This window comes from Bos javanicus, chromosome 18 (genome assembly GCF_032452875.1).
Source record: "Bos javanicus breed banteng chromosome 18, ARS-OSU_banteng_1.0, whole genome shotgun sequence".
Classification (NCBI taxonomy): Eukaryota; Metazoa; Chordata; class Mammalia; order Artiodactyla; family Bovidae; genus Bos; species Bos javanicus.
In genome coordinates, this window is record NC_083885.1 from 62,196,647 (window position 1) to 62,302,818 (window position 106,172).

At 57.5% G+C, this 106,172-nt stretch overlaps 10 protein-coding genes and 1 pseudogene across 27 annotated transcripts in view; 4 read left to right on the forward strand and 7 right to left on the reverse strand.

Annotated features, from left to right (window-relative positions):
• The window catches only part of LOC133229894 (vomeronasal type-1 receptor 4-like), a 986-nt gene extending 81 nt beyond the window's left edge, over nucleotides 1-905 (forward strand). Inside the window, exon 1 of the mRNA XM_061386651.1 lies at nucleotides 1-905. This exon is cut by the window's left edge and continues 81 nt beyond it. Within this exon, the coding sequence (XP_061242635.1) occupies nucleotides 1-849 (849 nt within the window). The 3' untranslated portion in view covers nucleotides 850-905.
• A 14,784-nt stretch (nucleotides 906-15,689) lies between these two features.
• Nucleotides 15,690-17,493, forward strand: LOC133231047 (vomeronasal type-1 receptor 4-like; annotated as a pseudogene).
• Nucleotides 17,494-20,411: 2,918 nt separating this feature from the next.
• EPN1 (epsin 1) lies at nucleotides 20,412-31,146 on the reverse strand. Of its 4 annotated transcripts, none has more exons than XM_061389219.1 (11): nucleotides 31,055-31,146; nucleotides 28,248-28,580; nucleotides 25,091-25,340; nucleotides 24,388-24,512; nucleotides 23,922-23,996; nucleotides 23,414-23,497; nucleotides 22,377-22,680; nucleotides 22,078-22,188; nucleotides 21,883-21,969; nucleotides 21,070-21,327; nucleotides 20,412-20,994 (listed from the first exon to the last, which is right to left on the reverse strand). In XM_061389219.1, the coding sequence occupies exons 2-11, from the start codon at nucleotides 28,473-28,475 to the stop codon at nucleotides 20,786-20,788; spliced, it is 1,731 nt and encodes a 576-aa protein (XP_061245203.1). In that variant the 5' UTR covers nucleotides 28,476-28,580; nucleotides 31,055-31,146; the 3' UTR covers nucleotides 20,412-20,785. The 4 variants fall into 4 exon arrangements, with proteins under 4 accessions (XP_061245203.1, XP_061245202.1, XP_061245206.1 ...); XM_061389218.1 differs by having other exon boundaries at nucleotides 24,382-24,512; XM_061389222.1 differs by lacking the exon at nucleotides 31,055-31,146 and adding an exon at nucleotides 25,452-25,514 and having other exon boundaries at nucleotides 24,382-24,512; nucleotides 28,248-28,328.
• Nucleotides 31,147-31,882: 736 nt separating this feature from the next.
• U2AF2 (U2 small nuclear RNA auxiliary factor 2) lies at nucleotides 31,883-45,792 on the reverse strand. 4 transcript variants are annotated; one of them, XM_061389223.1, is made up of 12 exons: nucleotides 44,746-45,792; nucleotides 41,065-41,200; nucleotides 40,539-40,583; nucleotides 40,192-40,295; nucleotides 39,946-40,097; nucleotides 38,734-38,850; nucleotides 38,460-38,598; nucleotides 35,609-35,688; nucleotides 35,377-35,499; nucleotides 35,118-35,216; nucleotides 34,773-35,021; nucleotides 31,883-32,619 (listed from the first exon to the last, which is right to left on the reverse strand). In XM_061389223.1, the coding sequence occupies exons 1-12, from the start codon at nucleotides 44,792-44,794 to the stop codon at nucleotides 32,485-32,487; spliced, it is 1,428 nt and encodes a 475-aa protein (XP_061245207.1). In that variant the 5' UTR covers nucleotides 44,795-45,792; the 3' UTR covers nucleotides 31,883-32,484. The 4 variants fall into 4 exon arrangements, with proteins under 4 accessions (XP_061245207.1, XP_061245208.1, XP_061245209.1 ...); XM_061389224.1 differs by having other exon boundaries at nucleotides 35,130-35,216; nucleotides 44,746-45,791; XM_061389225.1 differs by lacking the exon at nucleotides 40,539-40,583.
• A 602-nt stretch (nucleotides 45,793-46,394) lies between these two features.
• Nucleotides 46,395-49,365, reverse strand: CCDC106 (coiled-coil domain containing 106). Of its 4 annotated transcripts, none has more exons than XM_061389230.1 (5): nucleotides 49,275-49,365; nucleotides 49,052-49,159; nucleotides 48,787-48,936; nucleotides 47,583-47,795; nucleotides 46,395-47,211 (listed from the first exon to the last, which is right to left on the reverse strand). In XM_061389230.1, exons 1-5 carry the CDS (start codon nucleotides 49,294-49,296, stop codon nucleotides 46,895-46,897), a joined length of 810 nt encoding a protein of 269 aa, XP_061245214.1. In that variant the 5' UTR covers nucleotides 49,297-49,365; the 3' UTR covers nucleotides 46,395-46,894. The 4 variants fall into 4 exon arrangements, with proteins under 4 accessions (XP_061245214.1, XP_061245213.1, XP_061245215.1 ...); XM_061389229.1 differs by having other exon boundaries at nucleotides 48,787-48,963; nucleotides 49,275-49,341; XM_061389231.1 differs by lacking the exon at nucleotides 49,275-49,365 and having other exon boundaries at nucleotides 48,787-48,961; nucleotides 49,052-49,143.
• Nucleotides 49,275-53,406, reverse strand: ZNF581 (zinc finger protein 581). Its single transcript, XM_061389233.1, has 3 exons — nucleotides 53,157-53,406; nucleotides 51,935-52,573; nucleotides 49,275-49,341 (listed from the first exon to the last, which is right to left on the reverse strand). The coding sequence occupies exon 2, from the start codon at nucleotides 52,552-52,554 to the stop codon at nucleotides 51,958-51,960; it is 597 nt and encodes a 198-aa protein (XP_061245217.1). The 5' UTR covers nucleotides 52,555-52,573; nucleotides 53,157-53,406; the 3' UTR covers nucleotides 49,275-49,341; nucleotides 51,935-51,957.
• Nucleotides 53,407-53,458: 52 nt separating this feature from the next.
• Nucleotides 53,459-56,161, reverse strand: ZNF580 (zinc finger protein 580). Its single transcript, XM_061389227.1, has 2 exons — nucleotides 55,507-56,161; nucleotides 53,459-54,172 (listed from the first exon to the last, which is right to left on the reverse strand). The coding sequence occupies exons 1-2, from the start codon at nucleotides 55,912-55,914 to the stop codon at nucleotides 53,642-53,644; spliced, it is 939 nt and encodes a 312-aa protein (XP_061245211.1). The 5' UTR covers nucleotides 55,915-56,161; the 3' UTR covers nucleotides 53,459-53,641.
• Nucleotides 56,162-74,395: 18,234 nt separating this feature from the next.
• ZNF784 (zinc finger protein 784) lies at nucleotides 74,396-76,578 on the forward strand. Its single transcript, XM_061389252.1, is given in 3 exon segments — nucleotides 74,396-74,511; nucleotides 75,692-76,442; nucleotides 76,445-76,578. Coding segments are annotated over 3 exon segments (963 nt in total). The 5' UTR covers nucleotides 74,396-74,433.
• A 1,002-nt stretch (nucleotides 76,579-77,580) lies between these two features.
• Nucleotides 77,581-91,441, reverse strand: ZNF865 (zinc finger protein 865). Of its 3 annotated transcripts, none has more exons than XM_061389239.1 (2): nucleotides 90,209-91,441; nucleotides 77,581-83,555 (listed from the first exon to the last, which is right to left on the reverse strand). In XM_061389239.1, the coding sequence occupies exon 2, from the start codon at nucleotides 83,527-83,529 to the stop codon at nucleotides 80,398-80,400; it is 3,132 nt and encodes a 1,043-aa protein (XP_061245223.1). In that variant the 5' UTR covers nucleotides 83,530-83,555; nucleotides 90,209-91,441; the 3' UTR covers nucleotides 77,581-80,397. The 3 variants fall into 3 exon arrangements, with proteins under 3 accessions (XP_061245223.1, XP_061245221.1, XP_061245220.1); XM_061389237.1 differs by lacking the exon at nucleotides 90,209-91,441 and adding an exon at nucleotides 89,750-89,833; XM_061389236.1 differs by lacking the exon at nucleotides 90,209-91,441 and adding an exon at nucleotides 89,750-89,825 and having other exon boundaries at nucleotides 77,581-85,168.
• Nucleotides 91,442-91,529: 88 nt separating this feature from the next.
• ZNF524 (zinc finger protein 524) lies at nucleotides 91,530-95,108 on the reverse strand. Of its 3 annotated transcripts, none has more exons than XM_061389255.1 (2): nucleotides 95,028-95,108; nucleotides 91,530-92,596 (listed from the first exon to the last, which is right to left on the reverse strand). In XM_061389255.1, exon 2 carries the CDS (start codon nucleotides 92,555-92,557, stop codon nucleotides 91,760-91,762), a length of 798 nt encoding a protein of 265 aa, XP_061245239.1. In that variant the 5' UTR covers nucleotides 92,558-92,596; nucleotides 95,028-95,108; the 3' UTR covers nucleotides 91,530-91,759. The 3 variants fall into 3 exon arrangements, with proteins under 3 accessions (XP_061245239.1, XP_061245238.1, XP_061245237.1); XM_061389254.1 differs by lacking the exon at nucleotides 95,028-95,108 and adding an exon at nucleotides 94,681-94,770; XM_061389253.1 differs by lacking the exon at nucleotides 95,028-95,108 and adding an exon at nucleotides 94,321-94,430.
• Nucleotides 95,018-100,165, forward strand: FIZ1 (FLT3 interacting zinc finger 1). 5 transcript variants are annotated; one of them, XM_061389243.1, is made up of 4 exons: nucleotides 95,154-95,241; nucleotides 96,279-96,379; nucleotides 96,682-97,039; nucleotides 97,900-100,165. In XM_061389243.1, exons 2-4 carry the CDS (start codon nucleotides 96,300-96,302, stop codon nucleotides 99,085-99,087), a joined length of 1,626 nt encoding a protein of 541 aa, XP_061245227.1. In that variant the 5' UTR covers nucleotides 95,154-95,241; nucleotides 96,279-96,299; the 3' UTR covers nucleotides 99,088-100,165. The 5 variants fall into 5 exon arrangements, with proteins under 5 accessions (XP_061245225.1, XP_061245227.1, XP_061245226.1 ...); XM_061389242.1 differs by lacking the exon at nucleotides 95,154-95,241 and adding an exon at nucleotides 96,056-96,146; XM_061389241.1 differs by lacking the exon at nucleotides 96,279-96,379 and having other exon boundaries at nucleotides 95,018-95,241.
• The last annotated feature ends 6,007 nt before the right edge of the window (nucleotides 100,166-106,172 follow it).

The following is a 106,172-nucleotide window of genomic DNA, read 5'->3' on the forward strand; positions in this document are numbered from 1 at the left end:
GCTCTGGGCAATGCCATCCTTTTCTCCCGCAGCATCTCTCCAGCCTTGCTGGGCCACAAGCAGAGACCCACACAGATGGTTCTGCCACATTTGGCCATGGCCAACCTCCTGGTTCTTCTCTCCCCTGGCATTCCCCACATAATGGCAGCTTTTGTGTCAAGGAAGTCCCTGTCCAGCCTTGGGTGTAAGTTTGTGTATTATATACAGAGGATGGCTCTCAGCACTGCCCTGTGCTCCACTTCTGTCCTGAGCACCTATCAGTCCTTCACTCTCACCCTGAGGAGACTGGAGTGGGTGATGCTCAGAGGAAGAGCCCCCAAGTTCATTGGTCCTTCCTGCTGCACCTGCTGGATTCTCAGTCTCTTAATGTACATCCCTGTTCCTCTGAAAATCACTGGTCCTCAGGACACACCCAACTATACTGATTCCCAAGGCAATTGGTTCTGCTCAATCTCAGGTACTGTCACAAGCTTTGGCTACTTGTGGTTCATTTCTGATGCCGTGTTTCTTACCCTCATGGTCTGGTCCAGTGGCTCCATGGTGCTTCTCCTGCTCAGACACCGCCAGAGGGTGCAGTATATTCACACCCCCACTGGACACCACAGATGCCCCCCAGAGACCAGAGCTGCCCACACCATCCTGATGCTGGTGGTCACCTTCATCATTGTTTACATACTGAATTCCACTTTTTCTTTTTATCTCACTGTTCTTGTAGAGTTTCGTCTGTGGTTGATGCAGACTTCTGATGTCTTGGCCTCATGTTTTCCAACTGTTTCCCCCTTTCTGCTGCTCCTAAGGGATCCTAAAACCCCTAGGATCTGCTATGGAGTCAATAGAAATAATGCTTAATGTGATAAATATCCAGTAGATGCCTTCAATAATAACCAATTCTCTTCTTTAAGTATTGAGTGACTATTTTTATTAAAGTATAATAAGTGTGACATTATATCACTTCAGGACTTACAACATTATGATTGAATATTTGTATACATTACAGATAATGAGTTCAATAAATCTAGTTAACATCTACCCACCTCTACACGGTACTATACTGATGAAACTTTTTTCTTGTGTTGAAACCTTTGAAGATTGATTCTCTTACCACTTTTCATCATGTGACACAGTATACTTAACTATTGAATCACGTTGTACATTACATATCCATGACTTACTTATTTTATAACTAGAAGTTGCTACTGTTGAAGTCAGTGCTGTGCTGTGCTTAGTTGCTCAGTCATATCCAACTCTGAGACCTCATGGGCTGTAGCTCGTCAGGCTCCTCTGTCCATGGGGATTCTTCAAGCAAGAATACTGGAGTGGGTTTCCATTTCCTTCTCCAGTGATGGAATATTACATAGCCATAAAAAAGAATGAAATCATGCCATTTGCAGCATCATGGATAGACCTCAAGAGCACTATGCTAATTGAGATAAACTGCACAGAGAAAGACAAGTACTGTGTGACAGCTTCTGTGCGTGGAACCTGAAGAAGCTGAACTCAGGAGCAGAGAGTGAGATAGTGGTTTCCAGGGGCCGGGAGGTCAGGGGAATGAGGAGATGTTGGTCAAAGGGCACTGAGTTCCAGTTATAAAATGAGTAAGTTCTGAGGATCTGATGCACTGCCTGGGGCTGGTACCTACCAGTGCTGCACTATACACTCACCTTATCCTAGAAAGTCAGTGAGAGAATACATCTTCCATGCTGTCACCACCAGCTGGGAGAAAAGTTAATTCTCTGAGGCGATGGAGGTGTCAGCCTTCCTGTGGTAATAATTTCACAGTCTATTCCTGCATCAAAGTACCATGCTATACACCTCACACTCACATATTTTCCATGTCAGTGATATCTCAGTAAAGCTTCCTGAACCAGTCAAGATGCTGGGGCTTCCCCGGTGGCCCAGTGGTTAGGACTTCGCCTTCCATCACAGGGGGCGCGTGTTCCATCCCCGGTCAGGGAGCTAAGATCCCACATGCCTCTCGGACAAAAGTGAAAAACGTTAAGACAGAAGCAATACTGTAAGAAATTCAGTAAGGACTTTAAAAATGGTCCACATTGTGGTGGGGGGGGGGGGGACTCTTTAAAAAGAAATAAAGGCCCTGTGACGTTCTCCGTGCTTCCTGCTAGGGGACACACCACATCTGCCTGTCCCAGCCCTGTCACGGGCTCCTGACAGGTGTCTCCATGTTACACGGACCATGGGCCTTGCAATCAGTCAGCGAGTTCTTTGCTGGGAGACGTCCTGAGACTGTCCTAATATGCGGCTGCTCATCCCGGCACACCTCCTCAGCTCCCACCCCAACGCCCTCCCGAGTCAAAACATACGCAGTGGTCTCATTTCAGCCTTCAGCGTTTACTGGTAGGAGTCTGTTGAAGGAAGAGATTTCCCTTCACCCATGTGTGTGTGCAATCATTCACTCTTTCCCTCATTCATTTTTACTCAGGCCAGATAAACTCCTAAAGCAGAGGGGCCCCAGCAGCCTCTGAAAGCGTGAGGAGAGACGCGGATGCTGAAGGGCTCTTTGTTTTATTTGGAGGATAATTGCTTTACAATGTTGTGGTGGCTTCTGCCATACATCGACAGGAATCGGCCATAGGTATACACATGTCCCCTCCCTCCCACCTCCCACCCCTTAGGGAGCACTGGGTTGAGCTCCTTGAGTCTTACGTCAAACTCCCACTGGCTCTCTGTTTTACATACGTTAATGTGTATGTTTCAGTGCTATTTTCTCAAATCATCCCACTCTCTCCTTGCCCTGCTGTGTCCACAAGCCTGTTCTCTCCATCTGCATCTCTATTCTTGCCCTCCAAATAGGTTCATCAGTTCCATCTTTCTAGATTCCATATACATCTATTAATATGTGATACTTGTCTCTTTCTCACTCACTTCACTCTGTGCAATAGGCTCTAGATTCAGTCACTGCACTAGAAGTGACTCAGTGTGCTCCCTTTATTGCTGAGTAATATTCATTACACACACACACACACACACACAAATATATATACCACAACCTCTTTATTCATTCACCTCTCGATGGACATACAGGGCTCTTAAAGCTCACTCTAGTCCAAAGCAGGAGAGGAGACGTGTTGAGCAGAGGCTGAAGTGTTCAGCATCCTGGTTGTCAATCAGTTTTCGGCCATTGCTTGTCCTGTGTCATCTGGGGTGGATGACCACAGCCCACACTGAGCCTCCTGGGGGCCTAACCAGAGCCCAGTGAGCATCTGTAGGACTGGGTTGAATTAAGCAAGCTGGCGGTGGGTTTCATCCCCAAGTCACGTAGCAAAGTCACCTTGCTTGCTTAAAAAAGCAAGCACTTTTCTAACTCAATCTACACAAACGTTATGATGAGCAACAGCTTGTTACTGGGCTTCCCTGGTGGCTCAGTAGTAAAGAACCTGCCTACCAATGCAGGAGACACAGGTTCAATCCCTGGGTCAGGAAGATCCCCTGGAGAAGGAAATGGCAACCCACTCCAGTGTTCTTGCCTGGAAAATCCCATGGGTGGAGGAGCTTGACGGGCTACAGTCCATGTAGTTGCCAAAGAATCAAATACAACTGACCAACTGAACAACAAAAACATGAGTTAGTCATAATTCCTCCAATTAAAAACCAAACTCTAGGGCTTATCCTACCCTTCCCCTCTTCTGTGCTTATAAATATTCCACCAACAGTGAGAACCTGAACCACATCCCCGTCAGTCTACGTATCATCTGCTCAAAGGTGGCTTAGATGCTTATTAACCCAATGCCTAGCCACCCTGCCTATCTTTGGTCTACATTGTTGGATTAGCCAATAAGTTCATTCGTGTTTTTCCATACATCTTCCAGAAAAACCCAAATGGACTTTTTAGCCAACCTAAGACATAACTGAAGAGAAAAATCTAATACCTTCGTGTAAGGAGAATAGCTACTGTGAATAGGAAGATTTTGTTCCAATTATAGCCATTTGTGCTGTATATAAAAACATTCACCTACTCAGGGTCCAAGATTGCCGGGAGAAATATCAATAACCTCAGATATGCAGATGATACCACCCTTATGGCAGAAAGCAAAGAAAAACTACAGGGCCTCTTGATCAAAGTGAAAGAGGAGAGTGAAAATTTGACTTAAAGCTCAAAATTCAGAAAACTAAGATCATGGCATCCAGTCCCATCACTTCATGGGAAATAGATGAGGAAAGAGTGGAAACAGTGGCAGACTTTATTTTGGAGGGTTCCCAAATCACTGCAAATGGTGACTTCAGCCATGAAATTAAAAGATGCTTACTCCTTGGAAGAAAAGTTATGGCCAACCTAGACAGCATATTAAAAAGCAGAGACATTACTTTGCCAACAAAGGTCCATCTAGTCAAGGCTATGGTTTTTCCAATAGTCATGTATGGATGTGAGAGTTGAACTATAAAGAAAGCTGAGTGCTGAAGAATTGATGCTTTTGAACTGTGGTGTTGGAGAAAACTCTTGAGAGTCCCTTGGACTTCAAGGAGATCCAACCAGTCCATCCTAAAGGAAGTAAGTCCTGAATATTCATTGGAGGGACTGATGTTGAAGCTGAAACTCCAATACTTTGGCCACCTGATGCGAAGAACTGACTTATTGGAAAAAACCCTGATGCTGGGAAAGATTTAAGGCCTGAGGAGAAGGGGATGACAGAGGATGAGATGGTTGGATGGCATCACCGACTCAATGGACATGGGTTTGGATGAACTCCAGGAGTTGGTGATGGACAGGGAGACCTGGCATGCTGTAGTTCATGGGGTCACAAAGAGTTGGACATGACTGAGTGACTGAACTGAACTGAACAGTGTCCAAGTAAGTTTCCCCAAGAAAATTCTGGTTTGGGGAAGAAGTGGAATCACAGAAGTAAAGTGAATGAGCTATTTGCGCCTTTGCAGTAAACGTGAAGAAGATGCCTATAGGGGTGTGGGGTTTGGGGTCCTTGACCTGAAACGTGACAGTGCACAGGACTTGGGTGTTGACAGTTCCTCATCCTAAATGGTGACTTGAGAAGACTCTGAGTTAGCCCTAAAAGAAGAATGAAGACGTGAACAGACCCAGTAGGAAGCAAAAGAGAGCAACTTCGCAGTGGAAAGCCTGTCGGAAGCCCATGGGGATGTGTGGTTGGCCCAGGGCCGGGGCGTTTCGGACCATCACGTGGGGTGGGTGTTGGCCCAGGGCCGGGGTGTTTCGGACCATCACGTGGGGTGGGTGGTTGGCCCAGGGCCGGGGCGTTTCGGACCATCACATGGGGTGGGTGTGGGGCAGTAGAAGCACTATATACAAGGAGGCGCTTGAGGCAAATCTCTTTAAATATATGTTTATTTTTTTTAATTATGAAAGTATGATGACACACTTAACAGGAGACCTGGAAAATACAGAACAAGGTTACATATAGTTCCACTATATATTACAATTATTTTTAAGTGGATAAATTAAGATTTTTTATTTGGAGTTTCAATATCAAAAATTAGTAGAATGAATATACAAAGAAGTAGAAAGAGTAGATCCGAAGAGCACTATGAACCAATTCAACATAATTAAGATTTACATAATTTTCACACAGCAACAGGGTACCAATTCGATTCAAGTTCCCTAGACTGTGAACCAGGAGACACTGGAATACATCCTGGCACATAAAACAAGGTGCCAAAATCTCGTGGTCTGCAGGTGCTGACGTCACAGAGTCTGTTCTCTTACCACTTGGATTACGTTAGAAACCAACGTCAAAAGATATTTGGAAACAACCCACATATTTGCTGGGGGAAACTGAGGGCAGGAGGAGAAGGGGGCGACAGAGGATGAGGTGGTTGAATGGCCTCAGTGGCTCAATGGGCATGAGTTTGAGCAAATTCCAGGAGATGGTGAGGGACAGGGATGCCTGCTGTGCTGCAGTCCATGGGGGCGCAAAGAGTCAGAGACGACTGACTGACAGGACAACAACACGTATTTTCAAGTGCAGTGTGACATTTACCAAGAGAGATCTTTGACTTGGCCATCAAAAGGCAAGTGAGGCAGATTTTTATAAAGTATCAGCGAGTAGATGTTTTAGAGTCACGGGCTGCGTGGTCTCTGCCACACCTATCAAGGCCACCTTTGCAGGTAGACGCTGCCCATAGACAATGTGAAAACAGGTGTGACTGCCTCCCTACGAAGCACTCGAATAACTGTCCCAATAAAAGGCATCGTCCTCCTGTAGAGGCCTGGGGGCATTAGAGATCCACAGCATTTTGAGGTGGGAAAGATGCCTTCAAAATGGGCTGCTTTCCAGATTAGAAAAAGAGCTCCGGCCGTAAAGAGCAGGAACCATGGAGTGTGAAGTCACTGGAGCCAGACTCCTGACCGGGATGGAGCTCAGAGCTGTGACGAGATGACGCCGCCCCGAGGAGCACGCCCAGGAGAAAGCGCAGGAAGGAAGTGACTGGTGCACCTTCGCTTGTCCCTTTAACGCCCGATTATGCTTTCTCAGCTTTGATTTTCCACAGAGGACACAGAAGTGTTTTCACCTGTGGTCTGGCTGTTCGGTTAGGATCTTTAATTGCTTAATCACTCGAGAGGGGGATGAACAGCATGGGGGATAAAACCGACTCCTCACGGGACACGCGCCACACTCTCCGTGCAGACAGCCTGGCCGACCCAGCCACTGCGGGGGTGGTGGCGTCTGTGGGGACAGCAGGTCTGGGGGCCCTGCCCCTGTAACTGTAGACTCACCAGCCCCTGGCCCACCCTGGTCGACAGTTCCCTGCCCAGAGCTCTGGAGCCAGGTCCGGGCAGGTGTGCGCTGCCTCGTGTTCAGTCTGAGGGCAGAAAACAGACAGGACAGAGGAAGTCTCCAGGGAGAGGACCGTGGAGCTGTGTCTGGGCACCGACCTTGGGCAGGAGACGTGCTGATCCTGCCTCTGCGTGTCCACACCCAGGCTCCGGCTGGATGAGGGGGCAACTTAGGGAGCAGAGAGGGAGGTTTTCAGTGGGGTCCTCAGAGGATTTAGCATAAGCGAGCGTCAAGTCAGGACTTTTGCTGAGAAAGAAGGTTTTTAAAATGAGATTCACTGCGGCTACAGTAGAACCTAGCATTCTGGAGTCCCAGGGAGTCTGCAGGGAATCATAATTCAGAGGAGAGCTCAGACAGATGGATGTCTGCATTTCCTCCATCTGCTGTGGGAGATGCTGGGGAAGAGCCAGAGGGGAGGTCCCCCAGGTGCAGACGCTGAGGGTAGAGCATCTATGAGGGGAAGAGAGCAGTGCCCGTCCTCCCATGGCTCTCAGGGCATTGGGGACAGGGGACAGAGGAGGAAGAGAAACAACAGTGTACGTGTTGTTATGAGACTAAGAGCGAGGCTTGGTGGTGGTGACTGAGGATGGCCAGCAGTTGTGGATGACCCGGTGAAACCAGCTGACTGGAGTACGAGGAGCAGCGAGGCGAGTGAAGTGGTGGGAGAGGGGGTTCCAGGAGGAGGGGGAACAGGAGTTGCTGTGATGAAGCCAACGCGTGTTTCTTGCTTTTTTTAAGCTAAGTAAGTTCAGCTGACTTAGAAAAAGGATGCAAGGACAGAAAAAGGATGCAAGGACAGCAGAGCTGCAAAACAAAATGAGTTTCCTGAGCGAGAACGTCCTCACATTCCTGCCAGGGGTAAGTAACGAAATGAATGTGTTCTTTTCAGAAAACCAACTCTTGGTTTTGTTGACCTTTTCTGTTGTTTCTCTGGTTTCCATTGTGCTCACTTCTGCACTAGGCTTTGTTATTTCCTTCCTCCTGCTAGCTTTGGGCTTAGTTTGTTCTTTTTAGTTTTGTGACATATAAAGTTTGACATCTTTTGTTTTTTCCTTTTGCTCTTATTACTTCTATTTTAAAATTTTAAGAAACAATCTTTTCTTTATCGGTAATTAGAAATTACTTATTTCAGTAACTAGAGACAATGCATATAAGTTTATACTGATACCCACAGAACCTTAATCTTCCTTTGGAAATTTAGCATTACTGTGGCTTCTTTCTTTCTAAAATGTTTTTCAGAAAATGAATCCTCTTGAAGAAGGATTATACAGACTAGTATTATACAGACTAGTTTATGTTATGTTGGAAAGTTACATTTCAAACAAAAATGTTTTTAGTTGAACACAATCCCAGTGTTTGCTGTACTGGTCAGTAGTATCCAGTATATTCCTGTATATAGTTCCAATATCCCATATATATTGTTTCAGGATCCAGTATATAGTCGTTATGCTAAAAATCTCCCTCTTAACTTTTCCACCTTACGAAACTGGTCCCTACAGAACTCACCTAAAAAAAGGTCATTATTTTCTCTCTCCTCAGCTACTAATAGCCACCATTTTACATTAATGTTACATATATTTGACGAGTTATATGCCACATGTGTGTGGAATTCTAAAGCACTTGTGTGTGTGGCGGGTTTATTTCACTGGAATATTGTCTTCGGGTTTTATCCATGTTGTTCCTTCCTTTTAAAGGCCGAATAATATTCCATTGAGCTTTTACACTGTATTTTATTTATCCATTGATCAGAAGGTCAACGTTTGCGTTGTTTTCACCTCTTCGCTGTTGGCAAAGTACCGCTACGGACGTGAGTTTGCAAATGTCTCTTCAGGTCTTTGCTTTCTGGTATTTTGGACATGTCCCTAGTATTTGGATGATTTGGTCCCGTGGTGTTTCTAGTTTCGATTTTTTGAGGATCTGCCATGTGTTTCCCATAGTGGTTGCTGCATTTTATAAAGTTAACAACAGTGCACAAGTGTTTGAATGTCTCCTCCTCCTCCGAAGCAGTTGTTATTTTCTGGGTTTTTTCAAGAGTATGCTAATTTGTGTAAGATAATGTCTTATTTTGGTTTTGTTTTGCATTTAGCTAAAAATTCATCATCTTAAGCACCTTCTCATTTTCTTGTTGCCCATTTGTGTATCCTTTTTAGAGAAATGTGTATTTAAAATCATTTGGTCGTTTGTTAATCAGATTGTTAAGTGGCAGGAGTTCTTTATATATTTTAGATACATTTAATACATTTATTAACACCTTATCAGATATGTGACTTGCAAGCATTTTCTCCTGCTTTGTAAGTTTATTTCACTCTGTTGGCTGTGTCCTTTTACCAGTTTTGAGGCTGACGTGGTCTTATTTGGGGTTTTTTTTTTTGGCTGTGCTGGGTCGTTGTTGCTGCATGCAGGTACTCGGAGATGCTGCCCACACCATTCTGATGCTGATGGTCACCTCTGTCACCTGCTAATTACTGAATTCTGTTCTTGCTGCTTGCATCATCGCTTTAGTGGGCTGTCACATATGGTTGGTGCAGGCCTCTTCCATTGTGGGCTGCATGTTTTCCTGCCCTTTGCCCCTGGCTGCTGATTTCTAGACACCCTCGAGCTCCTTGTTTCTGCTCTTGAAATAATTTAAATGACTGCTGAGAATCTATTGATATAGTCAGTTTCAATAACAGCCATGTTTACATTGTTGAGTAATAATTCACTGAATAACAGTTGTTTACATAAAACCCACAGTGATCTTTTATTTTTTCATTTTCAGTTGAATGATAATTGTCATAAAACGTTGTGTACATTGATGGTGTACAGTGCGTTGCTTTCATATACTTGTATATTGCAATGACTACCACCGTAGGATTAGTTCAGGGCTTTAGCCCATCAAATAATCACCATTTCTTTTTTATGGTGGTAACAGCTAAGGTCTAGTCTCTTAGCAACTTTGAAACTTATAATACAGTATTGTTGACCATAATCACTACTCTGTGCAAAATCTCTGCAGAACTTATTTATCTACTCCAGTTTATACCCTTAAATACACATCGCCAACTTCCCACCCCACCCCCAACCCCCGCCTCTGGTAACCACTGTTCTACTCTCTGTTTTTATGAGTTTGGTTTTTTAAGATTTCACATACAAGTAATAACATACTGTACTGAGCTTTGACTTACTTCACTGAGCTTAATGCCTTTAAGGTCCATCTATGTTGTCACAAATAGCACGATTCCCATCTTTCTAATGCCTGGATTATATTTATATATATATGTAATTACATAGAGAGAGAGAGAGAGAAAGAGAGAAGAGAATGGCAATGCACTCCAGTATTCTTGCTTGGAGAACGCCATGGACAGAGGAGCCCGGTGGGCTGCAGTCCCTGGGATCACACAGCTGATTAACTACCGCTCTCACTGTCTCACTTTCATATATATACATATATCTCACAGCTTCATGCCTCTGTTGATCCACATTTCGGTTGTTTCCATTTCTTGGCTATTGTGGGTAGTGTGGCAATAAGCGTATGGGTATAGATGCCTCTTCAAGCTTCTGTTTCCATTTCCTCTGGATACATATCCAGCCTGAAGTAGAATCATATGGTAATTTTATTTATGGAGGAACCACCATATTTCTCACAGTGGCTCTACCAATTTATAGCCCCGATAATATACAAGGGTTTATACCAATAAACTAATAATATACATCAGTTTATACCAGTAATGTACAAGGGTTTCATTTTTTCACATGGTCACCAACATTTGTGTTCTTTATGAGAGCTGTTCTAACAGGTGTGAAGTAATATCTCACTGTGATTTTGTATTTTTTCCTGATCAGTGATGCTGAGCATCTTTTCATGTGCCTGTTGGCCATGCAGACACATCTTTGGAAAAGTGTCCATCCACTTCCTTTGCCCATTTCTTTTATTGGGTTATATTCTCCCACTTCATAGATTCTTTTCATTTTGCTGTTTCCCTTGATGTGCAGAAGTTTTTAACACTGATGTAGTCCCACTTGTTGATTTTTTCTTTTTGCTTCTGGCGCGTTTGCTTTTGGTGTCATATCTAAAAAATCATTGTCATGACTGATGTCAAAGGGACCTTCTTCCCTATGTTTTCTCTCAGGATTTTATAGCATCGGGTCATACACTTACATTTTTAATTCGTTTGGAGTTAATTTTTGTGAGTTGTGTACAATAGGGTTACAATTTCATTTTTCTCCATTTCTTTATTTAGTTCTCCAGTACCAGTATGTGGAAGAGATTGCCCTTTCCTCAACAAGTGTCTGTCGCTGCCTTGTCAAACGTTCCTTGACAGGAGACGTGTGAATTTACCTCTGGGGTCTCTGGTTTTGCTTTGGTCTTGTGTCTGTTTTTTGTGCCAGTACCACACCACACACAGTTAATAACTCTAGCTTTGTAGTAATTAACACAGTAACTGTGATGCCTCCAGCTGTGTTCGTCTTTCTCATGATTGCTTGGGCTATTTGAGGTATCTTGTGGTTCTATACAAAATTTGGGGAAACTTTTTTTCTATTTCTGTGAAAGATGCCATTGAAATTTTGTTAAGGATTGCATTGAATCAATAGCTGACTTGTGTACTATGGACACTTTAATAATGTCAGTTTTCCAATCCATGCTATGGATCCTAAGATGCTATGTCTTCTTCAATTTCCTTCATCAAGGAAGTTTAGTTTTCACCAAGACTTTATCAAGTCTCATAGTTTTCATTTGTAGAGAGCCTTCACTCCTTAGTTCAACGTATCCCTAAGTATTTTTTTTCAATCAAGGAGGTGGTTTCAGCTGAAGCCTGATCCCACAGGGGCTGTGAAGTGTGGATGGAAACATAGCTAAAAGCGAGGGTGTGTGGACTCTAGTTCAGTGGGACATTGGCTGGGGGCCTTAGGGGTGGGTCGGAGGGCTCACCCAGTGTGTCCACGTGGGAGAGCTGCGGTCGGCCTGGGCAGGTCTCCAGAGTCTCCTGAGCCAGTCCCTGCAGGTGGGGCTCCGTTTGCCATCCAGGGAGAGGGAATCCATGTGTAGGTCCACCCAGGGCACAGTTTGTAACAGTTGTGTTTGGTTGCTCACTGTTTTCTTTGATATGCTCAGAGTCAGTGATGCCTGGCCAGGTTTAGGTGTGCACTGGGGCAAGGAGCTGTGAGGCGGTCAACTGGAGCATTCAAGACAGCACGGAGGAGGTCCTGCCACACTCGTATCTTGTTGTCATCAGTCGCTCAGTCCTGCCCGACTCTTGCCACCCCATGGCTGTAGCCCGTCAGGCTCCTCTGTCCATGGGATTTCCCAGGCAAGAATACTGGAGTGGGTGCCATTTCCTCCTCCAGGGGATGTTCCTAACCCAGAGATCAAATCCACATCTCCTACATCAGCAGGCGAGTTCTTTACCGCTGAGCCACCGGGGAAACCCATTATATCATGAGTCTCCCCCTAAGTTCATTCGCCTCTGAACATATTGACTGCATGCAGCAGTTTCCCGCTGAATATGTCACGGTGTATTTCTCAACAGCAGCATCAAAGTTCCAGCTTAGAGGACAATCATTTTAAATTCTCCAGGGAAAGGACATATGAGGGGGCTGTCAAAAAACTAGATCCATCTCCGTGTAAATGACAGTTGAAATCAGACAGGGTGTTCCCAAGGTGTATGTGAGTGGGGTTTTCTTACTATTGGCTGTAGTTTTGTGTGCTTGAAAACGTGGGTTCCAATTGTATTTTTAGGGATCAAGTAGTGTCTTTGAAATCTGCATATTCAGAATAAAATAAAACAAGTTATCTGGTGAAGCACAGTGTGAAAGAATTATCCCTAAGATTAGATTTTAAAGCCTGACACCTACTCAGCAGGAAGCCAAAGACAGCAGGAGTGTTTGGGATCCAGTGGGCAGTGTGTGGCTGTCCCAGGGCCGGCTGCACCAGGGGCTTTGAGGCAGAGTGGGAGGTGGGGCTGGAAGCCCCACCACCTTCACCGAGCTGCAGCAGCAGAGTCAGAATGTAACTGTTTTGGGCTGTTGAGTCCCACGTTCTGCATCACACATACTTTCTGTTGTCATTGTAGTGTGGGATCATTGTAAGGCGTCCCTGAATTCCAGTAAATTTTTATTTAACAATCAACCAGCATTAATGTACAGTGTTTGTTTTTCTCTTTCTGACTCACTTCACCCTGTATGACAGACTCTAGGTCCATCCACATCTCTACAAATGACCCAATTTTATTTCTTTTTTATGGCTGAGTAATATTCCATTATATATGTACCACCTCTTTTTCATCCACTCATCTGTCAATTGACATTTAGGTTGCTTGGTTATTACAAATGGTGCTGCTATGAACACTGGGGTGCATGTATTAAAATAATACTTGATGTTGTTCAAAGTGACGAAAGGAAGCATTTTAGGTGATAAACTTTAACATGTCATGAAATAGCCCCCCCATTCAAAACACTGCAAAATACAGCTGAAGGAAAAGGAGACTTTTATAGAATAAAGAATAAAGAACCAGCCTGTAAGATGAAAAACATGTGATGGTCTGGGACCACATGGTGGAACTCGTTTGGTGTGAGGAGAAACCAAGAAATGTGTACAGTGCTCAGGGGTTGGCTGACTGGACACACTGCATTTCTGGTCCAAGGAAACACTTACAGGGATGAGATTTATCTAAGTTTTTTTTTTTTTTAAACTTTACAAATTGTATTAGTTTTGCCAAATATCAAAATGAATCTGCCACAGGTATACATGTGTTCCCCATCCTGAACCCTCCTCCCTCCTCCCTCCCCATACCATCCCTCTGGGTCGTCCCAGTGCACCAGCCCCAAGCATCCAGTATCGTGCATCGAACCTGGACTGGCAACTCGTTTCATACATGATATTATACATGTTTCAATGCCATTCTCCCAAATCTTCCCACCCTCTCCCTCTGCAACAGAGTCCATAAGACTGTTCTATACATCAGTGTCTCTTTTGCTGTCTCGTATACAGGGTTATTGTTACCATCTTTCTAAATTCCATATATATGCGTTAGTATACTGTATTGGTGTTTTTCTTTCTGGCTTACTTCACTCTGTATAATAGGCTCCAGTTTCATCCACCTCATTAGAACTGCTTCAAATGTATTAAAAAGAATACATTTACCTAAGTTTTGCTTTGCTGACAGGTCACCCTGGGTAGGAAAAGCGCCATCACAGACCTGGACAATTATTTCAACATTAACAAAAATAAAACTGCTGCCAGGATAAATTGTTCACCTTTCCTTGTGGTGAACTCCGTGTGTCCTCAATAAAATCTCACTTATTCCAGAAATAAATTCTGATGGGATTGAGGAGGAGAGGTGGGATGTAAGTAAGGAGGGAGGAGGGACCGTCCCCCATAAAAGCCCCCACAGGGGCCTCACTCCACAGCTGAGCGGTCAGTGGAGGCCACAGGAGAACCTAGTGGCCTGGAGGTGGGTCCAGTTTATGGAATGTCTTCTTCACATCTCAGATTTCTCCAGAAGGCAGAGTTGAGAGAGCAGGGTCCACAGCACGGAGGCATTTGTAAATTCAGCAAGTGTCATGTGAGGTCAGCCTGGTGCCCGGCAGTATGTGTGCACTTAGGGACATGTGTGCCCCAGAGCAGAGGGATGTTTGAGTCTCTACACAGGCAGGACAGCGGAGTCTCCACTTTCTTCAGTCACCAGAACTTGACAGGCTGCATTGCTGTTCAGTTGCTCGGTCATGTCAGACTCTGTGACCCGCTCTTTGTGAGCCCACCAGGCTCCTCTGTCCATGGGATTCTCCAGGCAAGAATACTGGGTATTTGAACATTTGGGTATATTATTTTGAATATGACATGCCTGCAAATATGGTTTGGGGAGAAGGCATTTATCCTCTTTGGGGTTCTGTGGGCTTCCTGGATCGGTGGTTTGGTGTTGACATTGTTTTGGGGGGAAATTCTCATTGTTGCTTCAAATATTTCTTTTTCTCTATCTTGCCTTCTGATAGTCCCACTGTGCACGTGTTCCACCCTTGGTACTTCTCCCACAGCCGTTGGATACTCCATTTTGTGTTAAGTCTCTGTCCTGGCCTTGCAGTTTGCAGATTTCTACTGATAGACCCTCAAGCTCAGACACTCTTTCCACATCTACTAACATTCCCTCCAACCTACTAACAAGCCCATCAAAGGCATCCTTCATTTCTGAGACAGTGCTTTGGTCTCCGGCATTTCTTCCTAGTTCTTCCTTAGAATTCCCCTCTCCTGCTCTCATTGCCCAGCTGTTCCCGCACGTGTCTGCTTTATCCACTAGAGCCCTCAGCACAGTGATCATAGTTGATTCACCTTCCAGGTCTGACCATCCCAACATTCCTGCCGTGTCTGCATCTGATGCTCGCTCTGTGTCTTCAAACTGTTCTTTGCCTTGTAGTATGCCTAGGAATGTTTTCTTGATATCTGGACATAGTGTACTGGGTTAAAGGAACTGTTAATAAACCTTGAGCGATGTGGTGGTGAGGTGTGGGGAGAGGGCAGCGTCCACCTCCTACGATGAGGTCCCAGTCAGTCCGTGAGCCTGTGCCTCTGGACTGTGAACCTGTTTCTCCATGTTTTCCTCCCCCATGGATGGGACAGCATGGCTAGAGTGGGCTGGATGCTGGGGATTTCCCTTCCCAGGTCAGTCAGGCTCTGAGAAGACCCCGGCTGCTTAGGCTCCAGTTAAGTCTCTCCTGAAGGCAGACCTTGTAAGAAGAACCCCACACTCTGGTGTATTTGAAAATGGTTTCTTCCTCCATTCCCCACTGAAAGCACAAAGGGAGTTTTTTCCCCATCAGTTATGTTGCAGCATTTCTCGTCCTGGCAGGCCTTATTCGCAAGGTGTCTCCATCGTGAGTCTGCTCCAGAATCGTGAGCCCCGCTAGTCACTGTCCGTCTCTCCAGTCTTGGAGGCAGTGGTGCCCGTTGTCTCTCCTCTCTTCATGATGCAAGAATTTTCTTCCTATTCAGTCCTGTTGGGATGGAGTGATGACTTGAATGAGCTCCTTGAGTGAGGACCTGGAAAGCTGAAGTCCATGAAGTCCTGAAGACTCATTTTTAAAAGTTATTTAGTGTCCAGTAAGTCTGATGAAATAGGAGCTTGCTATAACTCACTTGCACACTCTGTTAAAATTAGACCGTCTTATTAGCTCAACTAAGGGGTGTGGAGAACATCCTTGCATATGTGTCCTGTAACACATTCATATACTCAGTACATGTTATTTAACACTTATTATTGGCCAACCGTGTTATTGAACAGGACAGACCTGGTTCCTAAGTGCATGGACCTTACCTTCAGGTGGAGGATCAGGATATACAGGTAAATAGAAATAAATACAAAATAATCATAGCGAAAAGTGTAAGTGGTGTCATGTATATATTCTCCAGGTTGAGCTCCTCCTGTGGAGCATGACAGTGTCTCCCTTCTCAGGAGAGGAAAAGATGAAGAATTCTTGTCCACTGTTGGTTCTATGTGAAGATTGCTGGTGTCAGCACCAGTTCAGCCCCCTTTCCGCTCCAGGCCACTCTGACGTCCCCTCCATGTCTTTTTACAGAGATGCCCTGAGAACACTAGGGGAGGCGGCTGTGAAAACCATCTTTGTTTCAGGTGGTGGTTGGGGGCTCTGGGTAATGTCTTCCTTTTCTTCCACAGCATGTCTCCAGTCTTGCTTGACCGGAAAAGGAGGCACAGATGTGATTCTCACACACTTGGCCCTGGCCAGCCTCCTGGTTCTCTCCCCTGGCATTCCTCACACTGCCATTGCAGTTTTTGTTTTGAGGAAGCCCCTGTCCAGTCTCGGGTGTAAGCTTGTGTATTATATACAGAGAGTGGCTCGAGGCACCACCCTGTGCTCCACCTGTGTCCTAAGCACCTATCGGTCCTTCACTCTCACCCCCAGGAGAGCGGAGTGGGTGATGCTCAGAGGAAGGGCCCTCAAGGTCACTGGCCCTTCCTGTTGGGTCTGCTGGATGCTCAGTCTCTTAATGACTAACTCTGTTCCTGTGGCAGTCACTCGTCCACAGGACACAGGAAATGATACCGACAATCAAGGGAAGTGGTTCTGTTCATCAAGTCCCAAAGCAGCCATTGGCCTCCAGTGGTCCACCTCGGATGCCGTGTTTCTTACCCTCATGGTCTGGTCCAGTGGCTCCATGGTGCTTCTCCTGCTCAGACACCGCCAGAGGGTGCAGTATATTCACACCCCCACTGGGCACCACAGATGCCGCCCAGAGACCAGAGCCGCCCACACCATCCTGATGCTGGTGGTCACCTTGGTCAACTTTTACAAACTGAATTCCACTTTCAAGTTTTACACCACTATTCTTCTGGAGTCTTGTCTGTGATTGATGCAGGCCACTCTTATTCTGGCTTTGCTTCCCCACTTTTAGCCCCTTCCTCTTGATCCTTAAGGACTCTGCATCTCCTCATTTCTGCTCGTGAGTTGTTGAAATCACTGTTGAAAGGTTTGCTGCTGTTGTTCAGTCACTAAGTGGTGACTCTGTCTCTTTAAGACCCCACAGACTGCAGCATGCCAGCCTTCCTTGTCCTTCACTATCTCCCAGAGTTTGCTCAAACTCACGTCCATTGAGTCAGTGATGCCATCCAACCACCTCATCCTGTCGTCCCCTTCTCCTGCCCTCAATCTTTCCCAGCATCAGGGTCTTTTCTAATGAGTCACGTCTTCACATCAGATGGCTAAAGTATTGGAGCTTCAGCATCAGTCATTTCAGTGAATATTCAGGACTGATCTCCTTTAGGACTGACGGGTTTGATCTCCTTGCTGTCGAAGATTAAATGTATAGAAGTCAGTTTCTGTACCATCCATGATTGCTGTATTTAGTCATCTACCACTTACCGTTTTTATATTTTTTTGTTATTAAACATGCCTAACACCATACTTACGACTTTAACCATCCTCAAGTGTATAATGCAGCGGCAATCAACACACTCGCAATGCGGGCAGCCATCACCACCACCTAGACGCTTGGTATCATTAAAACAATCACTGGCCCTTCTCAGCCCAGACCGTCCTCTGTTCTACTCTGTCTCTACAGATTTGCCTGCTCCAGGTACTCCATGTACGCCAAGTCATAGTGCTGTTTGTCCTTCTGTAGGTGCCATGTCTCCCTAAGCATAATGTTCTCAAGGTCGTTCCACCTTGTGGCAGATACCAAACTTCCACATTTTATGGCTGGAATCTAGTCTGTTCTACGTACACACGTTTCATCGACCTACTCAGTCACTGATGGACACTTGTGCGGTCTTGTCTGCTGGCTGTTGTGAATAGTTAACATGGGTGTGTAGGTCTGTCGCGTCCCTGGTTTCAGCTTAGTTTCATGTACACCTGGGAGACACAGCTGGGTCCTGGCTATCTGTGTGTGTGACCTTTGGAGAAATCACCAAACATTTCCACAGCTACTGCTCGATTTCTTAGTCCTACCAGCAATGCACAGGCGTCCCAGTTTCTCCACATCTTCTCCAGTATGTGCCATTTCCCAGTTGACTGTAGCCACCCTAGCAGCTGTGAGGTGCTATCTGTGGTTTTCATCAGCTCTTCCCCAACGGCTAATGATGCCGAGCACCTTTTCAAGTATTTGCTGGCTGTTTGTCTTTGGAGAAATGTCATTTTTCAAGTCCTTGCACATTTTTGTATGGGGTTGTTTTTGTTGTTCGTTTGGGGGAGTATTTTATACATTCTGAATGTTGAATCCTTTCCAGTGTCAGACTGCCAAGTATTTTCTCCCAGTCTGCAGTGTTAGGTTGCTGCTCTCCGCAGGGGGCAGCTCTTGGAGACCCACAAGTTAGTCTGCAGCTGGGGCTGTGTGGCATGCTACAGGTAAAGGGGGTCTGACTGGAGCTCCAACTACATCCATCCATTTCTAGCACCTCGCTTAATTCTCATTTTTTAAACAATCATTTTTTGTCTTTATAATGATTGAAGTTATGTGTGCTCGGTCGCTCAGTCGTGTCCAACTCTTTGCAACCCCCTGGACCATAGCCCACCAGGCTCCTGTGTCCATGGACTTCTCCAGACAAGAACACTGGAATGGGCTGCCATTCCCTTCTCCAGAGGATCTTCCCCACCTAGGGATCAAACCCTGGCCCCCTGCATCACAGGCAGATTCTTTGCCTGAGCTACAGGGACATCTGTAGGGTCCCCCCACCACATACGAACTAACACCAAATCGTTCCTAGCCAGAGTGCAATCTCCAAAATTCTCCAGGGGAGGGGTTTGTGAGGAAACTGGATCTGGGGGAGGTTGGACAAACGTTGAGCAGAGACAGGAGTAGGGGGCGGGTCCTCCTCTCTACAGTTTCCTGTGCTGGAAAGCGTCAGTTAAAACTGTATTTTAAGGAACACATTAAACAATACTCAGGGAAACTCTTAAGTGATCAAACAGAAGTAAAATAAGCTGGAAGAAATAAAGAATTAGCCCAGGGGGCCTCCCTGGTGCTCAGCAGTAAAAAATCCGCCCACGAATGCAGGCGACGCAAGAGATGCAGGTTCAATCCCTGTGTCAGGAAGATCCCCTGGAGGAAGGCATGGCAACCCACTCCAGTATCCTTGCCCAGATGAGAATCCCATGGACAGACTAGCCTGGTGGGCTACAGCCTGTGGGGTCGCAAACGGTCAGACACGACTGGACAACTGAGCAGAGGAGAATAAGACACGCTCAATAGGGAATTTGAAGACGGCAAAAGAAACGTGTTTTTGGTGAAAAGCCTCTGAAATACCTACCTTCATCCTACCATCGGGGTTTGGGGGGACCAAGGGGCTTCATGTGTGGGGTCCAGGGCCTGTGAGGGGGGGGTGTAGTTAGGGACCATGGCAGGTTCAGGGGAGGGCAGGTGAGTATGGGCGGTGTTGATGTGGGGGCCCTGGGGACAGGAAGCGTGTCCTGCCAGTCTACACTCACCGGAACCCCGCCCCGCTCCCCCGCAGACCACCTCCGGCCAACCTCCCGGAGCAAGTTCCCTGGGTCTCCACCCTCCCTGGGGCAGCGGGGTGGCCCCTCTTCCATCCGTCCCGGCACCGGGCGCGGAGATAGCTGTAGTGTCGAGGACCCGCCAGTCCCCCAGACGTCAGAGGGTGGTCCAGCGGGGCAGCCCGGGCGTCCGTGCAGGCCCTCCGGAACCCTGGAGGTCTGTCCTGCCCTCACCCAGAGGGGGGGCACCTCCTGGGAAAGGACGTGGGCCAGCTGATCTCGGGGCACCCGGCCCACGGGTCCCCGAAGCCAGAGCCAGTTGAGAGAACAGCTGCAGGAGCACCCCACAGTGGGACCTAGCCCCTCGAGTGCGGTGGGGTTCTCCCTGAAGCCCAGTCACCCGGGCGCTCTTTCTGGGGGCCCAGGGCCCTGCGCCCCACGTGGCGGGTGTGCATGTGTGCACACACGGAGTCCTCACCAACAACCCACAAGTCCAGCCCCGCTCTCGACACCGTCCACGCCCCACCTCCATCAGCTCTCCAGACGGCCAGGGGGCCGCAGCCCAACGACCCACGGAGCCCCTCCCACCCCCGACACAGAACCCCCCCACGGCACCCGGAGTCAGGGAAATCGAGGCTCCCCCCTGCCCCTAAGAGGCAGATGGACTGCAAGCCCCGGACCCCTGGGGGAAGGGGCCACAGGACCCATGAGTGGGACTGGGGGGCTCCATGCCCGTGAGAATTGCCATTTATTCCCGAAGTTGCCAAAATCATCACCGAGGATTCACCGAGGGGTGCGTGAGGGGAGGAGGCGGCTCAAACACTGATTGAGGGCCAGAGGCTGGGGGAGGGGAACTGGCGGGGGCCCCCCGCTGCCCCTCCCCCTTCTAATGCCGTGGGAAGGGTCCTCCTCCGGCCAGCACCCTCCCCAGCCGCGTCCAGTTTCTCTCAGGGAGGCGGGCGGGGGACACAGGAAGAGGCTGTAGTGTGAGTGGGCCCCAGGAGGGGGAAGGGCGCTGGGGGGGGCAGGGTCCCCCGATTCACATGCACTCACAACACTGGTCTCCCAGGGAGCAGAATGGGGGAGGCCCCTCCCGCCCCGGATTATAGGAGGAAGGGGTTAGTGTTGGGGGCCGGGGGTCCCGGAGGCATCATAGGGGGCAGGCCAGGGCCCCCGCCGAGGGGAGAGATGTACGTGGACGGCGCTCCCGCGACTGGGGGCACGGGGCTGATCCGGAGCTGGTTCAGGGTGAGCGTCGCGGGGGGCGCAGGCTGGAAGGGGTTGGTGATGGAGGGGCCGGTGGCCGGGGCTCCTGCGGGGAGGAGGGCGAGGCAGTCAGGGGTCTGCCCGCGACCCCGCGCCCCCCAGTCCCCGCAGCTACACTCACCGCTTGGCAAGAAAGGATTGGAGGCCTTGGCCCCGGGCACCGCGGGGCCCGGCCGGCTCACCAGCGAGTCCAGGTCCACCAGAGCCGCGTTGGGGCCCAGAAAAGACTCTGGCGTCTTGCGCGTGGGCGGCGTGGGGGTCGGAGCGGCCGCGGGCGGGGGGCTCCCCACAGCCTCAGCCAGAGAGCCCCCGACCCCGCTCATGTCGAAGGCGCCAGGGCTGCGGGCGGGCACCTCTCCGGCAAGCAGCTCCAGCTCCCCTGAAGGGGCCGCAGAAGGGCTCAGGGGAGACCCTGAGACGCAGGGCCCGGGAGAGGGGCCCCGAGCCACCCGCGGTGGGCGTGGCCCAGGGGCCAGGCCTCCACCTCAGGGGCGAGGAGGTGCAGGCCCAGCAGCGCGGACAGCTCCCAGGAGACCGGCACACACGTGGGGACCACCGGGGTGGGGCCAGGTGGACCGACTACCCTTCGCCGGGCCTGGTTTTGTTTTTTTAAAGATAGCAGAACCCCAGCTATGTTGGGGAAAAGGCACAAAAAAAGCTGCAGAGAGGCGGAAGGACGAGCCCCGGGCCTGCTGCCTCCAAGTGAGCGTTTGCTCGGACGTGGACAGAGCACAGGGGTCTCCCAGGAGCAAGGCGCACAGGCCAGGCCAGTGGGCAGCACGCCCGCCGTACGCAGAAACCCCAGCAGGCAGGTGAGGAGGGGGGCGCGGTTCCCCACCAAACCTGCCATCACGTCAAAGGACACGTGCTCGTCTCTGAACACCGGCGGGTGACAGTGCAATGGACGCCCAGCGCGGGCGGGGTGGGGGCTCACCTGTGCTGCTCCCAGAGGCCGGCAGGGCCGTGCGCAGGCGGTCGAAGTCAGAGAACTCGTCGGCCTCCGTGTCAAAGCCCCCAACCACTGCGTGGGGGTCAAGATGACACTCAACTTCCCTAGGACCCAGGAGACCGGACCCCTCACACACCCAGGGATCTGCCCCCGCCCCCCCCGAAGCCCCCCTCCAGTTACCTGCAGTGCCATTGGTGCTGGGCTTGGCAGGGGACCCCCCCCAGGGGTCTGAGAAGGCCGGAGCTGGGGCCCAGGGGTCAGAGGCCGGGGGTCCGCTAACTGGGGCCCCACCTGGGGTCAGAAGGCGGCGTGTGAGGCGCCGGCACTCCCCTCTGCCCACCCTAAGCCAGGCGTCCCTGCGGCCGCGGGCCCGGCCCCTCCCACCTAGCCCCCATTACCCCATCCCAGAGGCCACCTCCACCCCCACAGCTACCAGTCCCCCACCCCCAGGGCTGCATACTGGGGGCAGGGGGTCTCACCATCAGAGCCCCCCCACGGGTCGGGTGCTGGTCCTTCTCCAGCCGCAGGGGCCTGGGTCCCCCCCCAAGGGTCAGCTGGGGGCCCTGCAGGGGCAGCAGGCCTCCAGGGGTCCCCAGAGGCCGGGGTAGGGGCTGGACCCCCCCAAGGATCAGCAGCCTGAGGGACAGGAGGTCCCCCCCAAGGGTCCGAGGCGGGGGCAGCTGTGGGGAGGGCAGCAGCCATGGACACAGGGGCCCCCCAGGGATCAGTGGCAGGAGCAGCAGCCGGGGCCGTGAAGACGTCAGCAAGATCCATGAGGGATGACTGCAGGAGAAAAGAAAGCGAGGGGTGAGGGGACTCCGGACCCAGAGGGCACCCCGTGGGGAGGGTAGAAAAAAGTACCCAGAAGGAGGAGGGGACCCCAGACTTCGAGAGGGGACCCTGGGGGATAGAGAGGGGATCCGGAGGTAGAGAGAAGTGCCCAGAACAAGAAGAGGGGTGGAGATGACCCCAGATCAGACCTAAAAATAAAGGACACCCTTTCTCTTTAGCAGGAGGAGAAGGGGGGAGGGAGGCGGCCCACCAGGAGGCTGAGCTTCCGCGGACTAGAGGGAAGTGGGGGCGGACGCCGCCGCCGGCTGCTCTGACAGGCTCTGCTCTGCCCGCCGCCTCCCCACCCCACACGGCCCCCAGCCCTCCTTCCTCGGGGCCCCGCCATCGCTCTCGTCACAGCCGTCAGCAGGCCCCCACACAGACACACCGTTCCCCACCAACCCAGACCGCCAACCAGCCCTGCAGAACTGAGGACCAAGGCCAAAGCCGCCCTGGGCCATGTCCTCGCCGGGCCGACCCAGGCCCCCTTGACCCGCCCCAGTTCATGGGCTCCGGGGCAGCATAGCAGTGCACACACCAATCCCGATCCCGGGCTGTCCCTGGGCTGAGCCAGATCCCCCTGGATGCGGAGGGGGCCCCTAGTTATGCCCCCCCTCCCAGGAGCAGGGAGCTGTGTGCACACTGAAGTCACCTTTGGCCAAAGCTGGCCTAGGGCCACACTCACCTCCTCCTGGCCTGCCGTCTCCCTCTTGCTCTCCTCTATGGCCATCTGCAGGCGCAGGTCGTCCCCACGGCGGATCCGCTCCTCCTGATCCACCCGGAGCGGCAGGCGGGGAGGGGTCAGACTCTGGGTGACTGGACTCTCACTGCACCCCCTCCCCCAGAAATGCATGGCCCCAGAAGCCCCCACCCAGACAAGGCGACTGAAAATTACAATGGGATGTGGACAAAGGTGCGATGTGAAGGGACACGGGGGCGGAGCGAGGTCGGAGTGAGGGTGCTGTGCGGGGACAGGGGCGCCTGACGCAGGGGTCTCCTCCCGTGGGGTGGGTGCTGGCGGTGGCGAGCAGGGCACCCTCAGCCCAGAGCAGCTACACACGCCGTGGGGTGGGGGTGGGGCACGGTCTGAGCCGGTCTGACAAGGGGTCCCACAGAAGCTGCAGCGGGAGTGTGGGGGCGGGGACCTAGGAAGGGTCTTAGGTGAGCCTGGTGGTCGGGGAAGCTGCTCTGACCTTATCGTGCTCCTCACGGCTCAAACTAAGGGCCAGCTGGAGCTGGGCGTCATCCTCGGGGCCGCAGGACGGGGGCTGGGGGAGAGAGAGCGTGAGGGGGCGGGGCCAGGGAGAGAGAGCACGAGGGGGCGGGGTCAGAGAGGAGGCGGAGCCGCGGAAACCGTGTGAAGGGCGGGGCCGGGAAGTGTGAGGGGCGGGGTCAGGTGGTAGGCGGGGCCGGGGAGGCGGGGAGAGAGCCTGAACATGCACACACAGGAGGAGGGAAGACAGCCGGGCCAGACCGAGCACGAGACAGAGTCAGGGCCCCGACCTGGTGAAGAACAGCAGAGACAAGCTGGGGTGGGGCCAGTCCTCCAGAGAGGAGGAGGGTGGAGAGGGAGAGCTGGAGGGGCGGAGGCGAGGCGTGGAGATGGAAACAGAGCGGACTCAGACCCGCGCCTGCGACCCCACAGCAGCGCACCGGTACCTGGTCGGCCTCCTCCTTGCTCATGGCCAGCGCCAGCTGCAGCTGCAGCTCCTCCTCCCCGCTGCTCTGTGGCCAGGCCTGCTCCGCCTCGGGCGGGGGCCCGGAGCCCACGGCTGCGGAGGAAGCTGAGGGAACATAGCCGCTGAGACCCCAAGAAGATGGGACCCAACAGAGGGCAGAGTCTGAGACGCTCCCGTGCCCCAGTGGGATGCAGACTCCGTGGCTGAGGAACAGTGAGGCGACCCCACCTGGAGGAACGACCGGGGCGCGGAGGGACGGCCCTGAGGGCCTGGGCAAAAGTCAGCTGGTGAGGGGCAGGGCCCTGAGGACCTCTGAGCCAGAGGCCTAAGCTCCTGCTCTCGGTTGAGGGATGAATGGCCTCCTCCCCCTTCTCCAGGGCTGGAAAGCTCCCGATGGCTCCCACTGGGGAGCCAGGGGTCTCGGGCTCCAGGGCTGGGCCCGGGGCTAGATGCTGGGAGGGGACAGCCTGCACAGCTGGCCCCCACCCCGCTCTAGGCACCAGGGGTGAGTGAGCAAAGGCTGGAGAGAAAACGCGGGTGAAGACCAAAGGGAGCAGCAGCCTTCCCCTGCAGCCCCTGCCCCCAGCATTGCACTGCTCCACCCTGACCATGGTCAGTAGAGAAACCCCTGGCCGTCCGCTGGCGTCTCGCTGTGATCCCAGCCCGCAGTGACCCCCGCTCACCTGTGGCAGTCTGCGCCAGCTTCTCCTTGGTTTTGAGTGCGTGAGCACGCTCCTCCCGCAGCCGGTCCTCGTCACGCAGCAGGGCCACCAGCTGCCTGGCCTTCTCACGCACATTCACACCCTGGTCCTTGCCATCGCGGTCCACGTACTGGAAGTCCTTCAGCGTCTGCACAGCGTACATGTTCTCCTTGCACTGCTGTGACACGCGCTCCGAGCCCGTCTTGATGAGGTACTCCATCAGTGTCATGGCCTGCAGGGGCATCGCCTCGTCACCCAGGGCCCAGCAGCACCAGTGCCCCCAGCGGGACCTGGAGAACAGCCCCCCGGGCAGCAGGAGCCGAGCCCCAAGAACAGAGCGCACCAGCTAGCTCACAGAAGCATCGAAGCAAGCAAACCCAGAGCCCGGACTTGGGGGACGAAGATGCTGTGAACAAGGTGGGTGATGACGGCACAGCACGGCGCCCCTGGGTGACAAGGACGAACCGCAGTGCGTGCGACCTCCGTCTGTCTCAAGGCACAGCGGGGGGAAATGCAGGCCTGGCCCGCAGCCCACGCAGGTGTCCCTGCACAGCACAGACCTGCTGTTTCGAAAAAACGAAGACAAAGGCCACACGGCTGGACCCGGAAGGTCACACTCAGGTGCTCAGTGCATACCAGGAGCCTAGCAAGTGTCGTCTGAAGCAGGGACTCCACACCCGCCTGGCACGACTGGAGGACCACGGCCTCAGAGGGAGGGAGAAACAGCCTTTGGGATCTTCTCATTTTATGACATGGGGACACACTTCCTTCCCAACAAGTCAGATGGGAATACCCTGCAGCCCACACCCTGGGCGAGGCCTCTGAGAGCGAGAGAGGGCTGGGTCCGTCCAGGCCCTGCAGGAGGCCCCAGCCACAGTCCTCAGGCAGAGGGCACACGCAGTCTGCAGGTGACGCCCGGGCCTCCCAGACCCACTGCACTGCCCTGGGCTACCACGTCAGCAGAGGAGCCAGCCCAGGGCCACGCTGGAATTCACCCAGGTCACGTCTCCACTGCCTTCCCGGGAGCCCAGCTAAGGTCTGGCACGGCTCCCAGAGGTGTGTCGATATGGTTACCAGGTTGCCGGAGGTTAGTCTTTAACTGACCCAGAGGTGTTTACACCTCGCACCGCATGGGGACCACAGGCTCCTGACCCCCTGGGCCAGCCGCACCCTGGGGTTCAGCGGCTTCCCGAGGTCACACCCACACATGACAACAGTCCCCGAGGGAAGGGGATGCCAACACCATGCTCCGGGGGCCCGCACACCAGGCAACCACCGCAGCCCAGTCCAGAAGCAGCCCTGGCATCAGCCTCAAAACGCGCATCTCAGGGCTCTGAGCACTTGAGAATTGTGTGTGTGAGCACAGGAACGACCTAACCCCTAGGGGAGGGACATGTGTGAGCTCCATGCAGCCGCCACACCTCACCCTCCGCACAGGAAGCGGGCATCAGTGACCGCAGCCCCGGGAGTCTCCGTCACTACCTCAGGTGCCGTGTCCCTGGGAGACGAGCTACCTATCCCCACCCCGGGCACACAGAGGGGCCAGCGGGCTGCCCCAGGGGTCCCAGCCATGGGCACACGCCAACAGGGCTCAGCAGGTCGCCCCGCGGGGGCCAGGGTCCCATCCTGAGTGCAGCCCACGCAGACCACACACCGACAGCGCTTCCCTCACACCAAGCGCGGCTGGAGCCACAGCTGGTGGGCTTCGCTGCAAACCTGCACGCCTCCACCCGGTGCGGGGGCAGCCCTGGAGAAAGTGCCTCCACCGCCCTCACCCACAGCTCAGTCACCAGGCCACGTCCCTCCCGTCCCTCCCCAACAAGTGCCTCAGGCGATCAGTGAGCCGATCGGGGCATGGCAGGGAGCCAGCAGCCCCGCAGCCTCCCTGGGCCGGGTGGCCGGGCCAGCGCGGGCTCCGGGCCATGAGACCAGCGCCTCCCTGTGCTGCCCACCCCACATAGAGCAGAACCTTGACCACTCAAGTTCACGGATGGGACTCCTCGGCACTCCTGGGCCCAGGAGTCCACTATCCAGAGTTGGCCTCAGCCCAGCCCTGGCCACTCCCGGACCCGCCCTGGGACACCAGGCCCCAGGCCCCCAGAGCAGCAGCGAGACGGGAGACGGCCGTGTGCAACCGAGTCCCCCTCCCCCGAAGCCTGGGGTCTGTCCGTCTCTCTGTGCACTGAATAGGGGCGCGCGTGCACAGCACGGGGTCAGGGCATGAGCGTGGGCCCAGAAATCCCGGTTCTGGAAAATGGCAAGCGCAACTGGACAGTCATCCCCGCCATGTGTGCAAGAGCAGACGGTGCAAGCCACTTAAAAATCACCATCAGGTAGCCAGTTATGTCCCCTGTCATCAGCCCGAACTTAAACACTTGGGAGTGTGGGGTTTTTAAAAGTAACAAATCTTTGTTCTCTTAATAGGGAATGATCCCTAAAACCCAGACTCGTTTTCCTTTTTAAAAGCAGGAAATGACTTACAGTAAAACTCTCATGCAGCTCTGAGTTCTGGAAATCAGACGTAGCTGCGTGAGCACCACCGCAGCAAAGAAACGGAGCCGTCCCACGACCCCCACTCTCCCTGGGGCTACTACCCCTGCCTGGAGCCCCATGCACAGAGGACCCCGGGGATGACAGGAGGTGCGGAGGGGGCTGGGCTCGCGGCACATGAGAGTGGACACGGAACATCCACGTAGGCCTTGAGAGCAGACCAGCCTAGAACCTGCCCCTTCTTCAAAGTTCACAAGACTTGGGGCTCCCCTGATGGCACAGGGGATAAGAATCCAGCTGCCAATGCAGGAGACACGGTTCCATCCCTGGTCCAGGTGGCATGTGGTCCATCCCACACACTGCAGAGCAACTAAGCCCAAGCGCCACAAGCACGAGCCTAAATGTCCCAGAGCCCGTGCTCCGCGACAAAAGCAGCCACTGCGGCCCAGCACTACCTCAAACAATGGCCCTAACTCCACAAGGAGAAAACACCACGGAACTAAAAATTCTTAAAATCGTTATGTTTGTTGCCTTCACTGAAAAGACACAGAACTCCAGTTCCTCCCGGAAACTGGGAAAGTGGGCCTGCCTCCAGGTGCCCCCCGGCCAGCCGCCCCCCTTGCCCGGCGGGCCCCCCACACACACTGACCTTGTAGACGTGCCGCCAGTTCTTGCCGTGGTCATTGAGCCGCTTCCAGATCATGCTCATGATCTCGGAGAAGGCGACCACATTGTAGGTGAGGTCAGCGATCTCGGACATGAGCGAGCTGGACGGGCCCCAGGGGTCGTTGCTCGTGGCCTCACGCACCTTGATCTCGGCCTCCGAGTAGTTGTGGACGATGTTCTTCACCTGGCGCCGCAGCGAGGAGGTCGACATGGTGGCGGGGGGTGGTGGCGGGGGGTGGGGACGGGCCCCCGGGCGAGCAGAGCCGGGCAACAGGACGGGGGAGGCAGCGTGGCAGCAACTGGCGGGTCACCGCATCTGGGGGGTGGAGAGGACCTTCAGAACCAGGCGTGGGGCCTGCAGCCGCCTGGCCCTTGAGGCGCAGGACGGGGTTCCTGCCGCAACCAGTGAGTCTCTGCCTGAGTCACCCCACTGTCTCTCAGTTCCTCAATCATGCCCAGCACCTTCCTGCTCTGGTGGCAGAGCGTGCAGGGGGCTAAGGGCCCTTGGGGCACACCCCAGCTAACACTTCCTAGCTGGCACCTCTGGAGCCTCAGTTTTCTCCTCTGTAAGATGGGGCCTCTATCCGGAGTCTAGACACCGAAAGGGAAGCTGGGGGTCAGGACGCACGCTGTCCCCGTGGGTGGGTCCTGAGACAGCCACCCCATTCCTCCTCCCGTCCTCCACTAGGCTCAGCAGGAACCTCCAGCCCGACCCACCCCCACACCAGGGCTTGTCCTCGTGATTTCCTAAGCATGTCTGACTCGGGCTGGCCGCCCCCAGAGCCCGTGGGGGCAGCAACCATGTAGCTCTGGATGGACGAGGCTTTTCCCGGCAGAAGAGCTGGCCCGGAAGAGCCACTCAGTAAACGGAGCAGGAAGGAAGGGAAGGGGGGGCAGGCAGGAGAGACCTCCAGCGCAGGTGGGGGCAGAAACGGGGCACACGGAGGAGGCCGAGAAAGGGAGAGGGCCAGGAGGTGGGGAGGGGGACGTGGTGTCCCGCCGGGGGTAGATAAGGAAGAGTGCAGCCCCCTGGCTGGGCCCCGGAGGTGTGCCCGGCACTCAGGGAGCACGGGACACGCGTGATCTCATCTGACACCGACACTGGGTTCTAACAGGAGGAGACGGGTCACAGAGCTTAAGCGCCCGGCCAAGGTCACACACTAGGCAGGCGGTGCAGGCTCCGTCCCAGGCCACCTCAGGCTCCAAAACAGGTCCCTTTAACTTAACCTCTGCTGAGGGGAGGGTGACGAGAAGAAACAGAAAAGGGGACGGGGATCCGTGAACCCTCCGCAGCCTCGCACCGGGTCACGCCTGCGCCTCTGCTCCACCGCACAGACCATGCATGACTTGCAGACGCCTCACAGGGAGGAAGCCAGGCCCGGGCCTCCCCCGGGGCAGCCGGGTCCCAGAGCAGGCTCTGACCATCGCCCGCAGCCTCTCCTGTGGAGGCCTCCTACCACCTGAGTCCCTGCCCCAAACGCAGGGGAGCCAGACACGCGGAGACGGCTGTGAACGGCTGGAGAGAGATGGCCAGGGCTAGAGATAGGCCCAGCCAGACACACGAAGACACAGCGCTTGTGTGCGACACAGAGCAGGGGCCTTTGAGAGGAAAGGAGAGAGAGAGGAGAGAAACACAGAGAAACCTGGGCAAAGACACAGCGACAGATAAAGAAACGAGAGCGGAGTGAAGCAGGGAGGCAAAGAGAGAACACAGAGGCCCAGAAACAGGCTAAGCTGGGACTGGGAAATCAGACAAGAAAAGGGAAAGAACAACGAAACTTGGGTCCAAATTCTGGCCTCCCTGGGATTCAGTTTGCTCAACTCTGAAATAAAGGAAAGGATTTCCAGCTGCCGGGTTTGTTGATTAAATACAATGGGAACATAAAGTACTCAACTCCCAGATCCACAGATAATAAGAGCTCAATAACACTGGCTGGTTTTCATCATCAGAAAAAAAACATTTTCGAAAGAAGATGTGCTATCTTAACACAGTGTTTATACTAAAGGACGTTAGAAGAAAAACTCAACACAGCAAAACTAAGACTTCATGGGTACGTCTAAGGAGACTAGGTTTTTCACAATTGGCTGACCCAAACAAAATTACGAGATTAAATAAAAGACAAATGATATGGCAAAATTCTCCAAAAGTTACTCAGATATCAAACGATATCAAACCTTAACCGTGTGGAACAGAAAATCTACAAGTACTAATGGGAACCAGAGCTCCCAGCAGCTAAGGACAGGCTAGGGGCGAGGAGCAGCATCACCTCCGTTATGAGGCAGGGCTGCCCTACTATTTTAAAGACTAAGGAACTGTCTGGTCAGCTTATAAATATTACAGGGTGGCACAAAGTGGGCCTCTCACTGCAGAGTCGGGCTCTTCACGCCTCACTCATTAACCTGGAAGGAAGGCCAGATCCCAGACCAAGCGACAGACCCGCCGAGAGGGACTCGGGGCTGGAAGAGACGAGCACCAGGACAAACATGACACGGGAGGACGGCGGGGAGAGAGGCACAGACCGGAGACACTGGCATTAGTTCTGACCCTCCGACGCCGACACGTGACAGAAAAGCACAAGACCGGTACAGACACACAGGGACGAGCGCTCTGTAGAAACGCCGAGACACACACGGACACGAGCACCGGCGAGGCCCAGGCGGGGCCCGCGGGAGGCAAACGCGGGGGGGCGGAGAGCCGCGGGCGGTCCAGGCCTGGCGGGCGCAGACACACGAAAGCCGCGGAGCTGCCAGAGCGCGCCCGCCCGCCCCCCGCTCCCCGCCCGCGCTCACCTCGGGCCGCTCACGCCGCGCTCTGGGGGCTCATGGCGGGCAGCCCCCTGCCCCCGCTCGGCCTCGGTGTCACGGGGCGCGTGCCGGGCCTCGGGCGGCGGACGCGGAGCCGCGCTCGGGCGCACGCGCGGACGCACGGAGGGCCGCACGTCGACGGCCCCGCCGCCCCGCCGCCCGGGAGGGGCGCGGAGAGCCGGGCGGGGGAGGGGAGCCGCCGAGCGGACGGGAAGCAACCGAAGAAGGCGACGGACCGGAAGCGGAAGTGACCCCCCGACCCACCCGGCCGTCCTGCCTGCGGCGAGTCTGCGCAATCGCCACTTCCTAGCCCCGCCCTCGCGTGTCGTCATTTCCGGCGCGCGGGCGCCATGGCCGGGTACCTTTTGCCTCATTTCCGCCCGCCGCCGCTAGCCGACATAGGGGCGGGACGCAGGGAGAGTCTGGGTGGGAACAGCGGGAACAGCACCGTCTCTAGACCACGCCCGCGCGCAAGCTCTGGGCCCGCGGGCCACGCGCCACCGCCGGCGGTGCCTTGTGCGACCTGAGCTCTTGGGCCCACCAGGCCAGCCGGCTGCCCCCCCACCCCCCTCCCCGCTGTCTGCTGGGTCAGTTAACTGTCCTCTACTCCCCAGGGCCACGCCCCGGCCCGTCCCAGCGCGGCAGGCCACGCAGGCGAGTTGTCACCTCCGCTGCGCCACAGGGCAGGGGCACCCACGCCGGGGTTGACAGCTGGGCCTCCCAGAGCCAGGCCTCAGCCTGGGGCCCAGGGAACCCCTAAGACCTGGAGAGCGAAGGGTTCACACACACGGGACACTTAACAGCTCCATAAAGTAAAATACAACAAAATGTTTAATGAGCAAATTCGTCTTAGCAAATATGAAACTGCCACAGAGAGGAGGGGAGGGACAGGGGCCACGGGGTGGGGGGCAAGTCCGGGAGACTAGAGAGAATCGACTACGTTAAGAACCAGGACACCGGGGTGAGGACCAGAGGCCAGGAGGACGGGAGCTGTGGTCCTGAGAGGGAGGGGAGGGTACCGGGCCGGACAACAGGATTCAAAAGAGTTTGGCCATAAAATATAAACACGCTATGTTTCTACGGTGGGGAAGGGTAAGAGAAAGGGGGTATCCGGGAGAAGACTGCTTCAGGGAGGGGCTGTGGGGGTCCGACCCCGCCCTGCTGTCACCCCCTCCCCGCCCTTCCCTCTGTGTCTGTGGGTGCGTGTGTCTGTGTGGGTCTGTGTGCGTACTTCCCCAGTCCCCGCCCCGCCCCAACCCCAGCCCACCCCCACCCTTAATTGCTGCCATTCCAGTTGCTGCCGGCTGTCATTCGGCTGTCACTCCTCTGCCCATCGTCTTCAGAGGGGGAAAACGGGGGGAGCAGAAGGGGGAGAAGCCCCCAGCCAGCTCCGCCCCTGCCCTCCCCCGCCGCCTCTACCAGAAGTCCCGGCGGTGGTAAGAGTCGGGGTCACAGTATTTTGTGACAACCACTCTGTTGGCGAACTTGCGACCCGTCAGGCCCTGCATGGCTTTCTGGCAGTCAAACACAGAGGTAAACTCCACGAAGATCTGTAGGAACAAGACGAGGCTTGTGAAGACCCAGGCCTCTTAGCTCCCTCTCAGCAACGAGCAGCACCCACTCAAACCCAGAACTCCACGGGAGGAAGAGGGCTGGACAGCGGCCTCACTGCAGGTGTGGGGACATTTACCCAACACCCTCCAGCGCCCCAGGATCAAAGAAACACAGAACACAGGGGCATGGAGAGCGGAGGCAAGCTCGAGTCAAGAGCCCAAAAGGCAGGGCACCAGGCAGGCTCAAGGAGAGCAGTCTACCTGCACCAGGCACCCCTGGGTGCTCCCCAGCGGCCATGGTGTCTTCCTGAAACAAGGGATGAAATAAGGAAGCCTCAGCAATTAGTATTCACACCCAGGCTAATTCCAAAGAAAAAACTTGAACCTTGATCTACTCAAGATCATCATCTTGCTTGAACCAGCAGCTGACAGAAGTGGAGGGAGGGGTGGACATAACCAGCCTAATTCAGAATAAGGGGAAACAGAGAATCCTAGAAAATACACCCTAATGCTTTGACAAGCAAAAACGGCTTACCAAAAAAAGAAAAGTCTGAAACCAACCTGCAGGGTTCTTATTTTGATCAAACCAACTGTAAAAAGACATCTTTGAAACAGAAAGGGAACTCAAACATGCCTGGGTAGACAGATACGAAGGGTAATTTTGCTAGTGTACGAACGGTATCATGTGGGTTTTTTAAAATAAAAATGTTTTAGTCCTCTGTTTATAGTAGTTCTCAGCCAAGGTGGATGTGTCCCCAGGGAGCACTGGAGCACCCCAAGGTGCTCTTCACCATCACGCCAGGTATGGTGGCGTGTGGAGGCAGGATGGGGCCCAGGTGGCAGCACAGACCCCCAGACCCAAGACAGCAGTGGCTCAGACGGAGAGCAAGTGCTTGAGTGACACAAGACACACTGTTTCAGCAAAGAAACACAGAGGAGGAGATGGGAAGCTGAGGCGGAAATTAAGACTGACAGCAAGCACCCCAGCATCCTGACACTGGCCAATGGGGCGCTCTGACCCAACTCAAGTATTATTCCATACAGTCACCATCACCCTGATGGTTTCTCTACTTCTACATATGTTTGAAAAGAATGATAACAGTTTGGACACAAATCTCACAGGCGAATCCCAGAGACCCACAGGCAAGGTCTTTGTATCCATTTCCCCACCAACACCTCGTGGAGGCCCCTCCCGGGTGGGCCGCCCCTCTACCAGTACATCTAGCGACCCCAGACCCCACACTCAGAAAGCAAGTCCGTCCTGCCCCCATGCCCACAGCACCTCACTAGGACCCCAGGCCCCAGCATTGCTCCTTCGCCTCTGACCCACTCATCTCCCTTCTCAGCTTCCGTTCTGCCCCGTCACCCCAAGTCTGACCACATGATGACCCCTGTCCCCAACACACATGGAGCAGATACAGGGTCCAGGCGCTGACACGCCTTCTCCCCGTCCTCCTGCCAGACAACAACAGATGGTTCATCTGCAGAGCCCCAAAGACCACCCTGCTGTCACCCTGACCCTGGGAACTCCCAGCTCCGCAGGGCTGCACGCCCACCCCCACCTCCACTCGAAGACCTCACTGAGGTCTCCCGCGCCCGCTCCGGCTAATCCCACGCCCTCAGTGCCACCTGCCTGGGACCCTCTGTGGGCCTCACCACCTGCCAACCTTTCTGCTAAACCGGGGGGCCCTGCCCTACCCCCAGCCCCCCTCAGGTCTAACAGTGTCCTGCGGACACACAGGTGAGTGGCTGGGGGGTCATGAGGCGCACACACTCCCCAGGGTGCAGCGAGGTGCTGAGACTGGAATGGTGGCAGGGCCAGCACACCTCGGCGGGCTGAGAATCAGAGCCTGGAAACCAGGAAGCGAACCGGGAGGAAGAGCTGGGGGAGGCCAGGTGAGCGCAGCAGAGGAGCTGGCCTGGGGACGGGGGCTGCAACTGTGCCCCCCACCCCCAGGAGAGCCGACCACATGCACAGCGGCACACAGGAGCAGGCTTTGCAGGAAAGCTGCTTCACTGCAGAGACAAGTGCTCGGCCACAGCATTGCATCGCTGCCTCACACACTGCCAGGGTCAGAGCAGCATGTGTGTGTGTGGCGTTGGGGGTGGGGGTGGGGGGGCGCACGTGGTGTGTATGCGCGGGCACGCACCTTCCCGCAGCCGGGCACCTCCACGCCGTCCACGGGCCGCGGGATCTCGATGGACTTGACGAGCCCGTACTTGCCGCACTCATCACGCACATCCTCCACGATCTCCTCATACTCCTCATCATCCAGCAGCTCCTCGGGCAGCACCATGTTCATCAGGCACAGCACCTCCGTCGGGTGCCCGCCCATCTGCACCTGCGAGCTCATCAGGCCGGGCACTTGCAAGGTCACGGGGGTCTGGTTGATGGTGCTCTGTGGAGGGGTGGAGGCGGGGGTCACGGGGTGCCCACCCCTGGCGTGGGGGGACCCGTGCCCCTCCCCGCCCCGAGCCAATGGAAGATGACGTGCCAGGGGGCTCACCAGCGTGGCATTCTTGGCGCCCACACTCGCCCTCTGGACCAGCAGCTTCTTATCTCCCAGCTGCATCCCGTTCAGCCCCGCGATGGCCTGTGGTGAGGCGGGGGAGGGGCCGGGGCAGGGAGAGGTGGTCGGGGTCAGAGCGGGCTGAGCGGCAGACAGGGCACGGCAAAAGGGGGAGAGCTGCGAGCCCCGCGCCCCGCCCTGAGGGAGACCACAGCGGGGCCGGGTGTGCTGGGGCCGGGCTCACCTGGTCTGTGACGTTGATGTCCACGTACTCACAGAAGGCGTAGCCCTTGGAGAGCCCAGTGGCGCTGTCCTTGACCAGGTTGAAGGCCTTGAGCGGCCCAAACGACGTCAGCAGCTCTTTCACCTGCGCGGGCCGGGGCACCGTCAGGTTTCAGGGCAGGCCGGGGGGCGGGGGGTGGGGGCCAGGGGGCGGGCCAGGGCGCCGTCAGCTTTCGGGGTGGGCAGGGGCCTACCTGGTCGTCGTTCAGGTAGTTGGGTAAGCCCCCGATGAACAGCTTGTGCGCAGAGTCTGGGACCACGGTGGACACAACTCCTGGCGGGGAGGGAGGGGTAGAGCAGACAGGTTGCAATTCCTGGCACGGTCATCACGGGGACCTGGGGTTTGTCTCCAGGGGGGCCCGCCTGGCCGCCAGCCCCCTCCTCACGGCGCCTGACACCAGCGGGCACAGCTGCACACGGCCAGGTCAGCAACCACGCTCACCCCAAGCTGGAGGAGCTCTCAGCCCCCAGGGAGGGTCACAAGCCACGGCCTCCCCTCACCCTCTGGCCCCAGCTCAGAGTTCCCTCCCCCATCCCCTAACCAGGGCTCCCCAGGGGCCCCGCCTCCCCAGGCCTGCCCCCTGTGCCTCTGGGCCAGGCCCCATGGGATCTCAGGCCTGTACGTGAGGCTGGGCTGTACCCACCCCCTCAGCACTGACCTACGTCCAGTGGGGGCCCCTCAGCGGAGCAGGCCTCAGGACCACCAGGCACCCAACTGGCCACACCCCTTGCTGAGCACCCTCCCCCTCCCCCTCCCCCCGACCCCGGCCTCGACCCCCCCAGCCCACCAGGCTCTGCAGTGCTGTCCTCCATCTCCTGGGGCCCACACCGTGGCCAGCTCCTGACTGTGTTCAGGGCCCACTGCGGCCAGCCACCTGGCCTGGCCCACCTCTGCGACCCAGGGCCAGGTGGCCCAGAGGACTAGCACTCCACCCAGAGTGAGGCTCTTCATGGGGGAAGGGGGGCGGATGAGAACGACAGGCTGCCGAACTCCAGGCAGCCCAGCACAGGGGACGGCAGGCCACGTCCCGGCCACCACCACCCCATGATGGTCACGCGAGGCTGCCAGGAGGGCCCTCGCCAGATCACACAATGCAGACTGAGGCTCTGGGCCGGCGTGGGGGCTCTCCCACGCTGGCCCCAGCTCTGGCCCCACACATGGGCTCTGAAGCCTCCCCAGTCCCCGCGGCATCACCACCTCCTCGGCAGGAGCCCTTGCTGCCCAGGCACTGGCCTGGCCTGCAGAGGCCTCCGGACCACACAGGTGCACAGCCTCAGGCCGTGCCCCTTCCATCCAGGGTCCTGAACTGTTTTCTTCTCCAACCAAAAGCATCTGTTGAATTTTATCAAATGCGTCTCCCTGGGACTTCCCAGGTGGCTCAGTGGTCAAGAATCTGCTTGCAATGTGGGAGACCCAGGTTTGATCCCTGGGTCACAAGTATCCTCTGCAAAAGTGAATAGCAACTCACTCCAGTGTTCTTGCCTGGAGAATCCCACGGACAAAGGAGCCTGGTGGGCTACAGTCCCCGGGTTCGCAAAGAGTCAGACATGACTGAGCGACTATCACTTTCACCTCTTCGATCATACACTCGACTTCTTCGTTGGAGTAGAAAAGAAAATCAAAATACTGTGTTTAAGATTTGCCTGGTGGTTCAGTAGTTAAGAATCCACCCACCAACTCAGGAGACAAGGGTTCGATCCCTGGCCCAGGAAGATCCCACTTGCCTCGGAGCAACTAAGCCCACACAACACAACTACTGAAGCCTGAGAGCCCGAGAGCCCCACAACAAGAGAAGCCACTGCAAAGAGAAGCATTACAACTCAACAGCCCTCAAGCAGCAACAAAGACTCGCAGAGTGAAAAATACAATTAAAAAAAAAAAACTCATGGTTACAGAGAAACTTCTCTGGTTTGAGAATGCTTCACCCACATGCACAATCTGGCTTCCTACCCCCTCCACAGCCCAGGAAGCACACTCCCTGGTCACTGTGGCTGGACCCCCAGCCCCTCCATGGAAGCTGGAGGCAAATCCCAGGAGAGGAGACCGGCCGCAGTGAGAGCCAGGCTCCCACAAGAGAAGGGTGACAGGCAGGCCTGCGTGCAGGGATGAGGCACCAGCTCTAACCCTGTACCACAGGACAGTCACAACAGCGCCGCACCCACAGGGCACCCCCGGATGGTGCCTGGCATGGCGGGCTCGGGCCAGCCTGCCTCAACAGGATGGTTAGGATGCATTCAGGTCACCAGGAGGCACGGAAGCACAGCCTGTGGCCTGATCCCCCCAGACACATGTGCACGGAAAACACGGCAAGTCAGCGGCACATCAGGGCCTCCCCCAAGTTCCAGAGACTGCTGGCCTCCCCACACTCTCAGCAGGGACCAGAGAGGAGCCAGGTGGTCCCCAAGGGCCGCCCTCGCTGGGCCCCACGCCCCTGGCTTCACAAGCACAAGGACTGCTTCCAAAAGGCGCCCTTCGGTGTGAACCTCAGCCAGCACAGCCCGTGTTCTCCACCCCCGGGTGTGGTGACGCCCACAACACAGGTCCACCCCTCAGCACAACCTGCAGGTCCAGTGCAGCCACGTGCCACTCCTGCCTGGTCTGAGAGCTTTCCAGAAGGGCCTTTTACACCGTGAGTGTGACACGGCACCCAACGCCAGCATCTGTGGACATTTGGGCCCAAGTGACAGAGGAGCTTCACCAGAGACAATGCAGCTGCAAAGCACAGCGACTCTCCGGCCCATCAGAGAGCAGACTCTGGCCACCCAGGTCTGCTTCGCTGTCTCCCCTACCACAGCGGGGAGACCAGCTTCAAGCAAGGGGTCAGCAGAAGCCCCGAGACAAGAGAGAAGAGGACAGCCACCCATCAGGCCCGTGGAGCTCAGTGGACACACGGGCATCCACGTGGGCTCCAGCACGCGCGCACTGACCTGGAGGCCCAGAGCATCCCACTTCTCCCAAGACCCTCGGGCTGCCCTACCCCCCGACAGGCTGAGAGGCCCCGGGCTGGGCCTGCGCACCCCTCAGGCCCCACAGAGCCCACTCACCAGGCACGTAGACAGAAGGGTTCTCCGACATGCCCGGCAGGGGCTGGTAGTCGTGAGGCCTGCGGATCTTCAGCGACTGGCCCTGGAAGATGATGCCGTCGAAGGCCATGGCCTGGGTGGTCTCATCCACTGAGCGGAACTGAACGAAAGGACAGCAAAGGAGGTGGTGAGGGGCAGGGCGAGTGGCCGGGCAGAGCCCACCCAAGGGTGCCAAGACTGCAGCTGGGTGGCGAGCAGGCTGCAGAAGGGCCCGGTGGGAACAAGGCCTGCTCACCTCTAGGAAGGCAAAGTTCTTGTCCTGGTTAATCTGCACGGCCAAGACAGGGTTGCCAGGGGCCTGTGTCAGCCCCCCCAGGCGCATCTGAGCGTTGAAGAAATCCATCATGGCCTCCTGCAGAGGAGAGAGGAGACAGGGAGGGGCGGGGAGGGGAGGTGGAGAGAGGAGGGGAAGGGTGAGAGAGGGAGACACAGAGGGGTGGGGGGAGGGGGGGACAGTGGAGTCCGGGTGGGGGCAGAGATCAGTAGTGGGGACAAACGCAGGAGAAAGATGAAAGAAATGGGGGCGGGGGGCAGCACAGGAGACAGCCAGGGGCCCCAACCGGGGAAGAAGGGAGGTCGTCAGAAAGAAGCGGGAAACAAGAGGGAGAGGTGAGAAAACAGAGACGGAAAGTGTAGAAGAAACATCCAGTGGCGACAGCAGGAGAGAAATGGCATGAAGTGGAGCATCAACAGGCAGAACACACGGAGGGTCAGAGAGAGGGGGAGGGGAGGGGCGCGGGGCGGGGAGGGGGGAGAGAAGAGTGATGTGGAGGGATCTGGTCCTGGAGTCGGGGGCTGGTTTATCAAATGCAGCAAAGTGCAGGTTGAGAAAGTCAGAATGGACCTTACTTGCCTTCGCCGATGGTAGCAAACTTTTTGTTGCTACGAGGGATCTCAGCCCCACAATATTTCACTTTAAAGAGAAATGGAAACAACTCTTTGATCTCGGGATTCTCGGGGGCGCCACGGGAAGGGGTAGGGAGAGGGGGAGGGGACAGGAGCGGTGGGGAAGGGAGGGAGGTCAGGGCGATCAAAATCAGAGCAGCGACCATGGAGGGGTGGGGGAGAGGACGGGGAGGCGGCAGAGAACAAGAGGCGTGTCAGAGAGGCTGGGGGCGTGCGTCTGCGTGTGTGTGCGTGTGCATGTCTCCCTCTCTGTCTCTCTCCACACGGACTCGGACCACAGACTCGTGGGTACATTATGTGTGTGCTTGATCCCTGGGCAGCTGGAGGAGGCTGGGGAGGGGAGACGGGAGAGGGAAGAGGAGGGAGGAGAGGGCCACCCAGCCCGGCCCCTGGCTGGCTCAACTCCATCGTCCGTCGGGGAGGGGGCCGGGGGGCCTTGCAGGCGCAGAGTCTGACCCGTGCAGGCTGGGGGAGGGAACGGAGGGAGGGAGGAACAGCGGGCATAGGAAGGGGGGGCAGCGGGGGCAGGGGAGGGCAGTACCTCAGTGATGCCGAAGGGGATGTTGCCCACGTAGAGGCGCCGGGCTTGTCTGGTCATCTGGCTCCCGACCACGGGCACCGGCGTCGGTGTCACAGCCAGACCGTCGGGGGTCATGGTGGGGAGGAGGGCGGTGGCTGGAATCTGACCCGCAGCTTCAAGAGGGACAGGAGGGGTCAGAGGACGAGGCGGAGCTGGGTCTGCTGAGGGCCTCGCCCACGCCGCCCCCAGCCCAGGCATGGAGCCCACCTTGCATGGCCTTGTACTGCATGGGGGTGATGTGCTCGAAGCCCGGTGGCGGCACGTCCCAGTATTTGCGGACCTTCTTCTTCTTCTCGTGGCGGGGGGAGCGACTGGGGGAGGCGGGAGGGGAGAGCGGGGCGGGGCGACCTCAGTCTGACCAAAGGTGGGCCTGCGACCCCCCAGGCTCCCCTCAGCCCCGACTCGGCTCTCAAGGAGAGAGAGGACGCGATCAGGGCCGGCCCGTTCTGGGCAGGGGACTCTTCCCGGTGCTCGGGCAGGCGGACGAGGACAGGGCAAGGTGCGCGGGGGAGGCGGGGGAGGGCGTGGAGGGAAGGGGCAGAAGAGAAGCTCACATCAATCCACCGTGCTCCTCTTTAGCGCCTCTGGTCAAAGGTTTGCTGGGGGTGGGAGGGAAAGGTGTGGGGAGGGGTGACTGGGGACCCTCGTCTCCCCCGCACGCCGCACCCCCCCGAGGGCACTGAGCCCCAGGGCTGGGGCAGGGCATCGCCCCCAAGCCCCCCAGCCACGAGGAAGGGAAGAAGAGCCGGACAGACCACCTTCCAGCTGGAGAGGCTGAGGTGGAGAGGCAGGGCGCCACCCACCCGCCCTTCCACTCGGGGCAGAGAGAACAGGGGGCAGCCTGGGAAGGGAAGAGGCGTCAGAGCAGAGAGCTGTCCCGAGAGACGCCGCCCTGCCCCAGGGAGGCAGAGCGCAGCCCGGGAGGCCGACAGAGAACCCAGACCAGACGGGGAAAGGGGGACCCTGACCCCAGACTCGCCCCCGGAAGCCCCCGTAGAGAGAAGAAAGCGGTCAGACTCGACAGCAGAGCCCCCAGCCCCGCGCGGAGAGGGCCCGGACGCAGCCCCGCCGCCCTGGTACCTGCGGCGCCGCCTGTCCCGGGAGGCGCTGCGCTGGTCCCGGTTGCGGCGGTCGCGGCTCCGGCTGCGGCGCTTGCGGTCCCGGCTCCGGGAGCGGCTGTGGCTGCGCTTGCGGTGCCGATTCTCCTTGTCGCGCTCTGCGGGGACAGGGCCGTGAGCTGGGCGGGGGCAGCCCAGCCCGCCCGCCCCCGAGGCCGCGCCCCAGCCCGGGAGGCCACCCCCACGGGGAAGGGCTCGCAGAGGGCGGGGCGGCAGGCTTCCTGTCCACGCACGCGGAGCCCGAGGGCCTTGGGGGCCGGGCGGGAGCAGTTACCTGAGGGGACAGGGCCTGGCAGGGCCCCGGGGCGTAAGGTACCTGAGTCTGCTCAGGAGGAGCTGGGGGGCCAGAGAAGACAGAGGAGGCTGGCTCCTGGTCCCCCTCCAGGGCTGAGGGGCCTGACCCAGGGTCGTCCCTGAGAGGGGCAGGGCTAGACGCTGGGGAATCAAGAGACCCAGTGATGTTTTCCTGAAGGGACCCGGCGACCCCTCAGGAGAGTCCTCCTCAACCAGCCGGCCCCACGCCCCACCTCAGGCCCGCCTCAGGCTGGGCGGGGCCGGGCGGCCCCGGGGGCGGGGGCACCCACCCGTCCCGCCCCGCCCACCAAGCGGAACCCCTCCTGGGAGACCCTGCCCGCAGGAGCTGGGTGGGCCCTTCATTCAGACCGCCCCACGGCCGCTACAGCCGAGGCCTTCAACCTCCCCAGCAGCCCGCCACCCTCCGAGGCGCGTGGCTCCTGCCCCACGCAGTCTGTAGTCCAGTCCCTCGGTTCAAAGAGGCCACTGATTCCTCCACTATGCTCGACCAACCCTCATACTCCAGCTCATTTTACAAGGAAGCAGGAGCAATAAGGAGAGGCTGTCAAAGCCTCGTGTGTACTGCTTCAATTCTCAAGCTCTTCCGAAGCAACTACCCGCGAACTTTTATAAATGAGTTTTAAATTTTAACACTAAAACAAGCTACGTAAGCACCCAGAAAAGAAAAAATCCTCGTTGCAAACATTCAGATGCTGTCTAAAACCAGACACTGCTAGTTTTACTCCCAGGGTTACTGTGGGAAACACTTGGGGGGGAGGGGGGAAGCGGCGGCGGAGATCGCTCACGAGAGATGAGAAAATTGAGGCTTAGGGAGGTCATGTGATTTGCCCTGGCCAAAAAGCCTGGATACAGGTGAAGCCTGAATGTGAACCCTGAAAGGTCAAGGGCAACTAGGCGGGGGCAATACCTCTAAACACGAAACAGGCAGACCCATTAGGACCTGGCTGGAACCACTAGCGATGGTGGAATTGCCTCCTCAAAGATGAAAAGACTAAACATGAAAAATATATCCAAGACTTGCACCAGGAGGAAACAGGAGGAACGGGCAGTGTGAGGAGCATCCTGGCCCTGGGAAGGGGATGGACGACAACGGTTCTGGGCCTCTGGCTCCCCACTGCTAAGATGGGCAGAGACCCTTCCCTGCAGCTGAGGCTCAGAAACAGACACACAGGCAGAGAGAGGTGGTCACACAGGAAGCACTGGCGCCCGCCGGGGTGTCGTGGACACAGACATGGAACCCAGGTCTCAGGGGCTGAGGCCTGGAGGAGGCAGGACCGCCAAGACAGACTCGGGCAGAGCAGCATGTGGGCAAAGCTGCCCCATAAGGCAAGGGTAACCCCTGCCCCCACCCCAGAGGAAAATAAAAAACCAATGATCCAGCACACATCAGAACAGGAAGGGAGTTATGGATGCTCTAAATGCCACAGCCACGTCGTTATGGGAACAACTCGCCAACCCCAGGGACATGCCCAGGCTGAGGGCCTGGCCTCCCAGGGCAGAGGGGACACCCAGGCAGAGACCAGAGCGCGGGTGTCAGTGCCCCAGGGCAGCTCCATCAGCTCTGGCTGTCCAGCCTGGCAGGACGCGGCTCTGCAGGCCCGCAGACTCAGGGGCTGTTTCAGCTATCCTGCACAAAACCGTGCAATAGCAACCAAACCTCTAAATCTGTTTTCTCCTCTTATTTAAATGAGGCTCGTGGGCACCCCCAGGTGTACGGCTTGGGGACATCTGCTGGAAACGCGACTCCACATTTCCTCCGAGTGAGCCCTCACACTACGAACGATTTCACCGTTGAAAGGGTATCACTTACTCGGCACTTAAAGGAGGCCAAGCCACATGCCACACACTGTCGGCATATTGCCCCGCTGAATCTCAGCTCTACCTCTGATCAGCTGAAATCTGGGAAAGCTTTTATTCTTGAGCTGTTTCCTCCTCTGCGAAGGGCAGGAAATCACTTCAGCCTCACGGAGCTGTTACAAAAACCCACTTAGGAAAACTGCAGAAGAGCTTAGCAGTGTGCGTGACATATTGTGGTGGGTGCTGTAAACTTAACTATTATTACTATCATCTGTTAATTGACCAAAGTTCTGGTGACCAAAAAAAAAAAAAAAAAAAAGGGCAGTCTACTAACTACATGAGGAAAAAACAGGCCCACAAATAGTAACTAATTAGGTACTAGAACCCACGTCTGCTCCCCTCCAAAGCCCATGCTGTTAAGCAGTGCATCATGTATGTGACAGACAATCTGTGGGTACGCTTCCCCAGGCACAGACTACTGATCCAGCCACCTCTCCCTCCCAACTTCAGGCTGGGCGGAAAGGTGAATCCCAGCGCCCCTCACTCGGCGTTCCAGACACAAGCAGAGTAAACCTCAAGCCCGCCACTTTCCCTCGACCTAAATTTAAGTTTGTTCACTCTCAAACCGGATTAAGGCAAGGAAACCTGCTAACTGTCCTACACCTCTCCAGCGCTAACGTTCTTGGGGTCCCCAAACTAATCACAGCCCCGTGCTTGGATTCGGCGTCTCCCGAGGGGGACGCTCCTCCCACCCCCCCCCCCAAGTGAAACGAGCCCTCTCCTCGCTCAGTGCCCAAGAGTCCGCTCCACGCTAAGATTTAGGAGGCTGGCGCGATAGTGCAGGCCGTGGGGAGCGATGACAGGCAAACACTCCGCACTGCGACCGCCGGGGGAGCCAGGGCCCCGAGAAGGGGTGCGTGAGGGGCACGGAGCACGGACAATGCGGCCTCTTCCACCGGCGCCGACCCTGGCGCCCGACCCCAGCGGCCCGCAGGGCCCCGGCGGCCGGTGAACAGGACGAGGGGCAAAGGGGCCGGGGTGAGAAGTGCTCCCCACGCGGCACTGCCAGCGCCCACGTGAAGGGGGACCCACAACCGCCATTTTGGAACAAAGGGGGCGTGGAGAACCAGGCCGAAGAACCAGCCGGAAGCGGAAGTGCCAGGGCGTCGGGCGAAAAGGAGGAGTTGCGGGGCTCATCTATACAATCTCCTTTCCAAATTAAAAAACGCATAAATCCATGAGATGACACCAGGCGAGCCCGCCGCGCCAGCGCCGCCTCCAAAGCGGACCACTCTGGGCGCTGAGCGGAGCGCGGTGCGCATGCGTCCGGGTCGGCGCCCGCCGCCCCCTCCCCGCCGCGCGTGGCTCGCCGCGCGGTCACGTGAGCGAGGCGCGCGCTGCGGGACGGGGGGGAGGGGGGGTGCGCCGCGCGGCCCTGAGAAGAGGGAGAAGCGACGGGGAAAATGGCGGGGGACACGGAGGGAAGCCAAGAGCCGCCCCGCCCGCTACCCCTCTCCCCCGGCGCTCTCACCTTGCTTATTCTCGTTGAGCTGCCGCTCGAACTCGTCGAAGTCCGACATACTGAGGCGGCCGCGTAGGGCGCTGTGCAGCTTTCGCTTCGCCTTGCCGCGCGCCCGCTCCGGCCGCTTCGGCTACTTCCGCCGCTAGCTTCGGCTACTTCCGGCCGCCGCCGGCGCTCCGCCACCTCCTACCTAATCAAGGCCTGGCTGCCCGCCCCGCCCCGCCCCGGCTCCGCCCCTCCCCGCCTGCGCGCCCGCAAGGTGTCCCTCCCCCCAGGGTCTGGCTCCGAAACGCGTCGGCTATTTCCGGACCGTAGAGGAAAGCGTCTGGAGCGGGGACTACGGCTGCTTCCGAAAACACCCGAAGTGAGGGTTTCACGGACTCTCCCAAGTTTTCGTAACTTTTCGGATATTAGCTCTTCCACGTTCGGATGTTTTCGGAGGTCCTCGCGTTCCTCTGCACCCAGGCCCCTCTGAGGATCCGGCTTCTTCTGAAAATTCAAACCGTCCCTTTGACTGCGCTGATTCTCCCCGCTCTTCTCCGCCGGCCCAGTCCAAGCGAATCGGCTACTTCCGACAGTCCTAACCGTCCCGGATTCGGCACTTTCCGAAGGTTTCCAGCGCTCGCCTTCGGACCCAGTCAGAGATCAAGCTGTTTCCAAACTTCGGCTCCTTCCGGAGATTCCAGTGGCACCCTCCTCCCCTCCCGGAGAACTTCGGCTCCTTCCGCCACCACTTCGGGATGACCCCCCCCCCCGACTCACGGGTGACAGCTTCGGCTTTTTCCGTCAGTGCTTCGGCTCCTTCCGGCTCCGGGAACCGAAAAGGGAGGGAGGACGGAGGCGAGGTGGGTCAGGGGAGAGGAAACGGAGAAGGGCAGCGTCCCAGCTCTCGGCACCTGACTCTCCGGGTGGGGAAAGGGGAGGAAAAAAAGGGCCGCTCCTGCGGAGGGCCTAAGAAGGCTGCGCGAGACAAAAGCAGCCAGCGGGGTAAAGGGTGCGCGCGGCCGCTGCGGAGGTTGCCAGCGCGGCTTTGTGCGCCTGCGCAGGGTGAAAGAGGGCGGGGGGGGGGGGGCAGATGGGCTTCTGCGCCTGCGTAGACGTCGGTCTGAGGCGAGGTTTCTCAGCTGCTCCAGAAAGGCACCCCCACCCCCGCTTCCAGAGCCCTCAGCGCGCGTGCGCGAGTTTTCCCCTTCCCCCAGGGAGGGCCCCGCTTTCCCGACCGTTAAGCAAGACCGCCCCTCTACTAGTTGCCGTGGCGACCGCGCAGGCGCCGCGAGCGACGCAGCGGACACTTCCGGGAGATGGATAATCTCGCGATACCGCCTCCTAACGGAGTCGTCAGCTCGGAGGTTTCCGGCTGCCCGGGCCGGCCACCTCCGTTGGAGGTCATGGAGTCCCTCCTCCTGCCGCCGCGCCTCTGGTCCCAGTAGCCCAGCGGGTAGTGCTCACGCACTTTCCCTGGAGTGCTGCCCCGCCCCCGAGTTCCCCAGGGCACAGCTGCCTCCCCTCCCACCCCTGCCTTGCGGGGGGCTAATTACACCCTGTCTCGCCCAGTTCCCCGGCTCCGCCTGACGGTCCGCGCTCCGAATCCTCCAGAGCCCCCGTCACCGTCTCCGCGGCAACGGCCACCCCCTGCCCAGGAAAAGGCCGGGGCCTAGTTTATTCCAAATTTTATCATCTTTTTAATTTAAATTATCTTAATAGCTCTGTCTCACGTGGACTCGGGCGGTCTCGGAAGGCGGGTGGGAAGCTCGCTGCGGGGCTGGGGTGCGGACGGGGTATGTACAGTGGCCTCGCCCCGCAGGGTCCCGCAGCTTCCCAGGAGGGAGGGCCCAGCGAGGGCAGGATGGTGCCGCTCAGATGCGGGGGTGCCAGTGGTCAGGGAAGACAGAACCGGGCCCTGGATGGTGGTTCTCTTGGAAGCGGGACTATGCGAGGACCGCCCCCAACCCAGGGAAGGCGGAGGGCAGGGTGGACTCTAGGGCTGTGAGAGGCCCAGGGGACAGACCTATATACAGGGGGCCTGGGGAGGGGGTGGCGGTCCGAGCGGAAACGAGCCGCCCTCGTGGGGGCCCACCGCCCGTGCACACGCGGGCCCCGAGCGCCGGGCGAGGGAAGCAGGAGCTGGAGGGCGGGCGCCAGGCCAGGTGGGGTGGGATCACCGCTTGAAGCGGTACGTGATGGGAAGCAGCAGCTTGCTCTTCTTGAGGGCCTGCACCTTCTTGAGGGTCTCCTCGTCCAGGGCCAGGAAGCAGCGGCGCGAGTACTCGAGCAGGCGCTCCTTGGAGGGGTCGAACTCGCCCACCTCGGCCAGCTTCTCCGGGGCCACGATGAGCAGCTCCGCGATGGGCGTGGTCAGCGCCACCGTGTTGCGGTCCACTCGGTGGTGCTCGAAGGCCCGAGACATGCTCTTCAACTTCTGGAAGGTGCCCAGGATCTTCTTGTAGCGGCAGAGGACCCCATCTGCGTCCTTCACTGCAAGCCGAGGGCAGGGGAGAGAGTTGGGGGTACAGAGACGGGGCGGGGGGAGTGGGAGGCAGAAAGGGGAAGCAGGAAGCCCAGGAGGCTAGCTGTGAGTTACAGAAGATGGGAGAAGGGGAGACAAGCAGGCCCGGGGAGGGCTCGAGTGCGGGGAAGGGCTGCGTTCCTCCCAGTCCTCCTGGGCTACTGCCGCCTCCCCTGGAGCCTGAGGCTCAGGAGGGTGGGCCGTAACTCCAGGACTATAAACCAGGACCACCCACGGAGGCCCAGTCAGTCAACCAGGTCTGATCTGGTCTGTTTGCCGATGGAGGGGCGGGGAGAGGGAAGCTCACACAGACCCCCAGCCCCGCGCGTCCCCCACTCACCCCGCTGCCTCTCCCGGGCCTTGGGCTTCCCGAAGCGCCGCCGGCCTGGGCCTCCTTTCTGCTTCTGCCTCTTCCTCTCCACGGTGCTGCCTTCTTCAGATGCTCCGCTGAGGGAGGAGGCAGCTGACTCGGGGTCTGAGGCCTCGCCCCCGGTCCCCCCTCGGCCGTCCCCCTCGGCCCGCCGAGGCCCGGGCTTCCCCCGGCAGTGGTCGTCTGGAGAGAGGCGGGAAGACACGCACACGCATGAACTGCGGGAACAGGACAGCGAGGGGCGGGTGGCAGGTCACAGAGTCCCCAGGAAAGGGGGTCTCCCAGGAGGAAGTGCAGCACAGACGCCCAGCTGAACACAGTACACTAGGCCGGGATTTGGGGGTCCTGGGTGGGGCGTGGCCTGAGGATGCTCAGACTTGGTGCAAGAGGTCTGGGGGAGGGGCCCAGTGGACCAGGCCAGTACCACGGGGACCTCAGGAGAGAGTGATTTTGTGGGGTTCTCACAGTGGAGGAGGTTTCTGGGGACCCAGTGAGGCCTCCAGAAGAGTGGAGGCAGGCAAGGCCTCGCTGAGGGTGTGGGGTTCATACCCCAAAAGAAATAGTGTCTGGGTCTAGTTACCTGGGAAGGGCATGCCCCCGCCCTTACCCAGACCAGGAAGCTGCCCAGGTTCTGATGCAGGCCCTCCCTCTTGACAGCGGGTTCGGAGCCCGGTGCTGGTCTTCCCACGAAGAAAGTCCAGGGGCCTCTGCCCCTGACCATCCTGTGTGGGTTTCCCCAGCATCCGGAACGGATGGTGGTAGGCCCCAGCAACCCAGGCTAGAGGTGGCGCCAGAGCACAGGGGTCCCCAATGAGGTAGGTGTTGAGAAAAACCGCAGGGCCCTCGCCCTAACTCTCAGATGACTTCCCAGAGAGGGAAGCTTTCGAGGGAGCCAGCCAGGGGTTGACCACCAGTGAGGGAGAGGAGAGACTGGATCCTCCAGGCCACTGCTAAAGATGCAGGGCAGGAAAGCCCCCGTGGGGAGGGGTCGGGGCAGTGCTCAGGACCCAGACAAGCAGGCCATAGTCCCGCCCATCAGCAGAAGAATTCAAGCAGGAAGGAGGCTGGGCTTGGAGCCCACGGAGAGCCACCAAAGGAGTGTGAATGCAAGAGCATTCACATGTCCCTGAGAAGGGTGGAGCTGGGCCCCCTGGGGAGGGGGGGACACCCTCACCTGCGTCCAGGCGGGCAGAGGAAATGAACTTGTCCAGCTGGCACCGCAGGAAGTCCCGCTCCTCCTCCAGGTCCTCAATGCGCTTCTGCAGCCAGGAGTTCCTCTCCAGGGCCAGGTGCAGCTGGGCCCGGACGCCGTTCATCAGGGCCGCTGTAGGGGAGGCAGCCTCCGACGGCTCTAGGGGCGGTCGGCCCTGGTCACACCTCAGGACTCAGTGACCCTGGCTGAACCCCCTCGGGACTCAGTCCCCCTCCAGTCCACTCACCCTCGAAGTTCCCCCTAGAGGGGCTCAGGCTGTAAAAGATCTGCGGGTCCAGGTGGGGCGTCTCATCGAAGGGGATGGAAATCTCCAAGGCCTCGCTGTCCTTCTTCACTGGAGAAGAGAGCCTAAGCTCACCCAAGGGAGGTCCTGGGGCCTCGGACCAGACCCCAGCCAGGGAGGAAAGGGCAGGGACCGGGGTGGGTGGAGCAGGGCCCGGGTTCCTCACCTGGCCTCCTCCGGCAGTTCATGGTGCGGCCTTCAGCAGACCCCGGCAGCTGAGCGCCTCAGGGCCACTGGACAAAAAGGGCAGCCACAGATGGAGGAACACAGACGGGCTTCTAGGGGGCATTCCGGGGGACCTGGGGCTCTCGACGTGGGGAGGGCTGTTTGAAGGCCGGGACTCGTGGGTTTGACGGAGGCGGGCAGACTGAGGACACCTGGGGTTACAAACTCCCAGGCTCTAGGGAGTGGGGAGCTGGAGGAAGGAGGACACGTGGGGTCGACGGAGCAGGGTTCTCCTGGTCGAAGTAGGCCAACAGGGTCTCGACACAGGTCACTGGCCTAGGAGAGTGCCCCAGCTTCCAGGCGCTGGGTGGAGACCCCAACCACGGGCGGGCCTCCCCGCCCACGGGTAACCCCCCAGGCTCGTGCGGGCGAGCACCGGCCTGTCGCCCGCGGGGGGCTGGGCGCGCGCGACGCGGGAGAAGGTCACGCGTGGGGATGCGCCGCCCCCGCCCTTTGTCCCGCGGGCGGGAGGGCGGGCGGCGGCGAGTGGTCCCCGCGGGGAATAAGCCTGGCCGCAGGTGCGGACGCGGCCACCACCCCCCAGTGCCCGGGGCCGGGCTGTCCGGGGCCCCCCGCTCACCCACCCGCGCGCGGAATCCGGCCCGGGGACCGACGGCGGCGGCGCCCATGCCCGGCGCCGGGGAGCGTCTGCAAAGTGTGACAGGGAGCGAAAGGAAGCGACCACCCACCCGCGGGCGGGGCGGAGGCGGCGGTGAGTCTCGGAGACGGGCGACGAAGAGGGCCGGCAGCCGGGGCCTCCCGGTGCGCAGGTGGCCTGCCTCCTCTCGGAGTCCCGGGTCCCCGTTAAGCCGGCCGTTTGCGGCGGAGACTCGGGCCGCACTTGCGCGATGGCCCCTTGCAGCACTCCCCCCCGCCCTCGGCGAAGCCTGGTCAGGGAACGTCACGAAATTCCTAATTCCTGGAGAGCTGGCGGCGCCCGGGGTCACCCGAATGGGTGAGGAGGCGCCGGATCGGGTTTGGGAGAGGCAGGGAGACGTAGGGAACAGCCGGGAAGGTTGAGGATCCCCTTAAGAGAGCTGCTGAGAACTGGCCGGAGTGGACCCCCGCGACCCGTTCCTGTATCTCCCCTGGGCTGAGCACGCAGGACCCCAGGCTTCCCGGGGCCCTTAGAGTAGTGAGTTACCTCTCCCCGAAAATAAAGGCCTAAAAACCAGTCCCTGCCCACGTGTTATTAAGAGCTGGCTTTGCAACTTTCGGGACCTAGATCCCAGTCCTGGCCTCTCCTTCGCAGCCTCGGTTTTCTCACCTGTAAAGTGGGGCGATTATAATCCCTTTTAGGTCTGTTGTGGGGATAAAATGATACGACGCTCAGCCCAGCGCCTGGCCGGGGCCAGAACTCAAGCTCGGGACCCTATGAATGTTATCTGGAGTCAGATTATGGGATGCTCCCTCTCTAGGGAGTAGAGACAACTGGTTTTCTCCTCCACCCAACAAGAGGTCGGAAGAGATGAGGCCCCGCACAGTGCCTGACACAACTCCGACACGCAAAGAAAACTCGGTGAGAGGACAGGTGTTTATTCGGCTTCTGCCCCAGCGCCACCTGCCTCTCCTCCCTCTCTCCGGTAGCTTCCGTGCTCCAGAATTCCTACCGGCCCTTAAGAGAGCAGTGCTTTTTAACCCTACATTTGGAGAGTCGAACCGTCTTGGCCACACGCCCCTCACTTCACTACCGGTGTCAAAACGTGCAGGGGGAGGCACCTGCCCTAGTTCGGTGTCTTTCAAACTACATATTCATGCGCAGAAAATTTAATATGGTAGAATGAAATTTGTAACAGCAGATATGAAATAGATGGAAAAAAAATATGAGAGGCCTGCACGCAGAAGTAACTATTGTTAAACCTTTGTTTTGCATGTATTTTGTGTACCTGTATACCGGGTTGCCGTATAAAATGTGTTTCTTACAATGGGTCGTGGTTTTTAGAAAGATTAAAAACATTCTGCCTCAATGACACAGGTGGTCAGGAGCCAAGCTCGGATGAGCCCCATCACAGGCCAACCTTCCCGTTCCCCAGCCAGGTGGGCCAGGCACTTGCAAAGTCTCCCTGCCAGGCAGTGGGCAGAGATAGTCTCCCAGAACCGACCTCGGGTGCTGAAAGTGGACCACGTGTTTACTGAGTGAGTGTCCAGTCTCCACCTCTGGCTGGGGAGTGGGAGGCAAGTCTGGGGCCCTTTCCCCCAGCATTGCACGTTGTGGGGGAAGGGGGGCGGGTCTCAGGAAGACAGTGCAGATTCCTGATGGCCCCCAGGCACAGTTTTCAGGCCCGAGATCGGTAACACATGGCACTCTTGCGCCCCATCGGGCCCAGACTAACCCGGCCCAACCCCGGCAGTCAGGGATCAGTCGTGGAATCGCTGGTGTCTCTGAGGTTAGAGGGTTCCATTCAGGAAACGTGGGGTGTTGCTCTCATCCTATCTCCCAAACACCCGGAGATGACTGCAGGACTTCTCCTTAAGGCCGAGATCAGCCTCCCCGCAGCTGTGGGTCTGTTTGTGTCCAGGGCCCCCTGGTGCTCGCCGGCTGTCTGAGGACAACAGGTGTCCATGTGCACCGCCCCCCCCCCCCCGAGAATCCCGCGGTACCTGGGGGGGCCCCGCAGCCTGGCTCAGGGGTGCTTCCACCGCGTGTGCTTCTGCAGGGTGTTCTGCTCCATGAACCGGCGCGGGCAGTGCGGGCACTGGTAAGGGCGCTCCCCGGAGTGGACCCGGCTGTGCTGGGCCAACTCGCCCGCCTCTCGGAAGCGGCGAGGGCAGAGCGGGCAGCCGTGGGGCCGCCCGCCGCCTGCCCGGTGAATGGAGTGGTGGCGCGCCAGATGGCTGGCCCGCTTGAATGCCTTCCCGCAGGTGTCGCACTCGAAGGGCTTCACCTCCGAGTGGGTGATGCTGTGTCGCTGCAGGTAGGACATGTACTCGAAGACCCGGGAGCACACGGGGCAGCTGTAGCATTTTTTCTGGGCCGACGCCCCATCGGGCCCGGACTCCCTCTGCGACTCCTCGTCCACCAGCACGGTGTACGGGACGCCCTGGGTGTCTATGAGCAGGTAGTGGTTGGGCCTGGAAGAAGAGGGCGAGGTCTGGGGACATCCTGTGGAGCAGGAAGGTCCGGGCTCTGGGGACCCGCCTGTCCGAGGGGGAGGGGCCTGCATGGCCTCAGCGGAGGGAAACGCCGGGGGCCGGGGGCCGGGGGCCGGCAGCACCAGCATCCGGAGGGGTGGCTGAGGCCTGGGGGGGTGGGAGACAGGACGAGGAGGTCACGCGGAGGCGGGAAGCTCGGCCCCACGAGCTCCGTCCTTCCCGCTCTGCGTGCCCTGCTCCGGACCGCTCTGCAGCGCTACCCTGACTCCGTGACCCTCTGAGGTTCCCAGGCGCCCCCTCCTCGAGACACCTCTCCGTTCCTTCCCACCGCCGACCGCAGGCGCGGGATGTCTTTGTGGCTGTCTGCCCCCTGTGTGCCCTCCCTCAGCTCACAAGTCGCCCGGAGGCCCCACCCATCAGGCCTCCAGGCCGCTGACCCGGCCGTGGGGGTCAGTGCCCGCTCCGGGCGCCCCCTCGGCCTGTACCCGAGCCCCCTCTGGTGGGCGGCCGCGTCGCGAGCCCTGTGTCCTCCCCCGCCCCGGGGCCCCTGTGCGTTCCGTCCGGGGCACGCCCACCCGCCCCCACTCCCGGCAGCCTGCCCGCGCTCCGCAGGCCTCCGCCCCGGCCTCTCCACGAGCCCCGCCCCGCCCCGCGCTCGGGGGCCCGCGCGCCCGGCCCCGCCCCGCCCCACGGCCCGTTTCAGCTCCCGCCCGCCTCCCGGCCCCCGTACCCGGTGCAGCAGCTTCTCGGGTCCGGGTGGATCCTGATCGGCTCCGGGCTCCCCGCGTGGGTGCAGACGGCGGCAGGCCGGAGCGCTCGGGGCGTCCCCCGGGAGCTGGCGGCGCCTAGGAGGGGCGGAGAGGACCGGGGGACGGAGGAGAGGGTCCAGGGCAAAGCGGTGGGGGCGGGGCGCCCGGGCAACCAGGAAACGGCTCCGGCCGGAAACGCGCGCCGGGACGGTGGTTCCCACGTGCTCACGGTCTGGCTTCACCACCCGCGCCCGCCCCAGCGCCGCAAATAAGAGCCCTGAAGCGAAGTGCGGAATGTTTATTAAGAGAGGGTGAGGGTGGCGGGTGCGAGGGGAGACGCAGGAGCGAACCAGGCTGCAGACGCAGCCTTTCGTCGACCCTCCCGCGCAGACAGCAGGTGTTCACCACGCGGGAGCGGCACCTGGGGCGCCGGGCGCGGGGAGGGGAGCCAGGGCCGCCCGCCGGCTCAGTGCAGCCGCACGTGCTGCGCCAGCTCCGCGGCGTCCTGGAAGCGGCGCGGGCAGAGCGGGCAGGCGTGCGGCGGCCCGGCACGGGCGCGGTGCGTGGCGCGGTGCCTCGACAGGTGGCTGGAGCGCTTGAAGGCCTTGCCGCAGGCGCCGCACGTGAAGGGCTTGAGGTCCGAGTGCGACACACGGTGGCTCTGCAGCCGCAGGGGGCTGGCGAAGACGCGGGCGCACTCGGGGCAGCTGTAGCCCTTGCGCGGCCCGGGCTCTCCAGGCGGCGCCTCGCGCGGGGTTGGGCCGCGCGGCTCCTCTTCCAGCGGCGCCGTGTACGTGTAGGGGACCCCGTTGGCGTCGATGAGCAGGTGGCGGCCCAGCCGCGGGGGCCGGGGCCCCGCCGCCGAGGACGCAGTGGAGGCAGGGCCCTCCGCCGGGGGGAAAGGGGGCGCCTTGGGGGGCGGCGGGTCCATGGCCTCGGGAGAGGAGGCCCGAGGGTGGGGGGGCCGCGGCGGCAACAGCAGCATCCGGAGCGGCAGCTGGGAGCGGCGGAGGGGAGACAGGTCAACAGAGCCGCTGCCCGGGGACAGTGTCCCCGCCGTCTCAGCGCTCGCGGCCCTCTGTCCCACTGACCTCCTCCCTGACGGGAAAGGGGGCTGCCTCCAGGCCGAGTCGCTCGGCCGCACCAGGCAGCCTCGACGGCTTCTCCGGCTAAGCTCAGCAGCTCAGAGACCCCACCTGCCTTTCCTCGCGAGTCCTCCTCTCCTCCCCCAGGGGACCCGAGGGCATCACCCGGCCTCTTCCCTCCTCCTCCTCCTCCTCCTCGCCTTCCTCCTGCTTCCCGCCTCCCTCACTCCTTGACAGCCAATCAAATCCCAAGCCTATTTTGTCTTTTACATCTTCATGGCTTCTTCCGAGTCTCGCCAGGAGTCTTGCCTCCAGAATTTGTCTAACGTGTCGCTTCCTCGGCCACAACTTAGGATGCATCCTCTCCCCACCCCTCACCCCACCCCCAGGACCACCGCAGAGGCCTCTCTTTGGCCTCCAGACCTCCTAGACCTCCATGCCCACTAGTTCCCTGGAAGGCCTCCCAAACCTGGATACGTCTATGGCTGCTCTTAATTTCCTCCCAAGGTACGTCCCCAGAGTCCCACTAATCCAGTTCCCCACTTTTCCACCCGGAGCTCCTCTAAGTTGTTCCTCCACTTGGCACCTTAAGGATTCAACATACTCCTCCATCACCTAGGGGCTTCCCTGATGGCTCAGACGGTAAAGAATCCGCCTGCAACGTGGGGGACCTGGTTTCGATCCCTGGGGTGGGAAGATCCCCTGGAGGAGGGATCGGCTACCCACTCCAGTATTCTGGCCTGGAGAATCCTATGGACAGCGGAGCCTGGCAGGCTACAGTCCCTGGGGTCGCACAGAGTCGGAGACGACTCAGCGACTTTCACTCCATCATCTAACCTCCGAATTTCAGGTACGCATCGCTAGGACACCTCAACTGCCAGCCTTCTGTGCAGGCGTCGCCTTGTGAACTTTCACACCTGCTACATCCCCACCTCCCCCGTTCCCGGGGGTCCTTCTCTGGCCCGACCCCTACCCATAGGCCGTGACATCGTTCCGACCCTCTCCATAGCTGTCGAAGCCCCCCTCCCAAGCACCTCCCTTTCGCGGGATGCAGCACGTTTACTTCCCCATCCCTCCCCGCGCTGTGCCCGGCTCAGCGCCGCCACCCCGCCGCCCCGCTCAGCTTCCCGCGCTCCCCCAGGACCCGCGTTGCCCCTGCCGCTCCGTCCCCGCCGTGGTCGGCCCCACCCCCATCCCGGTCACGGCCGGCCCGGCGCGGCTCCTCCCTCCATCCCGACCCCTGTACCCGGTGCAGCGGCCTCTCGGGTCCGGAGCAGCGGGCCGAGGTCCCGTGCGGCCCGGGCTTCCCCTCGCGAGGGCCGGCGGCGGCGGGGCCGAAGCTTCGGGGAGCTCCGGGCCGGCGGCGCCGGGAACGCAGGCGCGGGGGGCGCGGGGGCGCGAGGGGCGGCGGCGTCCCCGGGAAACGGCGCCGGCCGGAAGCGCGCGCTGCAGCGAAGGTTCCGCCGCTCTTGAGCTTCTGGGGGTCGGGAGCGGGGAGGGGGGCCAGAGCGCGGGAACCGCAGCAACCGCCCGCGCCGGGAGCTGCTCGGGGCCTGGAACCAAGGTCGGAGGGTAAACGAAGGTGGGCGGGGCTGCGTCTGCCCGAAGTCCCGCCGGAGCGGGGTCGCCCAGGCCGTCCCCTCGCCCCGGCCATCCCGCCTGCGTCCGCTGGCCGGCGAGGCCGAGGGCGGGAGGACCGACATTTCTGCCCGCGGGGCTGATGCAGGTCCCAGGTCCAGAGGCCAGCCTGGGCGCCAACGTGTCCCCGCCGGGATCCTCCCGCCCACAAAGTGAGGAAACCGAGGCCCAGAGAAGCCCAAAGCCTGCCAGATGGGCAGATGGGGAGGGGTGGGCTTGTTATATCGGGGGAGCCGAGGACCAGAGCCCCCAGATGCGGAGGGGTGGGCTTCTCATTGGGTGGGTTGGGGCGGGGGACGGGGGGGGTGTCCAAAGGACCAGAGTCCCGAGATGGGGAGATGGGGGGGGGGCGCTTCTCATGGGGGGATGGGGAAGGGGACAGAGGACCGGAGAGAACCAGAGTCCCCAGGTGGGGAGATTAGGATTGGGGGGGGGGTGCCGATGACCAGAGGGTGGCAGGGCATCCAGGCCGGCCCGGGACCTAGAGCGGGGGTCGGCTCCGGGCAGCCAGGTGGCCGCAGCGCTGCAAGGCGGGCGCAGGCGGAGCACGCGAGGAGTTGGGACCCGGAGAGCAGCGCTGGGAGCCGCGCGCAAGGCCCCACTCCGCGCGCCCGCAGCTCGTCCTCCGGTTGCGCGATGATCCGGGAGCGAACGCCACGTGCCGCCGGCACTAGAGCTGCGTGGGGCCAGCGTGGTAGCTGGGGGCACAGAGCGGAGAGAACCGGCACTAAGCTCGCGCCCCGACCAAGGACCCGGCTTGGGCCAGAGCTCCCTCTGAGAGAACTGCCAACAAGAACTTTCTGCAGTGATGGAAAAAATTCTCTGACCTGCTCTTTGTGCAGGGGAACTGCCGCATATCTGAAAGGTGGCTCGTGGTTGAGGACCTGACTTTAAAACGTTTCTTTCTCTTTTTTAAATAAATAGGTGGCTAGTGGCTACCCACCTTGAGGTACAGCTCCTTAACCACACTCAGCCAGTTGCAAACCGGAGACCCGCGGGCCACAGAGGGTTCAGTTATATTTGGCTTGGATCGCAAATATGTTTTACTGGGCAATAATCTAAATGCCTACCGACCCGGGGAGTTCCTCTTTCAGTATCCTATCATTTTGCCTTTTCATTCTGTTCATGGGGTTCTCAAGGCAAGAATACTGAAGTGGTTTCCCATTCCCTTTTGAAAGGGATGGGAATACCATACCACCTGACCTGCCTTTTGAGAAACCTATATGCAGGTCAGGAAGCAACAGTTAGAACTGGACATGGAACAACAGACTGGTTCCAAATAGGAAAAGGAGTACGTCAAGGCTGTATATTGTCACCCTGCTTATTTAACTTCTATGCAGAGTACATCATGAGAAACGCTGGGCTGGAAGAAGCACAAGCTGGAATCAAGATTGCCGGGAGAAATATCAATAACCTCAGATATGCAGATAACATCACCCTTATGGCAGAAAGTGAAGAGGAACTAAAAAGCCTCTTGATGAAAGAGTGAAAAAGTTGGCTTAAAGCTTAACATTTAGAAAACTAAGATCATGGGATCTAGCCCCATCACTTCATGGGAAATAGATGGGGAAACAGAAACAGTGTCAGACTTTATTTTGGGGGGCTCCAAAATCACTGCAGATGGTGCCGCAGCCATAAGACGCTTACTCCTTGGAAGGAAAGTTATGACCAACTTAGATAGCATATTCAAAAGCAGAGACATTACTTTGCCAACAAAGGTCCATCTAGTCAAGGCTATGGTTTTTCCAGTAGTCATGTATGGATGTGAGAGTTGGACTGTGAAGAAAGCTGAGCACCAAAGAATTGATGCTTTTGAACTGTGGTGTTGGAGAAGACTCTTTGAGAGTCCCTTGGACTGAAAGGAGATCCAACCAGTCCATTCTGAAGGAGATCAGCCCTGGGTCTTCTTTGGAAGGAATGATGCTAAAGCTGAAGCTCCAGTACTTTGGCCACCTCATGTGAAGAGTTGACTCCTTGGAAAAGACTCTGATGCTGGGAGGGATTGGGGGCAGGAGGAGAGGGGGAGGACAGAGGATGAGATGGCTGGATGGCATCACCGACTCGATGGACGTGAGTTTGAGTGAACTCTGGGAGTTGGTGATGGACAGGGAGGCCTTGCATGCTGCAATTCATGGGGTTGCAAAGAGACAGACATGACTGAGTAACTGAACTGAACTGAATCTAAATGCCAGAAAATGCACACACAAATCCCCAGAAATAGAAAAAAGTCTCTAGGTGGGGCAACAGTAAGCTGGAACTGATGAAACATTCTTCAGAAAACCTTCAAGAAACCTGCAAGTGACCAAACAATTGTGGTATCAGGCTAAAGATCCTCCCCTGCAGCCATGTTTAAAATAGAGGAGACATGGAAGCAGCCTAAAGGCCCATCAACAAATGAATGGATCAAGATGTCATTCACAGATACAATGGAATATTACTCCACCAGCAAAAGAACAAAATCATGTCTTTCGCAGCAATACGGATGGCCCTAGAGATTGTCATACTGAGTGGTCAGGAAAACTGAAACATTGTATGACATCCCTTATATGCAGAATCTTAAATGATACTGATGAACTTACGTACAAGACAGAAGCAGACTCACAGGGACTTCCCTGGCGGTCCAGTGACTACGACTCCACACTCCCAACGCGGAGGGCCGGGGTTCAATCCCTGGTCAGGGAACTAGATCCCACATGCAACAATTAAAACTTGATGCAACCAAAAAAATAAACAAACAGACTCACCAACTTAAAAGAAGGCTCTTAGGTTCTGGAAGTGGGAGAGGATGGGGAGGGAAGGATAGTGAGTTTAGGATGGACATGTTCACACTGCTATATTTCAAATGGATAACCAACAAGGGCCTACTGTATGGCATCACTATATCTTACGTGATTTGGAGACTAACTTTGGTGTTTGTCTTAATTTTTTATTCAATAAAAGTTTTATTAGAAAAACAAAGATCCTCCAGAATTGTACAGTCCTGAAGGGCAACCACTGGCCACCACGTGGCTCTCGAGCACTTGGCACGTGTCCAGGCTGACCTGAGGTGGGCTGCGATGCAGACACCCCTCAGATTCTGAAGACTGAGTACAAAAAGTGTAAAGTACATCGTGAATGATGTCTGTGTGGATTCCACTGAGAAAGGATACTCTGGGTAAACTGAGTGGGTTAAGTATTAAATGAGTCCTTAAAATTATTTCAGCTGTTCCTTTTCACTTTTTAAAGTGTGGCTCCCTACTGTACATTGTTGGTCCTACAAGTTCTTTCTCCTCTAGTTTCATGGCAGGTGGTAGGGAAAATGGATGGAAACTGGTGGATTGAGAGAGTGTGCCCAGCAGTGGCACCCCACTCCAGTACTGTTGCCTGGAAAATCCCATGGATGGAGGAGCCTGGTAGGCTGTAGTCCACGGGGTCGCACAGTCGGGCACGACTGAAGCGACTTAGCAGTAGCAGCAGCAGACCGGCTTCAGGGGCCAACACCCCTCTGTCTACACCAGGCCTCTCAGCTTTGGCGCTGCTGACCTCTGGGGGCTGGGCCATTCTTTGCTGTGGAGCTGTCCTGCACACTATGGGAGGTTGACCAGCATCTGTGGTGCCACCCTTCAGATGCCGGAAGCACCATCAGCCCCGCCCCCACCCAAACCTCTCACCCGGCTGTGACAACAGGTCTGGCCAAATGTCCCTGGAGGGAACAACACAGATCCTGGGCTACAGAGACACCCCCGTGAATCTCTCCCCTGGATCCCTTTCTTAAGTTTCAGATCCAGAAAACTAGCTTTGTAGGTGAGAACCACACCCATCTCGAAATAGTAACAATGACTAACATTTATTGGGCCTTTCCTATGGTGCCCTTGGACTCCAAGGAGATCCAACCAGTCCATCCTAAAGGAAATCAACCCTGAATATTCATTGGAAGGACTGATGCTGAAGCTGAAGCTCCAATACTTTGACCACCTAATAAGAACTGACTCCCTGGAAAACACACTGATGCTGGGAAAGACTGAGGGCAGGAGGACAAGGGGACGACAGAGGATGAGATGGTTGGACAGCATCACAGACTCAATGGACATGAGTTTGAACAAACTCTGGGAGATGGTGATGGACAGGGAGGTCTGGCATGCTGCAGTCCATGGGGTCGCAGAGTCGGACAGGACTGAGCGACTGAACAGCAGGGTGCCAGCGGTTGTGGTTGTTAGATGCACCAAGTCCTCAGAGCAGACCCAGACGGGAAGTGTCTTGAGGATCCCAACCTTATAGACGAAACAGAAGCTCAGAGACGTCACGTGATGGGCCGGAAGCCATGCATCCTCAGGTGGGGGAGCCAGGATGGCACTGCCTCTACCTGACCCAAGCCAGAGGTCATGGCCACTGTCTGCGGGCACCTTGGGCTTGTCCCCAGCCCACTGCTGCCATGGTAACAGCCTCCCCTCCCACCCCTCTGCCTCCTCTGGCCCCCTCTCCCTATGGCAACACTGAAGCAATTTTGTAAACCCACCAAAACATGTCACTCCCTAACCCCAAACCCTTCTTGCTGCACTTTAGACTAAACCCCAGAAGCGCCCCAGCCCTGTGTGGACTGGCCCCTAGCACCACGGTGCCCCCTTGCCAACCTCTCCCACCTCCTGGGCCTTGTGTGTGCTGTTCCTCCCTCTGTAATGTTCCTCCCAACCCCTCACAAGGATGCATCCTTTCTGGCCAGGTGGGAACTCAAGTAACCCTTCATCACTGGAGCGCTGCAGGTGATATCAGAGCCAGGGAGGGGAGGGGAAGCCCCCCTCTGCCCCTCGGGCCATCTCCTCTGCATCTCGATTTACGGTCAGTGAGGGTCTTGCTCCTTAACGGATTTGCTATTTTCCTGCCTGCCTTTCCTGCTCTGTCCTGGGCAAGTCTATCCTCAGACTCTAGAAAAGGTCTGGGGAGCCAGGAGCAGCTGAATTCAATACTGGTTAAATGATTGAATGAATGGAATTCAGTCACCCTGCCCGAAGGTAAAGCTCATCTCCCCCACCCAAACAAAATGCCCTGCTTCTCTCCTGGGACAGGGTCACGGTAACACCCTACATCCACCCATAGGTCCCCATCCCACCCCCCCCCCACTCCCCAAAGCCGGGCAGGCACCGAGTGCTCCCTCCCTCCTCCTCCACCCCCCAAGCTCCAGCTCTGGCTCCTTCCTCCCACCTGGGCCCTTGCACCAGCCTTCTCCCTGGTACCCTGGCCCCCAGAACTCCTCCCACCCTGGCCCGATACTCATCTCACAGCTGCCTCACATGCACATCCCCTGTGACCCTCAGGACCAAGTCCCCAAGTTCCTCCGCCTGGGATCTGAGGACCTTCTTGAGGTGGCCCAGCCACACGTGGCATCACCCAGCTCCGACCCAACTGAGGGACCTACTCCTAGGACAGCACTCCAGCCTACAATCCACACCCATAAAGGAAAGGTTCCCACCTTGGTTGGGTTCCAGCCCTACCACTGCAATTTAAAAAGGACTCAAACTAACGAACGTTTATTTTCATCTGCCTCGGCAGGCACCATGAGTTACTAGAAAGAAGTGATGAAGGTAACGCCCTGGCAGTCCAGTGCTTAGGACTCCTGGCTTTCACTGCCAAGGGCGCAGGTTCCATCCCTGGTTGGGAACTAATACTAAGATCCGCCAAGGCGCTACTAAGACTCCGCGAGTTGTTCTGCTCGGTCAAAGGGAAAAAAGAAAAGTTATGCCACACTGTGTGCTACCTTCATATTAGGTGAGTTTGCAGCTCACCTGATAAGGACGCTTCATTCTGTCCCATCTCACAGAAACTGAGTCCAGGATGGGTGGTGATCGATCCCAGGCTATGAAGAGAGACTGTGGGAGAGTCAGGGGTCCAACAAGAGACTCCTGCTTCTCCCCGCTGGCCAGGATAGCTGGAGGTCACAAGTAATTTCAGGAGGAGGAAACTGGCCCAGCGAGGCAGCCTCAGATCACAGGGCAAGTAAGCAGGGGGCCCAGACCCTGCACTCTACCCTCTGTACCAGAAACGGGAGCCTCTACGGGGCCCCTGCGGTCCCTCCACCGTCCAGGAAATCCCTTCCAGCCGAGCGGTCCTGGACGTGCTGGGCCAGCCGCCGGGCCTCCTGAGAACACAAGAGCACAGCGGGCAGGTGTATGAAGCGACGCCTCCGAATCCTCGCTGGCGTGCTTGAAGACCTCCGAGCGGGAAGTGCTGTGGCTCCGGCGATGCGGGGAGCTCCCGGGGAGGGACGGGGACAGGAGGAGCGCCTGGGCTCCGGCCACACCGGGCCAACACCATCCCCGGCGGTGAGCGGGTGACGGGCCTCCCGAGGTGGGCAGGGTCCATCCTAGGGAAGGAGGGCCCATGGCCCCCGAAGAGGCTCGGGGTCGAGGAGCCCTCTGAGAGCCTGAGGGGCGGACAAACGCAGGATCCTCTAAATTAGCTCTTTCCACAGAACCCACCAGCTCCGAGTCGTTCCGCCCCGCGTGCCTGCGTCTGAGCGGGCGCCCCAGCGGACGCACCGCGCCGCTCGGGCCTCTCCGGCCGTGCGGAGCTCAGGCCCTGCCTCCCGGCGCCGGCTGGCAGTGCGGGAGCCTCTCGGGTCCGAGCGCGGCGGGAAGTGGCCCGAGACGCGGCCCCGGGACGTCCGTCCGCGGCGCGGTGGAGATGGACTCTAAGAGCCCGAAGCCCTCTTCCGGCTCCCATTGCGGCCGGGCGGGGCCCAAGGCATCCGTCCCGGCCGGAAACAAACACCCGCGAACCACAGTTCCGGGTGCCTGCGCGCCTCACCTCTGCCATCGGAGGGTTGAAAAAAAGAAAATACCCAGCCAGTATAAAGTCACTATTCGGAGACGCGGCAGATGCGGAGGGAGGGAAGACAAAAGAGATAGCTTTTGTCCGAAAAGTGACTTGCCTTTAAAAGTCACTTTATCAAAAAAAATAAAAATAAAAAATAAAAGTCACTTTATCGTTCTAGGCTGGAGAAGGAACCAGTCATTCTACAATAGGAAAAAGTGTTGTTAGTCGCTCAGTCGTGTCCAACTCTTTATGACCCCATGGACTGCAGTCCGTCGGGCTCCTCTGTCCATGGGGATTCTCCAGACAAGAAAACTGGAGTGGGTTGCCATTTCCCAGTCCTGGAGACCTTCCTGACCCAGGGATCTCCTGCATTGCAGGCAGATTCTTTGCCATCTGAGCCAAGGAGACCAGAAATCGCCCTGGGAGTTGAATGCATCTTTCATGATACTGTCTCCTGCTTCCCCTGCCACCCACGGACTCGCAGCACAACCGAAGGCTGAAGATCATTCAGTGTTAGAAAGACTCAGCACAGAAAAGGATGCTGCCTTGTCCTTCAGAGATGCCAGGGCCTAGCTCTGCAACTGACAGCCCTCGAGCTGGATGCTGGCCACCTGGGGCAGGATTCCCAGGACGTGGCCCCCTAAAGGCATGCCTGTTGTGCCCTTCCCTCCCTATGCATCCACCATGGGCTTCCCTGATGGCTCAGCTGGTAAAGAATCCGCCTGCAATTCGGGAGACAAGTATTCAATCCCTCGGTTGGGAAGATCCCTTGGCGATGGGAACAGCTACCCACTCCAGTATTCTGGCCTGGAGAATACCATGAACTACAGTCCATAGGGTCGCAAAGAGTCAGACACGCCTGAGAGACTTTCACTGTATCTTTCCCTTTTTGTGCCCACATTAGCAGGAGACCCAGTCTGCCCTGATACACCAGGGCGTGCTGACCGGCTCCCTGGTAAGGCTGACCTGCCAGGAGCAGCAGGAGCAGCGGCAGGAAGCTCGGTGGGTGAGACGGGGCGGGCAGAGACAGCGGGGTCCTTTGCAGGCCTTGCCACAAGCTTCACAAATGAAGCACAGGACGTCCGGACGAGCGAGAGCGTGGGCCTTGAGACAGGCCGCGTTCCTGGAAGCCGGCGGGCAGCTGGGACAGCCGCGCGCTGGGTGGGGCCGTGTTACTGGGCTTCCCCACTCACGGCGTCTGTGCCCGTCCAATCAGTGAGCAGGGATTGATAAGGACAGAGCGAAGGGGCAAAGCAGACGGTTAAATACCCTTGGAGTATCTTTCTCTCCAGCTCCAAGGTCTCTTCCTTTCATGCAGGTCCTGCGACACCAATTAAGTGTTTCCACTGCCCCCCACCCCCGCCATCCCCACCGCGGCCGCCAATGAAGCCTCTCACCTCCAGAGTCTGTATTCGGTCGATCCCATCACCTCCCCACCGTCTCTTTCCAAAGCCACCTCCCCCGCTCCCCGCCCCAAGACCTGCCTGGTTTCCGCCTCTTCTCTGTTCCCAAGAGGCTCGGCACAAACCATAGACAGAGGTTTCTGGAGGGCTACAGTCCATGGGGTCACAAAGAGTCGGACATGACTCAGCAACTAAGCACAGCACATCACTAACACAGCAGCAGCTGCAAGCACCATGTCCCCTCAGTGGGTCAGCAGGTCCGGTCTTGGTGATCTGGTCTCGTGCTCCAGGGCCCTTACTCCGGGCGTGACCCTTCTGTTCGTCCTTTATGAGGAATGGCCTCCCGAAAGCCCGATCCCGGAGTGCAGGAGGCGAAAACATTAACCCCCTACCCGGGAGCCCTAAGTGGGGACACACGGGCTCCGACCACCGAGCAAAGGGGCGGGGTGGGGGGAGGGGGGGTCACGAAAAGCCTTCCGCCCGGAAACATACCCCTCAAAGGAAGGGTTCCAAGGACCTTTAGTTCCGCTGGCTTGAAGCGGAGTTATTTTGTTCAACACATATCTGTTGTGTATTGTTCAACACAATTGGCTCTTAGATACCAGCTTATGGGGGTAAAAGCGTGAGCCAACCAGACCTAGGTAGTCCCCGCCTTCCTCTACCTTAAGAGGCGACACATGTTATCTGCATTGGACACCTGCTGCAACAAGGAACTCTCATAAGCCTCATGGGGGCGACAGAGACCAAAATATTGACATCTTCCCAGGAACCCGAGCACCTAGGAGAAGCAGGTAGGGATGACAATCAAGAGACAAATTCAACAACGACGAGTCAGCATCACTAAAGAATCGGATATATGCCGAAAAGAGACCTTGAACAAGAAGGTGTCAGATTCAGTCCTAGCATTTTACAGATGAGGGAACTGACGCGCAAGGAGTTTAAGTGAGAGGCTGATGGTCCCACAGCAAGTGGGTGCCGGAGCCAGGGTTACATCCTAAATCCGGGAGGTCTTTACACTTTCTCATCCCCAGACCGTCATTTTCGGGAACGTGTCCTATGGTCCCTGAGAGTTAGAGGGGTGCAGCTGAAAGATTGTTAGGGAAAGAGCTGTCCGAATGTGACACAGCTCTCAAGGCTGGCTGTGGGTGCTGGCCAGGAAAAACCAGAAGGCTGGGCTTTCTAGCTCCTACCCACGCAGAGCGCTGGGAATTCACAAACGGCCGCCTTCTTGCCTCAGTACCCACTGTCTTGAAAGAGTGGGCATTCCATGTTTCCTGGCAAAGATCAGATTGTAATGAGGAGCTTAGAAACAGCAGGATTCCAATTCTCGTTTCAAATCAATCAGACCTCAAATTTCTCCAGGCCACCCTCCCCACCCCTCCGCTCTCCAGGCTGCTTGGCTTATGGGATCTTAGTTGTCCAACACCAGGGATTGAACCCAGATCCACTGCAGTGAAAGCACCAAGTCCTAATTACTGAACCGCCAGGGAACTCCTGTCTCTAGGCAAATCTGAAAAGCATGTGATGACTCAGTTTCCTCATCTGTCATGCACTGTTAGACACTCTTTGCTTTTCCTTTTAATCTTACTTTTCTATATTCAGATGTAGATTAAGAAGAAATTTTCAGATGTTGATGTATGGGGAAGTCCTTCTGGCTGATACATGATCTGTCTTGAACTTTATGCTGACCAGAACAGCCTGTTTTATGGCCTGTCAAGCATACATTGTCTTCGTACATCTTCTATAACCAGTAAAGAATGTAAGTAAAATAAAAATGGAGTCACTGTGGCTTAGACATCAAAAATGGAGCTGGAGGATTTCCCTGGTGGCACAGTCAATAGGAACCCACCTGCCAATGTAGGAGACACAGGTTCGACCCCTGGTCCAGAAAGAGCCTAAATGCCAAGGAGCAGTTAAGCTTGTGCACCGAAACTAATGAGCTCATGCGCTGCAACTCCTGAAGCTGGAGCACCTAGAGCCCGTGCTCCACAAGAAGAGAAGCCACGGCAATGAGAGGTCCCGCACTTCAACAAAGAGTAGCCCCTGCTTGCTGCAACTGGAGAAAGCCTGTGCAGCAAGAAGAACTCAGTGCAGCCAAAAAATACATATTTTTTTGTTAATGGAGCTGGGTAGTCATTGTAGACGTGGTCTCAGATGCACTGTTCCATTACTGAGAACTTGAATTTTCTGAACTGTATCAGACTCAAGGCCAGCACCTGCCATTCTCAAAACAGTATCTGCTAGCAGCTGCCACCTTAGACCTTAACCTGGACTAATCCTGTTTCAAGTGCTCAATACCGATGCATGGCTGGTGGCCTCCATATTGGAGACACTAATCTACGGGAGGCCAACTAACAAACAGGCAACTACAAAGTAGGGTCACAAGTGCGGTGATGAGGCACTCCAGGGGGTCAGAAGGGGCACAGGACCCAACTGGGGTGGGGGGAGGGGTGCAGAATTAGAAAGTTTTCCTGGAGGAAACATCTGAGCTCAGATGTGGACAAAAGAGTTAGCCCGCCTTTGGGAATCGTGAATGCAGTTACAAGTGCAGTGAAGTGGAGGCAAAGGCCAGGACTGCAAACAGCCTAAAGAACCATTCTTCTTTCAGGGTGATGAAACATCCCTGGTGGCTCAGTTGTAAAGAACCTGCCTGTCAATGCAAGAGATGCAGGTTTGATTCCTGGGTTGGCAAGATCTCCTGAAGAAGGGAATGACTTCTCCAGAAATCTTGGCTGGAGAATCCCATGGACAGAGGAGTCTGGCAATCTACAGTCCATGGAGTCACAAAGAGTTGGACACATTTAAGAACCACAGCTACCCACTTCAGTATTCTTGAGCTTTCCTGGTGATTCAGACAGTAAAGAATCTGCCTGCAACACAGGAGACCTGGGTTCGATCTCTGGGTTCGGAAGATCCCCGGAGGAGGGGATGGCAACCCACTGCAGTATTCTTGCCTGAAGAATCCCCATAGACAGAGGTTTCTGGTGGTCTACATGACTCAGCAACTAAGCACAGCACATCACAAGCACAGCAGCAGCTGCGAGCATCATGTGCACAGCCAGGGACAATGCTAGCTGAGACATCAACAGGGACCAGCTTGAAGAACTTGGAGTTCGTGTCGCAGGCATCGGGGCGAGCTGGGAGTTAATGAGGGAACTGTCATATGAGGGCTTTACAAGCATTCCAGTAAAACCGGTAGCCTGAAGGAGTGCCTCAGTCAGCCTGGGATCTGGAACTAGGCAGGAGTCAGAGGCTGCTTTCTGGAGGAATTAAGGCCTGATGAAATGGCCAGGATCCCCCAGGAAAGGTTATTCTGGGTAGTGAGAAGAGTCCAAGACCTGGCACCTGGAGCAATGAAAGCATGAGGGTTTCACTGGGGGTTATGACATGCTGTGTTTGAAAGATGCACAAAGGGGTGAGAGGAGGTCAGCGAGCTTGGCGGGAACTTCGTTATGAAGGCCTTCCAACGCAGGGCAAAAGGAGTTGAGATTTCTGTCTTGAGTCAAGAGGGAGTGCAGAAGGATTTTGAGCTAGGAAAGGATGAGAGTTTAGAAAGGTCTCTCTGCCTATGTTGTCGGGCTAGAGAGTGAAAGTTCAGAGAGTAGGGAGGAGGCTGGGGCCGAAATCTAGCTGAGAAACAAACGAGATTTGAGCTACAGAAGGGGTGGTGGGGCTGAGAGTTCTAGAGAGATAATGTGTGTGTGTGTGCGCGCGCGCGCTTAGTCGCTCAGTCGTGTCCGACTCTTAGTGACCCAATGGACTGTAGCCCGCCAGGCTCCTCAGTCCATGGGATTTCCCAGGCATGAGCACTGGGGGGGGGGGGGGTTGCTATTCCCTTCTCCAGGGGATCTTCCCCACCCAGGGATGGAACTCCTGTATTGGCAGGCGGATTCTTTACCACTGAGCCACCAGGCAAGCCCCCACCGCGCCCTCAACCACCCTAAAACACCGAAGGAAATGGTCCTCTCGGCTGTCCGCATTAGAAGCCAATTACCCTCATACCTACCCACCTCCCCGCCCAGCATGGCCCCTCTAGTCCTCCCTCCAGCGCCTCTCTACGGTTTCCCCTCCTACCGCTCTTGCCAGACGCTTTCTCTCGTTTCCCTCCCACCCTGGACCCCTCTATCTGCCGCCAACCTCTCTATGGTCCTCCTTCTCCCTCCTTCATTTATCCGCTCCTCTTCTAAAGTTTAGAGTCTAAACTCCTCAGTATTGGCCATCAGCCTCCCGCACCCATCAGATCCGTCCTCTGAGCTCCCTTTCTGCTCAGGTCGAGCGGGAACGGCGGACAGTGGGGTGGTGCTTTTACGGGAGGCCCGGCGGGGAGCGACCTGGACTTCTAAGGGGAGACCCCTGCTAGAAGCTGCGCGATTCAGGCCCTTTGCAAAAATGCTCGGGCTGCAAACACGAAGCCCAGAAAGGAAGATTCCGCTTTGCGCTTAGGCTCTAATAAGAGGGATCCCAAAAGGATCACTCTCTAGGGGAGTTCCCTGCTCCTCGTTTCTTCTTCTTTTTTTTTTTTTAAGTTTGCAAACTTGATTTTTCTTTCTTTATAATTTCCCCCCTTTATCTGCACCTGACATGTGGAGCTTCCCTGCTGCTGCTGCTAAGTCGCTTCAGTCGTGTCCGACTCTCTGCGACCCCATAGACGGCAGCCCACTAGGCTCCTCTGTCCCTGGGATTCTCCAGGCAAGAACACTGGAGTGGGTTGCCATTTCCTTCTCCAATGCATGAAAGTAAAACGTGAAAGTGAAGTCGCTCAGTCATGTCCGACTCTTAGCGACCCCATGGACTGCAGCTTACCAGGCTCCTCTGTCCATGGGATTTTCCAGGCAAGAGTACTGGAGTGGGGTGCCATTGCCTTCTTATAACCCAGCAAACCCACTCTTGGGTATATATATACCATGAGGAAAGCAAAATTTAAAAAGACACATGCAACTCAGTGTTCATTGCAGCACTATTTGCAATAGCTAGAACATGGAAGCAACCTAGATGTCCATCAACAGATGAATGGATAAAAAGTGCTGGTACATATACACAACGGAATATTACTCAGCCATAAAAAGGAATGCATTTGAGTCAGCTCTAATGAGGTGGATGAACCTAGAGCCTATTATACTGAGTGAAGTAAGTCAGAAAAAGAAAGATAAATATCGTATACTAATGTGTATATATATAGAATCTAAAAATATGGTACCAAAGGATATATTTGCGGGCAGCAGTGGAGAAAAAGACAATAGAGAACAGACTTACGGACTTGGGGAGAGGGTGAGATGTATGGAGAGAGTAACATGGAAACTTACATTCCCATATGTAAAATAGATAGCCAATGGGAATTTGCTGTATGTCTCAGGGAACTCAAACAGGGGCTCTGTATCAACCTAGAGGGGTGGGATGGGGCGGGGTGGAGGTGGGAGGGAGGTTCAACAGGGAGGGAACATATGTATACCTGTGGCTGATTCATGTTGAGGTTTGACAGAAAACAAAATTCTGTAAAGCAATTATCCTTCAATTTAAAAATAAATTTTTTAAAAAGAAAGAAAATAGGTGAAGTAAATAGTAACAGCACGGCTCCTAAAGGAGGAATGCAGGGCCTTCACAGTCAAGTTCCATCTGATATTCTGCCCCATCTACAAGGATTCTTCTTCACACGTAGCAAAGCACATAGAATTCTTTGCTATAAAATTAGTTAAGCATAACTGCAGAGGTGGGTTTACCATGAATCTAATGAACCTTAAGCTTCAGGGGTTCCTCACTTGCCCAAGATATTTCCTGAGTAGTAAGTACTGACAATTCAAAGAGTCGTTAGATTAGTCACTGCTCAAAAGAAAGCAAAACAAAAAACAACAAAAAACTTGCACCAGGATGTCCAGTGACAGATGAATGGATAAAAAGTGGCATATATCAATATGCAATGGAGTATTGCATTTGTGCTAAGTCGCTTCAGTGGTGTCTCTTTGCGACCCCATGGACTGTAGCCCACCAGGCTCCTCTGTCCATGGGGATTCTCCAGACAAGAGTACTGGAGTGAGTTCCCATCTCTTCCTCCAGCAATGGAGTATTACGCAGCCATTAAGAAAGAATGAAATGATGCCGTTTGAAGCAACATGAATGGAGGAGAGATTATTGTGCTAAATGAAGTAAGTCAGAGAAATACAAATTATATGATACCACTTATATATGGAATCTAAAATATGATACATACGAACTTTTTATACATACATATAAAAAACAGAAATAGACCCACAGAAGTAGAAAACAAATTTATGGTTACCAAAGGGGAAAAGTAGGGGAGGGGATAAATTGGGAGGATGTGACTAACAGAATCATAGTCCTGTATATAGATAACCGTCAGAGCGCTGGGCAGCACTGCGAACGTGTCTCTCCTTCCACGGTGCTCGGACAGAACAGGCCCAGGGACGCCCCTTCCTCCAGCCTCCGACCACCTTCCAACCATTTTTCCAGTGGCAACCTTGGAACCAACCAGATGTCCTCGGCCCCCAGGACCAGCCAACGCCATTTGCAGAGATCGGCTCCTTGTCTCCGGCTACCCGTGAGCTCCCAGATTCCTGAGAATTATTCCCACAGGCGGAGGCGCCCCAGCCACCCGGTCCACGTGCAGCCTCCGCCTCCCGCCCCGACCTCTCTCTGGGCTTCCCAGACCACTAGGACCAGGCGGCTCTGGAGGGCGGGCCATCTCCCCACGGACTGGGGGAGAAACGGGGGACGGGGGGCGGGGGAGGCGGGGGGCGTCGAGCTCCATGGAACCTGCAGAGCCAGCGCTGTGGCCGCGCGCTCTTCCAGGACGTCCGTTCAGGGCAGGACGAGGGGCTCAGACCCCGGAAGCCTTGGGGCCGCCCTGCTCGCAGAGAAGAACCCGAGCCAGGCCTTCGTGGACCCGCAGGCCCCGGGTCCTCCCCGCCCGACTCCACCTCCGTGACTTCCTGCAGCCACGTTCTGGACAAACGGGTGAAACTCATCACGACGGTGGGCGCCCACCTGACCAGCGCAGCAGGCCGCCTGGTCCCCGGCCGGGCTGGACCACTTTCTCCTGCAAAGGTTCAGCCTCCAAAGCACCGCTAGGAGCCTCTGGGGGAGAAGGCAATGGCAACCCATTCCAGTACTCTTGCTTGGAAAATCCTATGGACAGAGGAGCTTGGTAGGCTGCAGTCCATGGGGTCGCTAAGAGTCGGACATGACTGAGCGACTTTACTTTCACTTTTCACTTTCATGCACTGGCGAAGGAAATGGCAACCCACTCCAGTATTCTTGCTTGGAGAATCCCAGGGACAGAGGAGCCTGGTGGGCTGCCGTCTATGGGGTCGTACAGAGCCGGACACGCCTGAAGTGACTTAGCAGCAGCAGCAGCAGGAGCCTCTGGAGCCCAGCGGCCTTTGAGGAGCCCTTCTGGTGGCAGGGCTTCTGCCTGAAGCCTCTCTCTGCCACTAGGCAGTTTATTTTTTGTTTGTTTGTTTGTTTGGTTGTATTTTATTTATTTTTGGCTGTGCTAGGTCTTCATTGCTGCTCAAGGGATTTCTTTAGTTGCCGAGTCGGGGGCTATTCTGTGGCAAGCACAGGATCTAGAGCTCAGGCTCAGAAATTGTGGTGCAGGGGTTTAGTTGCCCCAGGGTGTGAAATCTTCCCAGACCAGGGATCAAACCTGTGTCCCTTGTGTTGGCAGACAGACTCTGGACCACCAGGGAAGCCCCACTAGACAACTTGTTAACCACTTTGGAGACCTCACTGGAGCCTCCCATCAAAGGGAAATAATACAGGTTTTTGCAACAACAAAATAAAAAAGAGAGAGATAACCAAAAAGAACCTACTGTATATGATAGGTAGCTATATTCAATATCTTGTAATAAATTATAACAGAAAAGAAGCAAAAAATATATACATCCAAAAAAGAATATATATATATATGTGTGTGTGTATATATATATATGAACCACTTCGCTGTAGTGAAACTACCACAATATTGTAAATCAACTATACTTCAGTAAAAAGGAAAAAAATTGGAACCAACCCAATGTCCACCACCAGGAGAATGAATAAAGGTAATCTGGCAGCATCAGTCAGCTATCAAAACAGCATTGACAATGAATGACTAGACTACACTACACTCTGGATGTTTACAAATACAAAAAAAGCAATGTTGAGGGGAGAAAAGATTACACTGAAAGACACCATTTATCCTAGAGGTGTTAAACGTGCAGGACAGTATCACATTGCATCATGTATGTAGCAAAATAGAAAGACATACATGCATAGGAATGGTAAACAAAAGATGCAGAATCTAATAACCTCTCTCAGGGAAGGGAAGGAGGAAATCGATGGGGAGGGGTACACAGAGGGCTTAGACTGCTTCTGTAAAGTTGTACAGTCTTTGTTTATTAGTGAGAACAGGGAGCTATTTATGATTCTGGATATTTTTTTGTATAGAGAAATGGTTCCAGATAAAATTAATATTAATAAAAGACTCCCTATATTCATCTGTCAATAGATCCTTCTGCAGTAATAACACATGATTATTTTAAATGTTATATATCTAAGGAAGATGAGCATCAGGTTCTGGTCACTGTAGACACATATTCTGGAATTCAGGCTGATGAATTCACTTCACTTCACCCTACAAGTCCCCAAGCACAGAACAGCAGGAATGGAAAGTGATCAATAGTTGAGCTGGCTCTTACCTTGTGCTGAAGTTGACACACATCTCTTCCACTTATATTTCATTGGGCAAACAGAATCACAAGGCCACGTCTAATTGCAAAGGAAAATGGAACCTTATCATGTTCCCAGAAGGAGAAGCAGAATTTAGGAATGATCGTCATGTTTAGCATCTCTTCCCCTGTTGCTGGGAGAAATATCAATAACCTCAGATATGCAGATGACACCACCTTTATGGCAGAAAGTGAAGAAGAACTAAAGAGCCTCTTGATGAAAGTGAAAGAGGAGAGTGAAAAAGTTGGCTTAAAACTCAATATTCAGACAACTAAGATCATGGCATCCGGTCCCATCACTTCATGGCAAATAGATGGGGAAACAGTGGCAAACTTTATTTTGGGGGGCTCCAAAATCACTGCAGATGGTGACTGCAGCCATGAAATTAAAAGACCCTTGCTCCTTGGAAGAAAAGCTATGACCAACCTAGACAGCATATTAAAAATCAGAGACATTACTTTGCCGACAAAAGTCCATCTAGTCAAGGCTATGGTTTTTACAGTAGTCATGTATGGATGTGAGAGTTGGACTATAAAGAAAACTGAGCAGCAAAGAATTTATGATTTTGAACTGTGGTGTTGGAGAAGACTTTTGAGAGTCCCTTGAATTGCAAGGAGATCTAACCAGTCCATCCTAAAGGAAATCAGTCCTGAATATACACTGGAAGGACTGATGCTGAAGCTGAAACTCCAATACTTCGGCCATCTGATGTGAAGAACAGACTCATTGGAAAAGACCTTCATGCTGGCCAAGATTGAAGGCAGGAGGAGAAGGGGACAACACAGGGTGAGATGGTTGGATGGCATCACCGATGCGATGGACATGAGTAAACTCTGGGAGTTGGTAATGGACAGGGAAGCCTGGCATGCTGCAGTCCATGGCATCGCAAAGAGTCGGACACTACTGAGCGACTGAACTGATGCCCCTACTCTCCCAAGAAAACAATTTAAAGTTGCTCCAATCCAAATATCTTGCAAATTTCTTTCTTATTGGGTTTTACAACCATCTACATTGTACGTGTGAGAAATGCAGGCACGACCCTGAGAAATGTGGTGACCTTTTCAAAGTCACACAACCAGGCCACAGAATGAATTGGATTCTTAAGACCTCAGCCCTGTCCTTGGTGCTGTAAAAACCCATCTTTGGGCTCTTTCCTCCCAAACATCATACCACCTAAGGTCTTTTGCTAACAAACCCCAGTACGACCACTGTGGCTGTTTGATGACTGTATTTTTGCAAATGGACTTTAAAATCCTTACATTGGTAAACTTGGTCTCACTGGGTTAAGGCAAGCCATGCAGAGGAGGTGACCGCAAAAATGTGTAGCATGAAAACAGAAAAATCATTCAATTCTGGTCAGTGTCAACTGACTGCCAGAGCCTACTCATACAGGTTAAAAAGAGAAATTCGAGTTAGTTTCTCTGGCACCCAGCGCACCACGCAGAAGGGCTCCTGAGGGCACTGACAGGTGATTAGAAGAAATTCACCACTTTCTTCCCAGCTCCGTGGATGCCCCGCCCAATCCTCCAGTGCGCCTGCGCCAAGGCGCTGACGCCATTCCCAGGCCACGCCCCCTCCCGAGGCGACCACGGGCCTCGGGGGCGGGGCCTGGGCAGAAGATGGCCGCCGCGCGCCCGGAACCCCCGAGTCCGAGCTCAGCGGCCCCGGAGCCGCGATCCTCGGAACCTCCGGACGTGGTGCGGGCGAGGAAGGGGCCAAGGCTGGGGACTCGAGATGGCAGGAGGTCGCAGGGCTGGGGGCGGGGCTTAGGACGGGGCGGGGGTGGCATTTATGGCTCCGGCTCTGGGGGCGGAGCTTCTCGGTGGGCGAGGGGACGGGGCTTATCGTGGAGCCAATGAGGGTGGTGGGTGGGGCCTGGGTGGGTGGACCCCGAGGAGGAGTGGGTGGGACATCTGAGCTGTTGATGAGTTCGGAGAGGAGTTCCCCGGGATGGAGTTTGTCTAATTAGGGGGCGGGGCCTCCGAAATTTTAGGGGTAGCGAACCAGGTAGGTTGGGAAGGTGACCCTCAAAGACAAGGGTGTGGGGTTATAGCTGGGGCATCCACGCTGGGGTGGGGTATGATTCTGCAGGGATCTGAGGGATGCGTCTTGATGCCCAGGAGAGGATTTGGGTGGAGGAAGAAATGACTGTTCCAGGAGACTTTGGACACGCGCTCAGGATGGGAGAGTACCTGAGGACATTCATTCATTCAACAGACATTTACTAGTCCTACCTGGACCAGAGAGATGGAGAGGCGAACGAATACATAAACTGTATTCTTTCGGAGCGTGCAGTGGAATAGGGGAAGAGAGACAATAAACCAGACTTAATTGTGATCTGGAAAGAGTGAGCTGAGAGAGTGGGGGGTAGGGGAGCTAAATTTAGACGAGAGCAGTCAGCTGTGTACCGGCTTATAGTTACACTGGGGTCAGAGAGATAAGGAGGAGCTGGGTCATGGTGGATATTAGATGACGGTTTGGGATTTTAAGTGCAATTTGAGTCATGTGACAGTTTTGAGTGGGAAAATGACTGCTGTCTGATTTCCATTTTTCAAAAGGTCATTCGGGCTGTTTTGGGGAGGTGGGTTATAAGGGAGCAGGCGTAGGCACAGAGACATTCAGAGGGTTAGGAAACTTGGCAAGAGATGATTGGCTTTTAAGTGCAGGTAGAGGAAAGAAATGGCTGGATCTGTGATGTATTTTGGGCAGGAGGGGAAGCCTTGATGGTCATAGGGCAGAATCCCGGAGGACAGAGAGCTGAATCTAGAAATCGAGGGGCCCAGTAGGCTGCAGAGAGCGTTTTAATAAGTGGGGCGTGTTGGGGGTGGGGTGTGGCAGAGTCCATAGGCTCCTCTGTTTCTCCCTCTCCCCACTCAGGTCCTGGTGCATGATGATGGCCGCCCGGCCACCCCCCCGAGTGACCTCATCGAGATCCAGGTGGTGAAGGTGATGGACACCACCCTGGTCCCCGAGCCCCCGGAGCCAGGTTCTCTGCACTGTGCCTTGTGCCCGGCTGCCTTCCGGCTGGTCTCCGAGCTGCTGTTCCATGAACATGGTCACCTGGCGGGGGCTGAGGGTGGCGGGCAGGGTGGGGACCCCAGCCGGTGTCATGTGTGTGGCCACAGCTGCCCCGGCCCCGCCAGCCTCCGTGCCCACTATAGCCTGCATACGGGCGAGCGGCCCTACCGCTGCGCGCTCTGCCCCCGGGCCTTCAAGGCCCTGGCCCCTCTGCTGCGGCACCAGCACCGACACGGGGTAGAGCCGGGGGCCCCTCGGAGGCCCCCGGAGGCGGCGGCGGCGACTCCAGAGCAGCGGCCCGGGGCGCCCCCGGAGAGGTCGGAGGTTGTGCTGGCGGCGGCAGCTGCGGGCGCGGCGGTGGGGAAGCCCTTCGCCTGCAGGTTCTGCGCCAAGCCGTTCCGCCGCTCCTCAGACATGCTAGACCACGAGCGGGTGCACACGGGCGAGCGGCCCTACCACTGCGGCGTGTGCGGCAAGGGCTTCACCCAGTCCTCGGTGCTCAGCGTCCACGCGCGCATCCACACTGGCGAGCGCCCCTTCCGCTGCAGCCTCTGCGACCGCACTTTCAACAACTCTTCCAACTTCCGCAAGCATCAGCGCACCCACGTCCACGGCCGGGGCCGGGGGACTCTGGGGGCCCGCTGGCACCGGGGGCTGAGGGGCCGGGGAGCAGGTGTGGGGCAGGGAACCCTCCTGAAGAGGGGCGTGGGGAGACGGCCAGAGTAAAGGTGGAGGTCGACCAGTAGTCTGGGAGCGCACATTGCTGCAGGGGAGGAGTGGGTGGGCAAGAGAGGCCGGGGAGGACGAGGAGAGGTTCGGGGTGGGGTGACGTCAGAGCTCGCAGAGATGGCCACGAGCGGCCGGCGTGGGAGAGCGCACGGACAGCCAGGCTCAGGACGCTCACAAGTCACACAGCCCCTGCGTGTGGTTCCGAGAAAGGCACAGTGGCAGCCCTGTGGGTGCTAGAAACCTGAGCTGGATGTCATGGCCTCGTCCGCCTCCCCAATGGCTTGTCCTTGCACAAGACATCACTTGTCGCAGCAGAGCCTGGGCACTTCTTGGGGCAGGGGGATCCAGGCCAGACCCTTTCGCCTACCTCACTGGATCACACTGACCCTGGTACTGCCCACCTGTCCTCAGTCTGCCCGCTGGATCCTCCAATAAAGAAGCTGGGACCCTGTCACCTCAAAGCCAGAGGGTCCCTGAGTCACAGTGTCAAGGATGGAAGCCTGACCCTAAGGATTTTGACACCAGGAGCCCGACCCCTGCTCCCATGGTGGTCCCTCCCCTAAGCCAGACTCCTCTTTCAAGACAACTGAAAAGATGGCCCACACTCAGCCAGCTGCTGCTCCCCTCTTAAAGCTCTCGGCTCAGAGCCCAGGCTCTCCTGGGGGCTACCAAGTAGCCCCCAGTGGATCTAATTCCCTTCCACTACCAATTGGGAGCAAACAGCTTACAGGCCAGTCCCAGGCTATCCCACGGAAGGGTTGGTGGATGCCGATGGAGCTGTCCTGGAGGGCCTGTGGTGGGTGTGGGGCAGGAGATGAGTCATTGGGGTGGGGGCAGAGGAGGACCTGGGGGCTGGATGTGGGAGGCCTCCAGTGCTATTCCTATTAAAGGAATTTCTGAAGGGTTTCTCTATGTTGATCTTGTTTTGCGGGGCGGGTAGGAGGGCTACCCTAGGGTCTTGTCCCCAGCAGTGAGTTGTGACTCTCTTCAAACCTCTGTTTCCTCATCTTTAGAACCAGGGAGGGGGTGGTCGGGGGCGGTGTTGGCGGTGGACAGTTTCTGGCTATCCAGAGAAGCTATGCGGTTCAGCTGTGGAACTAGGGGTCAGGGAAGTTCGGCAATATGAAGGGGCTCCCAGGATTGGTATGCTTCAGGAAGGGGAGCCCAGGACTCACACCTCTTCCTGTTCACCCAACACCCCTACAAGACATCCCATAGATGAAAGAGAATTCTGTTTTCACCAAGGAGATGCCCCTGGTGTGGACATCACCACCCAAGCTACACAGCTTGGTGGGTTCCTTAAGCCATCTTCACCCTTCACCCATCCGTCTAATCCCTTATCAATTTCCTGTTGTTGGAATCTGAACGCCTCTTTTCATCATCACTACCCTTGAAGACCAAGCCAACAAGTCTCACAGGTCGGGGCCCCCGCCCTCCTCACTCTCCAGGCTGTGGCCACCTGGACCCACCCTTTGGAAACACAGATCCCCACCTTGTCACCAACCCCCAGCTCCTTGTGGCCGCGAGGAGGGATCCCAAATGTGAGTGCCTATAGGCACTTCATGATGATGTGAGTGAAGAAGGTGGAGGGGTTTCGAGGAGAAACACCAGGACCAGCGAGGTGAAGTGGGCCCACTGACACGTGGGATGCGACAGTGCTGCAGCACTTCGGAGAGTACATGCCACATCCAAAGACAGCAAGGACTACTTGGCCCCGGGTGGATGCAGACCACGTTGCTAGATCTTCCAAATTTTCAAAAGTTGCATTGCTGTTTCTATTATGTGAACTCGCTCTCTTTTTTTAACGTGGCTGCATTGGGTCTTAGTTGTGCATGTAGGATCTAGTTCCCCGACCAGGGATTGATCCCCGGCCCTCTGCACTGGGTTTCTGAGTCTTAACCACTGGACCACCAGGCAAGTCCCCATATGTAAAATCGTTCCACGTTCAAAGTTTGGCAGCCAAGTCTTTTTTTTTTTCCCCTCCCATGGGCTAAACCGGAATCAGTGGCTCAGATCCAGCAGCTGCCTGCCTCCAACCCCTGACTCCAAGGTCATCCGAGCTCTGCTGTTTGGGATTTGTGGCTCTTCAGGAGCCAGTCCCCGACCCTCGGCATCTCCGGCCACACCAATCTATTCAAAATTGGCTGGAACAGCTGGGTTGACTTGGACACGCTTTAATCCTCCACCTGGAATTCAATGCCCACATCACTTGGCAAGCTTCCACGGCCCTGTCATCCTTTGGATGTCCTGCTCCTCCTGAGAGCCTTGTTAGCCCCTCCAGTCTGATGCTGAGAGTGTGCCATGCTCCCAACCCCCTGGGAGACTCCACGTCCTCTACAGCATGGTGCACAGCATCCATGTGACTCACTTTGAGTCCCACGCCAGGTCTGTCACCTGCTGGGTCTCTGGCATTAGAGCAAGGTGGCCACACTGGCTTCCTGCCCTCTCGTGGGTCAAACTGGACTCACCCAGGCAGTGACCCCTGACCTGAGTTGGTCTCCAGGTTTCAGTCCTGAGGCACCCAGGACTGTAGGTCCAGGGCTACTACGAACCTGCTAGGTATCCTTGGAGCCTTTCATCTCGGGGACCTCAGCATCCTCGTCTGACAAGTGGGCTAAGTCAGCCTCACAGGGCATATATTTCACTGCTCTGAGGACCAAAATGGGGGCTGTGAAAGGGCTTCTGGAGTTCCACAAAGTCACCCTGGAGGGAGACATTCTGTAAATGGGCTGTATAATAAACAGCCCTGGCTCACCAGCTCTCTTCCGGCTCATTTGAGGGCCAGGAACGTGTCCACTTCGTGTTTCCCGGTGCTAAGTCACTCAGTCGTGTCCAACTTTTGCAACCCCATGGACTGCAGCCCGCCGGGCTCCTGTCCATGGAATTTTCCAGGCAAGAATACTGGAGTGGGTTGCCATTCCCTCCTCCAGGGGGTCTTCCCGACCCAGGGGTCGAAACCATGTTTCTTACGACTCCTGCAATGGCAAGCAGGTTCTTCCCCGCCAGTGCCAATGTTTCCCCAGTGTCCATCAAAGGGCTGGGCAGATGGGCCCTGGGGAAATGTTGGCCGTGGAATAAACAAACCACAAAAGCATTCTGAAGGGAACGGGGTCCAGGTACCTGGTCGGTTCCCACAGCCATGACTTAACCTGTCTTGTTCTGCACGTGCTCCACTGGGAGCCCAGAGCCTGGACATGGTGAAGCCTCAGTGACTACCAGCTGATTGAGGAAAAGCAGAGAGAGGCAGGGCAAGGCAGAAGGTGTTGGGAAATCACCATCCCAGGAAGCCGAAGTTCTCAGCCTTCCGTTTGTCAGCGCTCAACCCCCTCCCCTGGGACGAAAGAAGGGACTCCAGCGGCCCTGTTGATAAGATTTATTATTCTCCGCTCTGTACAAGCCGCGTCTGCCCCCCGCCCCCCACCCCCACAAACCAAGAGCACCCAGGCCCCCACCCCGTGCCCTCCCGAACCGCTCGCGCTCCGCTGTCCGGTCAGCTTGCCGGGGAAGGGGGAGAGGCTGTCCAGACCCGGCTCCACCCAGCTCACCGAGGGGGCTGCAGGCTGCTGGGGCAGGGGGGCTGGAGAGGGGTACACATCAGGGGTGGACGGAGGGTCGAGTTCAGTGTCCGATAGGAGGAGGAGAGGGCCAGGGAGGTCCAGGTGGAGAGAGGCAGGCTAGGGTCTGCACGACATGGGCCTTGGGGGAGGAGACTAGTCTGTCTTAAGTTCGGAAGGATGATGGATGGGAGGGCCGGCAGGAGGAGGTCCGCGTCCCCGAGGGACGAGTCCGGGAGGGGACGTCTGATGGGAGTGGCGATGGGGAGGCACACTCCCGGGTCAGGCGTCCTTCCCGGGCAACGGGCCGGCCCCTGCTCCCGGCCCCGCCAGGCCCTCAGCCTTGTGCGCCAGGCGGTGTTTCTTGAGGCCGTATGTGTTGGCGAACCCCTCGCCGCAGGAGGAGCAGCGGAAAGGCCGGCCACCCTGGTGGGCCGCCAGGTGCTTGCGGAAGTAGCCGGGATCCTTGAAGGCCTTGAGGCAGGCGGGACAGCGGAGCTCGGGCCGCGGCGGCTCGTGCGCGCGCTGATGGCGCAGCACGGAGCTCAGGTAGAAGAAGCCCTTGCCGCAGTGCTCGCAGCGATAGGCGCGCTCGCCAAGGTGCAGCCGCTGGTGCTCCAGCAGGTTGGAGCGGTAGCGGAAGGTCTTGCCGCAGGCGCCGCAGCGCAGGGGCCGCGCCACAGCGTGTAGCCGCCGGTGCTCCGCCAGGCTGGACGACTGCGCGAAGCGCTTGGCGCACACGCCGCACTTGAAGGCGCGCTCGCCCGTGTGCACCACGCGGTGCTGCCGCAGGTACCAGGAGCGCAGGAAGCCGCGGCCACACACGCCGCAGCGGTAGGGCCGCTGCTCCGTGTGGCAGCGCTGGTGGCGCATGAGCAGGGCCGCCTCCCAGAAGCGCTTGCCGCACACCGGGCAGCGGAAGCCTCGCTTCTGCCGGTGGCTGCGCCGGTGCAGCAGCAGGTCGTAGGCGCCCGCGAAGCTCTGGCCGCACAGGCCGCAGCCCAGGGTCCGGCGCACCAGGTGCACGTACTTGTGGGTCACCAGGCCCAGGAAGTGCTTGAAGCTCTGGCCGCAGGTGGCACAGCTGAAGCGCTCGGGGCCCGCGCTGGCGCCCCCGCTGCCCCCGGCCGCCGCGGACCCACCAGCGTCCTCGCCCCCGGACACCCCGGCCAGCGCCGCCACGGCTGCCCCCACCTCCCCGGCCAGCCCGTTGTCCAGCACGGTGGCCGCGTCGGTGCCGCCGGAGCCCTCCGGGGGCTGGGCGCCGCCGGGCGCGGGCGGCAGCAGGCGCTCGGGGGCCGCCTGGTGCACCAGCTTGTGCCACATGAGGTTCTCGATGAAGCCGAAGGTCTTGCCACAGGCGTCGCAGCCGTAGGGCTTCTCGGCCATGTGCGCCTCCTTGTGGCTCATGACGTGGAAGAGATCCGGGAAGTGCTCGCCACAGTCCGAGCAGGCGTAGCTGAGCCCGTCCGCGGCGGCCCCAGACGCGGCTGAGCTGCTGGGGCCGGCCGCCCCCGCGGCGCCCTGGGCGGCGGGGAGGCCAGCGGCCCCGGCCAGGGCGCAGGGCAGCTGGAGCCGGTGCACTTGGCGGTGGCGCGTGAGGCTCTGCGGGTAGCCGAAGACCTTGCCGCAGAGTTCGCACTTATAGGGCCGCTCGCGGGTATGCACCACGTGGTGCTTGCTCAGGTGGAAGGACTCGCGGAAGCGCTTCCCGCACACCGGGCACTGGTGCGGCTTCTCACCCGTGTGGATCCGCTCGTGCCGCTTCAGGGTCTCGCGGCGCCCAAAGCCACGCCCGCAAATGCCGCAGCAGAACGTCTTGCCGGGCGTGCCGGCGCCCGAGCCCCCAGCCCCGCCAGGGCCGGCCCCGCCGAGCAGCAGCGGGTGGGCGCCCAGCAGCGGGACGGGCACGGCGCCGTACACCACTGCCGCGGCCGCCGCCGCCGCCGCCTTCTCGCCGTCTGAGGCGGGCGGGTCCGGGGGCAGCAGGTAGGGCCCCGGCGGGAAGGCGGGTGCGGGCGGCGCGCCGGGGGCCGCCGCGTCCTTGGGCGCGTCGGGGGCAGCGGGCGGGCCGTGCGCCGCCTTGTGGCGCAGCAGGCTCTGCGGCGCTGAGTAGGACTTGCCGCACAGCTCGCAGGGGTAAGCGGGCCGCGGCCCCGGAGCGCCCGCGTGCGCCGCCTGGTGCTTGAGCAAGTAGGCGGCGTCGCGGAAGGCCTTGCCGCACACGCCGCAGGGCAGGCGCAGCAGGTCGGCCGAGTGCGTCTTCACATGGCGCTTGAGGCTCTCCCGGCGGTTGAAGCTCTTGCTGCACACGGAGCACGAGAAGGGCTTCTCGCCCGTGTGGATGATCTGGTGCTGGTGCAGGTGGCTGGGCTTCTTGAACACCTTCCAGCACAGCGTGCAGGCGAACGGGCCGTCGCCACCCCCTGCCGCCCCCGCCGTCCCCACTGGAGGGGCCACCCCGACGCCCGCGCCCGCGGGGGCCGCGCTGCCATCGGTGGGCGCGGCCGGGGGCCCAGGGGGCGCCGAGGAGGGCGCGGCAGGCGCTGGCAGGCCCAGCGGCGGGAGCGGCGGTGGCGCCGGGGCGCCCGCAGCCGGCGGCACGTCCTTGTGGCAGCGGCGGTGGCGGATAAGGCTGGACACGTGGTTGTAGGTGCGGCCGCAGACGCCGCACTCGTAGGGCCGCTCGCCCGAGTGCACGAGCATGTGCTGCACCAGGTGCGAGGACTGCTTGAAGGACTTCTGGCACACGCCGCATGGGAAGCGCCGTTCCATCAGGTACTTGAGCCGCCGGAAGTAGCCTTTGTCGTCCTTGGCCGCGTCGCAGCCTGCTGTCCCCGCCGCCGGACCCGGCGGCGCCTGCGAGGCAGCGGGGAGTGGCCCAGGGGTCCCCGGGGGCGCGGCCAGCCCTGGCGCGGCCCCTGGCCCGGAGGCCGGCCCCCCGCGCTTCAGGTTCCCAAACAGGTGCTGGTGGCCCGAGAGGTCCACGATGCCCCACTGCGGGGCAGGGAAGGCCGTGTCGAAGATCGGGGGCGGCGGTGCCCCAAAGGCGGGCGGCAGTGGCGGGTCGGGCTTCTTGGCCTGGGAAGACGACGACGAGGACGAGGAGGAGGACGAGGACGAGGAGGACGACGAGGAGGGGGCCTCGGCCTTGGGCTTGAAGCTGGCCTGGGGCGGGTAGTCGTACTGGGGCGGCGGTGGCTGTGGCGGCGGCTGTGGCGGGGGCCCCGGCGCGCAGGGCAGCGCAGCTACCGCCTTGGCGTGCTCCCCGTACAGCTCCATGGGCTCGAAACGCTGGTGGTTGAGGAACTCCAGGAAGTCGAAGGGGTAGCTTTGGAAGTGGACCCCGTCCTCGCCCCCCAGGCCGCCGCTCCCGCCGCCCCCGGCGCCGCTGCCCGCTGGGTTGGCCTCCATTCTGGGCGGCGGGGAGACGGGGGACCCTGCGGAGAAGAGAGCGGGGCTCAGGAGGCAGGGCCGCATGGGGTCCCCTAGCTGCGGGCACTAGAAGAGCCACAGGCACCAGCCGGGCCCCCCCGCCTCCCCCCCCCCACCACCACTATCCGTCCTCGCCCGTCGGTCCCTCTGTCCTTCCCCCGCAGCGAGTGGTCTTCCCCCAAGGCTCCGCTGGCACGCTGACTGACCTATCCCACTGGGCCTGCCGCCTCCTGCCCGCGACCTCTCTGGCCCTCGTCTCCTTCCTCCTCCAGAGATTCCCCCTCTCCCTTCTTCCCGCGGTTCCCACACATCTCCATCTATCCCCAACACCGCCGGCACGCCTTGTTCTGATTCTGGTCTCGGGCCCCTGTGAAACACTTTCAGGCCTCCAGGCTGGGTTGCCCAGGCCCTCTTCTCTGTAGCCCCCACCACCACACACGCACTAGCCCAAGCCGTGTGCTCCCAAACCCCTCAGGTTCTGCCTTTGCCAAAAGACAATAACAGTTTCAGTCAGAGTGGTTAAGAGGGTGGCCTGTGGAGCCACGATGCCCTGCTAGCCTCTCGCTGTGTGACCCTGGACAAGTTCCTGAACCTGTCTGTGCCTGAACCTCCCCATCTACACGTGGAGGTGACAAAGCATGTCCCTGTCTCCCAGGGCTGCTGCGAGGACCGGACAAGCTACGGTGGGTCCGGTGGACACTCGGGGCCCTCTGGGGATTCTCATCCTCATAGTAGGAACACAAAGTCAGGACAAACGGGGTGGGGGGGGGCGGGGGGAGAGCTGGGACGAGGGCCATGTGGGTAGTTCCTGCACTACCTACCAGGTAGGAAGGAGGCGCTGCCAGCCTGAGAGGAAAAACAAGCAACAGTAGGAAACATGCCGGGCCAGGGTTTAAGCCCCATCTCCATCCTGACCTATGCTTGTAAAGGGGGCGCTGACCCCCAGAAGGAGGGGGACTTAAGGGGGCTGGCTGGCAGAGCTCGCTGGCCCAGTCCCTGGAGCTACGTGTACCTTCATGGGCATCACGCACCTGGAAGGAGCCTGGTGGCAGGTGGTCCAGGAGCGGGGGTTCCCGCCCTCGCCCCTGGGGGCAACTCCTGCTCCCTCCACCCAGCAGTCGTTCTCTAAGCACTTTTCCAGGACCTCTCCTTCCAGACTGCAGCTGGCCAGCATCCGTCTGCCTCAATCCAGTGTCCCCTGCAGTTGATCTCAGCCTGACATCCACCAGGGGCCCCGGGAAATGCCTCCACTGAGCGGGTGCAGTGCCACGGGGAGAAGGGTCCGCCCGGTCAGGCGTGCTTCTTAGCCATTGTCCCCCCTCTGCTGGGGCCCAGGCCCTGCGGCCAGACCACCCCAGGGGCCAGTGGGCCCGTCCGCGCCACCTGCCCGTTGGGCTGCCTCTGTCCCCAGACAGGTGAAAGGTGAGTGCCTCCCCGACCCCTGCCCGGAGGTCAGTATTTTTAGCCTCCAGCTCCTGGTGTCCCTGGGTGCGACTCAGCAGCCCATGCCCTTCACACTCGGCTGGTTAATCTGATCTCCGGAAGGAGCAAAGGCGTGGCCAGGTGCTGGTGGAAGCCTGTGTGCGAAGCCGAGTCCAGGAGGCAGTGCTGGAGTGGGCTGGGGAGGGGACCGTGGGGAGGCATGTGAAGGATGGGGGGTGGGTGGGTAGGGAGCTCCCCACGGGGGCAGGGCCGGGTCCGGGATGAAGCCCCGCCCCACCCCCAAGCACACAGCTAAGGCTGCGGGGCGCTCCCCCAGGCCAGCACCCTCGGAATCCCCGCCATGACGCGCACGCACAAGGAGGTTCCCCGAGGAGGAGGAAGGTGAGGGTGGAACTGGGGGGACAGGAGCCTTACTTTAGGGGCGCTCTCTGGGTTATGAGGGGCGTTTCTACAGGGGCTGGGTGGGAGGGGGGTTACCTTCCTGAACACATGGCGGTGAGGCGGTGCGGCTGCTCCCTCCTGCCTGGACCCTCTTCCCCAGACCTCACGCCCCCTGCCCTAACCCGCTCTGCTCCGGGTCGATGTTGCCTCCAGGAGAGGGGACGTGCACCCCTCATCCTGCCGCACTTTTTTCACCAAAGCCACTGCTGCCAACATACTGCGCATATTTCCTCTTGCTGTCGCTTTACTGTCGGCTCTCCTCGCCTAAGACAGTGAAGACTTGGCCTGTGTGGCTCACCACTGGGCGCCCGGCACCTAGCACAGCGCCTGGCGCAGCGTGGCTACTCGGTAAGTTATTTGCTGAAATGTGGGAATTAAACAGCACCCTCCCTCATCACCAGTGGGAAATCAGATGGACAAAAATGGAAAAGTAACAAAAGTTAGATGCAGCTAAAGCTGGGCTCAGAGGCGAACTTGTAGCTGTTGGTGTCTACTGATATAAATTCGTTGAATAAAGGGAATCGACTGTGCTGAACAGTACTTCCGGGTGGGTGGGGGTGGGGTGGCAGCATTTAGCAGAGATGGAGCTGATATTGTCGAGGTGTGCCCAGGAGGATGAGTTCTGGTGGAAATGATGTCGTGAAGAGGGCCTCCAGGGCAGGTGAGATGCCGAAGGACTGCGGCTGAGAGATGCAGGCGGTGGGACTGAAGGACAAAACTGACCGGGCTCACAACTATTTCCACTGGGAAAGGAGCCACATTTCCTGTCTCCTGGGACCTGAGTCTTAAACTGCTGTCTTTCTAAGGGGAGATGTATGGTGTATTTCGTGCAGAGTGGCCTGAGGGGGTAGCCCCTCCCAAGGGGCAGGAGTCCCACAGCAACTGCAGTCACAGTCCTAACAACTCGTGTTTATTGTCTGATGGGTGTCATGTGGACCATCACCCTGATGCCTCCTAACGTCCTGTACATTACTGGATCCATTGCACAAGGAAGGAAACAGAGAAGTGGGAGGGGGCCTTTCCCCAAGGAGGGGAAAGCAAGTACTGGATTCCAGGCCCCTGATGCCCAGACCTGTGGGCCATGCTGGTGCAATAAAGCTGCCCTGTGATGAGATTCTCATCTGTAATGACAATAACAATGACACACAGTAACGGGGAGCCTGAGTGCTTCCTACGTGGCAAGTACCCTTTTAAATCCTTCATGTGTGTTGACTCAATGAGTCTTCCCAATAACCCTAGAAGATGGTTCAGATTATTAACCCCATTTTACAGAGGAAGAGACTGAGGGCCCGAGAGGTCAATTAATCTCCTAAAGTCATACCACCAACAAGTGGCAGGGCCAGGAATCGCAGGCCAGTGATGAGGTTCAAGAGGACATGCTGTTATCCTCACAACATGCTGTCTATCTTTTTCTATTTTTGTGGTAACAACTAATGGCTTGCAAGATCTTAGTTCCCTGATCAGGGATGGAACCTGGTCCCCCTGCAGTGAAAGCATGGGGTCCTAACCATTAGACCACCAGGGAATTTCCATGCTGTCTTTCAATCTCTCTCTCCAAAATAAAAATTTTTTAAAGCCTTCACTCCACTTTGTGCCGGAAATACACTCTGCCCACTCACTCTGCCGCCACACAACGCCAGGACTGGCCACTGGCATTTCCTCCATGCTACCAGCACCACACTGTTTTATGTGTCTTGTTTCAATCACACTCACAACAGACTCGCAAGATAAGCATTCCTGGGACTTCCCTGGTGATCCAGTGGTTAAGAATCTGCCTTGCAATGCAGGGGAAGTGGGTTCAATCCCTGGTTGGGGAATGAAGATCCCACATGCCGCAACTACGGAGCCCGCGCGCCACAACTAAGACCAACTGAGCCAAATAAATACGAAAAAAGGAAAAAGACAAGCTTTATTATTGTTCTCACTTAGTAGACAGAAGACTAAGACCGAACCATGTCACTGTTGCTCCTCTGCTCAAAACCTGCAGTGACATCTCAGAGGAGGTCAGAGAAGACCTCCACAGCCCCAGCTGCCTCCTGGCAGCTCTGGCCACATGCCGGCTCCATCGCTGCCCCAGGGCCTTTGCACAGGCTGTTGCTTCTGCCTGGAAGGCTGGGACTCCCATACATATGGCTCTCTCACCCCCTCATCTCCTTCACATCTGCTCAGATGCTGTCTTCTCAACAGGGTGCTCCAAGACCACTATGACCTGTCACCCAGAGCAACATTCCTGCTCACCCCAGCCTCCTTCGCTTCTCTCCTTTCCAGTCAGTGCATGCGCGTGTGCGTTTGCAACCCTATGGACTACAGCCCACAGGGCTCCATGCGGATTCTCCAGGCAAGAATACTGGAGTGGGTTGCCATGCCGTCCAGTCAGTACCACCACGTATGTTCTATTTGTTGCTGGACTGCCCCTCCTGGAGGTGGGCTCCAAGCAGGCAAGATTTGCATCTGACTTGTTCACTGGTCTAGCTCCAGCACTTAGAACAGGGCCTGTCTCGACAAATGTGTTAAATGAGTGACTGAATGAGGCCTGGAAATAGGGAGTGGTCTGCTCAGAGACATGAAGGCTAGTGCGAGCCAGGTTTCATGCTCTTAACCATTTCACTCCCGGGAGAGGGGAGCATTAAGGAGCCCCCCCATCTCCCTGGAGGACTGCAGCTGTCCAGGAGAGCAGTCTACACACCGATCTAACTTCTCGGTGCTGGGGGGACAGGGATCTCTTGAAAGAGGCCTTCCTGTCACTCCCTCTGACACTGCGGCCCTGCTACGCTCTTACCCTGCTGTATCTCTTTCACACAAGTATCTATATTTTGCTTTTTAATTGTCTGCCCCAGAGCTGGCATATGCACTCCACGAGGACAGGGCTGTCTGTTTTGTTCTCTGCTGCATTCCCAGTGTGTAGCAGGTGTTCATTGAACAGTTGTTGAACAAAGGAAAAGAATGAACAAATGAAGAATGCTCTGGGCTCCGCAGAGCTGATCAAGGCCAGGTGACTGATCACAATGCCCCCACCTCTGAAGCCCTGTGAGATCACACCGTCTCCCCCCTCATCCTCCCTTCCACTCCTCTGCTCCAACCTCACCACCTCCCCTGCTGCCCCTCCCATCAGCACGCTCACAGCCACCTCAGGGCCTGTGCCTGGAACAATTCACCCAGATCTTTCCGTGGCGAGGTTGCCTGTGCTAATTCAGGTTTCACCTCTGAAGTAGCTCTTAAGGCTCTCAGAAAAACCCAGAAAATAGCACCGATCTTGTTTACTTGCTTTTGATCTGTCTCAACCAGACTGTAAAGACCCACAAAACAAAGACTGTATGGCTCTCTCCCCTTCACGCTGTACACCCTGGACCTGGAACAGCAAGTGCATATTCGTTCAGTGAAGAGTGAACGAATGCATGTCCAAGGGAAGAGGCAGCTGAAGCTGGGTCTTCCTTGGGGAGTCCAGGAGAAGGGGCGTGGGGACAAGCTGCAGGTGAGGATGTGAGCTGTTAGGGCCAGGGGCAGAGGAGCTTTCTGAGGGGAAAGCCTCACGTGGGGTTCCCTGGGAGGACCCCAGACAGGCGCTGACCCCGAGGAGGGCGGGGTGGGGGGTGGGGTTTCAGGGGAGCCTGGGGCTAAACCGGCAGCTATTCCTACCTGAAGGGGGGGAGGGTGTGTGAGAGCACAACTCTAGGGGGAGCTGTTTATGGAAGGGGGGAGTGAGGGTGTCGGTCATCGAAAGCAATATTCTCAAGGGAGATTATTGTGGGGAGGGGTGGGGGAGAAAAGGAAAAAAGGTATTTTGGGCGGCTGATCAGAATGCAATGTATTTTTACAGTAACGAAAGGGGCGTTGGGGGGGTGGTTAGGACCTTTGGGGGCTGTTGTGCGTGGACAGAGAAAATAGGGGTCTGCTATAAAACCCTAATACCACACTCTTGCGAAGCAACCTACAAGAATACCAAAGGGAGGGTTCACGGACAGCTGCTCTGCACGGGGACGAGCGATGCCGATGGCATTTTGGGGGCTGTCCTTCAGGAAGCAAAGACGGGGGGGCTGTGTAGAAAGGGAACCTATGAGAAAGCCTTAGTGGGGGGCCCTGGCAGCAGCTGAGGGATCGCCACGAATGAGAGCGCTCTGGTAGCTGTCCTGCACTGGGGGCGGTAATGGGGCGCTATCCGGAGTAGTCTTCTGGGGGAGCAGTCATGGGGGGGCCCCCAGCGAGGGCCGGGCGCGAGAAGCACTGATAGGAACGCTCTGGGAACCAAGACGGGCCAGGGCGGGACCCCCCGCCCACGCTGCCCCCGGGCCCCCGGGCCACGCGCCCCGTCACTCACCGGCGCCGGGGTCTCCGCCGGGAGGAGGCTGAGGAGGCGGAGGAGGCGCCGCCGCTCCGGGGAGACCCGAGGGCCCGACCGGAAGTGCCACCCCCTCCCCCTCCCCGGCAGCCCCGCGCCGCCCGCCTGCCCGCCCGTCCGGAAGCGGAAATCGCGCCCGTCTCCGAGGCGCCGGCGTGGAGGAGCGGAAAGGGGAGGCGGCGGCGGAGACCGGGAAGGGGAAGTGCGCCTGCGCGCTGGCTCGGGGGCCGCAGGGACAGGGGGAAGCCGGCCCTGCTTCCGGTGGGCGAGCGGAGAGCAGTGCGCCTGCCCCTTCTTAGGGCACCGCCCACACGCCCCGGGCCCCTCGTTAAGCCACGCCCCTTATGCAAAATCAACGCCTAAGCCCCGCCCCAGCCCCGACAACTCCTCTTTCGGAGCTTATTTAGCATAGTCCCCGCTCACCGCCTCAGAACCCACCTTCGTCGACCCAGCCCTTGAAGTCTGCCCCGTACTCCCAGTCTCAAAGGCCCCCACTCTCTGGAAGCCCACCTCTCCCTGGTAACCCCCGCCTCTCGGAGCTTCTGGGGCCGAGCCACGCCCCTGAGCGTGAGCCCCGCCTTTTCCGCTCTCAGTATTTAAGCCCCCGCCTCTCTCACCGCTTTCACGTTCAATTGTTTCGCACTTCCAAAGCATTTCGCTAAGTCAGGGGGTCTGAAAGTGTGGCTTGAATACCTGCGGCAACGGCGCCACAGGAAATTCGTTAGAAATGTAAATTCCCAGCCCCCTACCCCAGATTCCCTGAATCACAGACCCTGGGGGAAGGGCCTAGGGACCTGCGTTTTAAAACACCCTTCAGGTGATTTTGACGCAGGCTGAAGTTTCGAACCACACAGCTTTACCACATTTTACACGGCCCCTCTCGTATACTCGCTCTAAGCCTCGCCTCTAACTCAGCCCCACTTCAAGCAGCTAAGCCCAAGTCTCTCCAGCCCTTCCTCCTAAACTCTGCTTTCCTCTGGGACTCTCCTTTGGTACTCCTCTCTTAAGGACCCTCTTCTCTCCCCTTGGCCTGCACAGCAGTTATATCCACCGCTCAGCATCCTCACAGTTCAAGTCCTACCTGTCCCAACACCTTGCTCTCCAGCAGTTTCCCCTTGAAGCCCCTCCCGTCGGATAAACCATCCATTCCCTCTAAACGCCCTGTTTCTGCCCGCCAACCCGCCCACTTGCTTAAGCCCCTCCCCGTCCTCAGTCCCCTTATCCTAGGCCCCGCCCACAGCCATCACCTAACTGCGCAACGTCCTGACATCTGCAGGTCCAGGTCACTCCTTATCTAGTTGCTGCTACTGCTGCTAAGTCGCTTCAGTCGGGTCCGACCCTGTGCGACCCCATAGACGGCAGCCCACCAGGCTCCCCCGTCCCTGGCATTCTCCAGGCAAGAACACTGGAGTGGTCAGTCCAGCACGTAACCCTTAATTCCGTTGTGTCTCTGCAAACAGCTCCAGAACAAAGAGATGGGCCAAAGTGGTGAATAATTAGAATGGAATCTGGTTAGAATGACGCGGGGAACGGGGACTCGGGGTCACGTTTGCACCGAAGGTTCTATGTTTTACTTGAGTGGACATTAAAGGGAGTGCTTTGGGGTCCACTGGAGATGGGAGCGGCGGCAGAGGCTTCTCCCAACCCAGTCTTTAGCGCCAAGCTAATGAAGCACGTGGCATGGGGGTGGTGCAGCGGCAGAAGAGCATTGGAAGGGAGAAGGGGGCCAGCCCTGGGACCCTGAGGGAACACACACCAGTGGGCAGTAGGCAGAGATTTATTTCCACAGTCCCTGCCTCCACAGGCCTGTCAGTCCGGGGGAGGGTGGTAGAAGGCAGCAGGATCCAGAAGTTGAGGTCTGCACCCTCAGCCCACTCCCACAATGGGAAGACCACCAGACAAGGTGTCCCGGCCTCGCTGCCCAGGCCCCACGCCCGCGGCACACCCAGCTCTAAACCTGGCCGGGGGAGCGGTGGCCGGGGGTGTGGGTCAGGCCAGCTGTTTCCCCTCCAGCTCTTCTTCGTCGTCGTCGGCCCCTGCCGTGGCCGGGATACCATCGTCGTCCCACTGCGCTTCAGGCTCTGGGTCCGGAGGACACAGAGGTGCCTCCATGGCCTCGGGGTGCTTGCGTTTGGCGTGGCGCCGGAGCGTGTTGGTCTCCATGAAGCGCAGCCGGCACACCGGGCACTGGTAGGGGCGCTCGCCGGAGTGGACGCGGTGGTGGTGGGCCAGCTCGCCCGCCTCTCGAAAGCGGCGGGGGCAGAGCGGGCAGCGGAAGGGCCGCAGGCCCGCATGGATGTTGCAGTGCCGCCGCAGGTGGCTGGACCGCTTGAAGGTCTTGCCGCAATCCTTGCACTCGTGCGGCTTCAGCTCTGAGTGTGAGATGCTGTGACGCTCCAGGTCGGAGAGGTAGGGGAAGGCCCGAAGGCACACCGGGCAGAAGTGCGGCGCCTTCTTAGGGCCGGGGCCGGAGCTCTCGGGCCCGCCGGCCACTGACCCTTCGGAGACCGTGTAGGGCACACCCTGATCATCGATCAGCAGGAGGTCACTGCTATCGCCGCTGCCCACCGGGGCGCTCACCCCCTGTGCCAGGGGGGGCTCCTGCTCTGACTTAGCAGGGCGACCCCGCTTGCGCGGGAGGGAGGCCTTGAGCGTCCGGTGGGAGGAGGTGGCCCCCCCAAGACTTCGGCCTCGGCGGCCCCGGGGAACAGGAGGCGGTAAGGCCAGAGGTTTCTCTTCTTCCTCAGGCAAAGGCGAAGGCCACGGGTCTGGGCTGGGGGTGTCCATTGAGCAGTGGGGGACTTGGGTCTGGGCACTGGAGCCGGGCTAAGAGAAGAGAGGGGCAGCCGTCAATGCAGGGTGGTCTGGACTAGCCCTAGTACCCCAGACAACTTCCTGGGTTCCAGTCCGGCGACCAGGGCATGGCTGACATCCGCTTGGACGCGCAATTAAAGCCAAGCTAGTGGGTAAAATAGCAGGATAATTCTGTACCAGTCGCTAAACACCTGAGCCCCACAGCCATCTCCCAGACCTCCCTGACTCCTAGACATTCAGGGTCAACCAGCAAAAATAAAGAAAACTCCTCCTGGGGGGACAGAGTCCAACTGAGGGTGCAGGCCAGTATTTGAGCCTCAGAACAGAGAGAAGAGCCAGCGAGGCCTCAGAAATGTTTTCTCTCTCTTCCTGACGAGGTGAGAGAAGGGGGGCGGGGTGTCAGGACTGGAAGAAAAAAGAAAGGGACTTGTCTGTTCCTGAGTTGTGGATGAGGATGTATGTCAGAGCTGTTAAGAGCCTGGGCTCTGGAGCCAGAGGTTTGATCAGAGCTCTGGAGCTCAGATTCCTGAGCTTGTCACTCTCTGTGTGGTGGCCTTGGGCAAGGCGCTCACCTCTTTGAGCCCCAGCTAAGCCTTTCCAAAACAGGGTATTTCCACCTACTTGCACAGACGTGCCATGAGGATAATATACGTAAAGTGTTCAGTACGCAGGGGGCTTCCCTGGTGGCTCAGACAGTAAAGAATCAGCCTGCAATGCAGAGGAACCGAGCTCCATCCCTGGGTAAGGAAGATCTCCTGGAGAAGGGAATGGCAACCCACTCCAGTATTCTTGCCTGTAGAATCCCATGGACCCAGGAGCCTGACGGGCTACAGTCCATGGGGTCACAAGAGTAGGACACGACTGAGCGACTAACACTTTCATACACAGAGGTCCTTAGGAGATATTAGCTCTTATCATGGCTTGTAACTAAGCTTTACACCAACCCTCTGAATAAAGGTGTATCACCTCCTTTTTGCAAATTTGGAAAACGAAGGCACAAGTTGCAACTCCCTCCACTGGTAAGCGGCCGGGTCAGGACTTGTTCTCAGAGACCCCGGTGTCTCAGGGAGTAATAAGAAATGGGCCCAAGGGACCTCATGAGGTCCCTTAGCCCTGCGTTTGAATCCAGCTCTGCTAACTAGCAAGCGGCCTTGCCTCTCCGAGCAAGTTCCCACCTCTGTAAAATGGACATAGCAGGGTTGCCGGTTGTAATAAGCACCAAACGATCTACCATCAGCAACACCACCAGGCCCTGGGACCAGGGAACTAGAGTGTACTAAAGTGCAGGGCGAGAGACACAGGTGCACCCCATTAGAGCAGGCACCCAGAGTGAGACCCACAGAAGGGCAGCCACTTCTCCGTGACCACACGGCTCCCTCTGTTGCGGGTGCCTAGGCCAGAACCCGGGTCTCTGGAACAGGGCCTAGACCCTCGCCCTCCTCCACCCGGGGCGCAGGCGCGCGCTCGGCCGGCGGCCCCGACCGCGCGGGGCGGGCCCTGCGGGGGCGGCGGCCAATGAGCGGCGCCGAGCCGCGGACGGCTAGGCCGAGCCAGGAAGGGGGTCTGCGCGCGCGCGCGACCAGGCGGGCCGGCTCGGCGGGGCGCGAGGTCGGCGCGCGCGCCTCGGCGGTCGCGCGAGCCGGAGCAGGTGGGGGGCGCGCTCCAGGCGCGCACGGCCCCGGGTCTCCCCTCGCCCGCTCCCGTCCCCCCACCCGGGCCCCCCGCCTCTCGGGTACCTCATTTGCATGCCGCCTGGACTCGCGAGTGTGCGCGCGCGGGGGCGCGAGGCCGGCGTGCGGGAGGGGCGGGGGAGAGGGGGACCCTGCCTCCCGGCGGCGCGCGCGCGGCCCCGCCCCTCGGAGTGGACGCCCCGCCCCCGGCGCCCCCGCCCGGCCAGGCTCAGCCCGCGGGGAACAAAGGGCACGCGCTGGGTCCTAAGGGCCGTTCACGTCCCCATCGGCAGGCCGCTCCTGAGCACCCGCCGCTCTCGCTGGCCCCTAGCGGTAAAAAATTACCGTACCAACACATCCTACATAAACAGAAATATCATTCTCCCACAAAGGACCCAGCCGGGTGACCCAATAAAAGAAAGGTACCAAAAGGAGGAGAAGCGGGAAAATGGCGGCGGGTTCCCGTAGTTAACATGGCGCCCGACGGGCTTCAAAGCCCACTGGAAGAGTAAAGCACAAGATGGAGCCCGCTCTTTCCTTCTGTCTCTGTCGCAGGCGGCGAACTTCAATGTCTGTTTTTTCCTGATGCAACTCGACGTCCTACCCAGGAGAAGCCTGAGGCTGCGACGAGGGAATCAAATCTGCCCTCATCTTTGTTAACACCCACCAGCGTCGACAACGCCGGGATGAGGCCGCGCGCTCGTAGCTTGTTGCCCATAGTCTGTATGGTGCCGAGGGAAACCCTAAGTCCCGCCCCTTCCCCATGCCCTCACCCAAGATGGCGCCGCCCTGGCTTCTCTACCCTCCAGCAGCTGGGAAAGGGACGGGAAAGAAGGAGAAGGGAGGGCGGCGGGGAGGAGGGAAGCCAAGAAGGCGGGAGGAAGGGGGAGTGCGGGGGAGAAGGGAGCCGAGGCGGAAGTCGAGGGGCCCCCCGGGTGGAAGTGACGCTACCCCCGCTGCCCAAAATGTCGGCGCCCAGAGGGAGGTGTAAGTAATTAAAGAGGAAAGCCGACTGACTTTCCCGGCCTCCCGGGGCCGCCTCAGGGCTCCAGAAACCCCGCTCCGAGCGAGCAAGGTGGACTCGCCAGGCCGCGGGCCTAGCCAGACCTGCCCCCGCCTCGGGCTCCCGGGCCCGCACCTCAGGGACAGGGGGGAGGGGCACAAAAGGCCGGCTCTCGGGGCCTGGGTCCCCGAGCAGACTGGGGAGGGGGGCCAGCCCCGCGGGCGACTGGGTGGGGAGGAGGCGGGACTTAGCGGCGCCGGGGCGGAGTGATGGCTACGAGGAGGCTGAGTGGGCGTGGTTTGGGGAGTGGGCGGGACTGTGGTCGAGGTGGGAGGAGCTTGGGCAAGGGGCGAGGTTTGACGAAGGGGCGTGGCTCCGGGAGACTGGTAGGCGGGCCCTAGGTTGAAGGGTCCCCACTGAGCCTGAGTGGGGAAAAGGGTTCAGTGTGGAGGTGGGAGGAGCTAGGAGAAGGGGTGGAGTTTGTCGAGGGATGAAGCTTTCAGAAAGTGATGGGCATAGTGGAGGGGGGTGGGGTTTAAGCGTGTAATTTGGGGGCTTCTTTAGTGGAAATAGCAAGTCTTTATAACTGCAGGTGAAATGACTTAGAGAAGATGGGGAGAGTGTCAGAGAGGAACGGCTGAGGTGGCAAGAGAGGGAGAGTGATGGGGCCTTGGAAAGAAAGGGGTATACATAAAGCCTGAGCTTAAGGAAAAAGCGGAATTTAGGAGGTGAATCTTGGAGAAGAGATGGGGACTTCAAGAGGAAGCTCGGAGGAATGTAGCAGACAGCAATTAATCAAAACAGCTTAGCTGTTGAATCTTTGCTGTGCGGTCAGTAAGCACTTGGCGCGTGTGGCCACAATTTTGCTTAGTCCTCACCACCTCCTGAGGTAGGTCCTCCTAGTATCCTATTTTGTGGATGGAAATAGAATCGGTTGGTTTTTTCGAGGATAGTCATGGTCACCCTGGAAGGTTGATTCATATGCCCTTAACCCAAAATCTTTGTTCTCTCACTGGCTAAGAATGTCAGCCTTCCTCCGAAGATGACTTTCATCTTCAAAGAAGAGAGGGGGTGGCTTTCAGAAATACAACAGCCTTCGGGAACAAGGAGACTTTGGAAGGAGTAGGTGGGGCCTGAGTGCGAGTGGGCGGGGCTTAACCACAGTGGGTGGGGCTTGGAGCAGGGTGGGAGTCCAGCTTAGAAGTGATTGGGAAGACAGGCAGATGAGTGGGGGGCGGGGGTCCAAGGAGAGTGGGAGGGGTTTTAAGAGCAGTGGGTGTGGCCTTTGACAGATGGGCGTGGTTTAGGAGTTAGTCCCCTGGGTTTCTAGGGACAAGTGGCTGGTCTCTGAGTCCAAGGAGCCTAATTGGGGAGGCTGATGGGGAGGTGACTCCCTCACCCCGCTCCATGTCTCCCTGCTCCAGAGAGAGCCCCCACCCGCCACTGCCCTTGCACCGCGCCGCCATGGATGACGTGCCGCTGCCAGCTCCCCCGCTCCCCGCCCGGGCCCCGGCCCCGGGCCCAGCTCCGCCCGCTGCTGCCCCCCGCGTCCCGTTTCACTGCAGTGAGTGTGGCAAGAGCTTTCGCTACCGCTCGGATCTGCGGCGCCACTTCGCTCGGCACACTGCGCTCAAACCCCACGCGTGTCCGCGCTGCGGCAAGGGCTTCAAGCACAGCTTCAACCTGGCCAACCACCTGCGCTCGCACACCGGCGAGCGACCCTACCGCTGCTCCGCCTGCCCCAAGGGGTTCCGAGACTCCACCGGCCTGCTGCATCACCAGGTGAGTCCTGCAGGCCGGCCCTAGGCTGGCCTCGCTGTGCTGGACTTGCCCTCAGAGTCCCGGAGACCCACTGTGGGCAGTAGCAGACAGCTGGCCCCTGAGAATTTCTCTCTCCCTCCCTCCCCATCAAAGCATCCTGACCAGTGAAACCATGAGGTGTTTCTCTTTGAGTCACCACCCAACCCAGGAACTAAAATATTCACAGTAAATCTGCCCCTCCCCTGTCCTGTGCTTCTGCTCATATGCCAGCATCTGCAACTTTGTGTTCATCTTCCCGTACCGTTTTTCAGATAGATTTACCATATATGTACTTAATTCCTTTACTCAGCAATTATCTATCAACTGATTTCCCAGTTCCCAACCCCGGGGCTACCAGGATGAAATCAATAAAGTCCGTGCCTTCGGAGAACTTACATTCCATTGAAAGTGGCCCATAGCCAGGTAGACAATCAGCAAATTCACAGGCGAGGGTGATCTAGAAAGGAAGAGATTTGGGGAAGGAAGTTAAAACAGCAACAGCACTAATAACCATCTGCTGTGAAGGAGAAAAGGGGGAAAGCTCTGGGCTACTAGACAAGGTAGGAAAGTCAGGGCAAGGTGATGGTGCAGCTGAGACCTGAAGGAAAAGCAGGAATTCGCCGTGCGAACAGCATATCAGGAAAAGGGAACAGCCAGTCCTGAGGCTGGAGGGACCAAAAGAATGCGGACAATGGCTGGACGCAGAGAATGAGAGGGTCGCAGCTAGATCCTGGCCCGGTGGACCTGGCCGGAGGCTTCCCCCGCGTCCCTTCGGGAGGCCAAGACTCTGTCCCCGGGGCCAGACTCTCAGCCCTGCCGGGCTCTCCCTCCTGCCCTTGCAGGTCGTCCACACTGGTGAGAAGCCCTACTGCTGCCTCGTCTGTGAGCTCCGCTTCTCCTCGCGCTCCAGCCTGGGCCGCCACCTCAAGCGCCAGCATCGTGGGGCGCTCCCGTCCTCGCTGCAGCCCGGCGCAGGCCTGCCCGCCCTGAGCGCGCCCTGCTCGGTCTGCTGCAACGTGGGGCCCTGCTCGGTGTGCGGGGGCTCAGGGGCGGGCGGGGGCGGCGCCGGCGGCGAGGGTCCAGAGGGGGCAGGCGCCGGCGCGGGGGGCTGGGGGCTGGCTGAGGCCGCGGCGGCTGCAGCGGCGGCCTCCCTGCCCCCGTTCGCTTGTGGCGCGTGCGCGCGGCGCTTCGACCAGGGCCGTGAGCTGGCGGCCCACTGGGCGGCGCACACCGACGTGAAGCCCTTCAAGTGCCCGCGCTGCGAGCGCGACTTCAACGCGCCCGCGCTGCTGGAGCGGCACAAGCTGACCCACGACCTGCAGGGCCCTGGCGCGCCCCCGGCTCAGGCCTGGGCCCCCGGGGCCGCCGGCGAGGGCGGCGAGGCTCAGCCAGCCTGGGACGGCGGGCTGCTCCTGGGCCGCGCCGGGGGCGGCGTGCCTGAGCTGGGGGTGCTGCTCCCCGAGGGCGGCGGCGAGGCGCCCGCGGAGCCGTCGGAAGACACGCTGTACCAGTGCGACTGCGGGACCTTCTTCGCGTCGGCGGCGGCGCTGGCCAGCCACCTGGAGGCGCACTCGGGCCCCGCGGCCTACGGCTGCGGCCACTGCGGGGCACTATACGCGGCGCTGGCGGCCCTGGAGGAGCACCGGCGCGCCAGCCACGGCGAGGGCGCGGGCGCGGGCGCAGGCGCGGGCGGCGCAGAGGCGGTGGCAGCGCCTGCCCGCGAGGGGGAGTCTCCGTCCGGGGAGCCCGCGTCTGCCTCAGGCCGCGGCAAGAAGATCTTCGGCTGCTCCGAGTGCGAGAAGCTGTTCCGCTCGCCGCGCGACCTGGAGCGGCACGTGCTGGTGCACACGGGCGAGAAGCCGTTCCCGTGCCTGGAGTGCGGCAAGTTCTTCCGTCACGAGTGCTACCTCAAGCGCCACCGGCTGCTGCACGGCGCCGAGCGGCCCTTCCCCTGCCACGTCTGCGGCAAGGGCTTCATCACGCTCAGCAACCTCTCCAGACACCTGAAGCTGCACCGGGGCATGGACTGAAGCTGCCAGGCCTGCGCCCCGCTGTCCGACCTCCCCTCCCCGGCGGGCTGGACTCAGGGCCCGGCCCCGGGGACCTAGGGACCACGAGGGAGGCCCCCCACTGGCCCTCCAGAGCCAGGCACGAGCCCTGGGAAGAGAGGACCCTGGCTGGAGGACAGGGGACCACCCAGCACCTGCACGGGCCCCTGAGCTGGTGGGCCGCAAGACTAACCTCAAAGGTCTGGGATCTATGGAGAGACTCCTAACCTCGAGGCCCCTGGAACACGTGCTGACCACCCCCAAGTCAATCGGCCTCTAAGATGTGGGGACCTGGGGATGACAAAGGGGTCTCCACAAGTCCTTCTCCTCTTGAGGGCCCTAATAATAAAAGATGGGCACCCCCTTCCCCACCCCAGGGAAGACTGCCCCTCTTCCTAAGAGCCATCATTCCAACCACCTAGATCTGGAGAATGGGGGCAACCATGTCCCCGGATTTCCCTGGATCCCCCCCAAATGCTACCCACCAGGAGTCACTGGTGCCCCCAGATAACAGATATAGCCGGAATCTGCCTCCTCCCCTGTCACTTATACCCTGTGTGGAAAGAGGACCAGGGTAGTTGCCCGGTCTCACTCCCCTACTGCGGAATGGATGGACCCTAATGATCTTCCTCGCCCCTCAAAACTTAGAATAGGCTGGTTCAGAATCCGACACCCCCCGCCCCCGTAGGATGGACTGATCCGGATGCACGTAGACTCCACCCACTGCCCACTGGAATGGGCTGGTGCGGGTTGTGGCCTGCGCCCCACCTCCTCAGAGTGAATACGGCAGACATTCCTCCCCTCCCTCCAGCGTGGGGGCCGGTCCACGTCATTCCCCTCTCTGTGAGCTCAAGAGTGGGGCGTGGGGTTCACCGGGGTATCCCTCGCTCTGCTGTAGCACCTGTCTTTCCATCTCTTGTCAGTTTGTCTCTGTGTTCTTCCCAGCGCCAAGGGGAAGGGGGATTTGGCTGGGGGGATGTCCCCTGTGAGCCTTGACCTCGCCCCCTCGCCCCACTCCCTAGCTTCTCCTGGACCCCAATAAACGCTGTCCTTTCAGCCACTCCCGTCTCATGTCCTGATCCTTGGTTTTTAGGGACGTGGGGGCTTCTCCCTCCCTGAATTAGGGCAGGGAGACAGACAAAGACAGAGCTTTCCTTTCGCCGGAGACATTCGAGTCCTCCACTCCCTCACAGAGACTGCCTGCCACCTCGTGGCATGTGAGAATCTTAATTTTCCCGATCAGGGATCGAACCCGTGTCCCCTACACTGGGCGCGTGGAGGCTTAACCACTGGACACTGCCAGTCCCAGTGTATGACCCTTTTAATGTCAGGGATGGTTTAGATCTCATCCGGGTGGAACCCTGCCTCTGAAAAGCAAAACCCATCCCCAACGGATGGACATGGCCCCTGGGACCAGACACACGCTTTAGAAACCCTCAATCCCACAGCACACGCCCCCTAAACACCTAAAGGCCCCGCCCCTTAGGTGCTGTCTCCCAGGCAACCAAATATGTCCCTTAGAGTCCTTACCCTAGATTAGGATCCGCCCATCTGAGAGTGAGCAGACTTTCCACACTGTCTTCTACACACTAAATTTTATTCCTATACTGAGTGCCAGGCACTGTAATTCCCCCTGGGGATCCAGCAGCGAACAAAATTACTCCCTAAGAAAACAAATGGCTGGGCTGTGTCACCGTAGGTGGAGTGGTCTGGTGTGGGGAGCAGGGGTGTTTCTCTGCAGAGGTGACACCTGATCTGAGACCAGAAGGGTGGGGAGGGGCCGGCCAAGTGGACAGCTAGGTAAGCACAGGAGGGGAGGGGGTGGTGAGAGGAGGTGGAGAGGTGAGCAGGAGTCAGGGCACGCAGACCCTTGGCTGACATAGGCATCTGACTGTGCTCCGTGGACACAGATAAGCACGACTGTAAGTGTGAAGGGATGTGACTGATGCTGCACTTTCCAAGGGTCCCTCTGGCTGCTGAGTGGAGAAGGGGGCTGAGGAAATGCAGAGCAGGCTACTGCAGTCCACCAGGAGAGAGACGTGCAGGCTTGGAGCCGAGCGGTGGACAGAGCTGGGGGGGCCCCGAGATGAATCCTGGAGGTGGGATGTGGGAGGGTGTGTTGTGTGTGTGCGTGTGTTTAATGGAAAGGGAGGAATCCGGGCGGGGGCTGGTTTCATGGTGGGGCCAAAAATGTAGAGAAAGCAAGTTTAGGTAGTGGCTAGGGGGTCACGAGTGCCATCTTGAGCTTCTTAAATTTGAGATGCTTGGGAGGTGGTGGTGTTCAGTCGCTAAGTCATGTCTGACCTCACGAACTGCAGCACGCCAGGCTTCCCTGTCCTCCACTATCTCCCAGAGTCTGCTCGGACTCCTGTCCATTGAGTCAGTGATGCCATCCAACCATCTCATCCTCTTGACCCCTTCTCCTGCCCTCAATGGCAAGCTTTAATAAGGCTCTGCTATTGATAGGCATGAACCCTAGAGAAACCTTGAACTCAGAACCACTGAAATACTCATTGATATGATCTGAGTGTGTTCCACAAAATTCTTATGTTGAAATCTTAGTACCCAATGAATGTGATGGTATTTGGAGGTGGGGGCTTTTGGACGGTGCTTAAGTCATGAGGGTGGAGCCCCCACGAATGGGATTCATGCCTCATAAAGGGCTTCTTTGTAACTGAAGGGACTCCAGAGAGACTGTAGCCCCTTCCACCCCATGAGGACACAGCGAGAAGGCACAGCAGTGAACAAGGACCCTCAGCAGAAGGCAAATGCTGGCACCTTGACCTTGGACTTTCAGGTTCCAGAACTGTGAGCAATAAACTTCTGTTGTTTATAAGCCACCCAGTCTGTGGTATTTTGTTATACCAGCCTGAATGGACTAAGACATTCATCACCAATACAGTGAATAAATAAAAGGTGGTATATTTATCCAGGCTTCCCTCGTGACCCGGATGGCGAGGAATCCTCCTGCAATGCAGGAGACCGGGGTTCAATCCCTGGGTTGGGAAGATCCCCTGGAAAAGGAAATGGCAACCCACTCCAGTGTTCTTGCCTGGAGAATCCCCATAGACAGAGGAGCCTGGTGGACTACATGGGTCCACATAGTTGCAAAAGGGTTGGACGTGACTTATCGACTGAACAACAACAACAACAACAGATATTATGCTATGAAATACTATAGGGACTTCCTTGAAGGTCCAGTTGTTAAGAATCTGCCTTGCAATGCAGGGGACACAGGTTCCATCCCCAGTGGGGGAACTAAGATCCCACATGTCTTGAGCACCTAAGCCCACATGCCACAAGGAACCTGCCCTAACAAAGACCCAACCCAGCCAGATAAATCCATAAACACTATACAGGAAGATAATGCATGAGTACAGAGACACACAGTTTCACAAGGGAAAGTTACAAAGAAGCCAGGCCTAAGAAACCAGATAGGTAGAGTCCCTTTTCGTATCTACCACATGGAAGCAGCAAAACTGAACTGTAATGTTGTTTAGGACGCCCTGTTGGTATGAGCCATCTAGAGGAAAACTTTTATTTTCCCCTGTAAAACTCACAACAGTGTGGATAGATGGGTTAAGCTCGGGGTGGGACATAGTGGAACCTTCTATGGGGCTCTGGGGCGGCTGCCAACATTCCTTTTCTTAATCTGATGATTATTTTATAATTCTTTGTTAAATTGTGCGTTTTTATCATGCGCTTTACACCGATACGTCTTATACTTCACACAGAAAAAAACATTTAAAGGAAGGAAATAAGTTTGAGAGCAAACAAGTGGGAGTTTGTCATTCAAGAAAGACGTTTTGCCTGGAGATCCACACGTGCCCACTTGGAAAGGTGGCAGGTCGGCCCCTGGGAATGCTCAACCTCTCCTCTCTACCCCCACTATTCAGCAAGGGGAAGCAGACTCACCCATTTGAGGTAATATATATATATATACACATATTCCTCCGAGTTGGAAAAACAAGACCCACCTCCTTAGGTACAGGTACCGCCCCCAGGGACAAGACCTGCCCACTTGGAGACCCGCTCGGCCTGCAGAGCCGAGGGCCTGGAAACGTGCCAGGGTTGTCATGGAGACGCCCGCCTGGCAGTAGGGTGATGAATAGGGACCTCCCTCCCACCTCACCTGCACACCAATCCTTTCTCTTCTGAGACGGTAGCGAAAGGAATTCACCCCCTTTCCCGAATGCTCCCCAGTGCCAGGGGTGGCCTGGACCTGGTCCCCTACTCGCGACACGGAGACCCCATTTTATCGATGTGCTCATTGAGGCTCAGAGGCTGAAAGGGTGGGTTTTACCCTGGGGGCGATCTCAGCTATTCGGAGCATCACTTACTAGCCAGACGCCGGCGACTCCCACGCCTCTGTGGGCGGCGCTGACTCCCGCGCGCAGACCCGCTCACCTGCGCTCCGCATCTCCCCGCTCCCCATGGTAGTCTTCCCTTCCGGGGCGCCCCAACTGCAAAACCGCGTCCTTCTCACCTCGCGTCCCTCTTTGTGTGCGCGCTATCAGTCGTGTCCCACTCTTTGCGACCCCCTGGACTGTAGCCCGCCAGGTTCCTGGATCAAAGGATTTTCCAGGTAAGAGTACTGAAGTGCGTTGCTATGCCCTCCTCCAGGGGATCTTCCCCACCCAGGGATCGAACTTGCGTCTCTGAACGTCTCCTGCATTGGCAAGTGGGTTGTTTACCACTAGCGCCGCCTGGGAAGCCCCTCGGCCCTCTTTATTCACCTACAAATATTGCTCGACGTGCGACGCTCACTAGCGTAAAGCAGGTAAACAAACAGGTGAAGAAACCCCCGCCCTCGGGCGTTTATATTCCAGTGAAAGGGGAAATAGGCAATCAGTGGGCAACTGATACACAGACTAATATTTGTAATACGTACAATGTTGAAAATTAGGGCCAAGAAAGGACTAGATGGTGACAGGAGAGCTCTTAATTTTTATTTATTTATTTGAACGCGCTGCGCCGCTTGTGGGAGGGATCACAGTTCCCCCATGAGGGATCAAACCGATGCCTCTGCCATGGAGGCGCAAAGTCCTAACCACTGGGCTGCCAGGGAATTCCCAAAAGGGCTACCTGAGCTAAGGTGGACGGGACAGATGTCTCTGAGGAGATCTGTAAGAAACGAGGGAAGTAAGGAAAACATGATGGTAACCCAGGAGAGGGCTTCCCAGGTGTAAAGAATCCGCCTGCAGTGCAGGAGAAGCGGGTTCGATCCCTGGGTTGGGAAGATCCCCTGGAGAAGGAAATGGCAACCCACTGCAGTATTCTTGCCTGGAGAATCCCATGGACAGAGGAGCGTGGCGGGCTACAGTCCATGGGGTCACAGAGTCGGACACGACGACCTAGGAGAAGAGCATTCCAGGCAGAAAAGTGCGCGTGCAAAGGCCCTGAGAGTGAACGAGCCAAGAGCGCGGTGAGGATGGAGCAGAGGGAGAAAGGCTGGAACCCGTTAACGGAGGCTCCAGGGTTCAGGTAGGTAGGGCGGGGAGCGGGGGTGTAGGTGAGGTAGGTGAGGAGGAAGAGGTGAGAGCCCCGGGACCATGTTCAGCGCGGGAGCAAAAGTGATTGCGGTTTCCGAGTGCTGGAGGCAGGACTCCAGGGAGGGGCGGGGCCGCGATGCAGGGAAGCCAATGAGGAGGCGGCGGCGGCGGGAGTAGCACCCAGAAGGGCAGCGCTGGGCCAATCAGCACCAGGCCCGCCCCCAGGCCGGGGACACAGCCCCCTGCCCGGGACCCCGCCCCCTACCCCTGCCCGAGCCGGCCCCGCCCCCTGCCCGGCGACACCGCCCCCAGCCCGAGCCGGTCCCGCCCCCTGCCGGAGCCGGCCCAGCCCCCGGCCCCCGGACCTCGCCCCCAGCCCGAGCCGGTCCCGCCCCCTGTCCGGGAACCCCGCCCCCAATCCGAGCCGGCCCAGTCCAGGCCTCCTCACTCACCTGGACCTGGGCCCCGCCCCTCCCTGCTCCTCTCCTCCATCTCCCCTGCATCCGGCCGGGCCTCCGCGCGGGTCCCACAGGAATTTCTCTAAAACACTAATCGGATCATGTGACTCTCCAGTTTAAAACCTTTTCAATAGCTCCTCAGTACACTCGTAATGCGTCCGGCCTTCAGCCTGGACTGGGAGGCCGGACGTCCTTGCTCGTGCGGCTCTCGCCATGCCCCCATCCAAGGCCCCACGTGTCCCCTCAAGGCACGGATTCCCACGGCCGCCGCCTGCACATATGGACAGCACGCTGATCCCTCTGAAACTGCTTTCCCTCACCTTCATTCCTGAATTCGTTTCTTTCTTTTATTTAGGAAAAAATACTTTAAGGCCTTAAAATATATATAATAAAATAATAGCACACACACCTAGGTATGTACCCAAAAGAATTGAAAACAGCCATTAAAACAAAAACTTTACATGTAACGAATGCTCCTAACAGTACTGTTCACAACAGTCCAAAGGTAGAAACTACCTAAGGTTCATGAACAAATGAATGGGTAAACAAAATACAGTAACCCATACATGGAATATTCAGTTCAGTTCAGTTCAGTCGCTCAGTCGTGTCCAACTCTCTGCGACCCCATGAATCGCAGCATGCCAGGCCTCCCTGTCCATCACCAACTCCCGGAGTTCACTCAGACTCACATCCATTGAGTCAGTGATGCCATCCAGCCATCTCATCCTCTGTCGTCCCCTTTTCCTCCTGCCCCCAATCCCTCCCAGCATCAAGTCTTTTCCAATGAGTCAACTCTTCGCATGGAATATTACTCAGCCATAAAAAGAATGAAGCATTGGACACACAGCACACATACGTGGTGACACATGGATACTAATTGGCCTGCCAATGCAAGGGACACGTGTTCAATCCCTGGTCTGAGAAGATTCCACATACCATGGAGCAACTAAGCCCTTGAACCACAACTATTGAGCCTGTGCTCTAGAGCCCGTGAACTGCAACTACTGAAGCCTGCATGCCCAGAGCCTGTGCTCCGCAACAAGAGAAGCCACTGCAATGGGAAGCCAGTGCACCACAGCAAAGACCCAGTGCTGCCAAAAATAATTAAATCAAAAAG

What these genes read in the sequence shown, in the direction of transcription:
- CCDC106 (XM_061389229.1), bottom strand. Translation starts at nt 49,296, where the DNA reads ATGAACTGCCGGAGGAGGCCAG. An exon ending in GAACTGCCGGAGGAGGCCAG is followed by an intron (nt 49,160 to 49,274) that starts GTGAGGAACCCG and finishes TCTCTTCTCCAG; the next exon opens with TGAAGAAGGACAGCGAGGCC. An exon ending in GGCCCGGGAGAGGCAGCGGG is followed by an intron (nt 47,212 to 47,582) that starts GTGAGTGGGGGA and finishes CTCGGCTTGCAG; the next exon opens with TGAAGGACGCAGATGGGGTC.
- EPN1 (XM_061389218.1), bottom strand. Translation starts at nt 28,475, where the DNA reads ATGTCGACCTCCTCGCTGCGGCGCCAGGTGAAGAACATCGTCCACAAC. An exon ending in GCCGTGAGGAGCACGATAAG is followed by an intron (nt 23,498 to 23,921) that starts GTCAGAGCAGCT and finishes CGGGTGGATCAG; the next exon opens with GAGGAGCGGATCCGCCGTGG. An exon ending in CCCGTGGGGGGGCTCTGATG is followed by an intron (nt 22,189 to 22,376) that starts GTGAGACCCCCT and finishes TTCTGACCCCAG; the next exon opens with GTGGGGCCCCAGTTAGCGGA.
- ZNF524 (XM_061389255.1), bottom strand. Translation starts at nt 92,557, where the DNA reads ATGGACACCCCCAGCCCAGACCCGTGGCCTTCGCCTTTGCCTGAGGAA.
- ZNF581 (XM_061389233.1), bottom strand. Translation starts at nt 52,554, where the DNA reads ATGCTGGTGCTGCCGGCCCCCGGCCCCCGGCCCCCGGCGTTTCCCTCC.
- FIZ1 (XM_061389241.1), top strand. Translation starts at nt 95,018, where the DNA reads ATGCCCTCACCCAAGATGGCGCCGCCCTGGCTTCTCTACCCTCCAGCA. An exon ending in GTCGGCGCCCAGAGGGAGGT is followed by an intron (nt 95,242 to 96,681) that starts GTAAGTAATTAA and finishes TCCCTGCTCCAG; the next exon opens with AGAGAGCCCCCACCCGCCAC. An exon ending in CCGGCCTGCTGCATCACCAG is followed by an intron (nt 97,040 to 97,899) that starts GTGAGTCCTGCA and finishes CTGCCCTTGCAG; the next exon opens with GTCGTCCACACTGGTGAGAA.
- U2AF2 (XM_061389223.1), bottom strand. Translation starts at nt 44,794, where the DNA reads ATGTCGGACTTCGACGAGTTCGAGCGGCAGCTCAACGAGAATAAGCAA. An exon ending in GCTCAACGAGAATAAGCAAG is followed by an intron (nt 41,201 to 44,745) that starts GTGAGAGCGCCG and finishes CTGTCCCCGCAG; the next exon opens with AGCGCGACAAGGAGAATCGG. An exon ending in ACTACCTGAACGACGACCAG is followed by an intron (nt 35,500 to 35,608) that starts GTAGGCCCCTGC and finishes CGGCCCGCGCAG; the next exon opens with GTGAAAGAGCTGCTGACGTC.
- ZNF580 (XM_061389227.1), bottom strand. Translation starts at nt 55,914, where the DNA reads ATGGCCGGGGCGAGGGGACGGCCTGGGCGACCCCGCTCCGGCGGGACT. An exon ending in CCGAGAGGCCGCTGCACCGG is followed by an intron (nt 54,173 to 55,506) that starts GTACAGGGGTCG and finishes CGCCGCTCCCAG; the next exon opens with CTGCCGCTCCGGATGCTGCT.
- ZNF865 (XM_061389236.1), bottom strand. Translation starts at nt 83,595, where the DNA reads ATGCGGCCCTGCCTCCTGAGCCCCGCTCTCTTCTCCGCAGGGTCCCCC.